This window comes from Trichosurus vulpecula, chromosome 5, assembly GCF_011100635.1.
Source record: "Trichosurus vulpecula isolate mTriVul1 chromosome 5, mTriVul1.pri, whole genome shotgun sequence".
Classification (NCBI taxonomy): domain Eukaryota; kingdom Metazoa; phylum Chordata; class Mammalia; order Diprotodontia; family Phalangeridae; genus Trichosurus; species Trichosurus vulpecula.
Genome location: NC_050577.1, coordinates 303441578 through 303553933, shown reverse-complemented (window position 1 = coordinate 303553933; position 112356 = coordinate 303441578). Strand labels below are relative to the sequence as shown.

At 54.5% G+C, this 112356-nt stretch overlaps 5 protein-coding genes across 15 annotated transcripts; 1 reads left to right on the top strand and 4 right to left on the bottom strand.

The window, feature by feature from the left end:
* The first annotated feature begins 11600 nt into the window (after positions 1-11600).
* SELENOO (selenoprotein O) lies at positions 11601-21157 on the top strand. Of its 2 annotated transcripts, none has more exons than XM_036758933.1 (9): positions 11601-12244; positions 14945-15148; positions 16045-16225; positions 17178-17308; positions 17409-17689; positions 17812-17962; positions 19557-19742; positions 20126-20282; positions 20369-21157. In XM_036758933.1, exons 1-9 carry the CDS (start codon positions 11601-11603, stop codon positions 20540-20542), a joined length of 2109 nt encoding a protein of 702 aa, XP_036614828.1. In that variant the 3' UTR covers positions 20543-21157. The 2 variants fall into 2 exon arrangements, with proteins under 2 accessions (XP_036614828.1, XP_036614829.1); XM_036758934.1 differs by having other exon boundaries at positions 11713-12244; positions 20374-20512.
* On the bottom strand, positions 21151-52243 carry TUBGCP6 (tubulin gamma complex associated protein 6). 4 transcript variants are annotated; one of them, XM_036758929.1, is made up of 26 exons: positions 52186-52243; positions 50269-51116; positions 48723-48886; positions 45957-46167; positions 43065-43238; positions 41770-41891; positions 40638-40716; positions 40350-40459; positions 38206-38297; positions 37149-37288; positions 36132-36281; positions 34606-34687; positions 34396-34484; positions 34193-34308; positions 29880-30018; positions 29269-29379; positions 27397-28552; positions 26835-26893; positions 26334-26478; positions 26065-26233; positions 25703-25844; positions 24994-25188; positions 23507-23639; positions 23178-23391; positions 21484-21683; positions 21151-21331 (listed from the first exon to the last, which is right to left on the bottom strand). In XM_036758929.1, the coding sequence occupies exons 2-26, from the start codon at positions 51019-51021 to the stop codon at positions 21240-21242; spliced, it is 5037 nt and encodes a 1678-aa protein (XP_036614824.1). In that variant the 5' UTR covers positions 51022-51116; positions 52186-52243; the 3' UTR covers positions 21151-21239. The 4 variants fall into 4 exon arrangements, with proteins under 4 accessions (XP_036614824.1, XP_036614827.1, XP_036614826.1 ...); XM_036758932.1 differs by having other exon boundaries at positions 23507-23561; XM_036758931.1 differs by having other exon boundaries at positions 38206-38273.
* A 1433-nt stretch (positions 52244-53676) lies between these two features.
* HDAC10 (histone deacetylase 10) lies at positions 53677-66653 on the bottom strand. 4 transcript variants are annotated; one of them, XM_036761885.1, is made up of 21 exons: positions 66502-66653; positions 65211-65304; positions 64532-64666; positions 63805-63901; positions 63483-63580; positions 63111-63215; positions 62520-62588; positions 62246-62372; positions 61101-61166; positions 60692-60751; positions 60327-60416; positions 59471-59577; positions 59313-59380; positions 58721-58973; positions 58326-58410; positions 57749-57837; positions 56988-57044; positions 56541-56625; positions 54607-54792; positions 54035-54197; positions 53677-53947 (listed from the first exon to the last, which is right to left on the bottom strand). In XM_036761885.1, the coding sequence occupies exons 2-21, from the start codon at positions 65294-65296 to the stop codon at positions 53940-53942; spliced, it is 2034 nt and encodes a 677-aa protein (XP_036617780.1). In that variant the 5' UTR covers positions 65297-65304; positions 66502-66653; the 3' UTR covers positions 53677-53939. The 4 variants fall into 4 exon arrangements, with proteins under 4 accessions (XP_036617780.1, XP_036617779.1, XP_036617781.1 ...); XM_036761884.1 differs by lacking the exon at positions 66502-66653 and adding an exon at positions 66133-66354; XM_036761886.1 differs by lacking the exon at positions 66502-66653 and adding an exon at positions 66133-66354 and having other exon boundaries at positions 58721-58778.
* A 4432-nt stretch (positions 66654-71085) lies between these two features.
* On the bottom strand, positions 71086-88348 carry MAPK12 (mitogen-activated protein kinase 12). Of its 3 annotated transcripts, none has more exons than XM_036761407.1 (12): positions 87609-88348; positions 87164-87293; positions 80148-80206; positions 75937-76048; positions 75626-75655; positions 75201-75248; positions 74829-74943; positions 74395-74466; positions 73702-73781; positions 73466-73544; positions 72498-72671; positions 71086-71745 (listed from the first exon to the last, which is right to left on the bottom strand). In XM_036761407.1, exons 1-12 carry the CDS (start codon positions 87731-87733, stop codon positions 71675-71677), a joined length of 1095 nt encoding a protein of 364 aa, XP_036617302.1. In that variant the 5' UTR covers positions 87734-88348; the 3' UTR covers positions 71086-71674. The 3 variants fall into 3 exon arrangements, with proteins under 3 accessions (XP_036617302.1, XP_036617304.1, XP_036617303.1); XM_036761409.1 differs by having other exon boundaries at positions 71086-71748; positions 72502-72671; positions 87609-87919; XM_036761408.1 differs by lacking the exon at positions 74395-74466 and having other exon boundaries at positions 87609-87919.
* Positions 88349-92156: 3808 nt separating this feature from the next.
* MAPK11 (mitogen-activated protein kinase 11) lies at positions 92157-110808 on the bottom strand. Of its 2 annotated transcripts, XM_036761043.1 has the most exons (12): positions 110588-110808; positions 103338-103467; positions 103190-103248; positions 102770-102881; positions 102568-102597; positions 102314-102361; positions 101379-101493; positions 100290-100361; positions 99391-99470; positions 99140-99218; positions 97221-97394; positions 92157-96455 (listed from the first exon to the last, which is right to left on the bottom strand). In XM_036761043.1, the coding sequence occupies exons 1-12, from the start codon at positions 110701-110703 to the stop codon at positions 96382-96384; spliced, it is 1089 nt and encodes a 362-aa protein (XP_036616938.1). In that variant the 5' UTR covers positions 110704-110808; the 3' UTR covers positions 92157-96381. The 2 variants fall into 2 exon arrangements, with proteins under 2 accessions (XP_036616938.1, XP_036616940.1); XM_036761045.1 differs by lacking the exons at positions 92157-96455; positions 97221-97394 and adding an exon at positions 98007-98072 and having other exon boundaries at positions 110588-110795.
* Positions 110809-112356: the final 1548 nt, after the last annotated feature.

Here is a 112356-nt window from a genome sequence, read left to right as displayed (position 1 = left end):
AATTGGGCAAAATAATTCCTAATTATTGTTTTGATTTCCTCTTCATTAGAGGTGAACTCACCCTTTTCATTTTTGATACTGGTAATTTGATTTTCTTCTTTCTTTTTTTAAATCAAATTGACCAAAGGTTTATCAATCTTATGGTTTTTTCATAAAACCAGTTCTTTGTTTTATTAATTCAATAGTTTTCTTGGTTTCAATTTTATTAATCTCTCCTTTGATTTTCAGTATTTCTAATTTGGTATTTAATTGGGGATTTTCAATTTGTTCTTTTTCTAGCTTTTTCAGTTGTATGCCCAAATTGTTGATCTCCTTTTTCCCTATTTTATTCATGTAAGCATTTAGAGATATAAAACTTCCCCTAAGAACTGCTTTTGCTGCATCCCATAAGTTTTGGTATGTTGTCTCATTATTGTCATTCTCTTGGATGAAGTTATTAATTGTTTCTCTGATTTGTTTTTCGGCCCACTTGTTCTTTAGAATTAGATTATTTAGTTTCCAATTAATTTTTAGCTTATTTTTCCATGGTTCTTTGTTACAAATAATTTTTATTGCATCATGATCTGAAAAGTATGCTTTGACTACTTCTGCCTTTCTGCACCGGATTATGAGGTTTTTATACCCTAGTACATGGTCAGTTTTTGAGTATGTGCCATGTACTACTGAGAAGAAAGTATATTCTCTTTTATCCTCATTCAGTTTTCTCCAGAGGTCTATCATATCTGCCTTTTCTAAAATTCTGTTCACTTTCTTAACTTCTTTCTTATTTATTTTGAGGTTAGATTTATCAAGTTCAGAAAGGGGAAGGTTGAGGTCTCCCAATATTATAGTTTTGCTGTTTATTTCTTCCTGTAACTCCCTTAACCTCTCCTCTAAGAATCTGTATGCCATACCACTTGGTGCATATATATTAAACAATGATATTGTTTCATTGTTTATGCAGGATGTAGTGTTCTTCCTTATCTCTTTTAATTAAATCTATCTTTACTTTTGCTTTGTCTGAGATTAGGATTGCTACACCTGCTTTTTTTTACTTTAGCTGAGGCACAACATATTTTTCTCCAGTCTTTTAACTTTACCCTGTGTGTATCCCCGTTTCAAACGTGTTTCTTGTAAACAGCTTATTGTAGGATTATGGTTTTTAATCCATTCTGCTATCTGCTTCCGTTTTATGGGAGAGTTCATCACATTCACATTCAGTTATGATTTCTGTGTCTTTTTCTCCATCCTATTTCCCCCTGTTTATGCTTTTATTTCTCCCTTTCCCCTTCCACTCAACAAAGTTTTGCTTTTGACCACCACCTTCCTCAGTTTACCCTCCCTCTTTATTCCCCTCCCTTGTCTTACCGTTTCCCACTTGCTACTCCTCCCCTCCCTTCTGACCACCCCCCTCCCTTTTTTCCCCCTTTCCCCTCCTACTTCCTGTAGGATGAGTTAGATTTCTATACTTATCAGGGTATGTTATTCTCTTCTTGAACCAGATCAGATGACAGTAAAGATCAAATACTGCTCTTCTCCCTCCCTTCTTTCCCTCTACTAATATGTGTTTTTGTGCCTTTTCATTTGGTGTAATTTACCCTTTTCTACTACCTCCTTACCTCTTCTCTCAAAGCCCTCCCTTTACATCTCTTAATTATGTTTTTTATCCTTATATCAGTTATTTTATACAGACATTCACAGTCTATGTGTATCCCTTTCAACTGTCATAACAGCTGTACTATTCTCAAGATTGACATATATATGTATATGTATATAAAACATACATGATATAATTCTATATAAAGATGCAAATAATTTGCCCTTATTGATTAATAAGGTTCGTGGGGGTTTTTCCCCCTGTTTACCTTTTTATGTCTCTCTTGAGTTTTGTATTTGGAGATCAAATTTTCCATTGAGTTCTGGCCTTTTCATCAGCAAGGTCTGGAATTCCCTGATTTTGTTCAATGTCCATCTCCTTGCCTGAAAAATTATGCTTAATTTTGCTGGGTAGCTGATCCTTGGTTGTAGTCCCAGCTCCTTTGCCCTACGGAATATCATATTCCAATTTCTCCTGTCTTTTAATGTAGAAGCTGAGAGATCCTGCATGATCCTGACTGTAGTTCCCAATATTTGAATTGTTTCTTTGTGGCTACTTGCAGTATTTTCTCCTTGATTTTATAATCCTGAAATTTGGCTATAGTATTTCTTGGTGTTTTCAGTTTGGGATCTCTTTCAGGGGGTGATCAGTGAATTCTTTCAATGACTATTTTGCTCTCTGGTTCTAGGACCTCTGGGCAGTTATCTTAGATAATTTCTTCGAAGATACTGTCAAGGCTCTTTTTTTCATCGTTGATTTCCGGTAGACCAATAACTCTTAAATTGTCTCTCCTGAATCTATTTTCCAGGTCAGTTGTTTTCCCAATCAGATATTTCACATTTTTTTCCTATTTTTTCATTTTTTACATTTTGTTTTACTACTTCTTGATGCCTCATAGATTCATTAGCTTCTACTTGCTCAACTTTAATTTTTAATAAGTTAGTGTTTTCATTTTGCTTTTGAGACTCCTTTTCCAATTGGTTGATTTTACCTCTCAGGGTGTCATTTTCTCTATTTAGATTTGGAATCTCCATAGGCATTTCGTCAATCTTATTCTTTAGGGACTTGATTTCGTCAGTGGATTTTTTTTCCATTTTTTTTCCCATTTTTTCTTTTACCTCCCTAATTTGGTTTTTAAAATCCTCCTTTAGCTCTTCCAGTAATGCTTTTGGGGCTTGAGACCAGTTCACATTACCTTTTGAGGTATCAGATGTGGCTATAGTGTCATTGCTATCCTCTTCCAAATCGGTATTTTGATCATGCCTGTCTCCATGAAAAGAATCAATGGTCCTTGGTTTTTTTTGTGTTCTTCATGTTGGTTAGCCTTTTCCTGGCTTTACAATAAATTTCCGCTTTTGGGGCTCAGGGATCTTTGTCCCAGCTTTCTTATTCTGGGGATTGTGAGTCTCGTTGTTGGCTTTGTGAATTATAGCCTTCAGTTTCCTGAGGTGTGGGGGAGGGGTCTGGCTGCCTGAGGTCTGTTCGCCTAGGGTTGCTCTCCAGCACTGTTGCTCTTCAGTAATGGTCTCAGCTCTTTGTTGTTTGAGCTGGTGTCTGGCACTTCCCCTGGGGGAGCAAGAGTATGTCTGGGCTCCTGGTGTTGACCCCTGCTGGCTCTGCCCCTCTGGGACTCAGGAACTCCCACTATTCAGCCACTGAAGCCCCACTTCTGTCTCCTTTATTCTAGCAATTTTTTTCCGAGGAATTCTCTGAGTGGGGAGGGGAGGGATTAGAGCCGTTTACCTGGCCATTATGTCTCCCGGAAGTTCAAGAAGCCGAGTTTCATACCTTTGGGCTGCAAGCCTCAGGAGTTGATGTCTCACGGCTGGTGGCTGCACTGCCTCTCCTTGCTTCCACAAACTGCCGTCCTGTGCTGGAAGGCCTGGGGTTCTCCACCGGTTTCGGGTGCCCAGCTTTCTCCCAGCCTGTCTCCCACGTGGGTTTTCCTGGCCGCTTCCACTTTGGTGCTGTCTGGAGCAACTCTGCACGCCAAGCACTCTCCAAGCCTACAGATTCGATCCTAAGGCCTTTCGGACTCTCCCGGCTTGGAAATTTGCCCCACTCAGACTGCTCACGGTTTCTAACTCTCTCAAATCTGCTCAAATTCACTTTTTTATAGGAATCTGACAGAACTTGTGAGAGAGCTCCGGTGAGACGCCGCTTTCGAAGCACCCCAATTCTGTCCACATGGTTTTCTTTGCAGATACTAGAGTAGTTTGCTGTTTACTTTTCCAGTGGATTGAGGCAAACAGAGGTTAAGTGACTTGCCCAGGGTCACGAAGCTAGCGTCTGATGTCATATTTGAACTCAGGTCTTCCTGACTCCAAGCCCAGTGCTCTACCCACTCAGCCACCTAGCTGCCCCATCCCTAATTTACCAATGAGTTAACTATGACTCAGAGTGATTAACTTGCTGAGTCACGTAACTAGTAAAAATCTGACATGAGATTTGAAATGAGGACTTCCTGTCTCCCCAGAGGTGACAGACTGTGGGTGTCTGTGTGTGCAGAACGACACACTTATTATTAGACACCCCTGATGTTTTTGGTTGGTTTTCCTGAACGGGGCTTTTTCTCTTCTCTTTTTTCAATCTATTACAAGGGATCCATTGCTCACTAGGTAGAAATGTATTTGGAAATGAAGGTGATTTACTAATAAAAATTATCAACAAAAATGAGATTTTTTTTAACCTGATGAATCTCAGTATCTCTGTCTGAAGCACATTTCACTTCCCTTTGGATACATTATGTCCAGCGCTCAAATTCAAAGCTACAATATGGCAGATGTAGCAGGGTGGACAGTGGTTAGAGCACTGGGCCTGGAGTCAGGAAGACCTGAGTTCAAATCTCATGTCAGACACTTACTAGTTGTGTGACCCTGGGCAAGTCACTTTACCCTGTTTGCCTCAGTTTCCTCATCTGGGAAATGAGCTGGAGAAGGAAATGGTAAACACTCCAGTATCTCTGCCAAGAAAACTCCTAACAGGGTCATGAGATTCAGAGAGGTATTTGCCCTCATAAAGGGATTATAAGAAATTAAATGAATTAAATTATTTAATTATTAAATTAAATTAAAATACATTAAATGGTCTCCTAGACTAGAGATGTCACTCTGCCCAGTCACTCCTGAGTACAGCCCAAACCAGATTAAAATATAATTGGCAAATATGTAACAAAATTTTAAAAAATACAGTAAGATGTAAATAATCCTAATGTGTGGTTTTCTTAGTCACTTTGTGCCTGCAGGGATCTTTATGTACCGGTGACTCGTTTGTCTTTGAGCTTGACACTATTGGCCTCAACTGTCTTCTGTGGCTGCATCATCTGAGCTGGGGGAGGGGTGGGAATCCCAACTCCTCCCTTTCCCCCCACCCCGAATTGGAAAGGGCATTGGCAAACTGGAGGTAATCCAAAGTTGGGTAGCCAGGGCAGGGAAGGGCTTTAAATTAATGGAAGGAACAGGAGATATCTGGCCTGCAGAAGAGTCACGGTGCACATGACAGCATATTCAGTTATTTGAAGAGCTGTCACGAAGAAGAATAATTAGTCTGTTTCTGTTTGGTTCTGGAGGGCAGAACCAGAAATGATGGATGGGAGTTCAAAAGGGTCCATCATCAGGGAAAACTTCCCAGCGATCCTCTTGGCCCTGAGGGTCTATGATTCCAACTTGCTTGTCTGTGGTCAGCATGTGGCTTCTCAGTGGCTAAGGTGGTCCGAGGTCCAGCACTTGTGATGCCTCATCTGATGCCAGGAAAAGAATGCACTAATAACAACATCCTTCCCTTTAGGTGGCTGTTGTCCAACCAAAGGCTGTTGTCCCCCTGGGGCCCCCCAACCCGCACTCTTCAAACTTCCCTCCACTGTCCTTGGAAGACCATGGCCTCCTGTTGTCCCTGGAGGCTGCCTCACTTTGCCCCAGCATCTTCCCCTCAGCAAGTCTCTTGTTCCATGGCTCCACCTGCCATGCTAGTTTTTGCCCATCCAGCTCTCAGGTCCCTTGTCCAGTAGAATCTAGCATGTGGCCCCACTTTTCCTGGCAGGGTGACCAACTGCACCCACATGCTCAGGTTTTCTCCAAAGTCACATTCAAGTGAAGAGCTTAAGTTTCCTGTGGGTATACTGGGGCTGTAACAGCCATTTTCCACTCACTCCAAGGGGAACATTGTTCCCTCGTGGCCAGAGTCCTTGGGTAAGATGGCCAGGTCAGTTGCTCATAGGGTCAGCGTGGTAATATAATACCTGTGGGCATGGCCAAGGGGACCCCATGGGCTGGGCCCCGGCATCCTCCAGAGAACCTGGAACCCCAGCCAGGAGGGTCAGGAGGCAGTGGCTTCAGCTTCTCTTTCTCAATGTTTGTGGGGAGGTTGAGCCAGGTCATGGAGAGAGCTGGGAGCCTGGAGTTATGGAATATCCACGCTCCAAGCTGGAGGGTCCAGCCCTCTTTTCATGCCACCAGAACAAGAAACCCAGAGCCCAGACATGGAAAGGAATTCTGCCAGCAAGTCTGGGGGAGAGGTGAGGAAGTAGGGAGCAGGCTGGCCATCAACCATAGTGCCAGGCCCTCTTACATGGGCCTGGCTTTAGGACAGTCCTTAAATCCAAGTCCAGGCCTCCTCCCATTGGCTCTGGTCCCTGAGAGCCTCCCAGGGTTGATTCACAGGCCCGAACACTGAGCATGGTCTTAGAGGCCATCTTACCCCACCTCCTTGAGGTTGAAGTTTTCGTGACAATAATTTTGGGGAAGGGGATATGCCCTTGCTATTATCCCTGTTTTACAGGTGAATAAACCACGTTTCACTCCTCTCCACATTGCCTACAATTGAGTGACAAGGGCCTTGGGCTTGCTCTTCCAAGCAGACACTCCACCACCTGACTCTGGGCATTTTCTCTGGCTCTCCTCCAACCCCGAAATGTCCTCCCTCTTATCTTGCTTCCTAGCTTCCCCAGCTTCCTTCAAGTCCCAACTAAAATCCCACCTTCTCTAAGGAGCCCTTCCTGATCCTTAATTCTGGTGCCTTCCCCTGAGATCATCTCCCATTTACCGGCTGCATCTTGTTTGGACTTTCACCTGCTGTCTCCCCTATTAGACTGTGACCTCCTTGAGGGCAGGAACCCTGTTTTTGTGCCTTTTTTTGTAGCCCAGGTGCTCAGCCCTGGGCCTGGCACTTCGTAGGAAATTAATGCATGTTGGCTTTACTTGACCTTGTGTAAGTTTAAAGAGAGGCTTTCGTGGAGTGCTGGATAGGAGGCTGACCTTTAAGTCACGAAGACCTGAATTCAAGTCTTCGTTTTCCACAAACAGGTTGCGTGAATCTGAGCAAGTCATTTACCCTTAGGACTAAGTTACAAAACAGGTGCTGCTCGGCATTAGGAGAGAGACTTTACTCATAAGGAGGTCCCCACGCCTGGGTTAGATTAGTTTAAAAAAAAAAAACAGGTATGAAAACAGATCCTGGTCTCAGAGAAATTTTAGCTCATAAACAAATGTGGGAACCATTGTTCATCCAAACAAGATTTAGCCTGGTCCAAAGCTGCTGCGTGCAGGTACTCATTTTACCAAGTCCAAGCTGTCAACCACAGACACCCTCCCCTACCTCCCATCACCACCTGAGGTAGGCAGAGACCACCGAGCACTGGAACCTGACCAGGAAGAGCTGCCCTGTGGCTAACTAGAGGGAACAAGGAGAGAGGGCTTCCATCCTCTTTCAAGGTGGCCTTTTCACTGGGACACGGCCAAGCCAGTGCTTCCTCCAACTTGTGGGGCGGGGGGAGGGGGAAGAGGAATACTCCCTCTCCCCTCCCCAGCAACAGCTAAGGTGATGAGAACATGCCCTAGAGTTGAACTTCAATTCCCAGGCTTCCTCTTTGGCTCTGGCTCTCTCTTCCTAAGCACAAGTCACTGTCAAGCCTGAGAGGTGGATGTTCCCAGTCTCAGGGCTACTTCCTGTGTTCAGAAGTCTGGATATCCTCTAACAAGGTCCCAGAGCACATGTAGCCCAGTGGAAGGGGCCAGGGTACAAGCCTATACCCATCGGTCATGGGAGCTGCTCCTGTCTCATCTCCTGCTCTGTACAGATTGTGACCTGGAGGGGAGTATGTATTTACTGGGGTTCAAATGAAGCCTTCAAGGGGCCCTTCCAATGAGGAGTCTCTCATGCATTACCAATGGAAGGAAAAATAGGGAGCCATGCACTCCCCAGAGGTGGTTTGCTAGTCCTGGAGGAGAGGCAAGGCACAGGGACCCCCAGGGATGGGGACAGATCCCTCCAGGCACCTCTGTTGGGCCCTGGAAAACGCTGAATGTCCTCTGGGACATTCGGTCCAACTCGAAGCCCAGCTTATATTAAGCACCACTTTGCTAGGCGCCAGCCTCTCTGGGGGCACAAATGCAAAAACCAAATATTCCTCGCCCTCGGGAGCTTACGTTGTACTGGAGCACACAGCAGTAAAAACAAAGGAATAAGCCCTAGACGGGTATCAGGGAAGGACCCAAGCGGATGGCACCTGAACCTCTGAGCCTACAGGGAAGGGGAGTATTCTAAGAGATGAGAAAGGAGCGTAGTGTAGACACGGGGCAGGGACGGGCGTGCAGAGGGGAGATGGAGTGAGCCAGCTTGGTCAGACTGTCTGCTGCATGAAGGGGAGGAGTGTGGAGTGTCTAGAAAGCGGGAGCAGACTGGAGCGTTCTGGAGAGGTGTCACACACACACACGGGTACACACTCTCTCATTCTTACACACACACTCTTACACACTGGAGCCACGTGGACGCCCATCCCCAACGCCGCCCGCGGCACACTCGCGCTTGGCGGGGAAGGAGCCCCGCAGGAAGTGGCAGCCGAACCGAGAGGACGATCCTCAGGACGCACGTGTGCACGAGCACGAACACGCACGTACACACAAACTCTATGTCTACACAGCACACGACTGGCCCTCCACCTCCTCCATCTGACTCGGACCTCTGCATTCACAGAAGTCTCCTCACTCCACAGACCAGAGGAGGGAGGGGCGCGGCCGGATGACGTCACAATAGAGGGGCGTGTCCTAGAAGCTCCGCCCCCGGAGCCTGCCCCCAGCCCGCTCAGCCTGGTCGCGAGAGCCAGCCCCGCCGGGGGTAGAGGCGGGGAAACGCCAAGGCCCGCCCACTCCCCGCCGCAATTGGTGGGATGCAGAGGCCGGCCGCACGGGCCGCTGTGGATTTGGTCGGCGGCGGCAGGAAGGCGGAGCCTCTGCCACGGGGCCCTCTATTGGTGGAAGGGCGGGGCCTCGCGGGCAGCGCGGGGGACCGATTGGCCGGCGCCTGGACTGGGGGGCGGAGCCCTTCCGCTTGCCGGGCCTCGGCTGGGCACCGGGCTCGGGGCGCCGAGTCGCGGCCCCTGGGCTCGGTGGTGGTAGTGAGCCGTAGCAGGGGCTCTTCGGCGGGGAGGGCGTGGGAGTGGTGGAAGGCCGAGCCACGGCCCCTGGGCTCCGTGTTCGTGGTGGGGCGGAGCGTCGGGCTCTCCCCGCCTCTGAGGAGACAGGAAGGCCGAGCTCCGCCCCCAAGGCCCGGGGCGCTCGGAAGTCGCGGAGAAGCCACGCCACGGAAGGTTCTGGACGACGGCCCTCGGAAGCCCGCACCGCACGCAATGAGCCCGGACCTGGGCGCCAGGCCCGGCCCCCAGCCCGTCGCTCAGACCTGGAGGCACGTGCCGGGAAGCGCCACGGGTCTGCGAGGGGAAGGCTGGGGGCCGGCCCAGAGCACCCAGGATGCCGGCGTGAAGGGAAGACCCAGCCCCGGCCCGGGAGACCGCCAGTGGCAGGAGGGCCCCGCCCCGCCCCCACAGCGAGACTACGGCTGCGGGGCGGGGGAACGTCCTACCAGCCCGTTCTTCCTTCCAAGACCCAGGCCCGGATCCTCTCTGGGCCGTCACAGGCCTCAGAGCAAAGCCATCTCCCTTGGGCTGGGGGGCGGCCGGAGGGAGGAGCCTGTATGCCTCAGCTCGTCATTGGGCGGAAGACCATGCAGAGTCCCCTCAGATCGCCCTCGACCTGAGCCACTCCCTGGTGACGACGCCGGACGTAAGGCGGGACCTGCTTCTTTCAACTCCCTATTGGCTGGAAGACCCAGCACTGCCCCCTCGGCTCGCCAATGGTGTGAGGGAGCAGCGCCGCTCCCTGGTGACGGTGGCGGACGTAAGGCGGGACCTACTTCTTTCCGCTGCCTATTGGCTGGAAGACCCAGCACTGCCCCCTTGGGCCGCCCTTCGGGCCCGTGGTTGAGTAGAGCCCAGTCCCCGGGACCTGGCCGGATGCGAGGAGCCGAGCCTCCTTCGCTCACCTTCTCTTTCGGCTGCAGCCGCCGCACTCCCTCCACTCACCCTCGCTGGGAGAGTGGAGGTCACCGGTCGGCGCCTCCGTCCTCCCCGCCCTTCTCCGGCAGCTTTAGTCCCGGCCCGCCGGCTTCCCATTGGTGGAAGGACGAGGCCCCGCCCCTAATCTGGAAGGCGAGGCCTCCCTCTCCGCGCATCTCCTGGGCCCGGAGTCCGAAATCCAGTCCCGCGTGGCCTCGCTCCGAGGGCAACTTCCCCCGGCTGACGTCGCCTCCTGGACTCCGCACGGGAGGGTGGGAGGAGCCCCGACCCAACTTCCGCTCGGAGGTTGCGTGGGGGTGTGGCCCCGGGAGGCTTTCGGCCCAGCAATGCTGGCTGAGTGGGGGAAGAGGAGCCCCGAGTCCCCCTCAGCCTAGGAGGACCACGCAGGTCGTTCCACAGCCCACACGATTTCGCCACCAAGAGTCGCAGCGCACCGAAGCACGAAGCTCCGCCTCTTTCGATCCCTATTGGAGGGATAGCCCCGCTCGGGCCCCGCCTCCAGTTGCTGGTTGGAAGGCGGAGCCCAGATCCCTGGAATCTTTACCGATGAGAAAGAGAAATACCGTCCCCTTCCCCCCCTGTTGGCTGGAGGAGGGAGCTTCCGATACTTACCGGGGAGACAGCTGGAAATCCAAGCCCCGCTCCCCAGACCCTTGGTTGTTTGGAAAGCGAGACTCTGCTCCCTCTCCCCCATATTGGGCAGAAGGCGCAGCCACGGGTCCTCAGCTTGGGGATCCCTGGAAGCCGTCGGATCGCTCCGTGGACTCTGTGTTTGGCAATCGAGGCTACGCCCCCTCCGCTCCGTATTGGCTGCGGGGCGGAACTTCGGTCACCCCGCTGGGCGACAGTTGGAGGGCGCAGCCTAGGCCCCTAGACTTTGAGTTTTTGGGAGAGAGAAGCCCCGCCCCTTCTGGTCCTTATTGGTTGGAGGGCGGAGCCACGTCCTCTCCTCTCAGGAATGGTTGGAAGGTGGAACCACGCCCCCTGGACTTTGTGCGGTTTAGCAAACAAGGGCGGGGCTCTAATTCTACTTATTGGTTGGAGGGTGGAGCCACAGCCCCTCCTCTCCGAGACGGTTGGCGGGCTGAGCCTTGCCCTCTGGACTCGGACCCCTTGGCTCGGTATTGGTCAGAGGGCGGGGTGCCGCCGGGTCAGGGACGCGGAATTGGCCGGAAGGAGGAGCCGCGCCCTCTGAACTCTTCGCGGCTTGGCTGGCGCAGTGCCGCCCCCTTGGCTCGATCCTTTTCTGACAGCACAGCTCCGGATCCAGGACTTGGTATTTTCTGGGAGGCGGAGCCTCGCACTGTGCGTTCGTCGGCCCTGGGAGCTCAAAGGCCCGTCCCTCAGGAAGCGTGGCCTTTGAGCGGCCGGCCCGTAGCTCTCGGGTTCGGCTCGACCGCGGAGACCCGCCCCTATGCCCCACCCCAGTTGCAGAGCGCGACTTCGCCCATCACTGAGTCCGGGGGCCGCGGCAAGATGAAGCCCCACCCCCAAGCCCAGTAAGGACGAAGTTCCCGGGGTCCGGATTGGCTGTCGTGCGAAGCCCCGCCCCCATGCTGATGAAGACGAAGTTCCCGGGGTCCGGATTGGCTGGCACGTGAAGCCCCGCCCTTGGGCCGAAGTCGCAGGGATGGGCGGGCCCGGGGGCTGCGCAGTGCGCGCGGGCCGCCGAGGCGAATGGCCGCCGCCGCCTCCCGCTCCGCCGCCCTGCGCCGCCCGCGCCTGCCGCTGCTGCTGCTGCTGCCGCCGCCACCCGGGGCCGCCCGGCCCGGGCCGCGCCCGCGCTCCTCGGGGCCGCCCACCATGGAGCCGCAGCCCGCCGCCCGCGGCTGGCTCACGGGCCTGCGCTTCGACAACCGCGCCCTGCGGGCGCTACCCGTGGAGGAGCCGCCGCCCGGCGGGGACCCGGCCCCGCGGCCCGTGCCGGGCGCCTGCTTCAGCCGCGTCCGGCCCTCTCCGCTGCGCGAGCCGCGCCTCGTGGCGCTGTCGGCCCCGGCGCTGGCGTTGCTCGGCCTGGGCCCCCCGCCGCCGCCGGGAGCCGGGCCCGAGAGCGAAGAGGAGGCGCGGAAGGAAGAGGAGGCCGGCGCCGGGGCCGGGGCGCCCGGCTCCGGGGCCGAGGCCGAGCTGGAGCTCTACTTCAGCGGCAACGCGCTGCTGCCCGGCTCGGAGCCCGCCGCGCACTGCTACTGCGGCCACCAGTTCGGCAGCTTCGCGGGGCAGCTGGGCGACGGCGCCGCCATGTACCTGGGCGAGGTGCTGGGCCCGGGCGGCCAGCGCTGGGAGCTGCAGCTCAAGGGCGCCGGCCTGACGCCCTTCTCCCGGTGAGCCCCGCCCCCGCCCCCCCACCCGCCTGCGGGCCTGAGACCCCAGCCAACCTACCTACGGAGGGCTGCTCTGGCCCCACCCCGACCTGCCTCCCCCTCCTTCCCCCCCCCCCTCCCAGGATGCCCTTTCTCCTGAAAGTTCCGAGGCTTCAATCTTCCGTCCCCAACCAGGCCCAACTCCTCCCCAGTTTCCCTAGCCCTCCCTTGTTTCTTGCTCTGCCCCTATTTCTCTCCTCCTCCCCAACAGCCCCTTCCTGTGCTCCAGGGCGTGACCTGTCCTCTCTGGCCCCCACCGGAACTGGGTGTCGGGTTGGGGAGGCCAGCACTTTGCTGTGACTGATCTCTAAGCCCATTCCTTTAAACAAGCCTTGGGTGGAGGCCTGCTCCCCCCCCCCCCCCCCCCCCCCCCGCCCCGTGTCCGGTTTTGTCATAGGAGTTGTTATGGGATGCCTGTCATAGGGTAGTTAGAGGAGATCTAGTCTAGCTCCTAATTTTACAGGGGAGGAAACTGAGGTGCAGAGAGGGGCGGTGAGCTCAGGGCGGGTCAGATATTGATACATCTTGTTCCCTTCCCCCACAGAGTGATCATGTGTCACCCAGAGGGCTGGCTGGGTCCCATCTTTGGCAGGCACTGTTCCGTTAGCATGAGGGGGAGGGTGTTTTTGTGTCCCCTATGACAGTTTGCTTTGCTGCAGGTCCTGGTGCCTTGGGGTTCCGCTTTCTCCCATCTCTAGTCTTGGGGCGTCCCTCTGTGTCCCCTCTTGTCAAAACCACATTCAGCCACTTAGGCTCTGGGCACATGCTCTGTCTCTAGCTTCCTGCTGACAGTGCATTTGTGAAGCCTTGAGTTGCTACTGTCAGTCACCTGGAGCACCAGGCCTGGGGTCTAGAGATTTGGGTTGCAGGCCTGGGTCCGCAGCTTTGCAGGGAGCTAGATGACCTCAGAGCCTGCTTCCTTTTCAGTAAAATCTGCCCGCTGGGAGGGAAGTGTAAGCCGTGATGGTCTCTGGAAACCTGAGCTGCTGTTCCGTCAGATTGTGGCTTTCCATCTTTTCTGATGAAGGATCAACGTGGTTTTCTGTAGAAGCACATGAGTAGTTAAGCAAACAGATGTCACAGAAGGGATCCTTGGCTTTTCTGCCAGTGTGCGCTTTTGACATTTTATCAGTGAATCTTCTGAGTCCTTCAAAAACCCTGATTGGAGGCCTCTTTGCATGGGATGGAGGCGACCTTGGGTTTTAAATGCTATGCCAACTGTTTGCAAAGCTCTGCTGGTCCCAGTGATATCCCAATAGAATGCCGGCACCTTGACCGTAGGAAATGTGTGTCTGTTGCCTGAGGCCTAGCTAACTAACCTTGGCGGCTTGACTTGGGTCAACTACCGATGGTTCCCTAGCCTGCAAGGGAGACAAGCCCCCACCCCAACCCCAGCCAAGCAGGGGGTGCTCAGGGTGCTGCTGTTTGCTCCCTGGTCAGGTGCCCGGGTATAGAATGGATGCTGGTGCCCCCCCCCCCCCCCCCCCCCCCCCCCCGCCAGAGCCTGCAGGCCCAGGTCCAGGCTTTCGGCGGCCAGATTCCTGCTTAAGACTCTGAAATCTCACCTGGGATAAGAAGTAAGTCCCTTTGCCTCAGGTTCAGATAAAAAGGCCAAGGGGAGTTTATTTTTACCATTGTCGGCCAAGGATCAAGGCAGGATCGGGTTACACCTTGGCCAGGCCCCTTTTACTCTAACCCAGGAAGCTTCTCTGGGTAAATGTCAGGGAGAATTTCCACATCCATTGTTGGTCTGTGGCCTCAGCATGACTGGGCAGTTCTGAGTCGCCCTAAACCCTTGATAAGAAAGAGCTGAGGTGGAGAATAAAGAGGTGATGGGCCCTGGCTGGCTGTCAGCCAGCTACAAATCATCACAGAGTGGTTTCCCAGATATCCGAGGCTTAACCTCTACAGTTTGGCCATTCTGGCTGGAAATCTTGCTCATGTGTGTCTGCATCCCCTCTCCCCACTAAGCACCTTCCTTCGCTACTTAACGCTGGACGTTTTGAAAGAGCTCATTTGGCAAAGGGATGAGATGTATTCCGCTTGGTCTGGATGCGAGAACCGGGACCATTGGCTTCCTGTCAGCTGGAGTTGTCCCAGAGTGCAATGGGCTTTGTAGTGAGTTTGTCACTGATAGAGGTATTCCAGTGGAGACCAGAAGATGACACATTAGGGGCATCCTGGCAGGATTCCTGCTTTTGGAAGAAAGGGCTTAGATGATTCCCAGGGTTCATCTTCTTGGACGGTGTGGTCCTTGTGGGGAGGAGAGCTGCTGGCTGCCCAAGTGCCCCAGGCTCCTGTTTGTCTTAGGATTCAGAGTTGGCAGGGACTTTAGAAATTGTGTTAGGTCAGAGAAGGAAACCGAGGCCCAGAAATGTGGGCAGTGATACGTCCGAGAGAACCGTGTTTGGCTTCTGGCCCCTGTTGTCAGCAAGGCCTCTCCTGTGCTTTGGCCCTGGCTGCCTGGGCAGGGCTCGCCAGCGCCTGGTTTTCTGGGGAGGAGGTCCGTCCACCACAGGCTTCATGCGGCCTGCCGTGGCCTTTGGGGTCAGAGGCCTGTGCTCTGTCGAGTGCCCGCCGCTGAGATGGATCCTTCTTGCTGTGGGAAGGAGGCCGGAGGGCGCAGCTGGGACAAGTGCTCAGATGTCCCTTTGGTTCCAGGCAGGCCGATGGCCGCAAAGTTCTGCGCTCCAGCATAAGGGAATTCCTGTGCAGTGAAGCCATGTTCCACCTGGGCATCCCCACGACCCGGGCAGGCTCATGCGTGACCTCAGAGTCCAAGGTGATCCGGGACATTTACTATGACGGCAATCCCAAATATGAAAACTGCGCGGTGGTGCTGCGTATAGCCTCGACTTTCCTAAGGTAATGGAGGGGCCTGGCCTGGGGGAAGGGGGTGACATGGGTGACTGTGTGTGATTGGTTGGCCTGGGGTCTGGCTGAAATTGTACTTCAGTCTGATTTCAGTCAGAAAGTCTTAGCTCCCACAAGGATTCGTGCAGGGGATGCTGGACCGCACCCACGCAAGACAAGGGGCCCTTGGGTGTCTCTGTATGGTGAGGGGGGTTGGGGAGGATTGCTATACCCCCCTTCCCCAGCATGGCATGGCTGGGTTGTGTGCCAGGGGCCATCTTGCCAGCCACAGCTAAAGGCTCTTGGCTTTGTCCTGGGACCCAGGACCCTCTACTTTAGTGAACTGAATGCAAACAATAAACAGAAATGGGAGGAGGGGGCAGGGAGGGCAAAAGAGCCTGGCTGGTAAAGGTTTGTTGTTTCTGGCCTCTCCTCGTGGGCAATCAGCATTAGCCTGACATCGGACCTCCCCTTATCTCGGGCTGCTGAGCCAGTGCCCGGCCGGCACGAGCCTGGAAGCCTCTGATGCCAAGGAGTGGTGTTACTAATTAAAGAGCTGATCAAGGCCCGACCTGCTTAGCGTGGCTGCCCTGCTTTCTTGGCATGGAATCTGGACGAGGCCGAAGGGCACTGGCAGGTGGAACATTAGGTGGGGGGGGGAGGGGGGGCTGTTGGCTCTTCGATCTGGCCAGGTTGCCTCAGGATAAAGACTGGCTTCTCAAATCTGTGCTTCTTCCACTTTCTTGGTCATGGGTCCCTAGGACAGCGTGGGGAGCCCAGAGGACTTTGTGAGAATCATCTCGTTCACTGGCTAAGGCATGAAGGTGGCAGATCCTGCTCACAGAGCCAGGGCCTAGATCTTTATGTGGCCATGCTGTGCCATCCTAAAAGTCTCTTCTTCTCCCCAGGTTCGGCTCTTTTGAGATTTTTAAACCCCCAGATGAGCACACAGGGAGGAAAGGCCCCAGCGTGGGCCGGAATGACATACGGATACAGATGCTGGACTACGTCATCAGCAGTTTTTACCCAGAAATCCAGGCTGCCTTTGCAGAAAACAGCGTGCAGAGGAACGCAGCCTTTTTCCGGGAGGTAGGGAGGCTGGGGGTGGGAGGGCTCCAGGGTCCTGGAAGAGCAGATACAGTCCTTCCCTCCTTCTTCCTGGAGGACTGTTAGAAGGCTGGCAGGGGCTTGGGCCTGAGGGTCTGGACCAGCTTCCTGTGAGAGAAGGCAGGCTTCTCAGCAGCCTTAAGATGTGGGCCTTGGCTCCTTCTTGCCTTGAGCCAGCCTGACTGAGTGGCTGTCCCAGAGTTCTCTCTGAGCCTGGCTAGGCCTCTATCCTCCAGGGCTGGAGCAGAAGCATCTGCCTCCCCTGGGGCCCCAGAGGACAGAGGGCTTCTATGAAAACCCCATTAGAACAAACCAAGGAGACAGAAAAGACAAGGAGCTGTTTGTTTTCCATAGCCTGAGGCCCCTGAATTCCTTTATTAAGTGCCTGCTGTCTACCTGGCACAGCTCTTACATCACTAAGTACAACAGACACAAAGGAGGCCCCTGCCATGGGGATGGGATCAGGAAAGGGCTCAGGTGCCCCAAGGGGAGCCCCGAAGGGAGCCTGGGACTCAGGGAGGCAGGGCTGCTCAGGGGATTCTTTTCTCAAAATTTCACTTTTTGGAGACCTTTCTACAGTTGCTGATTCTTGGGCAAAATTTTCCCTATTCTTGGAAGTTTGTGACTATTTCCTTTTGAGGGACTCCTGATCCCCACTCCACCCCCCTCTGGGCAAAGGAAGGACTAGGTGGGGAGCAGAGGCCACTGACCTGCTTTCTAGGAATATGCCTCCCTGGGAAATTACCTTGAGGTGATTTTAGGCCCACATTCCCTTGGAACTTGTGTGGGCAGGGTGATGAGTTCAAGGGAGGAGAAGGAGAGAAAACAGGGTAGCCTGGAGGTCTGAGCAGAGTGCCTGCTGGCCCCAAGAGGGACATGGGAAAGAGCAAGTTCTGAGGCCAGGCTGTGACCGCGCCCTGCTCCCTTTGGCCAGGTCACTCGGCGCACAGCCAGGCTGGTGGCCGACTGGCAATGCGTGGGCTTCTGCCATGGCGTGCTGAACACGGACAACATGAGCATCGTGGGGCTCACCATCGACTATGGGCCCTTTGGGTTTATGGACAGGTGAGGTGCACCCCCGCCCCCCCGCCAGGGCCCAGGAAAGTCCCGCGCTGGCTGTTTGGGGGCCGCCCTAACAGGTGACTTGGTGTGACTCCCTGGCCAGGTACGACCCCGACCACATCTGCAACAGCTCAGACACGTCGGGCCGCTACGCGTACAACAAGCAGCCCGAAGTGTGTAAGTGGAACCTCCAGAAGCTGGCTGAGGCCCTGGTGCCTGAGCTGCCCCTGGAAGTCAGCGAGCGCATTCTCGAGGAGGAGTATGACACCGAGTTCGAGAAGCATTACTTGCACAAGATGAGGCGGAAGCTGGGCCTGATCCAGCTGGAGCTCGAGGAGGACCGGGAGCTGGTATCTGCCCTTCTGGAGACCATGCACCTCACGGGTCAGTGGGTGGCGGGGGACATCTGCAGGACCGAAACAACCCTGACCCTGCGAACAGGCCAGAGGCAGGGCTGCGGCCTCCAGAAGGCTCCCGGCGCCCACGGGCCTCGTTTTGGTTTCTAGGGGCAGATTTCACAAACACCTTCTACTTACTGAGCTCATTCTCGGTGGCCCCAGAGCCCACCCAGGGGGCCTACTTCCTTGACCAGCTGGCCCAGCAGTGTGCCTCCTTGGAAGAATTGAAGCTGGCCTTCAGGCCGCAGATGGATCCCAGGTAGCTGCCCTGGAGTCAAATCCAACCTCAGATCCTTCCTGGCTGGGTGACCCTAGACAAGTCACTTCACCACTGCCTGCCTCAATTTCCTTGTCTGTAAAATGGTGATGACAGCACGTCCCTCTGGCGGGAGTCCAGAGCTCTCCCAAGTTATTGCATGTCCCTTTCTGATGAACGGTTTACAAAGTACTTGGCATAGATGACCTCATTTGAGCCTCAAGCCCAAGTGCTAAGGGAATTCTTATCACCATTTCACATATGAGAAAGCTGAGGCAGGAGGGAGGTGGAGCTGAACTCAGGTCTTTGTGACTCCAAGGCCAGTGGACCCAGAGCTCTGAGTTCAAAGACCACTTTCTCAGGAGTGTGTTTTGTGGTGGGTGAGAGGTCACAGGGAGTTAGTGGGATGCTGCCTCCCCCCACTGAGAGCCTGGGCCTCCATAGGCAAGGCCAGTCAAGCCTCCCCCAAGAGGTGCCAGGGAAGGGACACCGGCTTGTTTCTTGTAGTCCCTGTTGGGTGGTTGGCGAAAGGAAGCTGAGCCTCCCTGGGACCGCTGGGATGGGGAAGCAGAACCTTCTGGGGCCCACGTGCCTCCTTTTCCACTGTCTGGCCCTGGAGGGGGCCTGATGCCCTTCATCATCTTGGGGGTAGGGAGGAAGAAGGGACCCACCAGAGAGATGAGTGTGGAGGAGGAGGACAGGGAAGGCCCCAGGAGTAGCCCCTTTGGCTGGGCAGTCTGGGAGACTTCCTGGAGAAGAGATCAACTGAGCAGGGTCTGAGACGAAGGGGAAAACCTTGGAAGACTTTGGGTAGACTAGGGAGAGACCGATGCCTCAGAAAGACAGAGAGGAGAGCCAGTGCCTGCTGTGGGGAGGCTTTCAGGACTTGGTACCTGAGCCATGGATGGGCAGAGGGAGGATCATGGGTAACCCCACCCAGAGTGGAGCCCAGGGAAAAGGGGCTGCCCACAGGGGCCACTCCACAGTCAGGACAAAGTAGGACTAGACGTGAACTTTCAGTGATCAGTTACGTAAAGGTGAGCCTGGAACGAATGAGCTTGTAAGAAGCAGGGGGCCTGGCAACTTTGGACAGAGCAGGTTCAGTTAGATGAAAGAAAGGAGAGACGCTCATTACCGACAGCCTCTTGTGGAGTCTGGTCACAGAGCCAGGAGAGAGATTAGGAACACTGAGGGGACAGGGAGAGATGGAAGATGAGTGAATGCAGAGAAACGCAATGAAAAGGATCCATTGGTGCAGGCAGAGGAAGGTGTTGGGGCAAGATAAGATGAGGCGGGGTGGGGGGTGGGGGGCGGGGGGAGAGAAGGGAAGGCTCGCAGCAAAGGGAGGGCCTCCACTTCTTCTGTAAACTATGAGGCTCAGGGTTCTCAGCTTGGGTTTCGGGGGTGGGGGGGACACGGACCCAAGCGGCCTGTGCTCCATGATTTTCTCTAGCTTCGGTCAGCAGCAGGGAGGGGTTGGAGGGAACAGTGGAGGTGGGATAGCCAGATACAGGAATCTTCAAGCTCACCGATATGTGGGTTTGGCAGGGCTCTAGCAGGGGCAGGCCTCGGCAGTGCCCCCTCTCTTCACTCCCAGGCAGCTCTCCATGATGCTCATGCTGGCCCAGTCCAACCCTCAGCTCTTTGCTTTAATTGGAACTAAAGCAAGCATCAACAAGGAGCTGGAGCGCATTGAGCAGTCCTCCAAACTGCAGCATCTGTCTGCCGCTGAGCTCATCAGTCGCAACCGCGAGCGCTGGGAGGCGTGGCTCCAGAGATACAGGTAAGGGTTCTGACATCAAGGCCGGCCTCTCTGCCTCCTGGGCTCCAGGGAAAACAAACTCAGCCTCCCTGTCAAGTTTATTCCATGTTACTCTCTTCCAGCCAAATTTGCCTTAATGACCATTTCTTCACGTGCTGTAGTCCTCCTCAGCCTCCATGCCTTTACCCAGGTTGTGCCCTGATAGCTCTTCCTCCAATAGACAGAAGCTCCATGAGGGTAAAGATCATTTTGGTCTTTGTAGTCTGTGCACCTGGTACAGTGCCTGGTAGACAAGTAGGTGTTTAATCGTTGCCTGGTGAAAGAATGGAGCAGGGCTGAGCCTGACAGGCAAGGGAGGCTCAGAAGCTGCGGCTGGCACCCAGCATCCCTCTGCGTGATTCCAGAGCCCGACTGGAAAGAGACATGCCACACGCCAGCAGCATGAACACCTGGAACACGGAGCGTATCAGAGTCATGCGGTCCAACAACCCCAAGTACATCCTGAGGAACTACATTGCCCAGAATGCGATAGAGGCCGCAGAGCAGGGAGACTTCTCGGAGGTACGGGCGCCAGCCGCTGGGCTTGGAGGTGGCAGGAGGCCTTCCTTCCCTGCTGACGTGCTTATGTCTTGCATGTTCCTGTCTAGGTCAGGAGGGTGCTGAAGCTGCTGGAGAAACCGTACTGTGAGGAACAGGAGGAGGCCATGGATGGGCTGGCAGAGGCAGCAGAGAGTGGGGCGGTGGCCTCAGGCAGCAGCCTGTCCTACAGCAGAAAGCCTCCCCTCTGGGCTGCAGAGCTCTGTGTGACGTGATCTTCGTAGCTGCCTTGTGGGCATCTCCTGCCCTCATGAACAATCTCACAAGGCACCTCTGGGTAGCACTGAGTCACAAAACAGGCCATTTGGTGGCTCTGGTTGGTCCTTCCACCTCTTCAGCTGTTGGGGGAGGGGCACACCTCAGCCCCCAAATGGCTGTTTTTCCATGAAGGCAAAGACATCCAGTCAGTCTTGACCTGTCTCTGTCTGATGCTGACTCAGTAGCCCAACACCAAGCCCCCAGACTCACTGCGTTTCCCGCTCCTGGCTCATCAGAGCCCCTCTTCCTTTGCCTTTTCCTGAAGCTGTTCACGTAGTGACAGAACCATTCTGATCTGCCCCTTCTAAGGGGACGGTAAGACTAGAGACGGACCCAGCCGGTAGCAGAGGCACTGAAGAGGGGGAGGGGGTCCCAGGCAGAGCAGAGACCCTCCCCTGCCCCTGAAGATCGAGTGCAGCCCAGCTGATTGCTTCATCTTCAGTGCCTTAGAAAGAGAAACTCATCCCATGAGGTCGGGAAGCATTGCTGAGCTACACATGGTGGTGGGGGGGGTGGAGGTCTTCCTGTCTGTACAAACAGCCCCCCAGCCACCCTCCAATAAACAGCTTTATGCTCCTGCTCCCCAGGACCCTTTATTACACAGCGGCTATTTACAGAGAGGGCAAGTGCATTCTATCATGTGGCATCCTTACAGGCTGCAGCTCATGTGTCTCTGTAATAGTTGTTGAAGTTAATCCGCAGGAGGAAGTCTTCCAGATGGGGCTGGTAGCCTCGGTTCACCAGCTTGGTGACCACTGTAGGGAGAAGACAAGGCAGGGTTTGGGCCCCCAGTCCAGGACGGGCAAGGCCATAAGTGCCACGCCATGAAAAACCCAAAGCCTGTGGCCAATCGCTTTCTTGATCCCCAAACTTCTCCCTGAAGCCACTTCACTCCCTCAATCCTTACCTTTGAAAAGAAAGTGAGAGTAGTACTTGAAGGTGCTGTAGGACTGCTGCATGAGGGCAAAGTTGGGGTGCACGGCCACCTGCCGGCTGCTGTCACAGGTCCAGGCCTGGGAGATAAGCTGAGTACGGAACTTCAGGATGAGGCTGAAGATGCTGTGGATGACGTTCATCACAGGGGCAGCCTTCTCGGTTAGCAGCCCCCTGGGGTGGGGAGCGGGTGGAGGACGGGTCAGGCCTCCCTCCAGCCATGCCCCTCTGACCCTGCTGAGGCCAGTCCAGCTGGGGTCATGGGCCCTTGCTGTCTCAAGCACACTTTGACGCTCTGCTGAGGACAGGACCCCACCCCACCCCCATCCTGAGTGAGGGTAGCCTTCCCAGGGCCCACCCAGAAAGCCCTCGAGGTGGTGCTCTTCCTGTACTGCTGTGTTCCTCTCTCTCAGCCCCCAGGACCTCACCCCACTAAGCACTCCCATCTCATCTTCATCCTGTCCCTGACCACTAGCTCCTTCACTCACTGTCAACAGACACATCCATGTCTCCCCCATCCTGGAGAAGCTCTCATCCCCACTAGCATCATCCTTTGTGGCACAATAGGTGCCCCCACTTCCTCTCATTGTCTCCATAACCCCTTACAGTCTGGCTTCTGGCCTTATTCCACCAAAGCTGCCCTCCAGAGTGGCCAATGGGCTCTTAGCTGCCAAATCCAATGCCCTTTTCTCCACCATGGTTCTCCATGACCTCTCTGCCTGCAGCATTGTTCTCCTCCCTCTCTGACCACTCCTCTGGATCACTCCTTCCCACTGTAGGTGTCCCCCAGATTCTGTCCTGGGCCACCTTCTCCCTCTAGACTTGACAATCTCATCTCATAGGACAATCCTTATGCTGATCCTCATATCTACCTATCCTGCTTCAGACTCCTGTCTCAGTTGCTTTTCAGACCTTGAACTAGATGTCTGGTAGAACATGTCCAAAACTCATCTTTCCCCCAACCACGCCCCCTTCCCTCTTACTGTGGATGGCACCCCTATCTTCCCACCCCTCAGGCTCCCACCTTTGGAGCTATCCTAGACTCCTCCCTCTCTCTCACACCCCACATCCAAGCAGTTTCACCTTGGCAGCGTCTGCCCAGCACACTCCCTCCTCGACTCTGCCCCTGGTCTAGGCCTCATCCTCTCCATCGTCATCACCGCTGCCATCACTGCTTGGGGTTGGGCCTGCCTCAAGCCTCTCCCTGCTCTATCCATCTTCCTAAAACACAGCTTTGATCATGTCACCCCTTACTCAGTACACTGGCTTCCTATCACCTCCAGGATCAAACACACTGCTGGTTTGGCATTCAAAGCCCTTCCTCAGACAGCCCCCTCCTCAATTTCCAGTGGCTCTCCTCAGCTCTCTCATCACAGCTAGGTTGTGTAATGGAGAGATCACTGGGCCTGGAGGCAGGAAGATCCGAGTTCAAATTCAGCCTGACATATATGGGCCGTGTGCCTGGGCAAGTCACCTTACCTCAGCCTGCCTCAATTTCCCCATCTCATCTCCCAGGGTCACTGTGAGGATCAAATTAAATCTGGAAATGCCCAGCACAATGCCAAGAAACCCGGTGCTCAGTAAGTGCATGCTCCCTTTCACCCTGTGCTCAGGAGAGTGAGGCCCTCATCTCCCAGGTGTGCCCACTCAAGCTGCCCCCAGCCTCACCTGAAGATGGCTTTGTTGAGGTACTCGGCGTGAGTGCGGTGAATCTCCTCGAGGTCGCTCACAGCCGACAGCTTGTTCCCAAACTCTCGCCATGTGACATGCAGGATCTGGTTGGCGATGTAGCCCTGGATCACCTTCACAAAATGCTGCATCTCATGCTTGAAGAGCTGGAGCTGGCGGAACTGGACCGAACCGGCTGCATGGTTCACTAACGCTGGGTGGGACAATGAGCAGATGGACCAGAAGAGGAGACTTTAACGCCTCTAGAACCCACGCTGCCTGGCCCACGCTAGGTCCTTAACCTGACGCTCGCCCCAGGGGTCCCTCACCTGTGCGCTTCAGGTGGAAGCACACATCCTTCAGGGTCCACATCATGTGCTTCAGCTGTAGCAGGAAGGAGAAGATCTTGTTGTATTTGTTCAGGCAGCTTTCCGTGATGACAATGTTGAGGGGCCAGTCAACCTGAGAGAGAGGATGAGACACCCGCAGGGGGCACTGGGCTGGCCAGCATGGAGCTTCCCGGGCCACACAGAGAGGAGTCCCGGCTTAGACCGAGAAACTGAGCCAGGCACAAGAGAGCTCCCCGAAACAGAGGGAGTCACAACCAAGTTCTACCAAATGACTAAAAAAAAAAGTAATTACGGTACCAAAGGTGGTGTTTAACACAAACATGGTCTGGATCCCTAAAGGAGAAATCTCATTTAAAGTAACTGCAGACAAAATAGAATATGTGGGAGCGGGGCAGCTGGGTGGCGCAGTGAGTACAGCCCCGGCCCTGGAGTCAGGAGAACCTGAGTTCAAATCCAGCCTCAGACACTTGATACGTGTACTAGCTGTGTGACCTTGGGCAAGTCACTTAACCCCAACTGCCCTGCCAAAAACCAAAAAAAAAGAATACGTGGGAGGCTACCTGCCACATGAACACAATTACAAAACATTCTTCACCCAAAGACACAAGCCAATAATAAAAATGACAATACTGCCTAAATTAATTAATTCAGTGCCACGCCAATCAAACTACTAAAGAGCTCGTAAACAACGATTCAATCTGGAGGAAGTAGAGGCCGAGAATACTGAGGAACTCAATGAAAACCAAAAGAAACAGGAAGCGCCAGCAACACCACATCTCACCAAGACAACTTGTTCCTGGCTAAGAAGCGGATGAGATGATGAGCACAGCAGCCCAAGGATCCCAGTGTGTGCGAGAGCTCACTCTCTACCACAAGCTGCTGGGAAACCTGCAGAGGGTCTGCTGGAAACCGGGCACAGCCTGGCAGGGAGTCAGGAGAGGCCAGCAATTTTTAAAGCTTCAGGAACCCAGTGCTGGCACAGAGAAGGCCCAGATCCCAGCCGGGGAGTGGGAGGGGGGCACAGCACTTCCTCCCACCCTCCACTCCCCCAATGCCAAATGCTACACCAGGATACTACTCCACTGTACCTGGGCCCCTCTTCTCTGACTCATCCAGCCCTGGCTCACCCCCAAACTCTGGCCCCATTTGTTCACTGGGTATGAGGCTGCTCCCCTCCCTTCCCTATCTGCCCAGACTGGAAGCTCGCTGAGGACAGGGCCTGGTTAAGCACAGTGATGGGCACACAGGGCATCCATAAATATATTGTCAGAATGGACATGGATTCTGCAAACACAGTCAGGAGCTAGGGGATGACTTGTCTTCTTACACGCTAGAATTTTACTGGAGTAGAGAGATACTCAGAAATGTGGAGGGAGGTGAGGGTACAAGTGTAAGACCAAGAACTCCATGACATGAGACAGCCTGAGCACCACCCCTGGGACAGCACGTTCAGCACCGCCGCATACCTTGTAGCGCAGCTCGAGGCAGCTCAGGGCGTCGGGGGCATTGGCGCTGAGCATGTCTGGCATGTACTTGAGGGCGAAGGAGAGGTTGGTGGCCAGCTTCGTGTCCCCATGGAGGCTGTACTGCAGGGCTTTGGTGAGGAAGGAGTTGAGCACCAGGGGGTTCAGGAACTCTCCAGGGCTCTGCCCCGAGCCCAGCTGAGGGAGATGAGCCAAGATGGGGCAGCTGCCAGCACCCACGGTGGCTCACAACAGGCCCCCAGGGGCATGGGAGGATTACTGTCCCCATTAGCTCAGGGAGGTCACGGCCCAATCCTTAAAGATGGGGCCCAGACCAACGGCAGCCCTTAAAGCTTCCCCCGCCCCAGGGTGGTAGAGTCAGAGGCCTGCCTGCTTTGCACCAGCAGCTGCTGAGCACATCCAAGAGTCAAGTCTGGGGGCTGAGGACCCCGTGACAGAGGTTCAGGGATCCGCCTGTGGTCCCACAGCTGGGGAGGCCCAGTATCACTTCTCCCTAGGACTGATGGGCACTTAGGAAGCGCCTGCTCCAGGCTGGGCCCAGGCAGAGGCCCGGTGCTGGTCCCTCCACAGCAGGCTCCCAAGGGCTTGCCCAGGGTCCCCCGACCCCTCGGGCCCCCCAAGGACCCAGCACAGCTGTGAGCACAGCCACCCACGCCTGGGCCCAGAGTCTGGTCTGCAGCCCCTCCAGTACCTTCTCGAAGAGCAGGTCACTGAGAGACTGCGCAAACTCCCCGTCCTCCATGAGCAGAAAATGCCTCAAGGCCTCAAAGTGCTTCTCCAGGCCAAGCTCCACGAAGTAGTAGTCAACAACAGCCTTGTTCACCAGGGACACACTGTGGGGACACAGATGCTGACCATGAGAAGAAAGGGAAGGGCCACTCGGGCCTCACCATCGAGTCACAGAGACCCCTGTCCCACATCCTCAGAAGCATCACCCGGCCTCTGCTCCAGGGACGGAGAGCTCACTACCTTTCAAGTGGAAACCTGCCCCATGCTAACCCCTTCCCACAGCAGCCCCTGCACGGCCAGGCTGAGGCCCAGCCAGACACATACTGAGAAACCAGCGGGGCCGTGATGGAATGCTTCATGAGCACAGGCAGGGTCAGGAGCTCGCTCAGTTGAACCGAGGTCTCATCAGCTGCCAATGGCCCTTGGGGATCCAAGGGGAAGGAGAAGGGTCTGGGAATGATGTGGCGCATGAGATGGGAGACTGGAGGCTCGGCTGCAGGAGAGTGAACCCAAAGACATCAGCTGTGTCTGCAGACCTGGGCTACCCTGCCCAGGCCCACAGCGGTGCCCCAACGCCCAGCCTTGGCACTCACACATCAGGCTGTAGCTGTCTTGGTATCTCTCAAGGCAGTACTGGTCAGACAAGGCTTTCAAGTAGGCCTGTTCTCGGGCGCTGTCTTTGGCTACATCTTTTGCCTCCTCAGGGCTGGGGGCTGCAGTTGGGGCTTCTGCTTCTATCTTTTAGAAAAAAAATCATAGCAGAAAAGCCCTAGTGTGGCTGTGACTGCTGGGCCTCTCCTTGGGAACCACTAGGCCAGCCTGCACCCACCCCAGGGGGTGCCCAGACTCCTGGTGCCAGAGCACAGTTGCCTTCTAGGAGGTACAAAGTACTGCCTGGAACCAGCCCAAGGCCCAGATCATATGGGGTCCTGTGGGATGCGCCCGGCCCAGGGGCAGGTACAAGATCTGCAGGAAAGGGGCCTTGCCAGGGCATGCAGGGAACCTGGGGAGAGGGGGTGGGGCAGCACCAAAGCTAATTCAGAATCACCACCCCCTGCCACCTGCTAGTCAGGCCTGAGTTGCTTCTTCCTTACCTGCAGCTCAGGAGGCTGGTTTGGGGAGAAGTCCTCGCTGTCATCGCTTAAGACTGAACCTGGGAGAGCCAAATGAGGATGATGCACTGAGGACGCCCTTCCCCACCCCGTGCCCAGTTTCAGACTTGATGACCCCCCCCCCACGCCCTGTCCATCCTAAATGGTCCCTGGCTGGCTTGCCTCCTCCCCCTGGGTGTGTACAAGGGGGACTTTGCCATCAGTGCCCCCCAACTGGGCCCAGACGGGGGATGGAGGAACACCTGGCACTAAGAAGACCTTCAGAACTGCTGCTAGGTCTCAGAATGGCCTGAGGTGCTCTGCTGCCTTATCTGTAAAATGGGAAGATGCTCTGCCCCCTCAGCTGTCTGCCTCGCTTCCTCCCCTCCCCCCAGTTGTGCTCTGGGGGGCTGATGAAGCAAGCCAGGCCAGGCCAGTCCTTCACAAGCAAACTAGAAAGGGCTGGGTGGGGCTGAGAACTGCCAGAAGAAGGAGACCACACCTCTGGCACAACACCATGTGAGCTTTCCAAGGCCCACAACCCAAGAGGATGCTGGATACGCACCGATGGCCGGCCTCTCCTCTGGCCCAACGGGCCTCTCCCCTGGACCAGTAGCCAGCCTCTCTCCTGGTTCATCTATCTTCTTTGGGACGAGCTCCTGGCCTGGCTCTTCTTTGCCTTCAGCAGCCAGGGCAGGGGCTCTGCCTGCCGAGGAAAGGGGTGGGGGCAGCTCATGCCCCTGAGGAGGCTGGTCTGGCCCCGGGCAGCCCAGCTCCCTATTGTACAGAAACCACTGCATGGTAGAGGTGGCAGCAGTGGGAGTCGTGTGCCTGGACAGGGGCTTGGGGGCAGGGGGAGGCTCGCTCTGACCCAGCTGAAGGCTGGACTTTGAGGCATGGCCAAAGGTACTGCCCCGTGGCCGGGGGGCTTCAGCATCCATGGTGAGGTCACCCAGCTTCATGTGGGACTGTGAGGCGTGGCCATGTAGGTTCCAGCGGGGCCGAGAAGAGACCACCTCTGAAACGTAGGCTCCAAGGGGGATGCTGCTGTCTGACACATGACCATGGACACTCCCCCGGGGCAGGGGCAGCTCCACATCAGTGCCACACTCGCCCATCTTGATGTGGGAGGCAGAGACGTGGCTGTGGATGTCCCAACGAGCTCGGCTGCTCGAGGTGCTGGGACGTGGCTGTGGGGCCTCAGGCTCAGGGATGGACTCTCCCAGTTGGATGCTGGAGTCTGAGGCATGGCCGTGAAGGCCCCATCGGGGCCTGTGGCGTGTGTCCCTGGGTACTGGGGGTGCTCCAGCCTCGAGCTCTCGGCATGGAGCAGGGGCTGTGGTTGCAGCCAAGGGGCGGAGGATCGTGGTGAAGTCATACAGCTGCTGCTGCTGGCTGCCCTCTTGCTCCACAGCCCCACTGGGGGCTGCGGGGGGCAGGTCCAAGGAGATGGTCTGCAGCGCTGCCTCCAACAAGGCTGGGGAGCCAGAAGCAGCAGGCTGATCCTCAGGCAGAGGCCTGGGCAAGAAATCATTCATGTCCAGGTTGGACCCGGGGAGAGGTGCAGGCCCGTCTGCCTGCTCCAGCTTCTCCATCCTTGGCTCCAGGGAACAGCCATCTGTACCAGCCTTCTCAGGCTCCATCTGCTCTGACATCCACGCACCCTCCAAAGACCCCCCGGAATCTCCCTGCTCACCACTGTTCTCCGAGCACTGCCCTGCCTGCAATGGAAGCACAGGGCTGACCAGTCTCATGGGCCAGATCTGAAGATAAGGAGGACGAAGGTAGTGGGGTAGGGAGTGGAGGGGGGGTCTTGGATGAAACAAAGGCAAGCCCCCATCCCCCACAAAGATGGTCCCCGAGGGCAGAATGGCAACTCATGCTTAGACTTACCCAATGCCAGGCTCTGGGGTCCCCTACTCCTCCTTACCTCAGCAGCCAAATCTCATGAGTGGCTGTGCCCAACCAGCACCCCCCAAGGCTAGCCTCCTTATTCCCATTCAGCCAGCCCGGGGCTCAGATGCCACAGCCCATCGCTGGGCCTGCTCTCAAAGCCCTTGTGGCTCGGGAGGATGGCTTGTCAGTGGGTCTGTCCTTCAAGGCCACAGGGTCACTCCTCCCCCAGTGAAATATGGCAGGACCATGCCAGTGGGCAAACAGATGGAGCCTGAACAGTAAGGATGCTGCTGCTAGACTGGGGGCCAGTCCAGATCTGTGTGGCTAACACCGTGGACAACAGAGACGGAAGCCCTCAGCAGCCTGGGCCTGGGCCAGCAATGTACAAACTCTGCAGGCCTACACACGGAGTAACTGGAGACACTGGGGAGAGGAGGGCTGGAAGCACAGAGCACTAGCTCTGAGCTAAGACCCCAGCGGAGGGAGGCAGGGCAGCTCCCAGATCAATCCCGAGAGGCCAACCACGAGGCTGGCATCTTACCTGGGCCCCAGGTTCTCCTCCTGAGGTGCCTGCTTGTCCAGGGGGATGGACACTGGGAAGAATGTCAAGTTTCTCCCTGTACTTTCCTTCAGAGACATTTTGAAGCATCTCCTGAAATTCGGAAGAGAGGACATAATAGCCAACACTTCCCAGCACTGGTGGGTTCACAGTGTGCTCTCCTCAAATCCTTGTCTCTACTCCATATTCCCAGCAAGGTGCGGATGGCTGTTCACACTCTGGGGACCATAAGCTCCCAGCAGGCAGGGGCTGTCTCATTTCTGTCTCCCCAGTGCCTGGCGTATGGCCCGGCACACTGCAGAGCAACGCTGCTGACTGACTGACCTGCTGATCTGATGGGCCTGAGGCCCTATTTCAGACTCCTCCTATGTGCACACAAGACAGAATGGGCACACCTCCCGGGCAGGTGTGGAGCCACGGATTTCCACACAATCCTCCAAGATAAACAGCACAGGCATCACTATCCTCATTTTGCACATGAAGAGAGGGAGGTCAAGGGAGTTCCCATGACTTGCCCAGGGTCACCCTGCTGGGACTGACCCTCGACTGGCGACTCTACTCAGCTACGTCCATGCGTCCCGAGCCGACGCTACCTGCGTGCGTTTCTGGTCTTCCAAGAGAAAGTTGAGGCGGGCCGTCTCGAGCTTATGCCTCTGTATCTTCCAGAGAGCCCGCTGCTCACGGCGAGCAGCCTCCTCGGACAACTTGCTGTAATGGTCAATCAGGTCCTGCCTGGAGGGACAGAAGCGGCCTGACATGAGGCATCCCCACATGAGAAGGGGCGGCCAAAAGCCTGCTGGTGGTTCTGAGGGCTCGAGGCTCCGTTTGACCTCAAAAACATGGATTAGGACGGGGTCAAGGAGGGGAGAGATGCCCCTCCATTCCCACAGCCTAGCCTGGTTCCTAGCCTGTGAAGGGTGATGTCCTAAAAAGAACCCCAAGCTCTAAAGTAGGGTCACTTTCTTTTTTAAAAGTAATATTATCTTTTTTTCCCTAATTACACATAAAAACAATTTTTAACATTCATTTTTTAAAACTTTGAGTCCCTAATTCTCTCCCTTTATGGTAAGCAGTTTGATGGATTATTCACATGCAATCACGCAAAATATATTTCTGTATTAGTCATGTTGAGAAAGAAAACACAAACCAAAAAACCCCCATGAAAACCAAAGAAAGTAAAAAGAGCCTGCTCTGATCTGCACGCAGACTCCCTCAGCTGCTTCTCTAGAGGCATGCAGTATTGTTCCTCATGAGTCCTTTGGAAGAGTCCTGGATCACATATGACTAGAAGAGCTGAGTCATGCACAGCTGATCCTCGCACACTGTGGCTGTTACTGTGTACAGTGTTCTCCTGGTTCTGCTCACTTCACTCAGCATCAGTTCAGATAAGTCTTTCCAGGTTTTTCTGAAGTCCGCCTGCTCATCCTTTCTTATAGCACAATAATATACCACAGCACTTTTGGCCCTTCCCCAATGGATGGGCATCCCCTCAATTTCCAATTCTTGGCCACCACATAAAGAGCTGCTGTAAATATTCTTGTACATGTGGGTCCTTTTCCCTTTTCTTTGATCTCTTTGGACTACAGACCTAGGAGTGGTATTGCTGGGTCAAAGGGCATACATAGTTTTATAGCCCTTTGGGCATAGTTCCAAATTACTCTCCAGAATGGTTGAATCAGTTCACAATTCCACCAACAATGCATTAGTGTGCCTATTTTCCACATCCCCTCCAACATTTGGCATTTTCCTTTTCTGTAGTGTTAGCCAGTGTGACAGGTGTGAGGTTGTTTTAATGTGCATTTCTCTAATCAATAGTGATTTGGAGCATTTTTCATATGACTATAGATAGCTTTCATTTCTTCGTCTGAAAACTGCCTGCTCATATTCTTTGACCATTTATCAACTGGGGAACAACTTGTTCAAAACAAGCTTTTTTCTGTCTTTCCCTATGTAGAGAACTATTTCTGTTTGTTGATGACTATTAACATTTTTAAAAAGTGATTTTTAAAAAAACCTGTATGAGGCCTGCCAAAGGTCCCCTCCTGTGCTCCCTCTCCCCCATTCCTCTCCCCTGCCAAAGTGCATTTTCTCTTGCCTCAAGCCGATTCATGGTAACTGATTATTAGAAAACAACAGGTTTCTAAAAACTTAATGCAATCTAAGTTGCAGCTGGTGTCTGCCAGTCCAGCCAGACGCAGGAGAAAAGGACTTATTGGTACAAAAATATTTCTAATATCTCTTTTTGTGACTGACAATGACTTAACTATTCTTAGCAATAGAATGATCCAAGACAACCCCAAAGGACTCATGATGAAAAATGCCATCCGCCTCTAGAGAAAGAACTGATGTTGTTTGAATACGGACTAAAACATACTGTTTTTTCACTTTTGTCTTTCTTTTTGTTCAAGTTGTCTTGCATTTAGGGTTAGTATATCACTACATGGAAATGTTTTACATGCTCACACATGTATAACCTGTACCAGATTGCTCACCATCTCAGAGAGAGAGTAGCGAAGGCACAGCATTTGAAACTCAAAACTTTTAAAAAAAGGTTAAAAATGGTTTTTACAGGCAATTAGGGAAAAAATAAAATATTATTTAAAAAAAGAGAATTCCATTTAAACTAAGTGCAGACAATATGAAATATTTGGGAGCCTACCTTCCAAGACACATCCAAGAACAATACAAACACAATTACAAGACCCTTTTCACATAAATCAAGACACATCTAACCAACTGGAGAAATATGCACTGTTTGTGGGTAGGCTGAGCCAATAGGACAATTCTAGAGGAGTTAATTTATTTATCCAGTACCATACCAAACTACCAGAGTTATTTAATGTATAGAAAAAATAACAACGCAATTCATCTGGAAGAACAAAAGGTCAAGAATAATGAAGGGAAACGTGAAGGAAGGAGGCCTAGCAGTACCAGATTTCAAACAACATTACAAAGTTTTAATCATCAAAACAATCTGGTACCAAGAAATAAAATAGGTTAGTGCACAAGAGTAAAGGACGACAGTAGTCTAGGGTTTGATCCAAGCTTTTGGGGTAAGAGCTCGCCATCTGACAAAAATTACTGGGAAAATTGGAAAGCAGTGAGGTACAGACCACCATCTCACACCAGATAGCAAGATAAGGTCAAAACGGATTATTGAGTTGGACATAAAGGGTAAGATCAGAAGTAAATTAGGGAAGGACAGAAAAAAGTACCTATCAGATCCATGGATAAGACCATGGATTATGACAAAACAAGAGATAGAGGAGAAAGCAAAAGAGATAATTGTGATTACATGAAATTTAAAATGTTTTGTATAAACCAAACCAACGCAGTTAAAATTAGAAGGAAAGTAGAAAACTGGGGAAAAGAACCATTTACAGCAAGTTTCTCACTTCTCAACCATATTGAGGGAACGGAACCAAATTCAGAGCCAGTCCCCAATGATAAATGGTCAGAGAATATGAACAGGCAGTTTTCAGAAGAAGAAATCAAAGCTACGAACAGTCAGATGAGAAAAATGCTTTACATCGCTATTGACTGGAGAAATGCACATTAAAACAGCCCTGAAAAACCTGGAAAGATCTACAAGAACTGAAGCCAAGTGAAGTGAGCAGAACCAGGAGAACATTATAGACAGCAACAGCAACATTGTGGGATGACCAACTATGAAAGACTTAGCTACTCACAGCAGAACCATCATCCAAGACAATTCCAAAGGATGTAAGATGAAAAATGCTATCCACATCTAGAGAAAGAGCTGCTAAGAGTCAGAATGCACGAAGCATACTATTTTCACCTTCTTTATTTTTTCTGGTCTTTTCTTTTCTTTCAGTCTCTTTCTTCTTTCACAACGTGACTAATAAGAAAATATGTCTTACATGCTTGCACATATATAACCTATATCAAATTGCTTAGGGAGGGGGAAGGTGAGGGAGGAAGGGAGAAAATTCAGAACTCAAAGTTAAAAAAAAAGAATGTTTAAAATTTGTCTTTACATTTAATTGGGAAAAAAAATACTATTTAAAAAAAAAAAACCTCTAAGGTACCACCTCACACCTATCAGACTGGCTAACAAGACAGAAAAGGAAAATGACAAATGTTGGAGGAGATGCACACTAATGCATTGTTGGTGGAGTTGTGACCTGATCCAACCATTCTGGAGAACAATTTGGAACTATGCTGGAAGAGCTCTGCATACCCTTTGACCCAGAAATACCACTCCTAGGTCTGTAGTCCAAAGAGATCAAAGAAAAGGGAAAAGGACCCACGCGGACAAAAATATTTATAGCAGCTCTTTTTGTGGTGGCCAACAGCAGGAAATTGAGGGGATGCCCATCCACTGAGGAATGGCTGAATAAGCTGTGGTCTATGAATGTAATGGAATACTATTGTGCTATAAGAAATAATGAGCAGGCAGATTTCAAAAAACCTGGAAAGACTTCTATGAACTGAGCAGAACCAGGAGAACACTAGACAGGAACAGCAGTATTGTATGATGGACAACTATGAAAGAAAATCATAACAATTTGAATCGTCTTAGATTACTAAGACGATTCAAACTGAAAAAGGGAAATGGCCTCTGAATACAGACTTCTTCTGTCGGAGGGTTTTTGGGCAACATGGCTATTATGGAAATACATTTTGCTTGACTTTGCATGTATAATAGGTATCATGTGATTTGCCTTCTCAAGAGGTGGGAGAGGAGCTGGAAGGAGGGAGAGAATTTGGAACTAAACTTTTTTTAAAAAGATTGTTTAAAAAAATAAAATATGAAAAACAAACTAAAAAAAAGATCGAAATGAAAACTTTGGGAACGTAGTGGGGGTGGGGCCGAGCAGGACCAGGGCAGCTCATGGCCCAGAAGGTTCTGCTGCCAATAGGCCTGGGCTGTCGGAAGCCATACCTGGCCCTGCGCTCCAATTCTTCCTCCAGCGCTTTCAGTCTCTTCTCTCTCTCACGCAGCTCACGGGCGTAGCTGAAGTCATCATCGATCTCCTCCTGCTTGGCTGCCAGGCGGCGCTACAGGAACATATGTTGGAACCAAGTGACCCAAGGCCACAGCTGCAGGGCCCCACCCCCCAAAACACTGGCTGAGACAGGACCCACCTCCTGATCCTTCAGAAACTGCTCTTTGAGTTTCTGGAACTGCTCTCGTTTCTTGGCGTCCAAGGCCATCCTTTCAGATATGTGTCGGTCTGTCCAGAAAAGGAACAACATGCCTGTTAGAGGAGACCCAGTGTGACTGAGATCTTTCATAAAATGGCAGATCCTTCCTTGTGCACACATCATAAAGGTGCACAGGGACACAGAGCATACCATTCAAAGCCTTCAACACCCGGGAGGCCATGTCCCGGGCATGGACAATTAATTCTTGCTTGGCGATCTCCATCCGCAATTTCTGAAAGATGGGAAACAAGTGGTCAGTGCCTTCTAGGCCCTCACCTAGCTCTTTCTGACCTGCTGCTCCAGGCTCAGTCCCACAGATGGTTCACTGGCCTCCTTCCCACACAAACTCATCCATCTGCTGACCTCCAACACCATTCTGCCCTCTTCCTCTCGCATGGCTCTCTGCCACCTGGGGCTGCTTCTGCTTCCCCCAGGAAGGCTCAGGCCCAGATGCCCTCCCATCCCATGGCCTGTGCATGCTCCCTCTACACCCAGTACCTCACTCTGGGCCCCGCTGTCACTTTGACAAGGCAGTTTTGTGTACTCGTGCATGGTGGTGCACCCTCTGACAAAGAGGCTCAAAAGCCCCTCACAGTCAAACTCCCTGACAGGCCTCCCTTGCCACATTGATCATTTACAATGCTGTTTTTCTGGGTTCACCAATTTCCAGTCTTTCAACTTTTCCCAAATGCAGGGCAGTTTGAAGATTGTGAACATTAGAAATCAAGCACTATTCAAATAACCGACTTGAATTTAGAAGACTTTATGGAATATGACCCGCCTATAAAATGCTCAGTTAAAAATCTGGGTTCCTATCGCACCTACGGTCCGGCCTAGGGAATAATCCGGCCAGCAGTTCCGTTTCACAAATAGGTAATCTCCAAGAGGCCCAAGCCACAGCAATGCCTCAAAGTGCTGGGGCCTCAGGCCAAGGCCACACGTGGTCCCGGGGCCTAGGGCTGACAGGGCTGAAGTTCAGGAAAGGCCCTTCTGAGCTCCTGTCCCAGCTGCTCAGCACCTCACTGAGCTCAGCATGGAACCCTCCCCGTGCCCCCCTCCCCAGTCCCTACCCTGCCCAATGCACCAGGCCCAACCAGGGAGGCAATGCCCTCAACTCTCCTGTCAGACACGTCAGGGCCATCTCTGCTGAACCACAGATCAACCTGCGTAGCACCAAGCCCAGGACACCCCTCCCATGTCCCGGGGAGGTAGGCAGGGCAAGGCTTCTCAGACCCACCTGGTAGATGAGGAACCTGAGCCTTGGAGCGATTAACTACCCCAAGATTACAGGACAGGGACGTGAAGCCAGGACTTGAAGCCAGGGCTCAGCCCAGCACCTCATTCCATGACCCGTGATTGCCTCTGAAGCAAGGCTTCTCAAGGGGGAGGCCATAGGTATTCCCTAGTCCCTCCCTACTCTGTGGACAAAGAGTCAGGACAAGGTCTCTCTCCAGCCCAGCTGCTGGGGAGAAGGTAAACCTCATCTCCATCACATGCCGGAATCAGCTACGACTGGACCTCAACCAGGTCTCTCACGAGCAGGTACTTGTCCTCAAAGCGACGCCTTGGCCAGGGGTCCCAGCCCCAGGAGGCTCCAAAGCCATCACAGTTCCCGGGTGAAGGGGGTGAGGACTCCCTGCACAGTCCAAGGGCAGAGCCCAGAGTCTCAGGCTTACCTTCTCCTCCTTGCTCACAGCGCTATGGCGGGCCAGCCTCTCCATGCGCCCTACATACACAGCGCAGTCCTTCTCAATCTCCTTCAGCTCCTCCAGGGAGAAGATGACCGAGATGCGGGGCACAGGGACATCGGACCAACAGATATAATGCTACACGAAGAGAGAGCACCGTGACCTGTACCAGCACTCAGGAGTGTGCCCAGGGCACTGCCAAGGTCCACTAGAGGCTGGCAGAGGGTGAAGACACCAAGCCCTCCAGAAACACAGCCAGGTCCTGCCAGAACAGGGAGCTCCAAACTGTGGGGCGCTGCTCCAAGTGGGAAAGGGGCTTTCTTGGGGTACAAAGGAATCTAAGGCTGGGTCAGGAGAGCCCCTGTGAGGCCTCAAGGCCTGCCCAGCCAAGCAGGCATCTCCCTCCTACCTCACTGGCCCACCTGAGGACACATCAGTGCCTGAACGTCCTGCGTCATGCCAGCCTTTCACGTACCCCACCTAACTTTCTCACACTAATCTGGGATAACCGCCTCCAGTCTGCCCTCCACAGAGTTGCTCCTCCATGAATCTGAAGGCAGTTTCCTGGTCTCTCCCTCTCCGCCTCTTCTGGCCAAATAATAATTCTCTCACTTCCCCCTCATTTATCCTCTTTGGCAGCGGCTTTTCATGGGTTCTTTCAGGTTTCTTCACCTCACTTAAAACGAGGCCCAGAAATGGAACCATTAACAAGCAAGAGGAAGCTACTGGGGAAGACCACGGGGGTGGGCAGCCAGGCCAGATCCTCTGGCATCCAGCTCCCTGGGCCTTGGCCTCATGGCCGGGGACAGGCAGGAAGTCCAGCCGACACCAAGGTCTGCTAGACAACCTGCCTGAGGAAAGGTGAGACCACTGCCAGTCCCTCAAGGGTCTCCAGAGAACCCTGGTACCACTGGGGTGGGCACATCTGGGCAAGGCAGGCAGCACTGACCCCAAAGGAAGCCCACCACCCTGGGGAGTCACTACTGCCCCCTCCCAGCTACTCACCTGGGGACAGCACAGCTTCAGCAGGTTGATGGTCTTCCCGCAGATGTAGACATCATTGGCAACGTGCTTGAGGAACACAGGGACGCAGTCCTCCACTTCCTTGGAAATGAGCACGTAGCCATGCGTCCAGTAAAACTTATCTACAGGAAGGATACGGTAAAGTCACAAGAGCCAGACAACAGCATGGACCACGGGCATCTCAGGGAGAAGCCGCTGGTGAAGTAGGTGCCCACCCACTTTCCCAGTTCATGAGCTGTACAAACAGAACTGGAGAACTTGGGGGTTGGGGTTATTTCTTTAGTCTGAGTTTTCCTGGAGAGGCCTCCCCTCCAGAATGCCGCCCCCTCAAAGTGGATGGTCTCAGCTGCAAGCTCCTTAACAATAGGGAGCTGCCTCTTCCCAGGGGCAGCACACTCCACTCCGGGGCTGTCTGGCTCCTTAGGAAGCTTCCTTTTTATCATGCCCAATAGTTCAGCCCCTGGGCCAAAAAAACAAGCCTCTTCCCTGTGACCACTACCCTTCAATTCTCCAAGATGGCTCAGCTCCTGTCTCCCCAAGCCTTCCGTTCTCTCTGGGCCTAACGTCTCCTTTGACTGGCCCTCCTGTGGACAGCTTGGGCCCTAAACCCTTCATCTTCTGCTCCCCCTCTGAAGATGTTCTGCAGCCTGCCAATGGCCCACCTAAATGAAGCGTGGTGCCTAGACCTGAGCACAATATTCTGGATGTGGTCTGAGCACACAGAGATCCCCACCCTGGATACTACTGAAGGTCTCATCAATCTTCTTGGTCCCAGTGACCAATGCATGAACACCACAAACTGTCCAGCTGTGATCCCCCGCCCTTTCAAAAACTGTGCCAGTTAAGACATTCCCAGAATTACTAAACAAGGGACCCCAGCCCACGTGAGCCTCATGCCCACCCAGTACCTGATGGACACCCCATACCCCAATGCACACAAACCCAAATCTAGCTTAGGGATACACCGCAACACATACCACAACCCCCTTCTCCAGATATACACTCATGCACACACACACCATGCTGCTAACTCACATACCACGGCAGCTGAGGTACTCTTCGTTTACTTGGATCATGAACTCGCCATAGACATCACGGAACACGCCACTGTACACCCAGTCATGGATAAACCTACAGGAAGTAGCTCTTAGGGACTTTCCATGTGGGGACTAGAGAGGCTCCCAGTCCTGGGGGCAGGGCACAGGGGCAGCCTCTGGCTTTTGCACTTGGGCATTGGGAGCAGGTCTCCCAGGAGACTAAATCCACTTCCAGTGCCAGGCTGGCAGGTCTGCAAGGCCAACGTCCTCCCCGCAGCCAAGGCTTCGACACCAACCAGAAACTGCTTATTTTGGATGGGCGTGGGGAAGGAAGAGAGGATATGCACAGGAACACCTTATGGTACTTGATGCTAAGGACCTTCTATTTCATAGGCCTGGGTACCATCCCTCCATCAGCAGGGACTCCAGACACTCTTAGGCCCAGCAGAGTCAGCCCTGTGGGCAGCCTGGCACTGAGCTTCACTCCCTCCTGGCTTCACCAGCTCAACCCTCAGACACAAGACATACACATCATGTGGTCTGTGGCCAGATTCTCACTTTCTGGGCCCATAGGACCTTAGATCTAGAGTCTTGCCCAAGATCACCCAGACAGTAAAGCATCAGAGGCAGGATTTGAACCCAGGTCTTTGGACTCCAGAGCCAGGGCTCCTTCCCTTGGGTCACACCATCTCTGGATGTGGAGCATTTGCCCTGCCCCCAGCATAACCTCTAAGAAGCTGAAGTCATTCAGCGCCATGAGGAAAAGGAAGAATTGATAAGTGGTCAAAGGATAGGAATAGGCAGCACTAAATCATCAGAAATGCAAATGAAAACAACTCTCAGGTCCCACCTCACACCTATCAGACTGGCTAATGACAGATACAGGAGGGGATGTGGGAAAAGTGGAACACTAATGCATTGTTGGTGGAGTTGTGAACTGATCCAACCATTCTGCAGAGCGATTTGGACCTCTGCCCAAAGGGCTATAAAACCATGCATACCCTCTGACCCAGCAATACCATTTCTAAGTCTGTATCCCAAAGAGATCAAAGAAAAGGGAAAAGCACCCACACGTACAAGAATATTTACAGCAGCTCTTTTGTGATGGCAAAGAACTGGAAATTGAGGGGATGCCCATCCACTGGGGAAGGGCCAAATGAGGCGTGGTGCAGAATTCTGATGGAATCCTGTTGTGTGTGAGAAATGACAAGCAGGACGGTTTCAGAAAAACCCGGGAAGATTCCCGTAAGCTGATGCAAAGTGAAGTGAGCGGAACCACGAGAACAGTGTGCATTTGTTATTGTTGCTGAGACATTTTTAGTCGTGCCTGACTCTTCGTGACCCCATTTGGGGTTTTCTTGGCAAAGATACTGGAGTGGTTTGCCATTTCTTTCTCCAGCTCATTTTACAGATGAGGAAACTGAGGCAAATAGGGTTAAGTGATTTGCCCAGAGTCACACAGCTAGTTAAGTGTCTGAGGCTGGATTTGAACTCAAGTCTTCCTGACTTCAGGCCCTGCCACCTAGCTGCCTCACTAAATGAGCTCACTAAATGGCTAAGCTATTCTCTACAATACAATGAACCAAGATAATTCCAAAGGACTCATGACAAAAAGTGCTCTCCGCCTCTAGAGAGAGAATCGATGGAGTCTGAATGCAGATTGAAGCACCCTTTTTTACTTTATTCTTCACTTATTTTGCAACATGGCTAACATGGAAATGTCTTGCCTGACTTCGCATGTAAAATGGGTATCATGTTGTTTGCCTTCTCTGGGTGGGAGAGAATTTAGAGCTCAAAATTTAAAAAAAAAATGAATGTTAAAAATAAATTTGATTTTCAAAAAGGAAGATGAAGGAAAGAAGGGGAAAGGGGAGGGGAAGGAGGACAGAGAGGGCAGGGGCTGCCTCCTCTGCACCATCTCTGGTCAGGCAGCGCCCACCTCCTCTACCCTACCTCTGGTCGGGCAGCGCAGCTCTGCTGAGCTCAGAGGCTTTAGACTCAGGACTGGCCAGAGCGGCTCGAGGGGTCCCTTCCTAGACTACTGCCTCCATTTCCTCCAGGTGTCCCCCAGGCTCTGGGTGACCCGAGTGGCTGCCATGATGGAGAAGGGAGCTGCCACTCCTGGGCGGCTTCTTCCGGGGCTCACCTGGTGTATGGCTCACAGCTGGCCTTCAACAGTGATAGCAGGACAGGATAATGTTCATTGCTGCAGTTATCTAAGGCTTCTTGGTAGAGGTAGGATAGCAGCTTCACTCCCTGCAGAGAGAACCACACACTGCTTCACTCCAGGGAGGATGTCTGAGAGCAGGATCGCCGAAAAGCAAGGCTGGTGGGTGTCAGGCAGCAGGGGCCACAGATACCCTTCCAGAGCTCCTCCAGCCTGTGCGTGCAACCCCAGGGGCCCAAGCTCGGGAGAATTCAGAAGAGTACTCACCGTCGGGAAAGAGGACTGGGCCCCTCCCTCGCTGAGCCCAGGAACGGTAGTGCCCACACCACAGAGCTCGGCCAGATACCTAAGGGAGAGAGCCCATGTCAGTGCCAGAGGGCTGGTGGTGGGGTGGGGCCCAGGGCAAGCTTGGCCTCCTGCAGGATCAGCACACATCCTTGAGGAAGGGCAGCAAGGAGTCAGGCTCAGGGCAGGGCACGGACCTAAATGAAGGGACTGAGCACATAACCTCTGAGCTCCCTGCCAGCTCTGCAGCCCACGACCTCTAAATGCCTGTCCCTCCTCTGGACTCAGTAAGATCTGAGGCCACCTATAAAATGAGGACCACCCTTGGTAGTTTTGAAGGCCTGCCCCTTGGGTTGGCCTTAAACCCTGTGCCCCTGAGTAGCTAGACAGCCTTCAAACGCAAAGAGTGTGGAGTGGGGAGACCTGGAGGAGGGCACATACCCAATAGGACTAGCAGCCTCTGCTTCCCTTCCCACCTGTCAGCCAGGGCACTGACATTTCAGCTGCACCAAAGGCCCCTTGGCTCATCAGAGGACCAGTCAGTTCCACAAAGGCCGGCTATTCTCCAGCCTCCCACAGATTTCGACTGTCCTGCACAGCCCCCACCCCTTGGTCTCAGAGCCCCTCAGGGCTAAATGCAAAGCAGGGGTCAGTGCTTGTACCCAAGAGCCATTACACTGAATGGACAACTCAGGGATGCCTGGGTCACTGGCACAGGATGATTTTGCTGACCACTAAGACTGAAGGCAAGGAGTCTTAGCCAGAACACCAGGACATCATGCCAGAATGGCATAAGGGACTTAAAACCAGAGGCCATCAGAGCTGGCCAAGAACTCAGGAGAACAGACACCTCAGGTGCAGAGAGGACAGAGGCTGACCCAAGGTCACCCCAGCCAGCCTAGGTACAGCAGTTATTTACAAACATCCACAGAACCAGGACACAGTTAAGGCAGGTAAAGCGCCCTAGCCCTAGTAGAGGAACAGACCAAGGCTTCAGGGCGCTGATGACAGGCCAGGAAGCCTCAACGTCCTCCCAGCCCATTCTTAGGCTGGCACCTGCAGGGGCAGAGAGACCCTCCCCCCACCTTCTGGCCTGACACAAGGGGACGCCCACCTTAACTGGCGCCCCAGCTTCTTGAAAAGGAAGCTGATGGTCAGCAGGCTCAAGGTTGGTGGTGTGGAGAGCACGCATGCTCGGTAATACTGCAGGTACTTCCGTAAGCCGCTTGTAAAAGCCTGTGCAAAGAAACGACGTGAAGTTGGTGGGGTGGCTCTGAGCACGGCTGCCATCCATAAGATGGAGCTGATAACAGCCACTGCTGGGGTTGTTGCGGGGGGTCAAGCACACAACAGATGCCTAATAAATGCTCATTTCTTCCCAGCCTCTTCAGTCTGCTCGCTCTAGTCTCTTCCTAGGTCAGCCCATCTCTCCACAGCCGCTAAAGCGCTGTCTGCCTGGTCATGCCCCAGGGGCCCCCACCATCATGACATGAAAATCTAAACGTGTCTGGGGCCCGGAAGGCCTCCTCGAGAGATCACCCAGCTCAGGTGCGGCTTAGTGAGGATCAGAACCCTGGCTCCTGAGGTCAAGCACAGAGCTGGCCTGGATTCACGGCCCTCTGACAGGCACAGGCTCCACACCAACAGAAGCGTCTCATGATGTGTTTGCCACAGAGCCATGTGCCCATAGACAAGTGGCACCCCACCTGCCACTGGGGGAAGAAGTTTCCAGAGCCAAGCATTCGAACTCTGTGACAGCCAGGGCTGACAGGCTGGGGCCCACAGGTTCCCCCACCCCCCAGGAGGAGGACCCTGGGGGCAAAAAGGAGCCAGTGGGTGAGCCCTGGAAGCCTACAGAGGGCCACTTGCCAGAGGAGCCAGCCTGGGCTGCCACTACCTGTCCAGACTCATCAAGGTCCGGGGAACGGGGCCTGAGGACACGGCCCACCATGGCACCTCTTACTCTGCCATCTGACCTGAGAGGAGCCAACAGCTTCCTGTCCCCTCCCTGCCACCCCATCATGTCTCTGGCTGGGGTTCTCACTGTAGCCAGGGCCACCAGGCTACATCTGGCCTTCCAAGGAGCGCAACACCACCATCCCCAACACTTGCTCATTCACCTCCCAGATACCCACCCTCGACTCCTCCTGACCCAACATCTCTCCTCTCAAGCAATAAAGCCCATGACGTCATGGCTGAATCAGAAACGTACTGAGAACGACTGTTCTACTAGTAAGATCACCGTGGACGGTAGAAAGGTGAGGGTTCCAGCCTCACCCCGGGTGTGTGTGTGGGGGGAGTGTCGGGGCCCCACCCACAATATGGGGCCCCCGCAGAGGAGGCCTGCACTCAGCTTTCTGCACTGCGCCGCGCCCCCCCCCCCCCAAGGCTGTGAGCCTGGCTACGCACCTGGAACACGAGGCCCTTGCTGTAGCAGGAATCCAGAACCGGCTGCAGGGAGAAGCGACTGAGGCGGGTGTAGTGCGTGCCATACTCGGCCATCTCGGACAGAAGGCTGCCCACGTTCTGTGGGGACGTTCCTGACACGTAGATGCCCTGCTTTACCTCGAACACCTGGCTGGCCTGGGCAGGCAGAGGGTGCAGGCCTTTACATAGCCTCAGGGGTGGGGAGGCCGCCCCACCACACTCCCTCATGAGAGTGTGGATCCCAAGCCGGAAGGGAGCTCAGCCCCTTCCTTTTACAAAGGGGGAAACTAAGGCCCAGAGAGCTAAGAAGTGCCAGGCACAGGATGGGGGGCCAGGCTTCCTGCCTCTGACTCCATCCACTTTGCCACCCAGTGGCCTCCCCTCAAGGGGCCCCCCCATACTGAGGCCTCCCCTCCTCAGGCCTCCCCATGAATAAAAGGACCTTCCCTGGACACTATCCGGCCACACCCTGCCTGACCCCTCGGGACGGCCAGGTGACCTGCTCAGACTTAAGGACCAGGGAAAACACAATACAAATTCAGCTCAGGATAAAAGCCCCTCTAAAAGCTAAACTGATGAAAAACAAGTCAAAAAATATTCTCAAAAACATAGAACTTTATGCAATTGAAGGTGGCCTGGCAATACCAGATCTTAAATTGTATTATAGAGCTGCACTCATCAAAACTCCTTGGTACTGGCTAAGAAATAGAGTGGTGCATCATTGAATTAGGTTAGGCACACAAGACACAGTAGTCAATGACTACAGTAACTTATGTTTGATAAGCCCAAAGACTCCAGCTTCTGGGATAAGAACTCTCTATTTGACAAAAACTGCTGTGAAAACTAGAAAATAGTATGGCAGAAACTATGCATAGACGTAAAGGCTGATACCGTGAGCAAACTAGGAAAGCAAAGGATAGTTTACCTGTCAGATTTATGGAGAACGAAGAATTTATGACCAAATCAGAGATAGAGAACACTATGAAATGCAAAATGCGTGAGTTTGATTACATTAAATCGAAAAGTTTTGGCACAAAGCCAATGCAACCAAGACTGGAAGGAAAGCAGAAAGCTGGGAAATGATTTTTACAGCTAGTGTCTCTGACAAAAGCCTCATTTCTAAAATAGAGAACCGAGTTGAATTTATAAGAGTACAAGTCATTCCTCAATTGATAAATGGTCAAAGGATATGAACAGGCAGTTTTCAGACAAAGAAATCAAAGCTATCTATAGTCATATGAAAAAATGCTACAAATCACTACTGACTAGAGAAATACAAATCACAACAACTCTAAGGTACCATATTCACACCTATTAGATTGGCTAAAATGATAAAACAGGAAAATGATAAGTGTTGGATGTGGGAAAATTGGAACACTAATGCATTGTTGGTGGAGTTGTGAACTGACCCAACCGTTCTGGAGAACAATTTGGAACTATGCCCAAAGGGTTATAAAACTGCATGCTCTTTAACTTAACAATACCACTGCTAGGTTTATATCCCAAAGAAATGATAAAAATGGGAAAAGGACCCACATGTACAAAAATATTTATAGCGGCTCTTTTTGTGGTGGCCAAGAATTGGAAATTGAGCGGATGCCCATCAACTGGGGAATGGCTGAACAAGTTGTGGTCTATGAATGGAATGGAATACTATTGTGCTATGAGAAATAACGAGTAGGCAGACTTCAGAAAAACCTGGAAAGACTTATGTGAACTGATGCAGAGTGAAGTGGGCAGAACCACGAGAACACTGCACACAGTGACAGCCACAGTGTGCGAGGACTGACTTTGACAGACTTAGCTCTTCTCAGCAATGCAAGGACCTAAAACAACTCCAAAAGACTCACGATGGAAAACACCGTCCACATCCAGAGACAGAACTTTGGAGTCTGAATGCAGAGTGAAGCAGACTGTTTGCACTTTTTGTTTCTTCTTTCCTCCCATTCATTCTAATTCTTCTAAACCACATGACTAATGTGAAAACGTGTTTAATGAGAATGTATATGTAGAGCCTATACCAGATTGCATGCTGTCTTGGGGAAGGGGGAGGGAGGCAGAGAAAATTAAAACTGAAAAGCTTGTGGAACTAAATGTTGAAAAATAAAAATAAATTCTTAAAAATCAACACAGAATTTCAGGCCCCTGGTAAGGAGGGGCCTCAAAGGCTGCCGGTTCAACTTCCCCCCACTAGGAATCCCCACAGGAGACAGCTACAAAAGCCAAGCCTAAACGTCTGGCTTCTCCTCCAGGACAAGCCTCCTTAGTCCCTTTAAGATAGTCTCAGCCAGTATTGGCTCCTTCTTTGTAAGGAGGAGACATGGGGGGAGGGTTGATAGTGGTGCCCTGAAGAAGAGAAAGACGGATACTGTAGCGCTTCTTTAAATGCACAGAAAACAGAAAGAAACACGGCCAAGCAGGCTCTGAAAGCAAAAAGGTGAATGTATTCTGTGCTTTCTAAAAAGTGACCTTGATGCAACAGAAACAGCTTGCAGCACCACCTGGATGCTGGCACTGCTTCCTCTACGTGGAAATGCTTGTGGGATTTTGGGGCACTCAAAGGAAAAAAATCGAATGAACAAAGGGCTTCTCTGCTGGCCCGGTTCCAGCACCCGTGCCATCCCAGCTGCCCCGCTCTGAGGAGGTCCCTTCCCATTTGCCTAAATGGATCCCCTGTCCTGGACTGGATCTGGCTCCAGCTATGGTCTGCTGGGCCACCCAGGGCCTCCAACTGAGGCTACAATCCTGAGAAAACCCAGAACTGCCCCATACACACAGGCCTCCTGACACCAAAGAAAAGCCCCAGGGGTTGTCCCTTCCTGCTGCGCCCTACCCCCACCCCACCAAGGGGAGCTGGGTTAGAAATCCTCCCACCTGACTGAGGGAAAAGGTGGCCGAGACGACCCCGATGAGGACGTTCAGGACGTCCTTGACCAGCTCCCTCTCCTTCATCAGGAACAGGGGGGGCAGCTGGAACAGGCCGCTGTGCAGAAGCTGCAGCTCCCCTTCCCGGAGGCGGTAAAACATGTCGAAGGCTTCCCTCCCGGCCTCCGTGAGGTACGGCTCCTCTTTATTCCCAGGTGGGCTGTGTGGGAAACAAACCAAGAAGGGAGGCCACCTACGTGCCAGTGCAGGTGATCCCAGAGAGGGAGCAAGCGAGCGTCTCCTAGGGCTGCAGAGCTCAGGGATCAAAGCAGGGAGGGGTAAAAACCCACCAGAGGCAGCCCTGTCTCGGGGTCCAGGAGGGTCCTATTTCATTTTGTTTTCCAGGAAAGGCATCTTTCAAGGGGAGCCAGAGAACCACAAAAAGTCAAGAGATGAGGAAGCTGAGTCGGACAGAGGCAAGGTTAAGAAGTGGTGGATGACTAACTGACAGCTAGGCCTTCTCCCTCCAAGGCTCTGTTTCAAGGCCTCTTCTCATCCCAATTCCCTTTCTGCACACCATCAGTTTATACAGCCCTAAAAGCGAGAACTGAGCCCAGTGTTCCTGAGGCCTGAGCAGCAGCGGGTTGTGAGGCCACTGCCTGCTCTGCTTGGGGGTGCGAAAGATGGGTCACCACACTGCCAAAAACCACCACAAGATATTTTAAACACAAATGCATTTTTCCCTCTAAGGACGGACAGAAAACAATTTACTGAAACAGCATCACATCTCATAATTCATCCAAACAAAATGTGCTTGCCACTAAGGCAGGAGCTGTTGTTTCTGAAGGCCTGGACAGCCTCTTCACCCTGTTTGCTTCAGTTTCCTCATCTGTAAAATGAGCTGGAGAAGGAAACGGCAAACACTCCAGTCTTTCCAGTCTCTCCCAAGAAAACCCCAAATGGGGTCATGGAGAGTCAGACTCAACTGGACGAGTTAAAGTGAACCAAGTTTAGGTTACAGAACGTGCAGAGATGCAGCCACAACAGAGCACGGACACCTTTAGGGACATGGCCTGGAAGGCTCATTGTGTGAATTACTAACTTGCTTTGCTGACTCAGCAAGGAAAGGAAGAAATGAGAGGAGCTGCTTGTTACATTTAACAAGGGTCATTGTGAAAATCCCGCATTTAGGTTCAAAAATCCAAATGCACAAGTGTAAGAGAAAAGGAGACTGGACTTAACGACAGCTGGTGTGGAACAGACCCACGAGCTCAAGCGGAGTCGAGCAGGGGCCCTGCCTGCCGGGAACCTGAAGTGACCTCCAGCCTGGTGCTGGGCAGGGCTCCTAGGGTGCACTGACCACATGCAGAGAGGGGATCAGGATGAGTAGAGCCCTTGGAACAAAGCAGGGCGCTGAGGAAGCGTGGCCTGGCAAAGAGCTGCATTGTCCGGAGGAAGGCCACGAGTGTTCCTCAAAGGCCTGACGGGCATCAGGTAAAACAACAGCCACAAGTCAGGTCAGAGCACTGCTCTAACATTTACAGAGACAACAGCCCCATGAGGGGGACAGGACGAGTATCACCTTACCCAATTTACAGATGAGGGAGCTGAGGCTCAGACATTACACCCAGGGCCACACAGCCATTACTGAAGGTCAGATGTGGGATTCCCATCTGGGCCCAGCCTGACTTTGGGTCAGGTCTCCCCTGCTCCAGGGGCTGAACTGAGCCCAATAAGGGATCAACAGAGGTCAGTGAGAGGCAGATTCTGCTCACTATAAGGAAGCACTTTCTAAAGATTAACTTCATGCACAAACAGGGCAATTTTGTTATCACTGAGCTCAATGTAACTAACATACCTCGACACAAAGAAACTGCCTACCAGATGTTTACAGTTTCATATTGGTGATGATTGAGGTCATGATAAAAAATAAGATTTAGATGTAAAAATTTAAATTAAACATAATTTCAATTCCTTGGGCACTTGCTCTGGGCAAAGGGCCACACTAGGTGGTGGTGGGGACACAGGGAGAGGAAAGGCCCCACCCAAAGGACTTTACAATCAAAGTTTAAAAAGCCATAGTCATCATGTGTCCCCTGCCCCACTGAGGCAGAAGCCAAGAATGGAAGGAGCTGAGCCTGCAGAGGAGGAAGGGCCCCTTCTGGACCTCTGGGATCCTGCTTCTTAGCCAGAATGACCACCTAAGTGAAGGCTGAAGAACGATGACCACAGAAAAGCAGGGTCCTTGATGGGATGCCACTTGGGTCCTATCCAGATAGGGACATACCTAGCCCCTGCTCTAAATTAGGAACCCACATGCCTCTGACATTTGCCAGCTGTGTGACCCTGTGTAAGTCTGTGCTTCCGCCTCCCCCTCCCTGACTCTGTTATCTCATCTGTAAGATGGGGCTAACAAACCTCGGGCTCCCAGTTTCACTGGCACTACAGAGATCTGGGTGAGGGGTCCACATCTGATCTTCCTGGTCTGCTCTGACACCTCCTCTGGGAAACCCTCAGAATGCAGAAATGAGCAGCACCACTGACAGGTGAATGGCCTCATGCAGGAGAAGTCCTTTCTGGAGCAAACTCTCAGCTCCAGGCCATTTCCATCTCATGACTGCCCCTACAACAAGCTTCTCAGCACCAGACCCGCAATGAGTCAGAGCCTAGCTTCATTTGAGGACGGCAAAGGAGCCTCCTTCCGGAGCCCCACTGCCCTCTCCAGCCCTGCCCCACACCAGCACAGCGCCCACATACAGATGGCATTCCACCTACCAGCCAATCCTCTCCCAGCATCGGCGTTTGCTGGGCTCGTAGGTGAGAGCGGCATCCCAGAGGTCGATGTCCGGGGTCATGCTGGGCTCTGACTGGGAGTCAGGCGTCAGATTCGATGCCGACTGGAACCCTTCATCTTCTGATTGATCAATGCTCTGAGGAACCTGCAATCACCAAGAGGAAGAAATCACCATCGGGCCTCTTTGCATTCCAGGGCCCCCTTCAGTCTGGCTAAAGTCCACGGGGTGGCCACCTCCGAGCCACGGAGGGCTCTTCTCTTTTCTCAGGGATCTCACAACCTAAAAACACAAGCAAGATGGGCCAGCTCTCAACAAAGGTCAGAGATAATCCTGATTTCATCCAAAGGAAACGGATGCTGATGCCCTACCCTAAAAGCATTATTCCTCCTTAGGGTTAAAGGCATTAGACTAAGTCCTTTGTCCTCACTTCTGTTCCCATAAACTATATTCCATCAGGTACAAAAAGCCATGGAATAATGGCTTATGAAGCCCATGTGAGTTTGCGACCACTTTGAGCCTCAGGGAACCCTGGCTACAAGCAGGGGGGCCCCCGAGGGAGAGGCAAAGGGCTGAGCAGGATGGAGCTCTCCTACCCCATACACACTTGGTACCTGCTATTCAGAATCCGTCAGGCCTGTGAGGCTACCAGGACCAACCAAGGCTTCAGATATAAACTCCAAAAGGAATTTTCAGGGCAGTTAGGTGGTGCAGTGGATTGAGCACTGGCCTGGAGTTAGGAGGGCCTGAGTTCACATGCTAGCTGTGTGACCCTGGGCAAGTCATTTAACCCCAATTGCCTCCAAAAAAAAAAAAAAAAGAATTCTCCAAAGCCTGACAGCAGGCTGTTGCACCACTAAGAGGCTGACAGGAGATGGGTACAGGAGTCAGCCAGAGAGCTATTCAAACTGCTCTGTCCACCACATCCAGCTCAGAGCTCAGCAGGTGCTCCTTGAGACCAGGGGCCTGGCTCAGCTTTCTATCTGCAGTCCCAGCCCTTTGCACCCTGACTGGCACGTAGTAAGCACTTAGAAAATCCTTTTCATTTGTTTGTTCATTGATAGAAAGGAAAAGAGAGATAGCCCCTGGGGATCCACCTTCCCAATCCCCCTTAATCCTGGTGACTTCCCTTTGTTAATATTTCCTATTTATCCTGTATACAGCTTGCTTTGTATATATTTGTTTGCTTGCTGTCTCCCCAACTGACCGTAAGTTCCTCGAGGGCAGGCACTATTTTTTGGCCTCCTTTTGTACCCCCAATGCTTAGCACAGTGCATGGCACACAGTAAGTGCTTAATAAATGTTTCATGATTGATAAGGAAGTCCTGGGTTAAGAAACTCCCTCTACCAAAGCAGGATAGCATCTCTTCTGCCACTTAGGAGTCAGAGAGTTGGCCAGAGCCCTGAGAAGTTACTTATGTGGGTACCCAGGGTTGCAAAGCACACAGGTATTAAAGCCTGGGCACCAGCACAAAAATGCAGTTTAGCCAAGAGCTCTTGAAGGCCCACAAACCGTCAGGTTCCCGTACTTGGATGGCGAGGCCTGACAAGTCAGCACTGTCTGGAACGGGCGGCAGGTCCAGCTTGATGTCCATGTCATAGGTGCGGCTGTGCACCAGGGCCCCAAACAGTGAGCCGCGGGTCTCTCTCTCAAACCGGTCCACACCAGGGTAGTTCTGGGCAAACAGCCCGATGGAGGGCAGGCCAGTGCCTGGTGCAGCCTCCATCACCTGCAGTGTCTTCTGAATCATGTCCCGGCACTGCCGCTCTTCGCTGGCAATGAGGAAGCGTGCATCAGCCTCAAACACGCTCACATCATAGTAATCATACCCCTGATACTGGACGTTTCTGCCCACATGCTTGTTGTTCAGGAAATAATCTTTCTTGGGAGGGAGGAGCAGCGGTGGGCCACTCCCCGCCAGGTGTACCAGGAGGTCCAGCACGGCCCTGACGTCGGCCAGCGGCAGGCCGAGGGCAGGGGACGCCTCTAAGCCCTCCACCAGCTCCTCCAGCCTGTCAGCGTCCCGACCCAGGCCCCCAACCCGCAAGCTGAAGGACAACATGAGGATTTTGTTCTTCACAGGAAGCTGGGTCCCAGCTGACGGTGGCTTGTGGCCCTCATCCTGAAAGAGGTCCACAAAGAGGGAATCATAGACTGCCCTTTTCAGGCCTTGCTTGGCCCTCCGCATGCTGGCACCATGCCTGCCAGGGTGGACCTTCCAAGGCACGTGCCCCAGGTGGGCCTCACATAGTTCATTGAACAGCTGGGTTATACTGGCCATCTCCACAGGCGGTAAGCGGGCGAAGCACTCTCTCAGGTGCGGAGCAAGTCACGGGTGAGAGAAGACTGCCATCAACTCTATGTTCTACGTAGCATCTGAAAGTCACCGAGAGAGAACAGTTACTCAGCATTCTGATGCTGGGCCCAAGTCCCAGATCCCACAAGCACTAGATAGCCCGGGGGCAGAAATGCTAAGCCATACTGTGGGATGGGGGGTGGGGAACATAGCAGAAAGTAGGTCCACAGGATCTTTTAGTCCAGCCAAAATTCTTTTCCAGCTGGCATCCAACGGCCTTTTAAACATCTGTTTAATCACCTCAGAGAAGAGAGGGCAGAGGCCAGGGTGAGAAGGCTCAACATGAGAAACAAAGTCACCTCGCTTGTGGGGAGGGGGCGGAAAGGAGGTGGGAAGAGCAGGAGAGGGGTAAGAGCAGGAGAAAGGATGCAGAGGGCCTGCCTCCTAAGAGTTTCCCATCCATGGACTGTAATAGAAGGCTGGCTACTTTGAGCGGCAACGGAGTAACTGAATAGGAGCACAGGGAGGGAGGGGAGAGAGACAGGTGGGTGGAGAAAGCGAGTGTGAGTGAGAGAGAGGGAAGGGGGGAGGGAGATGGAAGACAGGTTGGGAAGAATGCCCAAGAGAGCCGAGGAAGGGAGAGGGATGAGCCCCAAGGCCTAACTTCTTTCTCTCCCCCCCTTTATAGGAGCGTGGAAGAGGCTTTTCCCACATCTTCCGTTTCCCGGCGCTGCTTCTGGTGGGCAGGGCTATGGCGTCACATCTGGAGCCTCAAGGGACCTCAGAGGCCGTCTGATTCATGACCTCGACTCTTCAGAAAAGGAAACTGAGGCCCCGGAGGCCGAGTGATTGGCCCAGGCCTCTGACCCAAGGCCAGGGACCCCCACCCCGGGGAGCCTCCAGAGCGAAGTTCACTGGTCCCGGGCTAGCGGGGGTCCTGTCGTGGGTGGGACGTACCGCCCGAGGGGGAACCAGCAAACCACTGAATGAGTGAAATGACCGACGGGGTGGGGCTGGCGGGGAGGGGTTGGTCCGCTCGCGGGGGTGGAGCCTCCGACGAGGGCTGGGGGAGGGGTCCCGACACACGAATCTCCAAGGACACGGCCGCCGGCCCTCGCCCCGTAATCCCCGGCTGAAAAGCGGACTCACCGCGGCGGACGCGTTGGAGCAGCACCCCCCAACGCGGACGCAGGCTGATGGCGTGAGACGCAGGCTGATGGCGTGAGACGCAGGCTGATGGCGTGGGACGTCGATAGCGTCATCGCGTCAGGGACGTTACAGCCGGATCCCGCGCGCCACGGGCGGTGGGAAGAACCACGTGACGCAAGAGGTTCGGTCACTGAACGAGGCCTGTGCGCGGCGCCGGAGCACATGATCCAGGGGGCCCTACAGCTGTATTGGGCATGCGCGGGATCCCGAATCACGTGACCCCGGAGTCCTATCGCGGGATTAGGCCCACGCATAACACTAGACCTCGGGACCCAGGCAGCCCCCACCCCCCTAAACTTGACCTGGCTGTCGCAGTATTTGCTGGGAAGGCCCCGGTCTAGGCGAAAGGCCTGAATAAAGGGAGATTTTAAAGTGCAAGTGGACGCGACTATCAGAGCTTAGGAGTCACCCCAGCCCCTCAATGCCCCCGGAGAAGGCAGAGCCCTGTGCCTGGCCTTCAGAGCCTTGTTCACCCGGGCACCTGCGCCCCTGGAAAGCACCGTGCTCGCCCACTTCCAGCCTTTCGTTCACGTGGGTCCTTGTGCCCGGAGCGCCATCCCTCGTCCCTGCCATCTCTTCCAGGAAGCCCACCTAGACTCTGGGGAGGGCAAGCCCTGCAGGGCTCCCTGTTTTCCAGTACCACTCCCACCAGAGAGCCTAGACACCACTGGGTCCATGGGGGCAGGGCAGCCCGACCCTAAATTCAGTCTCCCACTGGAAACACAGCTCAGCACCTGCTAGGCACGTTATAAACGGTGGGTGGGCCGGCGGGCCAGGACTTTGGGGTCCTGGAGAGAGAAAGGGAGGAAAGCAAAGAGCGCACAGTAGGCGCGCACACAATAGGGGCTTCCTTTGTTTCCTGTGGAGCTCCACCAGGCCAGGCCCCGAGGGTGGGAGGGTCACAGGCGGAGGTCATTTTTTCAGGTTTTAACTGTCCCAACGAAAGTGGCACTAGGCAGCGCCACCCTGCACGGAGCAGGGCTTGGTGGCAGAAAGCCCCGAGTTCAAATCCAGCCTGAGACTAGCCAGGTGACTCCAGGCGAGTCACTGGGTCTCCACCTTCCTTGGTTTCCTCAACAGCTCCCTCCCAGGGCTGTTTTGAGGATCCGATGGCACAGGCCACCCCCCACACCTGGGACACTGCCTCCTCTGCCCCAACTGCTGACCTCCCTGGCTTCTCCCAGTCCCAGCTAGAAGCCGGCCCTCTGCAGGAAGCCCTCCCCAACCCCTGGGTTAAGAATTTCTTATTCACCCTGCCTAACACTAGCTCTATACACATGCCTTAGCTTGTGTCTCCCCTATAGGAGTCAGGGGGCAGGGACTCTCTCAGCTTTTTCTTGCATTGCCAGCACTCAGTGCCTAGCACATAGTAGGCGCTTAATCCAAAGCACTTTGCAAACCTTAAACCCAACATACACACTGGCTACTATGGCTGTTCTCATTTTTATTAAAGCCCCAGACCATTCAGAACTGGGAGATCAGAGAGTCTGTACAGAGGAGGACGTGGAGGTGGCCAGGGCCAGGACTTGCCCAAGGTCACACAGGCGGTAGTGGTGGAGGCGGCTGCTTCTGCTGCCAGGCCCGGTCTTGGCTCCATCTGTCAGCTCTGATGAATCAGCCTTGGCAATGGGCCCGATGGTCCCTGGTCCGGGGGGTCACCTGCCCCAAGGACCAGGCAGGTAGGGGCGGGAGCCTCAGGTCACTGAAGCAAGCACGAGCAAATGAAGGTCAGGGCAGACCAGGCCCCCTCCCCTATGCCCTGCTGCCCTCCCCCTCCCACCACACTCACCGGACACTTGCAACATGGGCCAGTCCAGCTGCCGCTGCCGGCAGAGGTGGGTTAAGGCCAAGGCTTGCTTCGGGGAGGCCGAGAAGAAGGGCCCCAGGGTGCTGGGGAGGGCACGGCCAGCCAGGGCCCAGGCCAAGGCCTCTACCAACGGGAGCTCAGGGTTCTGTGGCCAGAGACAAGACAGCTGACACAAGCCCCCCCACCCCTACCCCCGCAGCTCAGGAGCCCAGAGGGCCGAGGGAGTGCAGGTTCTCAGGGTCACCTCCCCCAGGGGCCAGGGCATCTTCACCCGGAGGGATGGGGAACTTCAGAGATAGATTTAGGCTGGATGTCAGCAATAACTGGCCAATGCTTGGAGCTATCCCCAAGGGGGAAGGTGGAGAGCTTAGAGAGGTAGTGAGCTCCCCGTCCCTGGAAGCCTGGATGACCACTCATCAGGGATGTGGTGGAGGGGATTCTGGTCTGGGTACAAATTGGAGTGACTGCCCCCCCCAAAGGTCCCCTCCAACTTAGGGGGTCTGATTAGGAGGCAGGGCCCTGGGGATGCAGCAGACAAGGGGTCTCTCACCCACCTGCAGCAGCAGCAACATTCGGCCCCCCACTGGCCCCTGGAGCAGCCTGGTGAGCAGCTCCACGTCCAGGCTGCGGAGGCCACAGTCTGGCCCCAGGACCACAAGCACCAGCTCTGGCTGGAAACTGTAGGCCACAGGCAGGATGAGGCTGGTGAGGGCCAAGAGGAAGGTCCCGGGCTCTGTGGCCTGAGACAAGAGAAAGGATGAGGAGGGAGCAGAAGGAAGCCAGGGCCCAGGGCTTGAGCAAAGCTAGGCAGCCCAGGGGGAGGGTGGGGAGAGCCCGAAGATCACTGCCAGGCTGGGGGACAAAATGAGGAGCCACCAGGTCCCACGGCTGAGCCAGAGTCCCCATCACTGTTCTCTGCCCCACACATTGTGCCCACAGAGGGTTGAGGGAGGCAGCTGCTGGCCTGGGCTGGCCTGATGTCTCCTAGGGCACTGCCCTGCGCACTCCTCTGTCTCTGTCTGTCTCTCTCCCCCACCCTCTCTCTGTCTCTCACTTTCTGCAACCCAGCTTCCTCCCTAACTCCTTCCTCCAAGACACCAGTGCTCTCTCAATGGACAAACCCAACGGCCTTTTCCCAACCCTCATCCTTCCTGACTTCTCTGCAGCCTTTGACAGGTGAGACAGTTCAGCAGACAGAACACTGAGTCAGGAAGACCTGAGTTCAAATATGGCCTCAAACACTCACTGGCTGTGTGACCCTGGGTAAGTCAATGAACTGCTGTCTGCTTCAGTTTTCTGAACAGTGAAATGGAGATCATAAAAGCACCTACACCTCAGTGTTGTTGTTAGGATCAAATGGCCCTTAGCACAGTGCCTAGCACACAGTAGGCACTTAATAGATGTTTGCTTCCTTCCTTTGACACTGTTGATGAGCTTTTCCTCCTTGGTACCCTCTTCTCTAGGTTTTTGTTGACACCTCTCTCTCCTGGTCCTCCTCCTCCCTCTCTGACCCCTCCTTCTCTGTCTCCTTTGCTGGACCCTCCTCTGGATCACACCCCCAGGGACACCTGGGCCCTCTGCTCCTCTCCCTCTAGACCACTTCACTTGGGGATCTCATCACCTCCCATGGATTGAATGACCATCTATGCTGACGGTTCTCACATCTGCTTATCCATCCCTAACCTTTCCCTGACCTCCAGTTCCACATCTCCAACTGCCTACTAGACATCTTGAACCGGATGTCCAGTGGGCATCTTAAATTCACCACATCCAACACAGAACTCACTCTCTTTCCCCCTAAACCCTCTCCCCTCCTACCTTCCCTACTGCTGTAGATGGCACCTTCCTCCTCCCATCCCACAGGCTCCCACCCTTGGAGTCATCCTGGCCTCCTCACCATCTCTCACCTGGCCATGTCCAAGCTGTGGCCAAGGCCTGAGCCCCCTTCTCTCCTCAGACACGACCCCCACCCTGGTGCAGACCCTCATCAGGTCATTGGACTACTGAATTAGCTGCAGGGGGGTCTGCCTGCCTCTTCCCCCCTCCCCCAGCTCTAGTCTCCTCCATTCAGCCACCAAAGTGATTTCCCTAAAGTGCGCGTCTGACAGTGGCTCCCAATGCCTCCAGGAGCCAATACAAAATGCTCTGTCTGGCCTTCAGAGCCCTTTATCCCCTGGCCCCTCTGTCCTTTCCTGTTCCTTATACCTGGCCCCCCTCCCATCCTCTGTGATCCTGTGACCCCGGCCTCCTGGCTGGTCCATGGCCGGGCTGTGGGCATTCTCTCAGGCTGTCCCCCATCCTCTCTGTCCTCTCCTCTGTCCTCTTCACTGAGTCCCCACCAAGACCCCACCTTCTAGACGCAGCCTCCCTTGGCCCCCCAAGTCTAGTGCCTGCCCCACTGATCCACTTGATCCTGCTGGAGCGTTCTGGCGCCCAACTGTTTGCCTGGTGCCCAGGCTCCCCTCCTAGGGACACAAGCATCTCTCACCTCGCGCCCACCCAGGTGGATGCACATTGGGGATGGGGCTGCTTCCGGCTGCTCTTTCCCTCCCATGTTTAGCAGGACAACTCGGCTGAGGGAGGGGGAAAGGGGGGAGAAGTGGCTGTTTTAATGAAATGTGTTCTTTCCAACCCCCCTACCTTGGTCTCTGTGGTGACCCTGTCATACTTTATTTTACATGGTGCTTCACTCCCTACCATGTCAGGGGACCCTCCCTCCTAGGAAAGCACCAGAACAGGAAACAGACCAAGGGAGTTCGAGGCACATGTCCAGTCTGCCCTGGACCCCGGCCCCCAGCTGCCCAGTGCAGGGCTCAGCCTGCCACATCAGGCAGTCTGGTAGACCTCAGGCTGGAAGGGCCTGCAGAGGTCATCCTGGGCAAACCCCTCATGGTACAGGGCAAAGGGAAGCAGGACCATTCCAAGACATCCCTACCCGTTGTCCCTCAGGTCCTCAGGAATGTCCAGATCTCCTATAGCCACACAGAGCAGCCTGCAGAACACAAAGCAGACACCAAGGTCAGGATCACACCCGGATATTATCAGGATATGAATATAACCCCTAACCTGAGGCGGGGCGCAGAGGAGGAGCCCCAGGCCCTGCCCTCAGGGGGCTCCCAGTCTGGAGGCGCAGAGGAGAAGCAGCCCCAGGCCCTACCCTGGGGGAGGGGGGCTCCCAGTGGGGAAGGCAAAGGAGGCCCTGCCCTCAGGGGGCTCCCAGTCTGGGAGGGGGCAGAGGAGGAACCCCAGGCCCTGCCCTCAGGGGGCTCCCAGTCTGGAGGGGCAGAGGAGGAGCAGCCCCAGGCCCTGCCCTCAGGGGGCTCCCAGTCTGGAGGGGCAGAGGAGGAGCAGCCCCAGACCCTGCCCTCAGGGGGCTCCTAGTGGCAGAAGAGATGATATTCATTCACAAGAGAGAACAGAACTGGATGGGGGTGGGAGTGGGGGTGGCCTATGGGGCTCACACTGTGGAGGCTGGGGGAGTCAAGGAAAGAAGTGCCCAAAGAGGGCCCAGGGCAAGCAGGGAGTACCCTCTGGAAGAGGGCAGGGGACAGCAGAAGGGGGAGCTGCTCATTGAGCTCGGGCCAGGGGCTGGGATAAGGAAAGGATGACTGAAGGGGTGCAGGAGAGGGATGAGAAAGGCCCAGGCGACCTCCTCGAGGTGCCGACCTCTGCCAGTGCCAGGCCTTCTGGGCTCACCTCTGCGCCCCACAGCTGAGGAGACCTCTGCGGACGGCTACGGCCATGGCAGCTGACGCTGTGGGAGACACGGCAATCCCAGCCCTGATCTGAGGACAGAGGAGAGGTATCAGACGCCTCAACACCTTGGGGTCACTGAGTCCCACCCTTCCTTGGGGGGCAGTGTGAGAAGGAGGCCCAGAGAGGGGAAGACATGATGCTCCGAGTCAGACCTGGAGGGAGAACTTGGGACTTCCAGGAGTAGTGTGGCGGGACCTCCAAGGGGCAGGGAATGAGGCCAGGACAAATGGACTCCAGGAAGGGCAGGTCTGGATTTAAAGAGGCCCGGTTTGTCCTTGGGGGGCAGCATAGAATCCACCAGGCATTTGGTTTCCCATTTCCCACCCACGGACTCCACCCTGAACGGGGCGCCTCCCACAAGCCAGGGGTCCTTCACAGGCACTCACACCGAGGGGCCACGCCCTGGGAGAGTTATTCCTGAGCCCCGAGCTTGTCGAGGCCAATTGTGCCCATTTTAGGGAGGAGAACACACGCCAAGAGAGGGGATGGCCCAGGCCCACACACGCACACACAATACCTGCCCAGTCAGGATCTTGTCCAGCAGAGCCAAGAGCTTCCCCAGGGCAGCAAGGGCCTGGTCCTGCACGAAGGCCGAGTCCAGCCTAATGCAAACCCAGCATGGGCATCACACTCACAGACACAGCTGAACTCACCCACATTGGCACACAACACAACCATGCAGCCGCAAATGCACCCTCCCATCAGAGAGGCCGATACAGTGTCCCAGGCAGAGAAACTGTGTCCTGGCCTGCTCTGAACTCCAGGCCTGACCCGTAGGCACTGAGGGGCCACCCTTATGGGCCTGAGCCCTTGTCCTACCATCTCAGATCCCTCATCCCAAGGCTGCCCCACCCAGCCATGCATCCCCGCTGGCACCCAGCCTGAAGCCTCAAGCTGAGAGCCCAGCCTCACCTGGACCACATGGCTGCCTCCTCCTCACCAAGAGTTGCCCCCTCCTCCTGCAGGAGAGCTGGGGGAAGGTTAAGGCTAGAAGCAGAGTCAGGGGCAGCCAGGCCAATGCTGGTGTGTGGGGGAGGTGGGGGGCAGCTGAGCAACTTGTCCAAGAGGGGCCCCCGCCTATCTGTGGCCCCCACAGACTGGGCCCCAAGCTGGGGGGGCCCTCCACCCCCACGCCACGTGCTAGGAGTCAGTACTGGGCCTGTGTCTGGAAGGACGGATGGAGGGGGAGAGAGGTCAGGGCTGGAAATTCCTTCCATCCACCTGCCTGAGAAGTCCCGGTCTTTGGAGAAAGTCTGAGAAAAGCCCTCAGTGCTCCCCAGGACAAGTCAGCATCTGCCGAGCTCAATTTCCTACTCCTGCATCAAGCGGCTGGTGCCAAGGCTTCCATTTTACAGTTGGGCAGACTAAGGCATAGGGAGGCCTGGCTCTGCCAGTGACTTGGCTATGTGATCCTCCCCAATTCTGGGCATTTCATTCCTGAGCACAAGGGGAGGAAGGGGCCAGGCCCCACATGCTGCCACTGCCAGGGGCTCTTGGGTCTTACCTTCATGCCTGAGGCTTGCCCAGTGCGGGGCATGGGCTGCTCTCACATTCTGGATCGATTCCAGTGAGCTGCAACAGAGTCAGGGATTAGAGGGGAAGGGGAGGCCTTCAAGCACCCCCCAGCTTGGGACAGTCCCAGAGTCCCTAGGTCAGAGTTACCTCAAACAAGGGGCTGGATCCCCGGAGAGAGCTGGCACAGGGTCCCCCAGCAAAGTCTGCAGGGTCAGACACACACATTCAGCCAGAGACTGCAGGTGATAGCCGCCCTGGGGGAAGACATGACCACTGGGCTCAGGGGACAGGGAGCCAGGCCCAGAGGCATCCCCAACACATGTGCTCCTAAGGCACTCAGATGGCCCCAGGAGGGTTGGCAAGAAGAGGCTGGAGGGCTAAACCGCAGGTGCCCTGGGAAAATAGGCCCGGGGCTGAAGGTGCCCCCCCTCCTTGGCAGGGCCTAGGCCAGCCCAGCCCAGCCAGGCCCAGCCCACTCAGGGACAGATCAGGGAAAGCAAACCCAGGGTGGAAGGTGCCCTCCCTCCTTGGCAAGGCCTAGGCCAGCCCAGCCAGGCCCAGCCCACCCAGGGATAGATCAGGGAAAGCAGACCCAGGGCTGGGGCCTAGGCCAGCCCAACCCAGCCAGGCCCAGCCCATCCAGGGATAAATCAGGGAAAACAGGCCCAGGCTAAAGGTGCCCCCCTCCTTGGTGGGGCCTAGGCCAGCCCAGCCAGGCCCAGCCCAGACCAGGCCAGCCCACCCAACCCAGTCCAGCCCAGCCCACCCAGGGATAGACCAGGGAAAACAGGCCCAGGCTAAAGGTGCCCCCCTGTCCTTGGTGGGGCCTAGGTCAGCCCAGGCCAGCCCACCCAGGGATAGATCAGGGAAAGCAGACCCAGGGCTGAAGGTACCACCCCCCACCCCCACCTTGGGCCCAGCCCAGTCCAGCCATCCTCTCAGGGCACTTGGGCAAGCTGGACGGGGGTCTCTGGTCGCAGCCCTATAGGAGCCTTGGCCTCACCTCGAGCACAGCACAGAGCCGGCCCCTGGCCAATGGCAGCAGCAAGAGAGTCAGGTGGGCGAAGCATTCGGGTGTGGCCTGCATCTGACCCTGAAACCCAAACCAGGCAGGTAGGGAGGAGCCCTCACCCATGCGGCCCCAGCCTGGCCTTGGGCCCCTTCTCTGTCCTTCCATTCCCTGGTCTCTGGGCCCCTTCCTTGCCCAATGCTCCACCCATCTCCAAGACTCCAGAATCTCAGAGATGGAAGGGACCCAAGGCCATGCCATCCCCTGCAAAACTCATCCCTCACACATGAGCCTCCCAAGCCATTCAGCTCCCCAGCCCAGCCTCGTTTCCTTCACCTCCTGTTCCCAGCCCTGCTCACCTCAGGGTCCCCGATGCCAGAGTCAAATCCAGCTGAGACCAGGACGAGTTCAGGGTCAAACTTCAGGACCATGGCATAGGGAGACAAGAGAGGAGAAGGTGGTGGGGCCTTGGCCTGGGTATGGGGGGCATTGTGCCCCCTTCTCCCCTGCCCTGCCCTATTCCCTCAGTACTGCTCCAACTTGAATGACTAATTCACACTAGAGTGTGAATGCCTGACACATTTTTTTCCAAAGGATCTTACCTCTGATGCCTTAACTCAGAGGACACAGGAAGTTATAACCCTGGAATTTCACAAGGCCCAGAAGGGGGGACCCCCCAGCTAGGACCTGCCTGGGGCCCTGCCTATCAAGCCCCGTGCTCCTCAGCCCCCCAGTCACACACTACCTTCCCTCCCAGCTATGGCTCACCTCGATGGCCAGCGGGAGCAGCACATGGAGGAAGACAGACACGTAGTCAGCGTTTCTCATGCCCACCTGCAGCCAGAGCAGATGGAGAGGAGTGGGCAGGTGGGGGAGGGAAAAGATGAGGGGGCAGGGGAGAGGATGAGGGGCAGGAGAAGGGAGGGGGCACAGGGGAGGTTATGGTGGGGAAGAGAATGAGGGACAGGGGAGGGGATGGGGGGGCCAGGGGAAGAGGAGGGGCAGGGGAGAAGGGGACGGATGGGGGCCAGGGAAGAAGATAGGGGAGAAGGAAGAGGAGTGGCAGTAGAAGGGATGGGGGAGGGGATGGCGGGAACAGAGGATGAGGGCCAGGGGAGGGGACAGGGGCACTGGGGAGGGGATGGGGGACAGAGGAGATGAGTGGACAGAGAAGGGTCCTGAGAAGCCAACTCAGTGACAATCAGCCTTTTGGCCCTCCTTCCACCTTGGGACACAAACAGATCCCCAGCAGAGAAGCTCGAAAACCCAGGTAGAAGGGAAGAGACTGGGGCGGGGGGTGGTAGGGGAGACCAGGAAGGGTCCCAGGGAGACAGGCAGGGAGCAGGGACCACAAGAAAGAGCCCTTCCCTGCCTGACTCTGGACAGCCTGGAGCTCCTCTTGAACCCTGAGGGGGGACCACAGCCAGGATCGGGCCGCTGCCCTCGAAGGCCCAGGGGTAGCATGGGGCCTCCACCTGTCTCTCTCCCCCAACCCCCAGCCCGGCGGGCCTGGTCCTGACACCCTGTCTTCCCTCTCAGCCTCCTTGAGGACAGAAGGCAAAGCTCCCACCAGAACCAGGAGAGGAAGTGAATTAACAAGCTCAACCTTTACAACAACTGCAGTAACAACATGCTTTCCCTCCCCCAGATTCCCCTGTTACCACTTTACAGATGAGGAAACTGAGGCTCAGAGAGGGCCAGAGAGCCCTCTTGGTACAGTGCACAAAGCATTTGAAGTCCCAGACCTGAGTTCGAGAATCCTCACTCGGCCTGCGTGACCTTGGGCAAGTGGCCTCCCTTCTCTGTTTCTCCCCAGGGAAAATGAGGGGGCCACACCAGCTGGCCACTGTGGCTTTTCCAAGGGCCCTGACTGAGGTGGGGGTCAGCCCTAGGCCCGGCCCTTCTCTCCTTACCTTGTTCCAGGGCACGTTGACGGTGAAGCCTCGGCCGGGGCCCTGACCCACCACATCGTAATCAGATTCCCGGAGTCGGGGCCAGAAGCTCTGGTGCTCATATCGATGCCAGGAGAAATAGAGGACACTGGGAAGGGGAGGGGGAGAGGACCCAATTCAGGGCCTTCCCTGGGCCCCACCCCCACCCCTTGTGCTGGGACCGGCCCCTCTCAAACAAAGGCCTCCTGTGCAACCATCCCTCAGCCTGGGGACTTCAGGGCCCACATCTCCTGACCTGGGGTCGTTTTCAAAGACTCTCTGGGTCCCCTGCCCATGGTGAATATCCCAATCGACAATGAGGATCCTGGAGAGAGACAGAGACAATCACTGGACCCACTAGGCCCCCAGAGACAGGTTCCTGCTAGGAGCCTCTTTGGCAGGGAGGGAGAGGGGTGTATGGGATGCTGGGAAGGGGAGGAGCCAGCAGCTGTGGCATGGAGCTCACATGGGAGGCGGTCATCAGAATGGCTGTGGGGCCTCCCCTCAACCCCCAACTAACAGACAACCCAAAAAGACAATTTTGGAAACAGAATAATCTCTGAGAACAGATAAGCCCAGAGGGCAGCAAAGTAAAAATTGCAGACTGTCCCCAGACTAGGTAATATTAACAAGTGGCAGTCTTATGACGTGGCACCTCTTTCTGGGCTCTCTGTGACCAGCAGTAGGCATGGATTTTCTAGGCAGGGAGCCCTCCCTCAGCTTGGCCTGGAATTCGATGACCTCAGCTGGGGGTGGCTAGCCCACAAGAAGGCTAGGGGAGAGCTCCCAGCCTTCCCCTCCTCTTCCAGCTCATGGGGGAACCTGCCAGGGAAAACAGCCTCCTCACCTTTGCAGCCCGTGGCTCCTCTTGGCGTGCTCAGCGGCAATGGCCACGTTGTTAAACACGCAGAAGCCGTTGGCAGCGTCTCTCTGGCTGTGGTGTCCAGGAGGCCTGGGGGATGGAGGGGGACACGTGGCCCATCATTTGCTCTCCAATGCTAGGGGTGGGGGGAGGTTCAGGGTGCCACAGGCCCTTAGGAGGCATCTAGTCCAAGCCAGGCATGACCAGGCCCAGCCTCAATGCAACTCTGGCAGGGGCTTGGGAGCCCAGGTGCCCAGCCTTGGGAGTCCCAGGTGAGGGGAGAGGAGGGTATGGAGGGGAGGGGAGAGGCTGGCCTGGCCCCAGGCTTGGAGGCAGCCCAGCTGATGGGGCCGTTACCTCACCAGTGCCATCCCGTTGCCCACAGCTCCGGTCAGTACCGCGTCCACCAGCTGCAAGGTGGCTCCCACAGCCATTCGTGCACAGGGGAACGTGCTCTGGAGGGAGAAGGAGGGGGAATATCCTGGACAGAGGTCTGGAAAGATGGGCCTTCCATGCCCCCTTCCTCTGTGTGTGTCTAAGTGTGTGCACATGTGTGTAAGTGTATGTGTGTGTGCATGCATGTGTGTGTCTGGCTGTATGTGTGTGAGAAAGGTAAGGTGGGGGGCAGGGGGAGGCAAGACAGGACCCTTCTCAGGTGGGGTGGGAAGCTGGTACAAACCGGGTGAAAGTAGACAGCATCATACTGCTCGGCCAGGGTCTGGAGCTCCTCTTTGCTCATGGTCTGGGTCCCCTTCACCACAGCCACATACTCTGGGCTGGGGGGCAGAAGACAGACACAGAGGTCAAAGCCGGGCCCAGTACAGCTCAGTATTGTCTGGACATGGATGAGGAGGAAGGCATCGCTTCTCCCAACCTTAAAGGAGGTGTCAAGGTCTCCCATCTCCTTTCCTCAAGCTGTATCCCTCCCCTTCCCTCAAATTGTGGAGGGCCAAGAAACTGGATCTATGTTACTATGTGTAAACTAAGAGTCCACAGGCCCCAAGTGAGAGAGCTCAGGGGCTGTCCTCTGGACAGCAGTTTAGTTAGTGTGTAAGCTCTGAGATATCTCCCCTAGCTACTCAGGGGCAAATTTTGGTCTAGCTAGGATTCTTGGACCCTAAGGCCAAGGGGAATCCCCTTCCAAGCAGAGGGAAGGCATGACAGTGATTCTGCCCGCCTCCATACCTAGACTTTATCCATCTGGCTCCTCTCAAAGCCACTGTCTCCTTGGAGCCTCCAGCACCCCCAGGAAGCAGACGGGCTGAGCTACTAACTTTGTAAATGGGGGGAAAGACCCAGAAAGGGGTCCTTCCCTGTGGTCACACAGTGACAGTGAGGGGGGAGCTGAGTCAGGTCAAGTCCCTCTGCTCTGCTCACCTGAAGCTGGACCGAGGTGGGACACTCACCTGTGCACCAGCTCCAGCTCCTCTTCAGTGGCCTCCCGAGCAGGCAGCCGCACACACCTCTGAGCCAGTCCTCGATGACAAAGCTTTGCATATGTGGCCGTCAGGCGCTCAGGTCCCTCAATGGCGCACTCAGGGCTGGAAGGGATGGGGAGCTTGTGTTAGGGTCAGCCAGGACACACGGGTCCCAGCCCTGACTCGGCCACAGTCTCCCCTAGGGAACAGTGCAAGCTTTGAACCAGAGGCCCTGGATTCAAATCCTGACCATGCCACTGACTGGTTCTGTGTCCCTGGCTAGGCCACTGCCTTCTCTGGGCCTTGGGGGCTTGGATTTGAGGTTCTCTAAGTAGTATTATCCAAGGGAAGGGTCCTAGACTCATTCAATTAAGAGCTGGGAGGGCTCTTGGAGACCAGTGAGTCTAGCTCTGCCATTTGGGGAAACTGAGGTCCTTGGGTAAAGTGAGGTGGAGGCAGGATCAGGATGCTCCCAGGCCACGGCTCGGTCACCCCAGGACATTTTCTGCACTTTGCCAGCCTCAGCTGTAACAGATCAGCGCCCCTAAAAGCGCATTCCAAAGGGTACCAGGAGCACGATCTGGGTTATCTATTTTGGGGATCGTGTCCATGGCATTGCCCCCCACCCAACAAATGAAGGGGAGAGAAAGAAAGCAGGGGCCCTTACTCATCCCAGAGCAGCCGGACCCGGGTCATGTTCTCATCATAGATCAGGGCTGTTGCCTGGGGCCCTGGGGGCCTGTTCTCAGCCATCCCGGGGCCTGGTGGGAGGACGGCAGAAGGTGCTTTAGGTCTGCGCCCATCCCCCCCTTGCCCCCAGCTCCTTTTGCCACCCTTCTTCCTCCACTGCCACTGTGGCCCCTCATCCCTGTCACTGCCCCCTCTGGGCATCCCCAAGGTCCAATCCTGAGCTGTTCTCTCTCTGCTACCCCCTCTCTGTGCCCTCATCAGCGTCCATGGGTGCAACGATCATCTCTATACACTGGCAGATTCTGCTGGCCTCGCCTTCAGACTTCTGTCCTGTACTGAGATCCTGCTGGCTGATCCCCACCCCCACCTCCGAGCCTTTGCATAGTTCCGAGTGCATTCCTTCCCTCAGCTCCACCTGGCAATTGGAGTCTGAGTTCTGCTCAGTTCTCCAAGGGGAGGTCGGCTGAGATTCCCACCCTCCAGGAGTGTTTCCTGCTTCCCCAGTCTCTCGCTGCTCGTGGTTGGGGCTGGAGCACCAATGCCCGGGTCATCCATTGTCCCACCCCCACCCCCAGACTGGGAGCTTCCCGAAGGCCAGGGTCTCACCATCCTCATCCCAACAACCCTCAGGGAGCCCAGCTGTGCAACGGAAGCTTCCCTCCCTTTTACAGAGAGGGAAACTGAAGCCCCAACAAAGAGACTGGATGGGGCCCCACAGCCCAGGCATGCACAGGACGGACGATCGGTGGATGGGTGGATGGAGGACAGGGCCTGGGGCTGGGTTAGGATGGAGTGGGGCTGGGGGGGGCGGGGAGGGGGGGCGGGAATAGATCCAGCGGGAAGGTCCTCCCTCCTCCCTCAAACACTGCAGGGGGAGCAACAACCAGTCCGCTAACGACCTCGGGCTGCGGACGACCTCAGGCGCCGGGTTCTCGCGGCCTCCCGCCTTCCCCGCATCAGTGCGCAAGAAGAACCGAATGCGGTGAGACGCGAAGGAGGAGGCTCCAGTCTCCAAGTGGGCTCCCCAAGGCCCCACGCACCCGGCCCGCCGCCACGCGGGACACCTCTTCCGGATGCTTTTCCTATAGCCCCGGCCGCAGGTTCCTCCCGGGCCGACCCACCTCCGGCCACACCCCCCGATGCTGGTCACGCCCCCAGGGCAGGCCCCTATCCTGGGGTCTGGACCGAACCCCGCCCTGGCTCGCCTTTCCCGCTGCCGGGCTTCCAGGAGGGGTGGCCAGTCACTTCGCTGAGGCTTCGGGGCTTACCGGAGCTAAGGGCACCCCTGCAGCCCTTCCTCCCAGCCCGCGCCCCCCAAGCGGGGAGAAGCCTGAGAGTCCGGGGCGTCAGGCCAGATCCGGACCCGCCGCTTGACCCAGGAAGGGCCGGAGTTCTGCTCTTGACTTCTACTTCTCAGACTGGGCTGGGTCTTAACACGCAAACCCCACCCACAAGACACCCGACCAACGGGTCCTAAGTCCTGCCTCTGTATATAAAGCTCAAAGCTGGGGTGCTCACTGCCTCCCGGGCAGCCATTCCGCTGTGGGACACCTGGAATCATCCTTAGGAAGGGTTTCCCACCACGGATCTCAGTTCTGTTCCCCTCGTGGCTCCGGTTCTATCCTCTGGGGCTGAGCACAGCAAGTCCCTCTTCCCCGAAACTCCTCGAGAGAGGGAGTTCCTAGTTTTCATCTCTAGAGATAAGAAGCTGGGAGGCCCAGAGCTCACACAGGCTGCCTGGGGCTCGGACCTGCTCGCTGATAGTGCGCGCTGGCCCAGTTCATGCTCCCCTTCCCCTCTCCTAGGATTCCTTAAAACAAGAGAACTCTCTGCCCTATGAATTCCTGCCCATCGTTTAAAGAACAAATCTAAGGCCAGTCCACACACACACTCTCTCCAGGATCCTAGGATGGCCGCCCTGGGCTGGGCACTCTGGGAAACTGCTTGTGCTGGCCCAGGCTGGCTGAGGGGAGATCCTGAGAAGCCTTCCTGCTCAAGAAACTCCATGGGCTCCCTCTCCAGGATCAAATAGAAAAGGCTTTGTTCGGCATTCAAAGCCATTTATAACCTAGCCCCGTCCCACCTTTCCAGTTTTCTTCCACGTTGCTCCACATCTTGTCACCTACCTTTCAATCCAGTGATGCTAGCCTCCTGTCCGTTTATTTTTGGGAAGCCGGGCATTCTCTCTGGTTGCTGCTCATGCTTCAACTGCTCTCTCTCCTTCCCCCCAACTACTGACCTCCCTGGCTTCCTTTAAGTCCCGACTAAAATTCCACCTTCTTAATTCCAGCGTCTTCCCTCTGTTAATTATGGCCCGTTTATCCTGTATATGGCTTCCTTCGTTTGCATGTTGTCTCCCTCATCGGATGGTAAGCTCCTTGAGGGCAGACTGTCTTTTTATTTTCTTTGTAACCCCAGAGTTTAGCACAGTGCCTGACACATGGAAGATGTTTCATAAATGTTTATTGATTGGTGGAGTGATGCCAAGTTGAAAGTGAAGTCTGAAGAAACGCTGTCTAGAAGGTCGCTAAACGAGGTTAAGTAAAGCCCACACGAGGGCGCACTTGAGCTTCGGTCAGTAGGAGCTCGTGGTGTTATGGGCAGCCCACAAGCTCAGCCTTGCTTCCTGTTAACGATGACTGAATGTACCCTATCAGGCCCAGTCCACCTATTATTAGTAATCGCGGTCAGCCAGTTCTGCCCAAGGTATTGTTTTGGTAGAACATCTTTCGTGGGAACAGAAGGCTGTTGGGAAACGCCAGTGACTGGACAGAGGTTAAGATTGGGTCCTTGGTGTGTCCAAAGACCCAGGCCGATGCCAACCACCACAGCCTCCCTCTGAAGCGCTGACCGACTCCCTGGGGTGTTAGGCAGGGCAATCGTTGTTAGCCTCATTTACAGATGGGGAGACAAGAAGCCGAGCCTGGGGACCTGAATTTGAGTCCTAGTTCTGTCAATGACTTTGCCAATGACCTTGGGACGGTCACCTATCCTCCCTGTCCCCCTCTGCCTAAATCAGTCCGGATAAAGCTGCAATTAGGGCTGGGCGGCCGGGATGCCGGGTGGCTGGGATGCTAGGATGCCGGGATGCCGGGTGGCTGGGATGCTGGGATGCTGGGATGCTAGGTGGCTGGGATGCTGGGATGCCGGGATGCTGGGATGCCAGGATGCTGGGATGCCAGGAGGCTGGGATGCTGGGATGCCGGGAGGCTGGGAGGCCGGGATGCTGTGCCAAGGCTCTGGCAATGATACCTAACACTGATAGGACGCTTTGCATTGCATGACACTACAAATACTCACTGTAGCCTCACCATCACCCCGGGGGGGGGGTAGGTGTGCTTATCATCCCCATTTACAGATGAGGAAACTGAGGGGAAGAGAGGTGAAGTGGTTTGCCCAGGGTCCTACAGCTGGCAAGTGTTAGAGGCCACACTTGAGCTTGAGTCCATGGATCTATCCACTGGGATCACCAAGATCAACTGAGGAGCTCAACACTTGTGTTCTTTCAGAGCCTAGAAATAACTGAGAGGCCAGGTGGTAGAGTGTAGCAGCAGAAAGACCTGGGTTCAAATCTTGCCTCCCAAAGTAGAATGGACTGCCAGAGAGGATGGGAGGGTTAGGGGGTTCCCCTCCCCACTGGAGGTCTTCTGTTAGAGGCTGGAAGATCACCTATTGGGGAGAGGGGATCATTTCCTTTCTAGCCATGTGACCCTGGACAAGTCACTTAACTCCTGTCTGCCTCAGTTTTTTCATCTGTAAAATGAGGGGGCTGGATTTGATGCCTTTAAGGCCCCTCCCACCTCTAAATGTACGCTCCTAAACACAGCATGTGGAATTTGGCTGCTAGGTAGCGCAGTGTATAGAGCACAGAAGACTCTTCTTCCTGAGTTCAAATCTGGCCTCAGACATTTACTAGCCATGTGATCCTGGGCAAGTCACTTTGCCCTGTTTGCCTCAGTTTCCTCATTTGTAAAATGAACTAGAGAAGGAAAGGGCAAACTACTCCAGTATCTCTGCCCAAAAAAATACCCCAAAGGGGGGCACGAAGAGTCAGACACAGCTGAAATGACTCAACAACAAAAAGTAAGAATGAGGTGAGATAGGAAGCTGAAGGGGTAAGATTTAACCCCTCTTAGGTGCATGAGATTATACAAGCACAGGCCTTGATTCAATTGCAGAGTTAGCCCCTCTTAACTTGACTCAATTTCAAATCTGGCACAAGTCTTATCTCCTAAAGTAGAAAGCCCTGGGAACACAAAAAGGAGGTTCCTCCCTGGGTCCTGGCCAAGATCTTGAGACGGAGCAGTGTCCTGGAATTAGCCACTCCAAGGACAGGCTGCGCTTGGAGACCTTGAAGGGACTGGCCTCCTTTCAGGGCCTTGCGTAAGATGCAGCATTTGCCAAAAACACCTGGCCTGATGCCTTCTTTGTTCCCAGCGTTATTTATGCCATAAGATTCGGACCCCAAATTGGAATCTCACCCATGGCAGAGACGTCTGGCCTGGGACTTCCATGAGCAGGACCCTGACGGCTGTACCCCCGGGATTCCCCAGCTTGTGTGGTCAGGTGTTGGAGCTCCCCTGCATCGGTGATGACTGTAAATATGTTGATTTTAGTACTTGCCTGTGGGATGGTGATGAGGCAGTTGGAGCCCTGTCTCTTGAGCCATTCCTCTAATCTAGTAATTGCCTTGCTGTCATTATTCTTAAGCCTCCCTCTGCTACTTTCAATCTCCATCTTTCTCGCCTGTATTTTAATAATAAAAGAAAAAAAACCCTTTCGGGCTTCTTGGAGTGCAGAGTGTTTTGTCCATGCGAATCCAAACCTTTACTGGACAGAAGCTACTAGATGGGTGGCACACGGGAGAGTAAATGCTTCCCAGGCACCTCCATATCCCAGCAGCTGCCTCCTGGGTCAGAGCCACAGCGTTAGAGACGTGGGAGGAAGGGTCATCTAGTCCAATCCATGCCCTAAAACCAATCCCCCTCCCTAACAGATGGCCTTCCAACCTCTGACCAAAGCTCTCCAATGAGGAGGATGCCTCCAGCTCTCCCATCCACTCTCAGGCAGCCCATTCCATTTTGAGACAGCTGGGAAGGCTTCCCTGACCTCGAACCTCTATCAGTCTCCTTGTCACTTCTGTCCATCATTCCTGGTTCTGCTCCCTGGGGCCAGGCTAAACAAGGCTGATCCCTGTTCTGCCTGACAGCCTTTCAAGGACTTGAAGCCAACAATGTCCCCCAGGAGCCTTTTCTTCTCCAGGGCTCTCCCCTTCAGCCTCCCTAGGCCTTGCATTCTCTCAGCCACAGCTGGATTTGTCTTAAAAAGTAGCTTTGAAAAGTACTCTGTTCTCAGGTCCCTTGGGAGTTCAGCTCTGGTCTCTGGAAGCTCCTGTAGTCCTAATGTTGCATGGTTCCAGGAGTCTAGAATTTGGCCTGACCCCTGGCTAGATGCTGACTCCAACCCTGAACCAGATGGACCCTGTCCTCTTCCACCCAGTCTTAGCACCTGCCCAAACTGGAGCCTGAGCTCAGCCTCCTGAATGGATGCTACTAGCCCTGGGGAGAGACCATAAGCTCCAGAGTCCTCGGGTCTGGGTTCTAGGTTATTAGGCTTGTAGGGGCTCAGTTTGGGTCCCAATCACTTCTGGATTACAGAAGTGACCCAATCCCACCCCCACAGGATAAGGGCCCCTTCTCCTGGCCCACTCCCATCAGGAGTCCTTCAGGGGCCATCCTACCTACCCTGGCCCCCTCCATAATTGGGCTAGAACAAGAAGGACACATTATTTTGGGGGGGATGTATAGAAACAAGACTCTATCTCCCCCCAAAGCCCAGGATGTTACAAAGCATTTGTTCATTCTTGCCAGGAGTGTTTATTTACATATGGGGTGAAGAGGGATGTTGTCCCTGAGTCACAACTGCCCACTGCAGCCCCTGTGGGGTCCCTCCCAGCTCAAGCTCCGCAGACATCTGGGGGGCAGGGAGTGGATGAAGAGAAGAGGCCTGGACATCAGAGCTAGAAGTTTGAGCTTCCCCCGTCATGAGATAGTATAGAAATCACCACCAGCCACTCAAGATCAGAGTCAGGGTCCAAGGCTTCTGTTGGGGTGTTTGGACCAAGGGGGTGCTGCAGGCTGGCAGGGTTCTCTCCAAATCATCCGGGGGGCCCTGCCTACCCTTCCCCTTACTGATGGGTGACCCCCCTCTCCTAACAGGCTCTCAGCCTCAAAATGGGGGTGAGGGAGAGACAGATCACCCCAGGAGATCTCTGCCCTCCAATCCCAAAGTCACTGTTGGGGTCACTGCCAGCTGAACCCTTCCAGAGTCATCCCAGGAGTCACTCACTGCTGGCCCCCACCCCATCCTCAACTAGGGGTCACCATAAGAGTCTCTACTGGCCTGAATCTGAGGGACCCCTCTTTCCATCTCCACATGGGGTCACAGAGATGTTTCCTTTGAGTCCAGGAGCCGAGGAGGCTTAAAGCTGAGAACTTCTTTGTATGTGACTCCTGGACAAACAGAGATGGGAGGTAGAGAGGGTGGGAAGAAGACAGAGACAAGAAAAGTTTGAGGGAAATAGGGTGAAGTACGGGAATAACAGAGAGAGGGAGAGAAAGACATGAAAAAGACAAAGAAGAGCATGAGAGATGATGAGGAAGGAAAGAAGGAAGGAATGAAGAAAGGAAGGAAAGAAGGAGGGAGGGAGGGAGGAAGGAAGGAAGAAAGAAAGCAGGGAGGGAGGGAAAGAAGGGAGGAAAGAGAAGTAGAAAGAAAGGAAGGAAGGAAGAGAGAGAGAAAGATAGAGAGAGGGAGGGAGGAAGGAAGGAAGGAGGGAGGGAGGGAAAGAAGGAAGGAAAGAGGAGAAATGAAGAAAGAAAGAAAGAAAGAGAAAGAAAGAAAGAAAGAAAGAAAGAAAGAAAGAAAGAAAGAAAGAAAGAAAGAAGGGAAGGAAGGAAGGAAGGAAGGAGGGAGGGAGGAAAGAAAGAAAGAAAGAGGGAGACAAAGAAAGAAAGAAGAAAATAAAGAGAAAGAAAGAAAGAAGGAAAGAGACAAACAGGGAGGATGTAAGAGACAGAGGCAGAGATGGATTTAAAGTGAGAAATCGGATACCAGAGGCAAGGGAGGGGAAAGCCAAAGGAGACAGGCTAAGAGATCACTGGGGGTGGCCAGAGAGGGCAGCGTCAAAGCTGCCAGCCCTCTGCTGCCCAGTTTACATTCCCTCCCCTGTGCCTGGGCTGGGGAGTGGGCTGTGGGTACTCACGTTTCCACTCATCCAGCGTCAGGTCGACGTCATCCAAGGAGTCATCGTACAGCTGGGCCTGTGGCTCCTCCTCGGACTCATGCACAGTCTCAAAGTATGGGTGAGTCAGAGCCTCGGCTGCTGTCACTCGCTTCTCGGCGTCCAGTACCAACATCTTCTCCAGCAGGTTCACAGCTGGGGGTGGGGCAGAAGGAAGTGTTGGGGGCCCCTGGGGTAGCTGACCGAACTTCCGTCCAAGGGCTGAGGCCCAGGAACTACCAGCAGCTGCCCACCCCAACAGGGGCAAGGATGCAGCCCCATAGATAACCAATGGAAACATCCCCAAGCCCCAGATAATAATCCCCAAACACCTGCTCACACCAAACAAGTGTCAGATAACTCCCAAAGCCTGCTCAGCCCCCCACATTAGATCATGCCTTCTCCTCTCTTCAAGCTTTTGCCCTGGCTGTTCCCCCCTGCTTGGAACAGTTTCTCTCCTCACTTCTCTTCTTACTCTTCCCTCGAGCCCAGCCCAAGCACCACCTTGGGCAGGAAGGAGGCCTTTCCTAGTCCCAATGCCCCTCACCAGATGCTGGAGCCTTCCCTTCTCAGATCACCTGTATCTGATGCTTGATCTTTTTAGAATGCAGTGAATGGAATGGACCTCGATGCCAGGAAGACCTTTGTCTGACTGCAAAGCTCACGACAGTGACCCGGCTGGAATCACTTACCTGCTCTCAGCTATTAGCAGGAGACAAAGTGCTGACCTGCATTGGTGGAGGGAATTTCCTCCCCTGGGAGTTCCCTATGCCAGTGGAATCACAGGGGCAAGCCCTAAGCCTATACACCTAGTTGTGTCCATTGCAATGGAAGCCTCTCTGGGGCAGGGACCATTTCTTTGTAGCACAGTGTCTGGCATACAACAGGCATTAACTAGTGCTTGTTGATCGAGGTGCTAGGAAGCTCCGGCTGCCTCCAGCCTCCCTTACCCAAGGGGGTTGCATTCGTCAGGATGGAAGCAAAGTCCTTCTTCTCCAGCTCGGGGAGACTTTCCATGTAGCTCTTTGCCTGCGTGAAGCAAACCTTAGGCCAAGGTGCTGTCTCCCTTCAGGTCACAGGCTCCCCAGCCCAGGACCTCTGAAACCAGTCCCATCTAAGCTGGGCCTGGCTGCCTGGAGGCCCCCGACAACCCTGCCCCTCCCAGGCACTCCCCAAGGACACTCACATCCTGACTCTGAAGACGCTGTACAAACTCTGGGGGAGGCGTCCCAGTCACTTTCATGATCTCCATCAGCTGGTCCAGGTCTTCCCAGGCAGGGCCATGTCAAGGATGGCAGCTCTCAGTTAGGTCCAGCCCACCCCCCCCACACACACACACACACAGCCGACTCAGGCAGGAGGTGAACCAGGCTGAAGCCAAGCTGCCCAGAGCCGAAGCATTTGAGATTCAGGAGCATCGGTCACTCGGGTGTGTTTCCTGTTCCGCTTTATCTGATCCTGGGGGCTAGTCACTGCCTTGGTGGGGGGATCTGCTTTTTAAATGTTCCCCACTTTTTAAGAGGCTTCATCAGTATAGGAAAAGCTCCTAGTGTGGAAAGCCCCTCCACCAGGCAGACTGCTAACTCACCTGTACCTTTTCTCTTAGGGAATTCAATGAGAAGTTAACATGACTCACCCAAGGTCACACAGCCAGGATGGGTCTGCAACAGGATTTGAACCTGTGTCTTCCTGACTATAAGTTTAGGGATGGTCTATGATGGGGTAGGTTAGGGTCTTTTTCTGTGTCTTCACCCGGGAGCTTAACCACAGGTTCTGGGTGCTGATTTGGGGAGCTTTTCCACTATCCAGCTTTCTCCATGACAATTGAGAGCCTATTCCCCTGGTTGTCCCCTCTCCCCCCACAGCCCTCAGAGGATACGATCGCTGCCTTTGAAAAGGATCTTGCCAGTGATCATCTCTGCCATGATGCAGCCCACAGACCAGATATCCACTGAAACAGGGCCCAGTCCAGCCAGGTCAGGCTGGCCAGGGAGGTAGAGCGCGACCCTCACCCATACTGCCACTTGGCATCCCACCCCATGGCTACCAGGCTGCCACCGCCCAGGGACTCACTTCCTCTAGGAAGATTGTCCTGATTACAGCTCCTCCCCTCCCACCTTGAGCTATCAGCCCTGTCCTTGCCCAGGGCCCATCTCCCTCCCCACTCAACCCAAAATCCATCCTCCAGGCCCAGCCTAAAAGTCACTCCCTGCAGGAAGTCTGCCCTGGTTTAGGCCCCAGTCATCACCTGTTTAGGGGCACCCTAGGGCTCCCTGAGGTCAGAGGGCCAGAGGCCTGGGAGGTTCTGATTACCTGTCTGTGTGTAATGCATCCAGTTAAGGATGACCTCCGGTGCCCGGTACCATCTGGTAACCACATAGCCGGTCATCTCACTGTCTGTCTGTCTGGCCAGGCCAAAGTCCAGAATCTGCAGGATAGAGACCTGGGAGGTGGGGGCCGGGAATGCCGCCACCCAGATGTTCCCACGGTTGTATGGCCACCTTAGGTCAGGCCTGGGCTTCCATGTGGTCATCTCCCGTGTCCAGCCTCTGTCAGGCCAGCCTAGCCAGGTGACCTTTCCCCATTTGTGGAAGACATGATGGGGGAGCAGAGTAGACAAAGACCCTGCCCTCTTGTTCTCAGACATCCTCCCTCCCAAGCCCTCAGCCCAGCCGTGTTCCTCACCTTCAGCTCACAGTCCTCATTCACAGCCAGGTTACCAGGTTTGAGATCCTGGGGAAGGAAAGCCTAGCTGCCATGCCATCATCCCCTGTGCCAAAGCCTGTGATGTCCCCCACGTCAAGGCCTCTCCCATCAGATCCCATCATCCCCCTCCATCTCATCTCCCCAATCCCTTTCACAGATGTTCCCTTTCCCTAAGCCTTCCTCATCCATCAAAGCCCAGCTCAAACCTGTGTCCCCCAAGGCACCCTCCCTGGACACCTCAGTCCATGCCAAAGGTGGCAGTCATGGTTGGGGAGAGCAGCATGGGGGAAAGAGAAGGAGAGATGGCCCAGGGCTCGGAGGTGGGAGACCAGGGTCCTTGTGCCCATGACCCACTAGACTGCCCCATCCCTCAGCTGGGGCCACGAGTGAAGAGGGTGACTCACCCTGTGGATGATGCCAGCAGCATGGATGTACTACAGAAGAGAGGCACGTGGTCAGTGATGTCTGCAAGGCTGACACAGCCCTCAGAGCGGGGAGGGGAGAGCTCCAAGCCCCTCCCCAGACCCCTTCTCCCCTTCACAGGCACAGAGACCCCACCCAGCTCCCCCTTGAGTGACCTCCTGACCAGCTGCTTCCGAATCTCCCCAGGGACCCCAGCCATCATGGCGGGCATAAGTGAGCTCCACAGAGTAATGGGCCCAGGAGCATGTGCAGGATGGCACGTGAGGGTCTCATCACGGCCCTAGAGACAGACCTTGAGGCCTCGAAGGATCTGGTAGACCAAGAATTGGATGCGATCATCACTGAGCTTTTCATGCTTCATCAGCTTGCTAAGGTCTGTGCCCATGAATGGCATAACCAGGTAACTGCCGGGGGAGAGGAGGCCTGGTCACTTCCCCTGTGCCATTGTCCGTACCAAGGAAGGGAAGGACACAGCCTTAGGCATCAGGAAACAGCAGATGATGCCCCCTCCCCAAAGCTATTGGGTTTTTTAAAAAGCAGTGATTTCAAAAATATGATGCACTGGGTGGGGGAGGGGTGGGGGTGGCGAATAACTACCTGGGGGCCAAACAAAGAACTAGGAAGGACAAAGGGGACATCGGCTGCTGGGCTGGACAGGACAATGGGGAAGCTGGAGGGCTGAGGCCGGGTGGGGAGGGGGCTTCTCTTCCCAGTTACTTTTTCTTGCAAATATACCTCAATCAGTTAAGGAACCTCCCCCTCCCAGGGGCCCAGTGGAGACAGAAGGAGAGCCAGACCCTGCCCTGAAGAAGGAGATAGTCTCCAGACTATGGTGGGCCTTGAATGCCAGGTTAAGCAGTCTGTATTTTATCCTGGAAGCACTGGGGAGAAATGGAAGGCTCTTGAAGACTGCAGTAACCTGGTTAGTTCTGGGCCTTATGAAGGCTATCTTGGCAGCTGTTATGTAGGCAGGTTAAACTGAGCCTCTTTACCCCCAGAAGGGGGGACACAGAAACAGGTCAGCTCTTTGGGGGAACATTTTGGAGGGCAATCTCTGTCTCTAAAGGGAGTCTGCCAATACCTGAGCTGCAGAGGGTTGCAGTATCTGAATGTGGCTGGGTCAGCTGGCCCTAGATTTGAGCATCCAGCTCCCTTGTCTGGCTGGGGACAAAGCCTCACAGCCCCTAGGCTCTCTTTGTCCCTGGGCTCTCCCTGTCCGGCCTCACGGCCCCTGGGCTCTCCCTGTCTGGCCTCCTAGGTTCTGAGGGCCGCCTGTTCTGGCTGTTCCTCTCTGGAGAGACCAAGAATGTCAGCAGCCTCATTCTCTCCGGCCAGGCAAGGATGAGGCCCTAGCACGTGGACGGGCCAGGACCCAAATGCCACTTGTCTCTCCATGAGCGTGCATGCCTCTAAGGTTTGTATCTGCCTCAACAATCCTGGCAGTTAGCTTACGGTGGTTGTGAAAACCTCTTCTTGAAACCTGAACAGGACTATCCCAAGGAAGACAGATCAGAGAGCGGGGAGGCTTGAGATATTCGTAAAGTACCTGGCACATAACATAGCATAGAGAAGCTAGGCGTGCTTAGGATTATCAATAATCTTAATATAATAGAAGCTGGCTGAGCAGCATGGGCTGCCCCCACAGTCCAGGAGGGGCCTGAACTAGGGCGGCGGCTGAGTGGAGAGAAGGGCATGGTGGAGAGAGGTTGTTGCCCCCCCACTCCCACCCCTACATTTCCAGCCAAACCAGCCTCCTTTTCGGCACTCGCTCTTCCCTGACTCACACCTCTTTTCCCAAATGCCAGAAACACATCTCTGTGTGTAGAAACCCTTTTCTCCCCTCAGGACTTCTGGCCAGTCTTCCCTGACACCACCCCCCCCAGACATGAAAGTTCTCCTCCCCTTCACATTTTTCTGGAGCCAAATGTCTCATATTTCCTTTGCTGCCTCCCCTCTGTCCCCACCTCCTGATACTTGGCTGGGTTCATGTAGCATCTCCCCCATCAGGCCACAAGCTCCTCAGGGGCCATGGTGGTGCCCTTCTTCACCTGGGTATCCCCAGCCCCAGGCTGTATGTAGTAGGTGTTTAATAAATGCAGAATTCAGTGGAAGTGACATGGGAGCTTTCCCAGTGCAGGGGGAAGGAGCGAAAGGAAAGAGGGAGAGATGATTCTGAGGTCTCAGACCTGGAGCCTGGCAAAGTGGCAGGAGGTGCCTCAACAGAGGAAAGTCCGAAGAAGCAACAGGAATTGGGTGGTGGTGGGGGAGGGGAAATGATGACCTTCACTTTGGACAGGCTGAGTCTGGGCAGTGAGCTGGTGGGCCTGCGGTTCTTGAAGTCCCTCGTAAGGAGGAGGGTGATAGGCCAGTTCTCTGCTAAGAGAAGATCAAAGAACTGGGAGCCCGAAGATGGGAGTTCTAGTCCCAGCTCCATGGTTCCCTCACTATGAGACCCTGGAAAAGTCTCTTCCCCTCTGAGCTTTCTTCATCTGTAAAATTGGGGGTGGACTGGATGATGCTGTAGGTACCTTCTACCTCCTAAGGAAGAGAATGGGGGCACGAAGCCTTTAAGGATGCCCCCACAACAGAGGAGGAGGGGCCAGCAGGGGACAGGGATGGCGGGTCTGCCGGGGAGGAGGATGATCAGGAGGCTACAACCTCAGGGGAGGCCGGTGGGGGAGAGCTGTCCCTATCAAAAGCTGCAGAGAAGTCAAAGAGGATGAGGCTTGAGAAGGGGCCCCTGGGGGGTTGAAGTTCAGAGGTCATGAGGGATCCAGGGCTAGGGGTGAAGAGAGATGAGGCATGAAGGGGCAGGTAGTGCTGAGGAAGCAGTGGCAGCCAGGGCACATGACTCCAGAAACCAAGCCTAGGACAAGAGCCATCCTCCGGCTCCCTGCCCTGCCCTGCCTTGCCAGTCCCAGCCCGGCCCAGCCCAGATCTGGCCGGCAAAGATTATCACAGCTCGGGTTACATACTGCATTTTTCATCCCTTGTCCGAGGTTATATTTCACACTCCCTACTGGTCATTAACCACCCGGGCTCAGGGGTCACCCCCTTGGGCCACAATGCCCAGGACAGTGCCCAGATAGCAGAGAGGTGACCTCAGTGAGGGGCGGAGCAGGGGGCAGCTCCCGAGAGGACGTCTCTCCTAGCTAGCTGAAAACTCTCTCCCACAACTCCCCCCAAAGCTCCTGGGTCTGCCCTCTGGGGCCAAGAAAAATCCATCCAGTCCTTCTGACTCAGGACAAAATCCCGGAATCTCGGAGCCCCAGAAAGCCTCCCCAGGACTACCTTAATCTAAACCAAGCGGCCGATGCTGCAGACCCCCAGGCCTCTTGGGAGGGAGCCCATTCCCTCCCCCAGCAACTCACTCCGCTTTGGGACAGGACACCTGCCTCTCTGCAGCTTCCCCACCCTGTGCCTAGGTCTATACTCTGGGGCCAAACAGAACGAGGCTGGTCCCCCAGGGCCAAGGATGGCTGCCTGCTCTGTGCCCACATGTAGCAGGCACTTGCATGATGATAGGCCCAGCCTTCCAATTTTCAGGTGGAAGGGCGTCTCTCCCTCCCACATTTCTCCCTTGCTCCAAAAACCTTCTAGGGCTCCCCACTGCCCCCAAATGTCCCTACATTGGTGCAATCAGCTCCTGGCCTCACTTCTAGATGAGTTTCTGGGTCCCTTCCAGCTCTGACATTCTGGGGATCCTGATAAATCCACGGCTCTCGTTCTGGGTGGGGCCTCAGCTTCCCCATCTGTCTCAGGCTGTGGGGCAGTCCGAGATAGGGCTGACATGTGCCTACAATCCTCAGCCGTTCATGAAGCCTGTTGCAATGGATGGATGTGGGGCACCAAGGGACAGACCGCACTTCCTGCCCTGGCTTATCACAGTCCCCAGCCCAGGGCCCAAGTGGAATTTCTGAGAAATGGGCTAGCTTTTACTACACATGTGAGTGGTGGTGGTAGCAGTGGGAGGGAGAGAAGCTGCCCGCCTGAAGGCCCTGCTTTTCCTGCTGTCTCTGGTGGGTTGGCCCCTCTCATAGTCTATGTTCCAGAGGCTGCTCCTCTTCCCAGCTCCCAGTCAGGGCTGTCTTCCTCAGTGACCCCAGGAAAAGGAGGAGAAACAGCTTCCTGCCTCCACCAGGCCCACAGAGGCTGACATCAGCCAGGGACCAGTCAGGGCTCAGTTTGGGGTCTGGGGAGGGGCTGGACAGCCAGGCTGGGGGGAGAGGGGAGAGACCTCGGGGACCCTATTGATGCCCTCAGGGCTGAGGTCTGCCCCCAGCACAGGCCTCTGGGCACACTGTGGTGGAAGTGGCCCAGTCCTCCTGCTCTGGCTGGTAAGTTGGCCTGGCCCAGAAGGCCTACCCCCAGCCCAGGCTGGGAGCTCCATAAGGGCAGGGTTTAGGACTGTCCCTCTTCTGTCCCTCCCAGACTGGAAGCTTCCTGAGGGCAAGAGCCAGGCCCCCCCAAGATGGCCTCCCGCTATGGTCTGTAGCTACTCACAAGTCTGTGAAGTCGTCCAGTGTGTCATCAGGGGTGAAGACGTCCAGCAAGCCGATCACCTGGGGAAACAGGACAGCCTGAGAGACAGTAGTGAACGTTGCCATTTCTACATGTTCGAAGGCCATCCCACGCTCTCTCATCTGACCTTCACACCAGCCTGGGAAGAAGGTGCCATGTTATCACGATTCTACTGATGAGAAAACTGAGGTAGAGAAGTTTGGTGACCCCAGGGCACTGCAGCTAAGTGTCTAAAGCATATTTTGGACTCAGTCTTCCTGAGTCCGAGGCCGTATCTAGTAATGGGTGGAAGGTGGGGAAGGAGTCCACCTCCTCACAGGAAAGGGTGACTTTTCCAATTGCCAGAATACTTGCTTCTTGGGCAGCCAGGGGCCAGCTGCCCAAGCTGCCCAGGAGGGCACAGGTGAACCTCTGATCTGAATCATGCCCAACAGTTCATGCTTGGGGGCTCCTTTGGACTTCCAAATCCTGTGTGCCCCCTTGGGTGCCCAACAGCACAGCTAAGAAGCTACCCAAACAGGAATCATGCATGCAGAGCTGGGAGAGGTCTGGTGGAGACCCAGGTTCTGTGGCTACTGCCTCTCCACCCTCATCCCAACTTGGACCTCCACAATAACTGGCTGTGGCCTGGACGATGTCCTGGTCATGGAAGAGCCACGCCCCAACCCCAGGAAGGGCTGATGGCAGTGTGACATCCTGCCTACCTGCCCCCCCCAACTCTCTCCATCTTCCGGGGCTCCTGTGTGGCCTGAGGGGAGGGGGCACAGATATATATGGGCCCAGAGAGACAGTCAAAGGGGGTAAGATGAGGCAGGGTCAGTAACATCTCTCTGCCCTCCCTACCCCAGCCCTCTGCAGAGACAGCGCCTAACATGCCTCCCCAAGTATCCGCTCAGCCCCTAATCCAGTCACCCGCCCCAGCTGTCTCCTTGGCCCGAGCAGGCCATCCTCCCACCATTGTCTTCAGAGCCTCCCCCAGAGCCAAGCTCACGGATCTCCCAAGCCTCCCCCCTCACAGGCTATTTTCAGCTTGTGACAGACCAGGACAGGCCCTTCTATGAGCCCATTCCCTGCCTGCACCCCCAGCCTACTGACCAGGCCTCAGAATGAGAGCCTGCCTAGAGAGGGCAGCATGGAGAAGCCAATTCCCTGGGCCTAGAGCCACTCACTAGACCCCCTTGGTCATAGCCTGTCAGAGTTGGAACCTGGGGAAGGGGGGCGCTGTGGGCTCCAAACCCTCCCCTTTCCCCCTCTCCCACCTCCACCAGGATCCCATCAGCCTCTCTGTCTTCTGACCTGCTCAGATCTCTGAGCTGGAAGGACGTGGCCCTCAGAGGCCCCAACCTGGACAAAAACCCCTACTTCATGCCTACATTTCTGACCATCAGGCCTCCTGTGATCAGCTCCCATAATGGGGAACTCACTACCTCCTGAGGCACCCCGTTCCATAGCTGGGCACCTGTTTGTTGGGATATCTGCCCGAAGTTGGCCTGCGTTCCCACTTCCCCTCTGGGGCTAAGTCCCCTTCCCCATGACTCCCTTCACCTCCCAGCCCCCACCTTACCTATCTTCTGCCTTCCCCTACCTTGGGCAGTCATTAATGGGCATCAGATCTATGCATATATTTTGGCTATTCCATGACCCCGACTAATGTCCACAGGTTCTAGGAGCCACAGCAATGTCAGTAAGAGCCAGCTACACTGCTGTGGAGGAGACCCTGGCCCACCGAGTGATTGGCCCTGGGGTAGAGAAGCTTGGGTCCAGTTCTGGGCATCATGAGCCAGAGGGGATCCACCGGAAGGCAGCCAGGCCATGAATAGAGCCCAAGGCCCAGGAAGATCAGCTTAGAGAGCTGTAGAAGCCTTGGGGGTCATGAGAGTGTCTTCAGGCATCTGAAGGGCTGCCCAAAGGGGAACAAACTGTCTACAGGGGGAGTGAGCTCCCCATCCCTGGAGGTCTTCAAGCAGAGGCTGGGTGATTCCTTGTCAAAGATGAAAGGATTCCTTCTCAGGTATAGGCCGTCCTGGCTGCCCTTCAGAGGGCAGGTCAGGGCACCACAGTGCTCAGAGCACTGGCCATCGAGTCAGGAAGATTCATCTTCTAGGTTCAAATCCAGCCTCAGACACTTCCTAGCTGTGTGACCCTGGGCAAGTCACTTTACCCTGTACCATCTGTAAAATGGGCTGGAGAAGGAAATAACAAAACACTCCAGTATCTCTGCCAAGAAAACCCTAAATGGGCTCACAGGGAGTCAGACATGACTAAAATGATTAAACAACAAAAAGACTTCGTGATCTAGGGTTCCAGGTACTCAGAGCTGTCCAGGCCCCAGCCATGAGGCCAAGATAGCCTTTTCCTCTCCTCGCTCAGGGCTGACCCTCAACTATTCGCTGCTTCCCCCACCCCCTTCCCAGGCTCCTTGCACAGGGAGGACCTTGAGTGCCAAGGCCAAGGGCAGATGATCAGGACGGCAGAGAGAAGCTTCCAGAGTTCCGGAATCTAGACAGGCCTTATAAAATCTTAGGGAAGGAACATGAACTTGAGTGGGGGCCTCGATCTCCTGGGGGGCCTCTAGTTCCCACAAAGACCCCCACCTTAGCCTGGGGGCTGCCCTAGGGCCCTGCCTCTCCTCATTCCAGGACCACGGCCAGGTACACAGCCCAAAGGGCCCTTTCTGCTCCATCCCCAGACTGATTCCAGTGCAGCAAGTCCTGGCCTGGTCTGAGGGAGCTGAATTAAGATCAGACAGCTCTGACACGTTAGATCACAGCATTATTTGGGCACAAGCCGTTCTATCCTGGCTCACAAACTGGACTGAGCCAATGCCAAGCCTGTGGACAGGGCAGGACAGTGTCCGCCTGAGTCCTGAGGCTGGTCCTGGGGGTAGGGGTAGTCTGCCAGCGTAAATCCCCAACCCCCATCCCCAGTCCTGAGAAAGAGGCCCAACTACAGGCAAGAGCCTCCAAATGAACACAGTCCAGTGTCTGCAGGATGAGACCAAGATTCACAGCTCTAGAATTGCTAGAAATCCTCTAACAACTTCACTTTACAGATGAGGAAACTGAGGCACAGGTGTGGAAGGCATTGCCCAAAGGGTCAGACATTGTCTGTGGATAGGCTGGGGGCATGACCTCTGGCAAAGTCAGGGGCCAACAGCTGGGTAGATTGGGACAGCCAAAAGCTTGGCTTAAAGAGAAAGGACAAGGCATGGGGTTTCACAGAGATAAAGGGACCCCCACCCCAGGGATTTAATGATTTCCCCAAGCTGGAGCTTCTGGAGACTTCCTTAAAGGCAGCTTGGGGCTCTAAGAGGCGGAGGTGAGGAAGGAAGTGCTCCAGGCACTGGGAACAGCCTGGGCGAAGGCCTGGAGAGGAGAGATGACACAGCAGGCAAGCCAGATTTTCTGGGCTATAGAATTAGAGGTCTGCCTGTTTCCTACCTGTCTTTGTCTCCCTCTTCCTCTCCCAGTCTCTTTATCCCCATCTCTCTCAGACACGGAGGAAGAACTAGGGGCTAATTTGTTTCTCTGGGGTGCTTGGTCTCCTGAGATTGCTTATGGATGGGGAGCTGGGCTAAGACAAGGCTAACCCCTGAGGAGGGGGACTGCTAGGCCTTTCTGGACCCAACACCCTCCTCACAGCAGGACCTGGTTCCCTGGCTCTATGTTCTCCTGACGCCGCCAGCAGCCCAAAGTCACTGCCTACACAAAGCTTCAACAAGTCCTGGAAACTCTATGCAGACCAGCTCACTTCTCTCTGGAAAACGGGGCTAAGAATGCTTGAATCACCTCCTCCTGGTGGAGGTGGCTGTGAGGAAAGTCCACATTTATCTAGGAACATGGAGACTCCCTCGGTAGAATGTAGAAGTCCCTGGAGGGCAGGGGCTGTCTTTGTTTCTTCCGGATCTACCATAGTGCCTACAGCAAAGTAGGCGTTTAATAAATACTTGCAGATTGATTGTAAGCCTCCAGTGGCCACAGAGGCGGCTGGTCTGTTACATTGTTATTAATTTCATTCCATAAAGTGGAGGAATCCAAGAGCTGCGGGTGGTGGGCACCTCAGACGGCAGCTGGTCCCATTTCCTTCTAAGTGGAAGAATTCTTTCACCACATACTTGAGGAGCCAGCTAGCCTCTGACTGAACACTCCTAGAGACAGGGAGCTCACTACCTGTAGAGGCAGCCCTGTCTACTCACTTCAGGCGGCTGGAAACGTGAGGACGTTCAAATTGCTTCTCTGGCTTTCTCCGCTGCTCCCATGCCCCGTGCGGTCAAGTAGAAGGACTGAGTCCCTTTTCTGCATAGCAAACTGACACACAGATACCTGAAGACAGCCATCATGACCCACCCCACTCCCAAGTCTTCTCTTCTTGGGGCAGCAGGTGGATACAGCGCTGGATCTGGACTTAGGAAGACCTGAGTTCAAATCTAGCTGTGTGACCCTGGGCAAGTTACTTTAACCCTGTTTGCCTCAGTTTACTCACCTGTAACATAAGTATAACAATGCCTACTTGTAAGGATCAAATGAGAAAATGTGTGTAAAGCACTTAGCGCAGTGCCTAGCATACAGTAGGTGCTATATAAAAGCTTATTACTCTACCACCTCTTCTCAAGGTTAAATATTCCCCATTTCTTCAGCAAAGGATGGTCACCCATTCCCTTGCCATCCTGTTACCCTGTCTTATTAATGTCCTTCCTAAAATACAATGACTAGGACCAGAAACCATGCTCCGGATGATGAAATAGGTCCAGAGAGGGTAAGTCACTTGGCTGGGGTCACACAGCGTTAGTCCATTATGGGGCATCCCTTCATCCAGCTACAGCCAGATCTCCCCTCCAGAAGATGATGAGGGTAGGGGAACCACCGTCTCCCAGGGCCAAACTTAGCAGCCTCCTGCTTCCAGAAAAGTGGGCACAGGGGAGTGGAGGGTGGGAGGGGAGACAGAAGGAGCGTAGGCTTCAGATGTGTCCTTGCCCCTGGCACAGGCATTGCCCCCCCTCAAGATCAGACCTTGGAATGGAGGGCATGGAATGTTACCACTCCCTGAGGAGTCTTCTTTCTTGCTGGTCCCTCTACTTCCCTCTTCTTCTCCCTCCCTCCCTCCCATCCTTCACACTACTGACAAAATAACGTAGCTGGGAGCCCGCTCTGACCACCCTGCTCCCCTGCCCAACAGCCTCTGTGGAGATGAGCCAGGCTCAGTCATGCTCAGGAAGAGCGGAGAGCCCTGGACTCTAGGAGTCAAGCTCAGCTTCCACTGCTGCCTTCCCATTCTCTGCAAGGTAATGTGGTCGTGTAAAGGGTTCTGGGCTTGGCCAGGAAGATGACAGCTCTAGTGGGACCTCTGGGAGCCTCAGTTTTCCCATTTGAACAATGGGGATGACAGCCTGATTCCTGCCTCACTGAGTGCTTGGGAGGCTCAAATGATAGCAGCATTTCTAGAGCACTTCAAGGTTGGCAGAGCATGTCATCTCATTCGGGCATCACACCTTGTGAGGCAGGTTCTATTCTCCCCAGCTATATGGTGCAGAGGATTGAGCCTGGAATCAGGAGGACCTGAGTTCAAATTTGGCCACAGATATTTACTAGCTGGGTGACTCAGGGCAGGCTATTCAACCTCTGTTTACCTCCCAGGGCTGTTGTGAGGATCAGATGAGATGATACTTGTAAAGGGCTTAGCACAGTGCCTGGCACACAGTGGGTGCTTAATAAATACGTGCTCCTTTCTGTATGTTATGGATGAGGAAGCTGAGTCTGAGGTAGGCCAAGGGGCTTGCTCAATATGTGCATAAAGTACTTTATAAATGTCACAGCACTCTAGAAACAATTATGCTTGTGCCCTCCAGACACACTCCATGCTCTCCTGCCTCTCGGCACAACATTCCCCCTGCCTCGAATGTCCTTCTTCCTTCTTTGCCTATAGAGTTCCAACTCGTGCTTTAAATACAAACTCAGAGGCCACTTCCTCTAGGAAGCCTTCCCTGACGTCCTCAGACCAGCCAGGAGCTGTCCCATCAGGCCACACAGACCTCTCAGAAGTCTGTCTTTATCACACACAATGAAGACAGGTTCAGGGTCTTTTCTAAAATTTCTCTTCTCCTCCAGCACAGCAAGGACATGCTGCAGATTCCTAATAAATGTTTCATTTTTTTTGAAGGAGCAAACCTGAGCATAGCAGGTTTGGAGGAAGGGGCAGAGGAGGGATGTCCTGGGCATGTGCCCTTGGGAAGCTCCCTAGCAAAGGAAGAAGACACTGAGATTTCACAATATTCCAGGATAAACTCATTAGCCAAGTGGTTGGGTGGGGGGGAGGGGGGGAGAGTCTAGTTAACTGCAGTTAGTCTTAGGGCACTGGGGAACGGCTTTCAGGCTCCCCAGGTCTCAGGGGTGAGTTTGCCCGTTGGCCCCTTAGCATGGGGGCCATCATTAGTGGGCAGGGCTGAGACCCACAGTCTTGAAGCACAGTAGAGGCTGGACTTAAAGGCCTGGGAAGGCCAGACCTAAAGGCCTGGGAGTGTGTGCATGGTGGGAGGTGGGGTGGCGCATTTGAGGCGCAAATTCCAGGCCTTTGCTCTCCCCCTCCACCCACCATTACTTGTACCCCAGAGAATACGTGCCCCGGAGCTCCCATCCTGCGGGCCCTGCTCAGATCCTCAAAAACCACTGGAGGCTAAATTACAAAGAAAGGTCACCCCATCTGCCTCCTCAGATAATCTGTTCTCTCAGATAAAAAAGAATGGAAGAATCTGATCAGGAACTTCTCCCCGAAAAGCTTCGGGAGTCCCATGCTGCCTCCAAAACGGGGCGGGGGGGGGGGGCCTGCCCCGTCTTTCCTGTCAGTCTGTAAGTTTCGGGGGTGGGGGCGGGGCCAGGCCAGCCCAAAGTCTGTCAGCCGCAGCCGCAGCCAGCACAGCATGCTGAGGCCCCCTCCCCACCTCCCCGGGAAGCTGGCGAGTAGCCCGATGGGCAGGCGAGCAGGTAGGCGCAGGGCTCACTCACATTCTCGTGCCGCATGTGTTTGAGCAGCCGCAGCTCCCGATATGCGCGCTTGGCGAACAGCTCCGACTGGAAGGGTCGGTACAGCTTCTTGATGGCCACCTTGGTGCCGGTCCTGCTGTCAATGGCCGAGCTAGAGGCCCGACACCCGAGCACTCAATCACCCCTGCTGATGAGGCGTCAGGACGTTCTCCCTCCCTCCCCCCAGGAAGTCCAGGGAGCCCGGAGCTGGGAAGAAGGGGTCCTCTCCTTTCCTTCCACGTGCATTCTGCCCCCCCTCCCGGGGTGGGGGGGGCACCTCCAGCGGCCACCTTCTGGGAACGCTCCCCGGGGCCCAGCTCACCAGCCCCCTCAGCCTCCAGGGCTGGGTCCCATGAAGGTGAGGCCCCATCCGAGCACCCCTGCCCAGTCCCTCAGCCCCGTCCCGGTTCTCCCCGCCGGCACTCACCACACGGCCCCGTAAGCCCCCGAACCCACTGGCTGCAGGTCCCGGTAGAGTTCCCGCACCTCCCACGCAGTCTTAGTGACCTCCTGCCGGTAAAAGCCCTTCCGGGGGGGCGGAGGGGAGCTCATGGCGGCCGGATTGGGGTGCCGCGGAGGTCGCTGACCCCCTGTGTTCAGACGCTCTCACACTCACTTTCGGACACACGCGCGCGCATGCACAGACACACATACACAAACACTACACTCCCACAAAGGGCCGACCCGCAAGGGTATTTTCCCCCCAACCGGGAGAGTCTAGAGGCTGGGGCTGCCCCCCACCCGTAGCCCCGCCCTAGGCCCCCGAGAGTGAAGGGGGCCACTCCCCCACTCTGTCCCGGGTTCTCTTCTCTTCCCCTTGCGCCCCCTTTCCTAAGTCTCAGTCTCTCTCTCTCTCTCTCTCTCTCTCTCTCTCTCTCTCTCTCTCTCTCTCGTCCTTTTTCTTTCTCTGCTTTCCTTTTGGACTGGTACTCCGGTACTTTCTCTTTCTCTCTGTTCCTCAGCCTTTGGTTCTTTCTCTCTCTCTGTCTCGATCTCTGATCTCTGTCTGTCTCTGTGCGTCACCCCCCTCCTTCCCTCTCTGGTTTCTATAGCTTTCTCTCTCTGCCTCACTCTGTCTTTAGCTGTCCGTCTGGTTCCACTTCTCTCTCTCTCTCTCTCTCTCTCTCTCTCTCCTTTCCTCTTGGACTCGTACTCTGGCTCTTTCTCTTTCTGTCTGTTCCTCAGCCTCTGGTGGTTTTTCTCTCTCTGTCTCGATCTCTGATCTCTGTCTCTCTGTCTCTGCGCGTTAATGTCTCTCCTTCCCTCTCTGATCTCTGTAGCTTTCTCAGTCTCTCGCTCGCTCGCTTTCACTGTGCTCTCCCTTTCCTAGTCTCCAACGCTCTTTGTTTGTCTTTTCCCCTCGGACCAGGGGCTCTCTAAGCCTCTGTTGATCCTCAGGCAGTGGGGCCCCAAGTGACCCCGGCCCTTTCTCCTCTTCCCTTGGGGAGCGGCCCCAACTATCTGCTGGGGGAAGGGGCAGCGGGGAGGCGCCACCCTCTATTCCCTCCCCTTCCCTATCTTTCCTTCCCCTCCCCCTCCCTTTCCAGTCCCCCCTCTCTCTTTTCCTCTTCCTTCCTTTTTCAGCCCTACCCTGCCTCCCTTCCTCTTCCTCTGGCATCAGCTCCCAAGGGAACTAGGGTGGGGGTGGGGAGGAAGCAGGGCCCAAGTCTCTGGAGCTTCCTTTGACAACATCCACTTGCACGTTAAGAATTAGAAAGTGCGTCCCTCACCAGAAACCCGTGAAGTCGTTATCTCCATTATATTATGTAGGGAAGCTGAGGCTGGCTGGAGGGGAGGGAGAGCCTCCCTCCATTTAGAGCGGAACTCCTCCATTTAGAACTGGTCTCCTGGGTCCAACCCTCTTTCCAGGAGAAAAGAACTTTTCTCCCCCACTCTAACTGCGGCCCTGGACCAAACAGCCCCAGAAAGTTGGAGCAGCCCCGGGACTTCGAACTGTCTGTGAAATCTTCGGCTGCCTACAACCTACAAGTGACAAGCCTGAGTCTGTCAACACCACCCAACTGCCCAAGCAGTTGTTGTTGTGTGTGTGTTTGGTATCTGTGGGCCTGCTCTCTCTGGCTCTCCTCCTGCCTAGCAGACCACTCCTGCTGGGTCTCTTGGGATTTCCCCCTTCTCCTCCCCCCACCCCCCAAAGCTCTGGTCTTTGAACCGGTTTCTCCACTCAGCCGATGCTCTTGCTGCCTTGGGTCCGGTTTTCCCTTCTGTGCAAAAGTCTCTTACATCTCTGATCTCTGGCCCCGCTATTCCCTGAGCTCCAGCCTTGCCTTGCCAGCTACCTGCTCTGCCTTCTGTCATTTCCAACAAATGAGTCACACTCCCAAGCTGATGTCAATCATGTCCTTACGGGGGTCTGGTCCTGGCCAGTGGTCCAGGCTAATATCCATCTCTAGCCAGCTTGGATTAGCTAGAGAGATCTGCTTGTTAGATTTTCATTGTGAACATTTATGACTCAGAAATCAGCAAGTGCTACGAATCAGGACTTGATTTATCATTTTGTTGATTGTCTGTATTTAAGACAGTGATAGAGGAAATAGTAATAATGCAGGTTAAACTTCAAAGTGGGTCAAGTGGATAGTTTTTTTGCCCCTTAAAGCTGATTGTTAACAATTTATGACCACACCCCTGCCAGTGGTCCCCCAGTCCATTGTCAGTTCTAAGAAAGGAGACACTGTATCTGAACCTTGTACCTTGCCCCAAGTTGGCGACGGGCATCTTTACACAAGTCCACAGAATCTTAGAATTTCGAGGGATCCCAGAGGCCTATGTGTGCCTATAAAGGAATGTTGCCTACACCATGCACCAAAGATGGTCCTTCCATTTGAAGATGAGCAACTCCCTCCCTCCTTATACAGTACATTCCACTTTGGTGAGGTAATCCTCTTTGTTAGAAAGACCTTTGTTAGAAAGGTCTTGATTCTAGGTAAAATCTTCCTCAGTACAACTTCTCCCCACTGCTGCTGGTCATGCCCTCTGGGGCCAAGCAGAACAAAGCTAATCCTCCACCCCCTCCACACAACAGCCCTTTATGGGCTTAGGTACAGTGATCATAGCCCCTTGCTAAACCATAGGGTAGATATGTTGAGAGGGAATTCCAGGTGGAGCTGTCCAGCAGGCAGCAGTTGGTGATGTGAGAGTGGAGAGAGAGAGAGAGAGAGAGAGAGAGACAGAGACAGAGAGAAGACAGACAGAGAAGGGGGAGGAGAGACAGAGGGGGGGGGAGAGAGAGAAGGGGAGAGGAGAGACAGAGAAGAGGAGAGAGAGAGAGAGAGAGAGAGAGAGAGAGAGAGAGAGAGAGAGAGAGAGAGATTAAAGGGCCATGTATAGATTTGGGGATCATCTGCATAGAGATGAAAAATAAATCTATGAGAATTGAAATTACCAAGGGAGAGTGAAAAGAAGAAAAGAAGACCCAGTTCAGAGTCTTGGGAGATTCTCACATTTCAGAGCTTATAGGAAGACAATAATCTACCCATGACAATTGAAAATACAACATCAGATAGGCTTGTGTTTGTCATCGATTAATTAACTTAGCTTAATTAATTTAACTAATCTAAGCCTCTCCCCTAACTTTCACCTCTCTTATTTCTGTGGAGACTACCATCCATGTCCAAGTCACCGAGGTTTAGAAACTGAGTCATCCTTTAGCCTGGCAAAAAGGATAGGAGGGACGTTTGAGCTGTCTTCAAGTATCTGGAGGCAAATCCCAAGTATTAGATGGAAGAGGAATTAGCCTGGTTCAGCTTGGCCCCAAAAGGCAGAACGAGGAGCAGGTGGAAGTGTCAGGGCAAATGATGTCAGGGCTGTCCCAAGGTGGGATGGGCAGGGGGCTACCCTCATTGGAGGTCTTCAGGCAGAGTTTGGGTGAGGACTTGCTGCTGCTCTGACATTTTGTGACTCTTCCCTCTCCCTCAGCCCCCAGTCCAGTTCCCAAGGCTCTTCTCCACTCACACAGCCACAAGCCTAGTTGGGCCCTCAGCTCTCACCTAGACTGTCCTAAATTTCTCTGCTTGCTTCCAGGTTTTGCTTTCCCCAATCCACCTCCCATAAACTGTAAAAATCACCTTGCTTAGGCACAATTCTGACCATGTTACCCCTCTCCTAAAAGACTTTTAGCGTGTGGATGCCCCCAGCCCCAATGGAGGGGCGGGGCAACATGAGGCTGGGGACCCAAGTCCCTCAGCCCTACAGGTTTCCAGAGAGTTCCCTGCCCTAGTCTTTCCTCCTTCTGCGATCTGATTTACAGATTACCTGGGGAAGCCCTGGGCAGGCCATTCTCTCTACCTTTGTCTCCAATACTGTTTGGAGACCCATGAACTTGGCCAGCCAGAGGATTGAGGAAGGGAGCTGGCTGGAGGAGCTGGCATGACTGTGCCCAAACAGGGCCAGAGGGGTGCTGTTCTCTATTGGTTTCTGTACATTGCTGTGTCAGCCTGACGTTCAAGGCTCGCCACACACAATCTGGCTTCTTTGAAGCTTCCTTTGTCTGCTGGGTCTGGCCCTTGGCCATGCTATGGAGTGGATTCAGTTTGTCTTTGAACTCGAAAAGACCCATCCCCCTTACCTCCCTGCTGGATCTGAGCCTTCAAAATTTAAACTGGGTGCCAACCTTCAATCCTTCAATCTCTCAGAGGAACCGGAGCTCAGCCCCCTTCTGTCATGATGGGATTTCCTGCCTAGAGATCCTCACTCCAACCCCCCCACCCCCATCCAGTGGAGGACAGCCGGGCCCAGAGAAGGAAAGGAACTTTGTCAAGGGCACAGTGAGTAGGCGAGAAAGCTTCAGTGAGAAGCCAGATTGCTTTCCCCTTCTGAAGGCTGGCTTCTCCCTGAACTGAGCTCACATCCCTCCAGGTCAAGGAAGCTCAGTCAAGACCTCAAGGGGAAGGCAGGTCATGGCACTCCTGGACAGCTCACATCCTGAGGAAGCTTTTCCTTGAGTTTTCAATCAATCCACTGACCAATCAACAAGCATTTATTGAACACCTACTATGTGCCAGGCACTGAGGGTACAAAGACAAGACTAAAAGGGTCCCTGCCATCACGGAGCTTACACTCTATGGAGGGCACCCTCAGGTATACATGGAATACAAAATATACACAAAGTCCATTTGTTTGATTGTAAATACAAATTTCACAAAACTGGAGTTAGTATGAGGAGGTGCGGCCTTCCATGGACCTGTCCCTGGTCACTTTCCCCAATGACTCCTCCCTGCTCTGCCTTCGGGGTCAAGCAGAACAGACTAATCCTTCCTGTACCTGATAGCCCTGCAAGACTTGAAAACAAGCTACAATATCATGTCGCTCCCAAGCCTTCCCTCCTGTGGGCTAACCATAACTCGTCCCTCCAACAGATCCTCACACGCCCCGCCTTCCGGGCCCTGGCTCCTTGCCGATCACCCTCCACCTTCTCTGCTTCCTTCCTGAAATGGCCTGAACTGGACATTTATGCTGTCCTGTCCATGTGGCCCAACCAGGCCAGAGGCTGGAGGGACTGGCACAGCTTTCCCTTCCCGGACACTATGGCCTCTCCTAATGCAGCTGGCTATGTCATGCCTGCTGATCGACTGACCGATGGGCACGGGGCTGTGGGGGGAGGGGAGGCCCAGTTCCAGCTCCTAGGATCCCCTTACTGTAACAGGATCCTTTGGGGCAGGCCTAGGCCCCATGCCCACCAGGCTCCAGCCCTTCTGGCCCCACTGCCCGTCCCAGAGTTCATTTTGTCAACTGACCTTGTTGTAAGATGACTCCAGGACCGAGGGCATCAAGCCTGGCACACAAGGCGATAAGGTACACATTAAAATCTCACACGAGACAAGCTGCAGGACATGTGTATGATGCTGGCACATGGCACATACCTCACACATCTATGTCCTGCCCAAGATCCAGGGGCCCTCACCCTGCAGAAAGACAACAGGGGCTGGGTGGTGGGGTGGGGGTGGTTCGTGCCTGTCATCTGACATTAGGGCAAGGGGGCTAAAGAACACACATTTCCCAGACCGGTTCAGGGGAGCATTTACACTCATGCATACACACAGAGGCTCATATGTTCCCAAGCAGTGCTCTCTGGGCCTGGGCTGCCCAGTGGGCATGGCTCAGTTCTTCTTTCCTAGTGGCAAAATCAGGGGATAGGTGAGGGCAGTCCCTCCCCCTTTCTCTAGGGTGGCAATTCCTTCCTCGGTTGCTCTTCTGCCCCAGGCTCTTTCCTGCCCTCCACACCCCCCTCCCCATCCCAGTTCCTCTCCAGGGTTTTTGCTCCCTAGTGAGCATGTGCACAGGGCAGAAGGGCTGGGGGTGGTGGGGCTGGCAGGGGCGGCAGGCCCTGACTTCTGTCCTGGCCATGCACAGTCCTACAGATACTCTCCTCCCCATTAAGGGGCAGAGAGATGGGCCAGGGAGGTGGGGGCCCTCCCAGCCCTCAATGCATTAAGGCTTATATTAAGGCCACTATCACGAACCCCAGGTCAGCTAGTCTTGGGCACTCTCTCCTAGAACCCTTCAAAGCTCCAGTCTTGCCTTCCAGGAAAGCCTGCCCAGACTGCTCTGGCCCAGCTGGGTCCTCCCCTTTCCCCAAGTCTCTAGCTTCCAGAGTCTGAGCCCCAGTCACAGGGTATATGTTTCAAGGTCTCCCCAGGCTGGAAGCCTGGGGCTGCTGCTCCTCCTTTGTGCTCCCGGCCTAGGAGCATTTAACCTCCATTTGAAAATGTCCACTCATGGCCTAGCTACCCAGCTAAGAAGCCGTCCTACTTCTGAAAGGCAGTGAACAGAATCCGGATGTAACAAGAACCTTGGGTTCCAAGCCCACCCAGCGCTTCTCAGCTATGTGAACACTTCTCTGAGCCTCAGTTTGCCCAATGGAAGAGAGTCAGATTTTTCTAATACAGTGGCTGGGGAAAGCTAGAGAAATGGGCACTTTCTCTTTCTTAAGTTTTGGTTTGGCCCAGGCTGTCGTCCCAGCCCCTGGATTCCAGGGTAATGGTCATGACCTCATTGTGGCAGGAAGAGGCTGGGACACCAAACCCCTATTTTCCTGGGCCCTGCTCCCTCTCCCTCAGCACAGATATATGAAAGTGACTGTTCTATCCAGGGACTCTATGGGGAGGTGGGGAAGTACAGCCTCTTCCCTGTGCTGCCAGAAACGATACTCCCAGTGTAAAATGGCATGCCTGTTTCCCACCCTGTCAGAAGTCTGAGGGCCAGCCTAGCCAGGGTCACAAGCCTCACACCCACAAGGCACTTGAATCACTCTCAGGGCTGGAAGGGAGCTCTAATCCAACCCATAACTGAATGAGAATCATAGCAACATTCTTGACAAGTGGTCACTGAGCTGGTGGGGTGACAGGGATCTCACTACTGCCCACAGCAGAACTGTTTGGATAGACTTCCAGAATCACTGCTCCTGGTTCTGCCCCCTGGGACCAAGCAGAAGGAGGTTGTCCTCATGACAAGTCTCCTCCAGGGTCAACATTCCCAGGTTCTTCCAAATCATCTTTGGGCAGCATGGTTTGCAGGCCCCCTCCCTCCTGAGAATGGGCGCCCAGGACTGAACCCAGGGGAGGACTGACCAAAGCAGAGAACAGTGGGACTCTACCCTCCCTGCTCCAGGATGCCGGCAGGCCCCTCTGAACTCAGGCCAAGATCCTCCATGGCTTTTTACACAGTTGCTTCACACTGAGCTTGAGAGTCACTGAAACCCCCAGATCTTCTTCAGACCAATTGCTGTCTCCTGCTCTTGTGGTTGTGGAGTGGACTTTTTGAGGCCAAGATTAGAATTTTGTTTGTTCTTGGTATATTTCATCTCATTAATTTGGCCCAAAGCTCTACGCTTGCTACGACCTCTTCTGGGCTTCTGCTGTCAGCCACCACCTTGCTTTCCCTGTATCCCGGTGTGTGTATATGTATGGTGTGCATGCGTGTGTATGTGAGGTGTGTGTATCATGACTGTGTGCAATGTGTGCTGTATGTGTGAATGTATGTATCTGACTGTGTGTGCATATGTGACATGCCTACGTGTGTGTGTCTATGTGTGTGTGTGCAATTGAATGTGTGTGTGCATGTGTGTGTGCGTGTCTGTGTGTGTATCTGTGTGTCTGTGTGCATGTGAATGTGTGTGTGTATCTGTGTGTCTGTGTGTCTGTGTGTGTGTGTGTGTGTGTGTGTGTGTGTGTGTGTGTGTGTGTGTATCTGTGTGTGAGTTGGGTGAATGTGTGTGTTTGTCTGGGGGAGGCAAGGCAGTCACCAGCCCGAGGGTCTCTCTAGATCAGCTCTGATCATCCTCCAAGGAGTCGAATCTGCTTCCCTGTGCCTCCTGGCCCTGCCCTCTGGGCTCATGACAGCCTTCCACATACATGCAGCAGCTTTCTGGTTCTCCTGAAGCCTTCTCTTCTCCAGACTGGGGGCCTTCTCCCTAGTTCCTCCAAATGAGCCTCGCCTGCTCCGGGGCTCAGGCCTCTTAACCGTCCCGAGTGTCCTGCTCCGGGCTTTGTCTGACCCATCAATGTCCTTCCTAAATGTGCCGCCCAGGCCTGAGCCTGATGCTCCAGGTGAGGCCTGAGCAGGGCAGGGGACAGCAAGCCTGTCGTGCCCCCCCACTCTGAAACCACATGCATGGCTCCACTCACTGCTTGTCTGTTTTCATCCCCATACATATGTCCTTGTTCAGACACACATGTTCAAATACACAGCCAGACACACAGACATAGCTCCCCCACTCCCACCCCCCATCTCCAGGCCAGAGAAGATAGAGGTCTTCCTTGTGAGGCCCAGGCTCCAGCACAGAGAAGACCCATTCTCTGGCCCCTCTCCCCAACCCTGGGTTCCGAAAATCTGCCAGAGGTAGGCATAGGACAGGGAGGCTGTGCCCTGGGGCCCATGGGACCCATGGGACCCCAGTATCCTGCCTGCCCCCATCCTACCCACATGACTTCTATTCCTGAGTAGGGCAGAGTCCTTTGGAGGTAGCAGCATAAAAGCCTCTAGAGTCCTTCACCCTTGTTTATCCATACACTGTCCTCCTGTCCATGGAAGGAGCCCCCCACCCCTGACTCCGATGAATGACGTTGCCCCCAGCTGCAGGGCCTGCTGCCAGCTTCCTGAGAGTCTGCTCTATGCCCTCTGGGATGGGTGAAACCAGGCATCAGGGTTGAGCCCTGCCTGGGTGGTGCCTGTGGCCCCCAGCCTCCTCATGGCTCAATCTCCAGGCCGTCCATTGGCAGCTCAGGGGCCTTGAAGCTGATGACCTCTTCATAGGTGAGCTCTGAGTAGGGAAATGAAAACCAATGGACAAAGGGACAAAGAAACAGGTAGACAGAGTTTGAAGACAGTGAGTTTGAAGATCCCCGATCCCTGATCTTCTCCCCCCACCCCAGACTCCCCACATCCATCATCCCATCTCATCGCTCAGTCCCTCCAGCCTCAGGAAAGGGTCAGGGAGGGAGGTACGTGAGGGTGTTGGCCAGGGACTGGGGGACAGAGCCTATGGCAAGATTACATCAGAATTGAAGGAAAGGTTACATTTCAGTTAGAGATTAGTGAAATAAACTCCCTTCCGAGTCCACTGGACCCCCAGCTCTGTCTGCAGACCCCTCTGTGAAGCCCAGGTTAAGAACTCCTCACCCAAATGAACCCAGTCCCCTCCCTCCCCAGGATCACATCTGAGAAGAGTTGGGGACATCTTTCCTGGGGGAAATGGAGCAATGTCCTCCCCCAGCTCTGAGGAAATGGACCGCTGGCAAGCCCATTGGGCAACAGCCACCAAGCAAGCCCTGCCTCACAAAGCCTGCCCCTGGAAAGAAGGGGAAGCTGGCGGTGGGCTGGAGGGAAGCCCACCTCTCTACCATGAGGGATTGGCCTGCATGGTCATCCCAGCTTAGATCCTGTTTGGGGTTTGGGAATCCAGGGATAGACCTACTGGAAGTCAGGGGACAGGAATGGAGGCAGCTAACAAATAGACCTCAGGGAAATCCTGAGGCCTGAGAAAGATGGAGCCCGTTGGTCCCCCTGCTGTCTGGGCGCCCCTCACCCTTCCACTCCTCAACGGTTCTCTCTTTGTTCTCAATGCTCTCGTCATAGGGCTCAGCCTCGGGCTCATCCTCAGGGTCATGGTATTGGGCAAAGTAGGGGTGTGCCAGGGCCTCTGTGGCACTGACCCTCCGGTCACTGTCCAGGACCAGCATCTTTTCCAGCAGGTCAACAGCTGGGGGCAGGGAAAGACATCAAAACATGGGTCAAGCATCCCGAGGCCCAACCCTGGCTCCGCGGCCCAACTCATAACTCACCTCTCTGGGCCTCTGTTTCCCTATCTAGGAAATGGAGATAAATGTCTACCTCGGGCACCACCCAATGATGTTTGCCCATCTCTAATGTACAGATCATGTACCACTGTGCATTACAGCAGCAATCTGTGTTGGCATCCCTCCGTTAATTATCTCCAGTTTATCCTGTCTATAGCTTGTTCCCCCATCAGACTGTGAGCTCCATGGGAGTAGGGACTGATTTAACCCTATCTTCATAATCCCAGTGCTTAGCACAGTGCCTGGCACACAGTAGGCATTTAATAAGTGATTAGTGACCAACTGTCTGTCTTATCCCCTGCTGCTCTAGAAGCTCCATGACGGTATAGACTAGGTCTTTTCTACTAAATGAAAACGTATGCGCAGCACTTTGCGAACCTGCAAGCGCTCTATGAATTCTATTAGTATTACTGCTCTGTATTTTTGCCAGTGCAGACCAGGGCCTTGCATGCACAAAGAACTTAATAAATGTTTTTTGCATGGATGAATGAATGAACTCCCCAACCCATCTCTACCTGTTGATTCTTCCCTGCAGGATAGGAGCAGTGTTGAATCCTTTCCAGGCATTTCCTATCTCCTTCCTGCAGGGAGTAGTTAGGGTGTGATCTTTTCTCAGCCTTCTCCTCTAGATATTTAACCAACTATACCCTAATTCAACAATTTGCTTATTTTTAGCCTATGGGCAATATAATGGTCCCAATTCCCCAGCGATCTCTTTCTCTATTTAATGGAGATTATATAGATTATATAAGAGGAGACCGTTATTAATGCAATCACAATAGCTCTGAGCCCCCAGCTAGGGAAAATTCCCACCATGAGGAGACAGAGTGGCATCGTGGAAAGAGCAATGGAGTTGAAATAGGAGGAACTGAGTTCAAATCCTGGCTATGCCACTTTTCACCTGTATGACTTTAGGCAAGTCCCTTAACCTCTCTGGGCCTCAGTTTTTCCATCTGAAAAATGAGGGGACTGGACTAAATGGCCTCTGAGGTCCCTTCCAGCTCTACGTCTGTGAACCTAGGAGTCTCGGTCTCCATCTTCTTTTGGGGGCCAGTTCTGACATCACCTCTTCCTCGGACCCTGGCCAGACTACTCATCCTCCAGGTGAAAATAAGCTTTCTATCCTATTCCTCACCATACATTGGGGGGGAGGGGAGGGGGCTAGTCCACTTCCTTTAAACTTATCTCACTCTCCCTTAGGGAGGGGAGGTGATTTTCCATGGTCACAAAGCCAGCGAGTTTTTAGAGTCCTGACCTCAAAGTTACTGGTGGATTTGTCCCTTCCCTTCCCCACTCCAGCTAGAATGTAAATTTCTTCGGAGCAGAGTCCTATGTTCTCTCTTTCTCTGCATCCCCAGCACCAGGTATGGGCCCATTACACAGCAGGTGCTTAATACATGTTTGTTTAATTTAATCAACATGTTGGCTCCTCTTTATGAGGAGGAAAATTGCGCTTTCACCCTAACTCCGTCTCCATTCTCCTTGGTACCCACCCTTCCCCTCCACATCTTGGTCCCCTGTCCCCTCCATCCTCATGACCCTCACTCTCGTTCCTTCATCACCTCAGCTATTCCCCATCACCAGTTTCCCCTTGAACCCCTGCCCTCTCTCTCCCCTTCGACCTCCTAGCCCATCTCTTCCTCCTTACCCAGGGGGTTGGCTCCTCGGAAGATGCTTCTCAGGTCCTTCTGGGGCATGTGGGGCAGGGACTCAATGTATTTCCGGGCCTGGGGAGGGTGGAGGCAAGGGGATCTTAAGTCCTTTCCTAGTGAAGATGACGCTGGATAACTGGGGAGGGGAGGAAGGTGGAGAGAGGGAGAAGGAAGGCCCGAACTAGGCATGGACAAGGAGCAGCAGGAAGCACGGAGCATGAGCAGAGAGCCTAGCTAGGCCACTCACATGTTCTGATGAGATCTTCTTCAGCAGCTCAGAGCTGGGGGTCCCAACCACCTCCATGATCCGTTTGAGTTGGTCAATGTCTACCCAGCTCAGGAAAATCAGAGCCCAGCTCTAACTGCCCACCCAGGGTCCCCAGGCCCCTGCCCAGAGGAAGCCCAGCGCAGAGAGAAACATAACATTAATACTAATACTGGGAGCAGCTGGGTGGCACAGTGAGTAGAGCACCAGCCCTGGAGTCAGGAGAACCTGAGTTCAAATCTGGCCTCAGACACCTGTGTGACCTTGGGCAAGTCACTCAACCCCAATTGCCCTGCCTTCCCCCCTCCAAAAAAAAAAAGAAAAGAAAATACTAATACTAATAAGACAAGAGAAAATTCATTGGTGTAATGAATTGAGATCTGGCCTGGGAGTCAGAAGAACTGGGTTCAAAACCTGCTCTGATGGTGCTGGCTGTGTGACTCTGGGCACAGCTACTCTTCAGTGCTTCGGGCAACAGACTATTAAACTGTAGAGAAGTTGCTAATTGGCGCTGACAGAGGGGATTTCCTTAAAGGGAGGTCCCTAGCCAATGAAATCCCAGGTCCAGACACACACTAATACAGAAGACAATGTAAAAGGCTTTCTTGAGGATTGAGGTTTCTTAGCAAAATGCTTTCCTCAAAATAGCCCAGGGGAAGCAGACAGTGGGAGAATCATTACTGCCTGCCGTTTTCCAGATGAGGAACTGAAATTCATAGTGGGAAAGTGACTCCTCTGGGACCCCCTCACTGGAAAGCATCAAAGGCTGTTCCAAAGCAGGTTTACTGACTCCAAGTCCAATGTAAAGAAAGGGCATCATCTCCCAAGCCCTTGTCCCACCCCCGCCCCTGCCCTCCACAGTGTCTTCCATCCAAGGATACAGTCATTTCCAGGGAACAGGGCCTTCCCCTTCAAGAGCTCCGCCATGATGCAGCCCACAGACCATATGTCCACTGTGGGGGGAGTGGGGAGAAAGAGAGAGAAGGAGAGAGACAGAGACAGAGACAAAGACACAGAGAGAGACAGAAACAGAGACAGAGAGAGAGGAGCCTGTGAGCTCCCAGAGGGCAGGGCCTAGGTGCTCTCCTCTGCTGCCTCCCTCACCAGACTGTGAGCTGGCCTGCTTACTTTATTGGCCAGCTCTCACTGACACTTGGGGCTTCTTTTTCTGAAATCTCTTTGAAGCCACTACTACTGCTTTTCTCCCTCTCTCTCCCTCCCTGCTCCCCCTCACACTCACTCACTCTCTCCCCTTAACACCCTATGCAGCCCATAACCCAGCAGGAGGCTTTTTCAATAACACCCTGACCTTCCTGACCCCCAGGGAAGGTGTGAGCCAAACCCACAGCAACCTAAGCCAGAGGGCAGCCTTCTTTTAGCCAAGCTCTGGAACAGGCCTAGGGGAGGTTGACAGTTCCCAGAATGGAATTCAGAGCTGTCCACAGAAAGGAACTGCTCCAGCCCCCCTCCCCTGGCCTCACCTCCACCTGAGTAAGGTCTCTCCAGGGAATCGACACTTCCCAGAGCATCCCCTGGGCCCACATTCCCACGAGAATGTCCAAATTCACTGGAACGTCAAGCACTTCCTTTGGGTCATCGGGGCAGCCTGCTTGCCCCCCAGGTGGGGGCGGGATCGAGCATCTGCTGTGTCCCTGTCATACTGTCATGGCATTGTGGACAGAGCTGGTCTTTGAGCCAGGAAGGCCTGGGTTCCAGTCCAACCTTTGACACATCCTGACTCTGTGACTCTTAAACTCTCAATGCTCTGGGCAGTTCTCTGGGATTACTAGTTGAAGAGAAGGTGTCAATCTGCATTGAGAGGGACTTTCCTCATCCGGGAGATCCCCAGAGGGCCAGCCCCTAGCTCTATTTTGCTACCACCAGACCCTGCAGGATGCTTAATTCTCTGCTGCCTGGGTTTACCTCCTCCTCCCTCATTCTCATCACAGGAAAAGCTGCCTCAACCTTACCCGTCTGGTTGTAATGCATCCAATTGAGCATGATCTCAGGGGCGCGATACCAGCGAGTGGCCACGTAGCCTGTCATTTCATCATCTGTCTGGCGGGCCAGCCCAAAGTCCAAGATCTGAGGAGTCATAACCATAGCTGAGTCCTTCAGGCAAGGAGGAGACCTGCCCTTGGGGGACCCTCCTGGGCAGCATTAAAACCCCACAAATGAACACAGGGCAGACTCTGATGGATGGACCAGTGGGTGGCATCTAGCCAAATGGAGCAGCCCCACAAGAGGATGGAGCCCACCTCCCCGCTTTCATTCTGGGTGGTCAGGAGAGGGGATTCTCTGATTCCACATGGCTACTTCTTATTTCAATTAGCCTGGATAATCCCCAAACGGTAACTAAGCTGAAGGTCACAAGGCCAGCAAGTGATCCATCTCGCTTTGTACTACCCTGTAGACACCTGGGTCCTTTCCCTCAACATAAATGTGGCAGCACCAAAGGACAATCCAGAGATGAATGAATTGGTTTCCATGTCTATTCTTAGATCTGACTCCTTGGATGGGAGGTCAGCATACAAATGAGTCCCCAGAGGTAAAAGGCAAATCCACTTCCCTACACTAGCCAAAGACCTTTAAGAGAGGTTCCAGCCATTTAAACAAGCCAAGGACCTTTAGGAAATAAACCACTAATAGACACTGAGACAGAAACACAGATCATTCAGCAGGAGCCCTGGTTGTAGGGGCACAAGGGGGATTTGGCTCTGGGTTCTGTCTGTGTTTAGGCTGTCTTCTCTTTCTGCCTCTAGGCTTCTCTCACCAGCGGCTATGTCTACCCTCGGGGGCCAGATATCAGGGCTTGAGGGCAGGGCTCAGGGTAGGGGGAATGAGAAGCCAATAAGGAATGAGCTCCATTTAGCCCTCCCTCCTGCCCGGGCAGTGCCAGCCTCACCCTCAGCTCGCAGTCCTCATTCACAGCCAGGTTACTGGGTTTCAGGTCCTGTAGGCATGACACCAACCCCAGGTGAGTTTTCTTCCCTGGCACACAGCCCACCTGGATCCCGAAGCACTGTTCCCCCTATACTGCTTCCTCCCTCCCCTCCCCCACTTCTATACTCTTCCCTACCTGCCTCTTCTGGAGGCCCAAAGAGCAGGATCCCAAAGCCCCCCCAGTGCTCTGCTGGCCCAGTCCTCAGCCATACTCACTCTATGGATGATTCCAGCCGAGTGGATGTACTGAAGGATACAAGATAGATAGGAAGGTGAACCATCAGCAAGGCCTGGCCTAGCGACCCACTTTGTGCCTTATCCAGCCCCAGGAGGGAGCGAGTCAGGGAGGGCAGGGTCAGGGATGGACACGTCAGCTACTGGGGGTGGGGAGAGTCAAGGGGCCCAGCTCTTCTCTCACCTTCAGCCCCCGAAGCAGCTGATATGCCAGGAACTGGATGTGTTCATCCGTTAGCTTCTGGCACCTGACGATGTTGTTCAGGTCGGCCCCCATCAGGGTGGTCACGAGGTACCTGTAGGGAAGGCCCAGGGATGGGGGGCCCAGGGCCCAAGGATCAGGAACCAAAGGAGGGGGTCCAGTGGTGATCAGAAGGTCCAGGACTCAGGAACCACAAGAAGGGAGGCTGGTAGTGATCGGGAGACCCAGGGATCAGAGATCAGGCATGGAGGGCCCAGGAGTCAGGGACCAGAGGAGGGGGTCCAGGGATAGGAAGGGATCAGGGTTCAGGCAGGCCCCTCATCAACCACAGGGGCAGAACCATAGGCTCAGGTGACTCTCAGCCCTGGGCCTTGGGAAGGGGCACCCGCACACCCCACTCACACTTCATTGAAGTTTTCTATGGATGTGGCTGGTGTGAACACATCGAGCAGGCCGATGACCTGGGCAGAGACAGGGGGCTTCCCGTCAGGGGCCTCCAAACCCCAGCAGATGCCCCCACCCAGAATCCCAGCCCCCTACAGCTCCTCACGTTTTCATGTTTCATGTGCTTGAGCAGCCGAAGCTCCCGGTATGTCCGCCTGGCATGGACCAATGACTGGAAGGGCCGGGACAGCTTCTTCACCGCCACCTTTTGCCGAGTGCGAGTGTCATAAGCGGAACTGTAAAACAGGCCCAGTGAGTGATAGGGTTGGGTTAGGAGAATGTGGAGTGAAGCAGATAATGGGCCTGGGTCATGGGGACAGGAGTTATCCCCCTGCCCCCTCTGCACCCAGAGAGGGAGGCCAACCTAGAGGATGTTGAAGACCAGCACAGGTCATGGGAGCTAGTCCTAGACTGGTCTCACACTCACAAGAGAAGATGGGCAAGATCTATCTACAGGAATGGGGCAAGAAGAAGAGAGAAGCCCATAGGCTCTAAGAGGAAGACCCCCCATACAGAAATGGGGTTGGTGGACAAGACTGCACAGAGCTGTGGGGAGGAGCAGGCCCCCTCAGGGACTGGGGGAAGGGAAGTAGCCTGAGGCCCAGGTCCTGGGGGCCCCTTCCACAGAGGCAGTGAAAAGGACCACCTGGCTGGAGCTAACCTGTCCTGACCCTACTGTAGCTTCTCTCCTATCCTCTTCCCAAGGCTCTGGGCAAGGGGGTAGGCATGGGCCTCGATCAGTGCTCCTGCTTACAGTATCCTCCAGCTAAGCTCAAAGGGAACTCCAGACTTCAGCCTGGAGACCTAGCCCTGATAGTAAGTGCTGGAGACAGAATTCACACTAAAGTCTTCCTGACTCCCTCTACTTCTCCCACTACGGCACCTGCCAGATTTCAGAAAGTCCCTCTGCCTCTGTCAGTCAGCTGCTGCTTTTCTATCCATGGTCACTCCTCCCATATTGATACTGGTCCAACTTTTCATCGCCATCCAGCCTCCAGCTCACATCCCACGTTTCTCCAGGAGCTCAGCACAGCTCAGTTTCTCAGCCCAATCCTGCCCTCATGCTCATGGCTATGGCTGTGCCTTCAAAGACTCCAGCGTCTCTGTCCACCAACCTCCTGGCTTCCCTCGACCTCCTCCACCTTCACTCCACCTCCGACTCGGCCATCACCTTGACCTCAGCCATTTCTCATAAATGTTCTTCCTCCATGGACCACAACCTCCTATCTTTCGATCTCTCCTTCGGGCCTTGCCTTTCCTAAACCCATTCTTTGCCCTTATTCTGATCTCTCTTTCCTCCTGTCACAGTCTGGACTCTATGATTAATCAGTTCAGCCCAGCACCATCAACCACCCTCTCATCACCAGTCCTACCTTGCCAAACCCCAGTCCTTGGTTACCACCGCTGTCTGCCTTTTTCATTCCTACTCATTTACTTCTGAATGCTCATAGTGAACACTGTGAAAGACCGTTCACTGCCGCACGGTGATCTTTCCGTTCTGCCCTAATTGATTTTATCCCACTCTCTGCAGTGGTTGTTACAAACCTTCCCTCCTCCCCTCAGACCCCTCACTCTACCCCTCTGGCCTCCTCTCAGCAGAGGCCTCTACTTCCTACTTTGTTGAGAAGACAGAAGCTCCCTCTTCCCCTCACTCCCCCTCCACAAGAGCCCCAATTCTCCCTCCTTTACACCAGTCTCTGATGAAGAGGTTGTCCTCCTTGTCAAGGCCAGCTCCACTTATCCCCTCAATTCCATCCCATCCCATCCTCAAGCTCGCCTTTGAACCACTCCTTTTCTCACATATCTTTGACCTCTCCTCATCCTGGTTCTGTCTCTACAGAAATGCCCGCCTCTCCTCCCTCCTTAGCCCTCATCCATCCCCTGACCCTCACTTGACTGTCCTGTGCCCAGATTTCTCTCTCCTTTTTGGGGCACGGAGGGGACCAAATGGTTGCTAGCACTCTTCCAACTCTCCCATTCTACAATCCATTACATTCTCCCCAATGCCATCCCACCTCCACTTGGCCTACTTCTATCGAGGGCGCCATCATCCCTCCAATCTCCCAGGTGCCCAATCTCTGACTCATCCTTGGCATTGTTCTACCTTCCTCAGCCCCCATAACTGGTCACTTCTGAAGTATTGTCAGATGCTACCTCCACTGCTCCTCTCCCACCCACGACCTTGGCTGAACTCAGACGACCCTTGCCCTCATTCAGGCCCACATTGCACTCCCCCTCCTCATTGCTCTCTTCCTTCCATCCTCCTTTCCAATACACATTCCACAGAACCATTAAGTTGGTATTCCTAAAACACAGATCTGAGTCACTCCCTTACTCAAAAATTTTTAATAGCTCCCTATTGCCTCTAGGATCAAATAAAAAATCCTCAGCCTGGCATTTAATTCCCCCCACACCCCCAATCTGGCTTTGATCTTTCACATACTCTGCTCCAGTCTCACTAACCTTACCATCCCTTGTACAGGCCAAGTCACCTCTTGTCCCTAGACCTTTGCACAAATGGCTTCCTGCATTCCCCACCTGCACCTAGAATCCGCTCTCTCCTCATCTCAGTCTTTAGCTTTCCCTCAGAGCCCCAGCCCCCAGACCTTAGGATTTGCTCCTTCTTGAAATGACTTTGTCTATGCTCAGTATTTGCTGCTTGTACAAATGTGCCCCCTGAGGGAAAGGACCTTGACTTGGGTTTGTTCATCCCCTGGGTCTTGCACAAGAAGGTCTCGATGAATGAATGGCTTTTAAGTTGGATCTCTACAAAGCTTTCACATTTGTGTCCCAATAACCCTGAGAGGACAGTGTTGAAAATGGTACCCTTCCCATTTTACTAACAAGGAAACTGAGGTAGGTGGCTTCCTCAAAGCCACCCAGCTAATGAGTTTCATAGCTGGGATTCGAACCCAAGTCTTCCAAGACCAAAGTCAGTGTTCTGGGATCTACTGGATGACTCTGGGAACAGAGGGGGCCTCAGTTTCCCTTCCTCATGGCCTCAGCTGACCTCTGAGACTCAGATATCATCCAGTTGCCAGGCCCACTGAGCTCCAGGGAGCTCTGGCCCCCTCCTTCCTTGATCTCCTGGTACTGGGAGAGGATGGTAGAATTGGACCACGGACCTACCTCAGCATCCATTGACTGGGGGCTCCCCCAGGGCAGAGCACCTGGACAACACGTTGGGGTGTACATGGGGGATCAGCAGGTACGTGATAGGGTATTATCCATCACAGACCTTCTCTGGGCTTTGTCATCAATTCTACTTTTCATTTGTGCCTTATTAAACTCAAGCCTGAGGGAAGAGGCAGTTTAATTTCTGTCCCTAGGGACCAACAGTAATTATTGGAGCCAGACAGTCTGGCAGGTACTAAGGACTCACAAAGACACACCTGAGCTCAACTTGGCACCAGGACCCCGGGGGCACAGGCCCAACTTGCTCAGCCACTCAGACAATGACCATCTTACCTCTGTCCAGACCCTAGGTACTGACGTTGGCTTCTCCCTACCCCAGAGTAGGGATAAACTGGAGCCCTGCCCTTGGGGCCCAGAGCTCCCAGAGCCTGGGGCTACTGCTCTCAGTCTCCCCAGGCTGCAGGGTCTAGGGCTGCCTCTTCTGTCCCCCCAGGCTGGGCACTCTCTAGTCTGCTCCTCCTCTGACCCCCAAACTGGGGGCTCTTGGAGGAGAGGACAAGAGGTCTTATCTGAAGCCCAGCCAAGCTAAGTTGGGCAGACATGATCCAGAAGGGGAGGGAGACAAATGGGAGATAGTCGAGGGGCTCAGCAGAGGTTCAGAGGGGCAGCTCCACATCCATTCTGTGATCTCACTCACCCCCCTCTGGTGGCTGGTGGCTCAAGTCAGTGTCAGGACAGGCCCCAACAGACCCTTTGGTGGGAGGTCCAGGCTGGGGGGGAGGGGTAGCATGAGAGACAAGGGGGCTGAGCCAGCACAATGAGGGGAAGTAGAGGAAACAGGCCTTGGGACGTCGCTTCCTGACTGTGGACAAGGACAGACGGGGAGGAAGGGAGTTTCTTGTTACCAAAAAAATTCAAAACTACAGGACTGGAGTGGCCAAGCAGGTCTCTCTAAGGCTGTCGCAGCATGCCTGCCATTTAGCTTCTGAAGAAGCCTGCAATGGTTGGGCAGAGACCAACCCCATATCCCCATTACCCCCAAACCTGGACTATTGAAGTCAACGGCTACAGAGAGGCCCAGGTCCCAAACTCCAGGCTGACCTACTCCCAACCACCCATCCTGGGAGACCTCAGCACCTGGGAGTCCCACTGAGACCACAAAGTCACCATGCCCCAAATGGAGCTGGGCATCTTCTCCCCAAAGCTGCCCTGTTTCTGGGGAGGCCCCCACCCCATTTTGGCCACCTTCTTCTGGCTGCTGGTCAGCTTGTCAACATTCTTCCTAATAGGTAGTCCCTAGAACGTGGTCTGAGCAGCGCAGGGGACAGTGAGACTGGCACCTTCCTACTCCTGGACATCCTGCCTCTCTTAACACAGCCCAATGGTGAGTTTCATTTTTGGCTTCCATGTCATGGAGTTGGCTAAGGCTGTGCCTTGTCATAGAAAGTGGACTGCATTTGATCAAGGAACCTGAGTTCAAATTCAGCTCTACTGCTGGTTACATGGATAACCTCAAGCAAATCATTTGTCTTCTGGGAGCCTCAGTTTCCTTATCTGTAAAATGAGAAGACTGGAATAGATGGTCGCTAGAAGGTCCGTCCCTGGCACAAATGCTACAGCTTGCAATCCACGGATAGCCTTACCCGTCTTTCTTTTTAAACAGAAGTTTCTATCTAGCATACTGTGATCTTCAGAATCAATTCCCTCTTGTTAGTTTCAGCCCGACACTAGCCTGTCAAGACCATTGCAGATTCTCTTAGCTGTTGTACTGTGAGCCTCAGCTCACTCCCTAGATAAATATGTCTTAGGTCTTCACCAGATCATTAGTGAAAATGTCCAACAGCAAAGGACTATTCGATATTTTGAATGCTGGGCTGCGGGCAGAGCCTTGGGGTGCTCTACTAAACACCTCCTTGGGTCAGCATTGACCATTAATCACTGCCCCTTGGGGATTTGGAATTTCTCCAGCCTGAATTCCTCCCTTGTGCCCACTGAGATCCTGGGATAACCTGGCAAACCCTGTGCTGAAATACAGGAATTCACTTTCTAGGCCATTGCCCTGATCTGTGAAGTCCAGCAAGCCAGGCAGGGCCAGAAATGAGGTCTGGCTGGCCTGACATGCTCTATTGAGCACTTCTTCCCTCTGAAGTGCCCCTGCCGACTGGCAATGACCGCCACCTTCAGCCCACTACAGTATCACCTGAAGTATGTAACTTCGCTGCTCTGGAAACTTAAATAGTTTGGCAGGACCCGAGGGAGAAAAAGTTCTGACACTTCAGCTGACACTCAAGGCCTTCCAAGGCTCTAACCTCTGCCCCCAGCTTGTAACTCACGATCCTCCATCAGACTCCAGATATTCTAGCTTTCAAAGCAAACTGCCCAGCCCAGTTTCTTTCTTCACACTTTTGCACACACTATTCCCTCTGCCTGGTACACCCTCCCCCCCACCAAACTCCGTATCTCCTTCTACTGGCATCACATTCATATGTAAAGGCCCATCGAGGCTTCTCTTCTCTGGAGAGCTTTCCCTGATCCTCCTACCCCAGGCCTAGACTGTCTTCTCCATCCCCTGCATCCCTAGAGCCTGTCTGCCCCTTCTTATGGGACAGACATTCCTTGCCTAGGAGGGGAGTCATTTGGGTCCCTGACTTCAGAAACCTCCAGGTGCAATGTGCCCAGAGCCCTGGCTGAAGAGTCCGGGGCCCTGAGCCTAGCTTTGCCATCGAGGCACTGTGTGAGCTTGGACATCCCGCTCGCTGTATCTTGGCTTCAATGTTCTCTGTTTGGCCTGGAAGGTCTCTGAGGCCCCTTGCTCATAATGGTCTAGGCCACATCTCCCCTGCTGGAAGGTAAGCTTCCTGGGGGCAGGGCCAGAGCCTTTCAGTTGTCTCCTCTGAGGTGGCCTGCACACAGTAGGTGCTCAGCAATCTTCCATGGAAATTTGACAGGAGACCTCCACAGAGGATGCCTGCCTTTTCTCAGGAGCTGGGGAAGAGCCCAGAGACCTCACTCTTTCTTCCCAGCACTCCCTTCCTCCTGCTTCGCTCTGCTTGGCTACAGCTGTTACCACAGTGAGTCTGCAAAGCCTGAGCTTGGCCAGAGCCAAGGTGTGCCCCCTGCAGCCTGGTTCTCCCAGAGCCTCAGGGGCACACCCCTTCCCTGGAGCTCTTCTCATGCTTCTAGCCCTCAGCTCTCCCATGTCCAACCCATGTCCAGCTCAGTGCTCCCTGAATGGGGCTCTGGGCTCATCTGTCTCTCAACTTGGATTCTCCCGTGGCCCTGTCTCCCCCTTCTGAGTGAAGGCTGTCTTTCTTCTAGAAGGGGGACTCCCACAGAACTGCAGCTGCTACCCCAAAAGGGGACTCCCACAGAGCTGTATCTGTCCCCAGAAGGGGGAGCCCCTAGGACTGTGTCTGCCCCTCAAAAGCAGAACCCCTCCAGGGACATGGCTGCCTTTCAGAGGAGGGAGCCCCCAGGTCCGGGAGCTCTCCCACCTCTGACCTGGGGTTCCCTGATACAAGGCCATGCCACTCAGCCCTACTGGCCTTATCCCAGAACCCCTAATGGTCACAGGGGAACTGGGGTCAGCATGTGTGTGGTTGATCGGGGTGGAGACAGAGCCAAGAGCCGAGGGGTCAGAAGATCAAACACTATGTAGCCTTCATTTCCCCCCCACCATTATCTAGGACTCCCAGCAGGCCCCAGGAAGTCAGCATGAGCTGGGACAGACAGACTTCGGGCTGACAGGGGAGACGAAGTCCACAGTCACACAGTAAGTACCCCAGCTGTCTCCTCCCACCCCCCACCCCCAAGAGAAGGGGCTTTTGAATTGTCTCCAGTATTAGCTAATGACCTCAGCCCCAGAGCTCAGTCTTCCCACCCCACCCCAACTCTGGCTTCTGAAAGGTCTGGGGGCAGTCTGGGGAAGGGGTTGCTACAAGCCCAGCAGCCCCTTCTTCCCCAAGATTCAGGGGCGCTCCTGCCAGCCAGTGCGGGGGCTGGGGGTATCGGGGCTCCTCCGATTGCGCTGGCAGGGCGGGGGAAGGGAACTTCCATTCATCCCCTCTTTCATTCGTTCGTTCATTCATTCATTCAATCAGGGAAGGGCAGGGCGGGGCTGGGGGGGGAGGTTTCTCCAGCCACCACCCCTGCTCCTCCCCGGGCCCCTCTCCTCACATGCCCTCCCGCTACAGCCCCCAGCCCCCGCAGCCCGCCCGGTACCAGACGGAGCCGTAGGCCCCCGAGCCCACGGGGCTCAGGCTCTGGAAGCGCTCGGGGACTTCCCACAGCGTCTTGTTAAGCTCCTGTCGGTAGAAGCCGCTGCGAGGGGCCGACATGGCTCGGGCCTGGGGGGCCGAGCTGGCCTCTATCGGGCACCGCTCTGGCCCCAGCCCCGGCCCCGGCTCGGGCTGCGATCCCTCCAGCAGCTTGGATGCCCGGCTCCGCCCGCCCGGCCGGGTCCGGCAGGCAGAGCTCAGAAGCTGCCCGGGGGCCCCAGGGGCGGGGCGGGGCGGGCTGGGGGTGGGGCATGGGGAGAGGGAAGGGGCTCCGGCCTCCGCGACCCCGCCCTCAATGCCTGGGGGCGGAGTCACTGCAGCAGTTTGAGAGGATCCCCAGAAATGTGACCCCGCCCTACCAGAGGTTCAGGACACGCCCACAGTCCACCCTTCTCCCCACCCCACCCCCCACGCCTCCCGGCCCCTCCCCACCCTCCACTCAGTCCCCTTCCCTGTACCCTCCCTTCCCGCTGCCGCCACCCTACATCATCCCTCACCCTCAGCTCTCCGAGGATTCCCAACCTGCCTCCGCCTAGCCACGAAGTCGTGTCCCTCCTACGTCGCTCAGGAACCTCTGGTGGCTCCCTGGTGCATGAGGAAGAAAGTCCAAATGCCTCAGCCTGACGTTTGGTTCTAGCCTACTTGGCGTTTCCCTGAGCCTTCGGAATTCCATCTCCCGCTCTCCCGAGCCCGGAGAGCCCGCAGCTTTTAATGTGCTTCTTTCTGCCTTCAGGGTCCCTGCCTTTCTTTCCTCTACCCAGCTCCGGGTGGGTGGTCTTGCTTCCCCCTCGGGGTTATCCTTCCCTGGTTGCATCTCAGCCCCCTCAGCCCCAAGGCTGGACCGAGGCTCCTTGAAGGCAGAGACTACATCCCCAGGGCCTGGCACTGGGGCCTGCAAATCAAGTTTACCAGCATTTATTAAATGCCTACTATGTGCCAGACACACTGTGCTTACAAAGAAAGGGAAAAACGATCCTTGCCCCCAAGCACTCATAATTCTAATGGGAAAACAACATGCTAGCAACTATACACACATTAAAAGGTGCTTAGTAAATGCTTAAATTGAGTTGGCATTAACAACTGGTGCAGTAGAAGGAGGACTGGAATGGGAAGAAGAATGCCTGGTTTGGAATCTGGGGTCCACTGATGAATACTCTGTGAGACCCTGGGTAAGTCCCCATGCCTTCCTTGGGACTCAGTTTCCTACTCTGTAAAACGAAGAGTTTGGACCCTTTGGCCACGAAGGTGCCTTCCAGCTGTAAACTTCTGGTTCTGTGTGTGCTTAGAGATTCATTCATTCATTCAATAAACATTTATTAAGGATTAAGTATCTGAGGCACGATTTGAACTGAGGTCTTCCTGACTCCTGGCCCAGTATTCTCTTTACTGAAGTACCCTCCTACCTCTGAGTTGTCTAGACAGAAATACCCCTTTTAACAATGTGAGAGTTCATCAGTCTGAGACACAGTTGTGGGAGTAGGGTCACCCACTGATACTGAAATCACTTGAAGGGGGAAGCAAACTTGAGGAAGGGACCCTTGGCCACAAAGAAGACAGCTAGCTATGGAATGAAGAGAGAGTCGTCAATGTCTATTGAGAGGCTACATGGAGAGGAACAAAACCTGGGAATCCAGTGGAGATGCTACGCCCAAGAGGAAGTTGTGTGAGATTTCTAGGAAGAGAGATGAGACTTCCAAGCCCCATATTACCAGG

What these genes read in the sequence shown, in the direction of transcription:
- SELENOO (XM_036758934.1), top strand. Translation starts at nt 11,727, where the DNA reads ATGGAGCCGCAGCCCGCCGCCCGCGGCTGGCTCACGGGCCTGCGCTTC. An exon ending in CCCTTTGGGTTTATGGACAG is followed by an intron (nt 17,309 to 17,408) that starts GTGAGGTGCACC and finishes CTCCCTGGCCAG; the next exon opens with GTACGACCCCGACCACATCT. An exon ending in AGGCCGCAGATGGATCCCAG is followed by an intron (nt 17,963 to 19,556) that starts GTAGCTGCCCTG and finishes CTTCACTCCCAG; the next exon opens with GCAGCTCTCCATGATGCTCA.
- TUBGCP6 (XM_036758929.1), bottom strand. Translation starts at nt 51,021, where the DNA reads ATGGCCAGTATAACCCAGCTGTTCAATGAACTATGTGAGGCCCACCTG. An exon ending in AAGCTGGGGCGCCAGTTAAG is followed by an intron (nt 40,717 to 41,769) that starts GTGGGCGTCCCC and finishes TCTCTCCCTTAG; the next exon opens with GTATCTGGCCGAGCTCTGTG. An exon ending in GTGACCTGCTCTTCGAGAAG is followed by an intron (nt 25,189 to 25,702) that starts GTACTGGAGGGG and finishes CATCTCCCTCAG; the next exon opens with CTGGGCTCGGGGCAGAGCCC.
- HDAC10 (XM_036761884.1), bottom strand. Translation starts at nt 66,190, where the DNA reads ATGCGGGGAAGGCGGGAGGCCGCGAGAACCCGGCGCCTGAGGTCGTCC. An exon ending in ATGCTGTCTACTTTCACCCG is followed by an intron (nt 63,581 to 63,804) that starts GTTTGTACCAGC and finishes TTCTCCCTCCAG; the next exon opens with AGCACGTTCCCCTGTGCACG. An exon ending in GTCTTTGAAAACGACCCCAG is followed by an intron (nt 62,373 to 62,519) that starts GTCAGGAGATGT and finishes TCCCCTTCCCAG; the next exon opens with TGTCCTCTATTTCTCCTGGC.
- MAPK12 (XM_036761409.1), bottom strand. Translation starts at nt 87,733, where the DNA reads ATGAGCTCCCCTCCGCCCCCCCGGAAGGGCTTTTACCGGCAGGAGGTC. An exon ending in CTGCTGGCATCATCCACAGG is followed by an intron (nt 75,249 to 75,625) that starts GTGAGTCACCCT and finishes TTCCTTCCCCAG; the next exon opens with GATCTCAAACCTGGTAACCT. An exon ending in ACCTGACGCTGGATGAGTGG is followed by an intron (nt 71,749 to 72,501) that starts AAACGTGAGTAC and finishes TCTCTGTTTGTC; the next exon opens with CAGGAGTCACATACAAAGAA.
- MAPK11 (XM_036761043.1), bottom strand. Translation starts at nt 110,703, where the DNA reads ATGTCGGCCCCTCGCAGCGGCTTCTACCGACAGGAGCTTAACAAGACG. An exon ending in AGCACATGAAACATGAAAAC is followed by an intron (nt 103,249 to 103,337) that starts GTGAGGAGCTGT and finishes GTCTCTGCCCAG; the next exon opens with GTCATCGGCCTGCTCGATGT. An exon ending in CGGCTGGAATCATCCATAGA is followed by an intron (nt 102,362 to 102,567) that starts GTGAGTATGGCT and finishes TCATGCCTACAG; the next exon opens with GACCTGAAACCCAGTAACCT.